Genomic DNA, 144,179 nt, shown 5'->3' with positions numbered 1-144,179 from the left:
TGCTGTCTCCTGAATGCTTCAGGAGAGTGTAGTTTCCTCCTCCAGTTTGAGGGAAACTTCTTGTTAAATCCTGCCTAGTCGTCGAATATGGGGTGTCTAGGAAACCTGCTTTCTCGGATCGGTAGACAACATTCAAACAATCGTATTAATGAATTTTATTACGAAAGGAAACGATTACAATACCTAACTTTGATTTACGCAGATGTGTCGCAAACAAAGAGCGACCTACGAAATAAACAAGCTTCTTCAGTGTATACAACTCCTAGGTCGCTGCTATACAAGTGATGTAATAGATTTGACGCTTCTATTCAGTTCGCTAGCCTTAGCCGGCCGCTGTGGCCGAGCGGTTCTAGACGCTTCATTCCGGAACCGCGCTGCTGCTACAATCGCAGGTTCGAATCGTGCCTCGGACATGGATGTGTGTGATGTCCTTAGATAAGTTAGGTTTAAGTAGTTCTAAGTCTAGGGGACTGATGACCTCAGATGTTAAGTCCGATAGTGCTCAGAGCCATTTGAACCATTTTTTTCGCTAGTCTTGAAGCTTCTCTTCGACTCGGCCCGACCAATCGGGTGCGGCTCGTGTCCTCTTCGCATAGAGGCCGCTGCTGTCGCGTTGTCGTCCTGGATAGGGGTCGGTCAGCGTGCGATTGGCTGACGTTTAGCCACGTCCTCTCTGTTCTATCGTTCTCTACTGGCGTGCCGGCGCCTGACTTTGCGCCGTAACACTTTTTTTTCTCTTCTACAGATTTTCTGATGGACGTTGGAGTGGCCTTTGCTGTTCGATATGTACTTCTGACGTAATAATATAATAGGACAACGGGAAAGGGGCTGGTCATAGTGTCTTGCGCTGAACTGTCTGCACAAGGCTGCTTTAGCCGGTCGCACACTAGGGGATATTAAGGACGGGCCACGGGTATTTCCGACTGATTCTGGAACACTTGCAATCTTCGTCTGTGCATTACTGGAGACACGACCTTGACGCCGTCGAATGCAGTTCACGGAACAGTCGATCGGGCCTCATTAGCTGAGCGCACACGTGCGGGCCTCTGCAGCAACGGGACAGGCCACGTTCAGGAAGGCCATGAGTTTTCCAGCGGCTTTCACGTGACAGCAAGTTCTAGTTTCTTCCAGTATGGCGAAGGAGTGGACCACTGACCATACTGAAAAACTTGTAAAACTATACCACAAAAGACCTTATTTGTAAATATTTGTTTCGTAAATAAAAATGAAATGATCGTATGGCATTGTTGGCCGGGAGGCCCCATGCGGGGAAGTTCGACCGCCGTATTGCAAGTCCTTTTTAGCTGACGCCACTTCGGCGACTTGCGAGTCAATGATGATGAAATGATGATGAACACACAACACCCAGTCATCATGAGGCAGAGAAAAATCCCTGACCCCGCCGGGAATCGAACCCGGGACCCCGTGCGCGAGAAGCGAGAACGCTACCGCAAGACCACGAGCTGCGGACGTTTCGTAAATAAAATTGCCTTTTCCTGCTGCTGGTTACTATATTTATCCCATACGCGTTTCGCCTTCTCCTGTTCCAAGGCATCATCAGTGGGATCTACGACGATACATGTTTGTTAGTTTTAGATTACTAAACTGTTCACTTCGCTATTTTTTTGTAAAAAAAGTAATTACTTACGATTTGCTGATCTGCGTTTCCTCACATCTGGTCTGGGGGTCGCACTACCACTTTTATCACTGCCATATAATCACATCTTTGTGTTCTCGCCTTCCGCACACTGTTCACCATGTTTGTCAATCCTTTTTGTTGTGGACTATTGTTCTTTTGTCATTCGATACAACTCTTTCGTCGTACACTGTTTTTCACAACGTAAATATTCGGCTCCATTACGTGTTTCATCTTCTTTGGTATGTTTACCTATTTGTTGCCAAACTAACGAAGTATATATTCAAGACTAACTTCTATTTGTGATGTTTATACCGTGTGTGTACATGAGTGAGAGAAATGGTTCAAATGGCTCTGAGCACTATGGGACTCAACTGCTGAGGTCATTAGTCCCCTAGAACTTAGAACTAGTTAAACCTAACTAACCTAAGGACATCACAAACATCCATGCCCGAGGCAGGATTCGAACCTGCGACCGTAGCGGTCTTGCGGTTCCAGACTCCAGCGCCTTTAACCGCACGGCCACTTCGGCCGGCTTGAGTGAGAGAGAGAAGCACCCTATTTGTGTACGAAGAGATTGTTGAAACATTTTTAGACGATATTCCAGTTGTGGACCGAAGTGCAATAAAAACTTATATACAGAATTTGAGAGAGCTTCATAAGAGAGCTCAGAAACTTGGAGGCTTTAGAAAGGAGCGGAAGAAGGAAACGAGGAGTTGTTTAAAACAGTAAAAAGTTGCTTGCATTATGTTCATTATTGTATTACGTATTACTGTGTTACACCCATTATTTTGCATTTCGAGTTATTTTTCTTTACAAAGGATCAAGAACGCCCTATTTCTGGCGTATCAAACCTCAATTCCGAAAGGAGTGCAGAGAATTCAGAGAGCAATTCCGCTAGTGTGTAGCTTGCCATTGCCGTCTTCCCATCGCTGTCTGTTCCCCCGTCGCACCGAGCCCTGTTGACGCCGCGGGTTGGCCGGGCTCCCTCGGGCCTGCACGGCGCATCGCGGCTCGCGCACTCTGCCCCCCGGTAGGGTTTAGCTCGACTGCCCGCCGTGCGGGCAAAGCAGAACGGGGCTGTCCGTCGCGTCGCGGGTGGGCTCGGGCGGTTAAATGTGGCGCGATGCAAGACTGCTGAGGTGTCTACAAAGACGCGACCCAGTTGATCGCTAAAAGCCAACCATGAACGATTCCACATGGAAAGTATAACTGCAGTGAACTTACTTTTTGCTGCTGTTTTAGGGCAGTGTATGACTCATATGGTGGAACCCAAACAAAATCGGAGGAAAATTTTGTGGTGGATTGGGAAGTCGATTCTAAATGGGGTAGGAGATCAGTACCATTCGTTCACATGGGCCGTACTCCACGAAAACTTGGCTCACACTGTCACGTCACGCCCACTACGAATGCATCTTAACACTAGATGTGCAACACGTACAAGATTAAAAGTTTTGGCCTATAGCGAGGCAAGGATTACGAAAAAGTAGGGACGACGTGGTGAGCGGAGGGGCAGACAGTGGCAAGCTCTGGTACAGCAGTATATGTCAAAACTACAGAGTTATACCATCGGAAGTGGCGTCAGAATCATGTTTCACTTGATGTGACAGATGTCATATTTATTTTCGCATATTTTGATGTTTTGTATTATAACTTGCAGAATGCCGTTTCAAGGAAACTAGGTATTGAAGATGATCCCAAACACACCACTCTTATAATTAAATGTCATTTAATGACGCATCAACTATCTATCATAAGAGCCGGCCGCGGTGGTCTCGCGATTCTAGGCGCTACAGTCTGGAACCACGCGACTGCTACGGTCGCAGGTTCGAATCCTGCCTCGGGCATGGATGTGTGTGATGTCCTTAGGTTAGTTAGGTTTAAGTAGTTCTAAGTTCTAGGGGACTGATGACCTAAGATGTTAAGTCACATAGTGCTCAGAGCCATTTCAACCATTTTTTTCTATCATAAGATACAACGGTAACCCATAAAGACGAAAATCATGTGTTTTCGGCGTAGCGTAATGGACAGAGATGTGAATTACAGAGTGGAAGAAAGTAGGTTCACGTCCCACTATATGCTTTTTTTTTATCTTACCGTTTTAACACATTCCGGGACTTTCTTATGGATGTAATACACCTGTGTTCTGCTTTGTTTGATGCTTTTTTTTTATATTTACATGTGATTAGAAAACGAAGGATGAAATAAATTTGAAGTGTGATCAAAAAGTAACGGGATTTTTTTTTATTTCGCGGGTTTTATTCAACCGATTTTCAAATATTTTTATGTGTTGTTGGTATACATGTTCCCGCTCTATGTTCCATTTTCAGCTATTTAGAATAGTTTATTGTTGACAGTCGAAAAGATTATATGTGTTTTCGTGTGCTCGGCGAATTTTTACTTTCGAAGAAGACGAATCACAGAATTTGCATTAAATTTTACTTGATAAATGGAATAAAGTTCCGCACAGCATTCGAAATGTAGACTGTGGCTTTTGATGAATCTACTCTGCACAAGAGTGTACCAGTGTTATAAACGTTTCAACGAGGGTCGAGAAGACGTTGAAGACGACTACCGTCCCGCCCGCATCTCGTGGTCGTGCGGTAGCGTTCTCGCTTCCCACGCCCGGGTTCCCGGGTTCGATTCCCGGCGGTGTCAGGGATTTTCTCTGCCTCGTTATGGCTGGGTGTTGTGTGCTGTCCTTAGGTTAGTTAGGTTTAAGTAGTTCTAAGTTCTAGGGGACTTATGACCACAGCAGTTGAGTCCCATAGTGCTCAGCGCCATTTGAACCATTTTTTTTTGACTACCGTCCTAGGCATCCTGACGGGATATTCTTTGGCTCATGCTATGGTCGCAGATTCGAATCCTGCCTCGGGCATGGGTGTGTGTGATGTCCTTAGGTTCGTTAGGTTTAAGTAGTTCTGAGTTTTAGGGGACTGATGACCACAGCAGTTGAGTCCCATAGTGCTCAGAGCCATTTTTATTTTTTCTTTGGCTCATGCTAAGCCATTTCTTTCGGATGTTTTGAGCATGAAATGTGAAACAGAAAAGTTTGTTCCGAATTTCGACCAGAAATGACGTCACTTATCCTTCGCTCAGGAATTTCTGAATGAAGTCGACAGGTGACGAAACACGGATATACGGTTGTGACGAAACAGGCCCAACCGTCCTAATGGAAACTGCCTGAAGAGCCAGCACCGGGAAAAATTCGACAAGTTCGATCACATTTGAAGGTTCTTCTTACTGTTTTCTTCGATTACAGTGAGATAGTGCATAACGAGTTCCTGCCTAACGGCCGTACGGTCAGTTAGGAACACCACCTCTAAGCTATGCGCCGTGAAACAATCCGAAGAAAACGACCAGAATTGTGACAAAACCACTCGTGGAAATTGCGTAATGCTCCCGCTCACACCTCAAGCTCGTGATTTCTTGCAAAAAATAAAACCGTTACGTTGCCTCGGCCACCATATTCGCCGGACGTGGTCCTCTCCGACTTCTTTCTGTTCCCGAGGTTGAAGAGAACGATGAAAGTACGTCGTTTCGCTACTATCGATGAGATAAGAACAGAATCGCTGAAGCATCTGAACACCATAACGAAAAGTGGGTTCCTGAAAGAGTTCAATGATTGGAAAAAAGCTCTGGCACAAGTGTATTATATCTCGGTATTACTTTGAAGGGGACAAAGTTGATGTTGATGAATAAATAAAGGTTCTTTCAGAAAAACAATTTCCATTACTTCTTGATCACACCTCGTATTTGGCTGTATATTTCCGATATGTGGCGATTTCTGAATGTGTGGTTAGGCAGGAACCTAAGAATTTCTGCCTGTGAAAGGAGCAGCAATGAAATTCATAATTTTCATTGTCACAAATATTTGGCTGTTTATTTCCTAGCGTACGCAAAGATCATGAAGGGACAGATACGTCATATGTTAACAACGAATGGCACTCTCGGCTGGCCTAATTCCCACAAGCAATTTGCCATCGAAAATTTCCATTCATGCAACGTAGGCTTTCTCGGCCGGTATTGTCTTCAGTTGAAACTTCCGGGCTGAGAGGCCGTGGTCGATGTATAAAATTTCCACCTACTGGAGCCTCAGTGGCAGTAGCCGGATGACCTCAGAAGATGGCTAAAAAGTGGCTCTGAGCACTATGGGACTCAACTGCTGTGGTCATAAGTCCCCTAGAACTTAGAACTACTTAAACCTAACTAACCTAAGGGCAGCACACAACACCCAGCCATCACGAGGCAGAGAAAATCCCTGACCCCGCCGGGAATCGAACCCGGGCGTGGGAAGCGAGAACGCCACCGCACGACCACGAGATGCGGGCACCTCAGAAGATGTCTCCCGCAGATGGAGACGACACGTTAGGTGGAAATTTTATACATCGACCACGGCCCCTCAGTCCGGAAGTTTCAACTCAAGAAAATTTCCAAGTTTATTGGTCGTGTCCATCTGTCCTTGGAAGAGTTCCTGCTTTGACCGCCAGGTTGCCTTCTACTCGCTGTTCTCTAATGCCATCTTTGGTATATTACACACACACACACACACACACACACACACACTGCTGTGGAAGATAACCTGGAACTGGTACAAAGTAGTCATTCTATGTCATTTGCGTGTACCAACATCTGCTGTTACTCGTCAGTCAGGCGACATATTCCATGCTTCCGGCATCCAGTGGCGACGTTCCTATGCCCATGTTAAGTTCTACGCGCTTTCAAGTATAGTGAGGAGGGGGCACACTTGTGGGGCGGTAGATTTTTTGTACTCCACAGTGAGGTAATGGTGTTCAGTGGACTGTATGATCAGTGTCCACCATTAAATTGGCAAGCGATTTCTCTGCACTGTGGCCCGCCATGTCTACTATTGTGCTGCTGTTCTTGTTTTTCGGTGTGGTGGTGAGCTTCTGTCCGAAGACTTGTTTGATGCAGCTCTTCATGTTACTGTATCCTGCGCAAGCTCACTGCAACCTACAACCATTTGAACCTGCTTACTGTATTCAAACATTGGTTTCCCTCTACAAGTGTTGCTCACTCCCTATGCACACACACACACACACACACACACACACACACACACACACACACACACACACACACACGCACGCACGCACTTCCTTGCATTACCAAACTGACAATGCTTTCATGTCTCAAGATGTGTCCTATCAACCGATCCCGTCTCATATTCAAGTTGTGTAATTTCTTTTCCCCAATTCGAATCAGTACATCCTCATTTCCAGGTTGATTTTGCGAAGACGAAAACGGCAGTCAGCCACTACTGCTGATTCTATTTATTTATAAATAATAACAGGTTAATTTTCATACGCTGTATGCGTATTGATACACAGCTGTTATATTATTAAATCAGTTTACTGTTCTTACTCCCTCTTGTGGTGAAAGTTCCTTGGGGTACAATATTGTTTGCTTGTGTTGACGAAATACTGAGGAGTACATGAAGCACTTGTTTAATATTTATACGTCACCATCCACCATCCATGAACCGTGAACCTAGCCGTTGGTGGCATTGCTTGAGTGCCTCGGCGGTACAGATAGCCGTACCGCAAGTGCAACCACAATGTGTTGTGAGGCCAGACAAACGTGTGCTTCCTGTAGAGGGGCAGCAGCCTTTTCAGAAGTTGCAGAGGCAACAGTCTAATTTGGCCTTGTGACATCAACGAAAATGTCCTTCCTGTGCTGGTACTGCGAACAGCTGAGAACAAGGGGAAACTACAGCTGTAATTTTCCCGAGGACATGTAGCTCTGCTGTATAGTTGAATGATGGTGGCATCCTCTTGGTCAAAATATTGCTGTTCAGGTCTCCGCACGGGGACTACTCAGGAGGATGTCGTCATCAGGAGAAACAAAACTGACGTTCTAAGGATCGGTGCGTGGGTTGTTAGATCCCTTAATCGCGCAGAATGGTCAGAAAATATTTAGATAGGTAAATGGATAAGTTGAAGTTACATACAGTGGGAATTAGTGAAGTTCAGTGGCAGCAGGAACGCCGGCCTGTGTGGCCGAGAGGTTCTAGGCGCTTCAGTCTGGAACCGCGCGACCGCTACGATCGCAGGCTCGAATCCTGCTTCGGGCATGGATGTGTGTGATGTCCTTAGGTTAGTTAGGTTTAAGTAGTTCTAAGTTCTAGGAGACTGATGACCTCAGATGTTAAGTCCCAAAGTGCTCAGAGCCATTTGAACTATTTGAAGAGTGCCTACACTACGCTCGTCCGTCGTCTTTTAGAATACTGCTGTGCGGTGTGGGATCCTTACCAGATAGTTACCAGATAGGACTGACGGAGTACATCGAAAAAGTTAAAGGAAGGGCAGCACGGTTTGTATTATCGCGAAATACGGGAGAGAGTGTCACTGAAATGATACAGGATTTGGGCTGGACATCATTAAAAGAAAGGCGTTTTTCGTTGCGACGGAATCTTCTCACGAAATTCCAATCACCATCTTTCTCCTCCGAATGCGAAAATATTTTGTTGACACCCACCTACGTAGGGAGAAACGATCACGACGATAAAATAAGGGAATCAGAGCCCATACGGAAATACATAGGTGTTCGTTCTTTCCGTGCTCTGTACGAGATTGTAATAATAGAGAATTGTAAAGGTGGTTCGATGAACCTTCTGCCAGGCACGTAAATGTGATTTGCAGAGTTTCCATGGCCCATGCGTCTAGCTCATACTACCATTCCGCTTTCAAAGACTGTTAATTCCGCCGTGCGGCCACAATCACTTCGGAATCGTTTTCACTTGAATCACCTGAGTGCAAATGACAGCTCCTCCCATGCACTGTCCTTTTATACCTTGTTTATGTGATGCTACCGCCATCTGTGTATGTACATATCACTTTCCATGACTTTTGTCAACTCAGTGTATGTTTACGCCTTGTACATCCATAGATTGGAGCAAAGGTCCCAGGACAGTACATTCATATGAATGAAGAGGCTCTGCCATGTGATTTGAGACTTTCTCGGCGTATTCCATTCGTGAAATCTTCTCGGGTGATCAGCCGAGCAAAGGCGTCGTCTTCTCGCAACGTTTCGAAGGGTTTCGTACCCATCATCTTCAAGCGAAGATGATGGGTACGAAACCCTTCGAAACGTTGCGAGAAGACGACGCCTTTGCTCGGCTGATCACCCGAGAAGATTTCACGAAGAGGCTCTGCCATGTTACACCAGTGGCTCGAACTCCAAGGTTGTAGCAGGATTCGGGGAGTGGTAGGACCCTAATGTGTTTGGGGAGCGGTTTGTAGTAGTACATGCAAAAATCCTGGAAAAGTTAGTTATGGCTTGTTTTAGAAACTTCGGACGTAACTGGCGTAATCACCTTGACCTACGCCCGGAACACGCACTTCATTACTTTGCCAGCGGACTTGGCGAGTAACGGGTCGAACAACTTGCCTGACACGAGACACGGTCGCTCCTCGCCAAACCGGCCGTTGTGACTCATCGACAGGCTGGGCACAAGACGTCGAACAGACGAAACGGTCGTTGGTTCTTTTTCGGGAACCTCCTTAATCCATCAACCTTTCTCTGAATTTCCCGACAAGTGATAAGTGGCTGAATACTACCAAAGTTCACCACTGTTCTCTAATTGATTCTAATTTTTTGTAACTCTGCTCAAAAAAGGTTTCGTAATTGTTAATTTGTCCGTCTTAAGGGCTTCCAAGCAGAAACATTACATGAAAACAGGCGACAGATCAGCTATTTTCTCTTTTTATTGTAAACTATGAATGAACTGTTAAATTACAAGTTTTCTCCATGTATGATGTCGCAAGTTCTTTGTGGTTCTCCCGTTCTTAATCTCTTAAAGGAACTGGAGCATAGTATTTCACTGGTACCGCACTTTGTAAAATACTTCCAGACTAGGAATGTTGCCATTCTGTCTACACAACTAATGTTCAACGACGAGAGCGTGAAAATATCAGAGACACAAGATGGACCAAGTCTCACACGCTCCGTATACACGCGTACCATTGTCCAATAGGCTACGCCACATATTAGCGAGTACATTTTTATCTCAGCTGCGCTCTACCAATTCTTATGCCATGTATTTGCCGCTCGTATGTTGGCATTACTATTAAAAGAGCACTAACCGCTTTTCCCATTTTCTTAAATCACGCAGTACTTCAAAGTAATGGAAATTTTACGATTAAAATCACTCGTATTTTTTAAAAGGTTTATTTAAAAACAAAAAATTTTAGGCCTGCTGCTGTGGCTAATTGACATTTCGGTTTTCTACCCAGCTATTAGTAAAAAAACACTTGTTGTAACCGAGATCAAACTAATATCGAAAAATACCGGTTATTCAGAACTAATATTTCGGTATAGGTTTTAACCAGCCGGTTTTCCCCATCCGCGCTGTTAGACGTGGGGGCCTCCAGGTGGACGGAGGGGGGCTTCCATTCTAATCAGAATCTTAAATGGCTGTCTAAAATTTCGCAGACCTACTACAGTGGAACTAACATCACTGGTAATTATAGGGATTTAAGTGCAAAGATTGAAGATTAACCTCGAGGCCCGAAACAGTGCATAAGAATCCTTGGAGTCAACTGACTTATTCAAGTTTTGCAAGGGCTAAATGGCTTTTTTGTAGCTTCTACTCGTCGATGGCACATTCTTGTGAAGAATAATTGACGACTCAAGACATTTTCCGATACGAGATGTTCGTGACGTGAAGAAGCAGTATCAGCTGTTCGAGATAATTTCGATGGCGTTTACGTGTCACTTGAAGAAATAGTCAGCAACAAGAAAGTAAAACGGCAGAGGCAAGAAATGAGGCAGAATCGCTTCGGAACAAGTTAAAAAAACCTTGAGAAAGCTATATTACTTGTTTTATGGAATGAGGTGTTTTCTGGAATGGACAGAACTAACAAATATTTGCAACAGCCTGGACTGGACTGAATTAGCGGGTGTCAAGCGTGGCAATAATTTACTCTGTTTTTGAGCAACGTTGGAGAAAATTTTGAAGAATTTGAAATCTCAGCTAGGAGTTTTAAGTGAGCATGCGTATCAAGAATCGAGTTACGTAAAGAAACGGAAAATAAGAAAAAAATTGCCTGATGGAGAAAAATTAGGAGCTGAGTGAGCGTCATAAATTTCGTGTGATACGTATTACGGTTGTTGACGAACTACAAGCACAACCAAAAAAGCGAGAAAAATGTATTGCGGAGAAGTCGATCTTTTCCGACTTTTAACAGACAAATTAAACAGAAAACTACAGAAATCTTCATGGAAGCGTGAAAACATTGTGAAAAATACCAACGTGATACCGATGCAGAAAGTTTGCATTCTGAAGTTCTTCAATTTAGTGAATATTTGAAGTGTTCTCTTAACGAAAAGGTTGCCAACATTTCACCAGTCGAATTATGTGAATTAATATTTGAAAATGGCATTGGTGATGTTTTTCTACATGTAATGATTGCTTCCCAGATTTTCCGCTCGATACCAATCGCGCATTGTAAAGCTGAGAAAGGATCCTCCCAACTAACCAATATCGAGAACGAATTACGTGATACACTGCGAGAAGAACGCATTTACCCTCTCACTACCAGCTGAACATGAAGTGCTCAGTTCTCTTGACATTCCGGATGTGATAGAGAACTTTGTTATGACCAAAGGTAGGAAAAGAAATTTGTTAGGTACTAGTTTTTCTTATTTATCACATTTATATAATAGGGTAACTTTGTGTGTGTTTCTGTGTATTTGTAAAGTTCCATTATGTTTATCATCTAAAGCACGGTCTGGTTGATGTCGTAGAAATATTTGTTCTCCCATAACTTTCCTACTGAAATTTCACAGAAATGTATTGGGCGTACATGAAGTCAGAAGGGCCCACACATTTTCTCCGTCCTCGGACCTCCACGTGAGTTAAACCGGCCCTGTGTACGACTGACCATTTCTCTCTTTATGTGGCGCCTGGTCGCCATTCCATTTAATTTATATGTTGGAAGCCAGTTGAATAAATACTGGCCACTGGATGAGGTGGTTAGCTCTAGAGTGGGGGACAACATGATACTTGCTGACAAGGGAACCTCCCCATCGCACCCCCCTCAGATTTAGTTATAAGTTGGCACAGTGGATAGGCCTTGAAAAACTGAACACAGATCAATCGAGAAAACAGGAAGAAGTTGTGTGGAACTATGAAAAAAAAGCAAAATATACAAACTGAGTAGTCCATGCGTAGGATAGGCAACATCAAGGATATTGTAAACTCAGGAGCGCCGTGGTTAGCGTGAGCACCTGCGAAACGAGAGGTCCTTGGTTCAAGTCTTCCCTCAAGTGAAAATTTTAATTTCTTTATTTTCGCAAAGTTATGACCTTTCCGTTCATTCATTGACGTCTCTGTTCACTGTAATAAGTTTAGTGTCTGTGATTTGCGACCGCACCGCAAAACCGTGCGATTAGTAGACGAAAGGACGTGCCTCTCCAATGGCAACCGAAAACATTTGATCCCAAGGTCATAGTTCAACCGATTCCTCCACAGGAAAACACGTCTGATATATTCTATACGACACTGGTGACGGCATGTGCTCCACATGACAGGAATATATTGTCGACCCACCTAACTTGTACACTTGGCGAATGGGTAAAAAGATTCTTCTACCTTTCCCGATTTAGGTTTTCTTGTGGATGTGATAATCACTCCCAAAAAAGTGATGAAAACATAAGAGTTTGTCACATAAACTGCAACAAATGAATGCAACAGTTTCACAGTCGCAGTTTTCCCTGTGCTCTGTCAAAACATATTTTTTTAACGTTTTCAAATTTTTCCGTGTGTAGACCGTCAAATCCTGCTTATGTCCAAGCAAATCTGAACATGTCCTGGGACTTTGGAGAGCGAAGTTGATTATGTGTGAGTGCCTGAACTTTGATAATTGTCTGAAAACAAAAAATTAAACTTTTCACTCGAGGGTAGACTTGAACCAAGGACCTCTCGTTTCGCATGTGCTCACGCTAACCACGGGACCACGGCGCTCCTGACCTGACATATTCCTTGATGTTGCCTATCCTGCGCATGGAGTACTCAGTTTGTATATTTTGCTTTTTTTTTTCATAGTTCCACACAACTTCTTCCTGTTTTCTCGATTGATCTGTGTTCAGTTTTTCAAGGCCTATCCACTGCGCCAACTTATAACTAAATCTGAGGGGGGTGCGATGGGAAGGTTCCCTTGTGAGTAAGGCCGTGTCCTGCGTGAGCCACAGAAGCGACCGGCAGCGCGCGACAGCTTCAGGCGACAAAACACAACCGCAGGTGTAGTTACGGAAGTGTTCTGCGTGACCGACATCTGTGTCGCTGCCTGTCTCACGCTGCAACTGGCGACGTTTGAATTCAAACGCGTTTGAATCTTGTCGCAGCAGCACGCGTGACACAGAGTGACAGCCACGTGTCTTCTCGGCAAAGCAGTGGAGCGGACGCGACGGCAGCTATGAATTACTTAACATCCAATTCTAAGAAAACTATTCCGTGAAAAAATTTGATTCTTCCGATACCTATAGCTTGATATCTTTAAACGATAAAGTCCTGCTTGTATTTTCGTTATTCGTCATAGTTAGTGTACTGCACGAAATTGAGTACATGGCTGCACGAAATTTTTAAGAATTTGCAGAGGTAAAATCACACTGTGTGGACTTTCCGTATAGTTCATTCAAGGCCATACATTATTGGGTATTAAATGTAACTAATATTACTAAATTGTATTTAAAGTTGTGACCGGAGTGATATCTCTTTTCATTCCTGAGATATTGGTTGTTATATCCCCGTCGTATCTCGTAAAAGGTTCAAGATATCGAAACGACGAATTTTGGAAATCACAGCACGCAGGACGGATTACACTACTGGCCATTAAAATTGCTACACCAAGAAGAAATGCAGATGATAAACGGGTATTCATTGAACAAATATGTTATACTAGAACTGACATGTGATTACATTTTCACGCGATTTGGGTGAATAGATACTGAGAAATCAGTACCCAGAACAACCACCTCTGGCCGTAATAACGGCCTTGATACGCCTGTGCATTGAGTCAAACCGAGCTTGGATGGCGTGTACAGGTACAGCTGCCCATGCAGCTTCCGCACGATACCACAGTTCATCAAGAGTAGTGACTGGCGTATTGTGACGAGCCAGTTGCTCGATCACGATTGACCAGACATTTTCAATTGGAGAGAGATCTGGAGAATGTGGTGGCCAGGGCAGCAGTCGAACATTTTCTGTATCCAGAAAGGCCCGTACAGGACCTGTAACATGCGGTCGTGCATTATCCTGCGGAAATGTAGGGTTTCGCAGGGATCGAATGAAGGGTAGAGCCACGGGTCGTAACACATCTGAAATGTAACGTCCACTGTTCAGATTGCCGTCAATGCGAACAAGAGGTGACCGAGACGTGTAACCAATGGCACCCCATACCATCACGCCGGGTGATACGCCAGTATGGCGATGACGAATACACGCTTCCAATGGGCATTCACCGCGATGTCGCCAAACACGGAAGCGACCATCATGATGCTGTAAACAAAACCTCGATTCACCCGAAAAAATGACGTTTTGCCATTCGTGCACCTAGGTCGAGTACACCATCGCAGGCGCTCCTGTCTGTGATGCAGCGTCAAGGGTAACCGCAGCCATGATCTCCGAGCTGATAGTCCATGCTGCTGCAAACGTCGTCGAACTGTTCATGCAGATGGTTGTTGTCTTGCAAACATCCATCTGTTGACTCAGGGATCGAGACGTGGCTGCACGGTCCTTTGCAGCCATGCGGATAAGATGCCTGTCATCTCGCCTGCTAGTGATAAGAGGCCGTTGGGATCCAGCACGGCGTTCCGTATTACCCTCCTGAAGCCACCGATTCCGTATTCTGCTAACAGTCATTGGATCCCGACCAACGCCAATAGCAATGTCGCGATACGATAAACCGCAGTCGCGATAGGCTACAATCCCACCTTTATCAAAGTCGGAAACGTGATGGTAAGCATTTCTCCTCCTTACACGAGGCATCACAACAACGTTTCACCAGGCAACGCCGGTCAACTGCTGTTTGTGTATGAGAAATCGGTTGGAAACTTTCCTCATGTCAGCACTTGTAGGTGTCGCCACCAGCGCCAACCTTGTGTGAATGCTCTGAAAAGCTAATCATTTGCATATCGCAGCATCTTATTCCTGTCGGTTAAATTTCGCGTCTGTATCACCTCATCTTTTTGGTGTAGCATATTTAATGGTCAGTAGTGTATTTTATTATATGATTAATACTTGGTACGTTTTTGTAAACGCGTAAACAGAGCGAAAACAAGACTCCCGATAACTTATACGATGAGGTTTTGTCCAAATTTTAATAGCCAAACAAAGGGAGAGAAACAGGTAAACGAGGTATCAAAGTGACCTTCATGAGGTCTAGTTCGGCATGAAAATATTTAACTGCTTGAAAGTAATCAGGGTAATTAAAGAAAACTTAATTTATAAGCTGAGGAAAAATTGAAATATTTCACGAAAAGCTGCTGTAAATGAAGTGTCAAAAATTTCATCTGTTCAAGACCTAGCTATTTTGCACATAAAAAGATACATTGGTGCGGTATTTAAATGTCAAAAAGCCTTCCTGCGAATCAAGTACGTTAGGAGGGCAAACGAGGAGTCAGATCATGCTTCCTGAATAAAACTTGAAATTAAAAAATGAAAGAAATCAGTCAAATATTTTATGAAATGAGTTGTGTAAAAGAAAAAAGTAGATCAGAGAAACGTTCTGTGCGCCTTTGAATGATGCTCGAAATCATGAACAGAAAATGAGGTGCACCAAACGTTTCCCTAATATTTTTTATTTCATACATTTAGACAATTCCTTACCCAAAACATTTGACTTTCTTTTCAAAAATTTTGTAAGCCTTACTTTTACAGACTGTTTAGAATAATTGAAACGCTTGGCCTTAGCACTGACTGCTGATGAATTACACTCGCAACATCAAATATATGTAAAATTTCGTGGTTCATTGTAATTTATTAGGAATTAAATGTATGTGATATACTGGGATAGATGTGAAGATCAAGTTCTTTGGCAAGACCTTAAAAATATACTTAGCGATGCAGTGTAAACAGTATACAGAAGACTTGGTATACAGAATTGTAACTGAGTCAGTAAAAATATAAGAACGATCCAGATTCGAACCTAGGATCTTCTCCTCACAGGTAATCACGAACTGTATACACTACACCTACCCCACACCTAGCTCTTGTTCAGTACCATCAATATGTGTACTTATTTCCAGAATGAGATTTTCACTCTGCTGCGGAGTGTGCGCTGATATGAAACTTCGTGGCAGATTAAAACTGTGTGCCGGACCGAGACTCGAACTCTGGACCTTTGCCTTGCGGGCAAGTTTGGAAGGTAGGAGACGAGGTACTGGCAGAAGTAATGCTGTGCGGACGGGGCGTGAGTCTTGCTTGGGTAGCTCAGGTGGTAGAGCACTTGCCCGCGAAAGGCAAAGGTCCCGTGTTGGAGTCTCGGTCCGGCACACAGTTTTAATCTGCCAGGAAGTTTCATTGTGTACTTATGTTTGTATTTAACGTAGTTAGTCATGTAGTAGTCATTCCTCCACATTTATTGGCCGTTAGAAGTTCTTGATCACGAAAAAAAAATCGTATTTCATTCATTGATGAGATAGTCGAATGCTCCTCTGCTCATTCACGTGTATTCGAAGAATTTGTCTGGTGATCTTCTTAGTTGATGATATTTATGAAATTCTCCATGGAGATTCCTCCCTTTGTAAATTTCATGCACAGCATTGCTTTTCGCTTTATCTTCTTAAGTAAACGTAATTCTGTAGCCTTACTCTCCAGCTACAGTATTCTACAGGTTAGGGATGCCGTTTTATAGAAACAGCTGGTTGGCTCCAAGCAGCCATCTCGTAGCGCGACATGGTCGCTCGCACGCAGGACACCCAAGATTTTCGCCCAATGCTGCTGCTTGTCGCTGGAGTGTCGCGTATCCAGAAGTCGCTCGCTTCTGTCGCTCACGTAGGACACGGCCTAAGGCGATTAGGTAAATGGATTTACTTAATGTTTTACTTGTTTCGTTCATATTTTCACTGCTGTGCTGCCATTTGTCTCTTAATCTGTTACGCCACACGCACAATGACCGATTGACTGGTATTATTCAAGCTGCTCAAGAGTGAGTTACAGTTGCTATTCTTCGCGTCTATTCTGCCCTACGGACATTGGCTGGCTCACGAACGCTATAACGTCATCACAGCGTTTGAAATTATTCAAGTTCGTTATCTGTGACTTTTGCGCTCAGACGCTGTTACTCGTTCACCGACATGTCTCGCCGTCGTGTGCATCGTGTGTCGTTGGCGTCCAACTGTTTACAAGACTGTTATTGATGTGGAGACTGTTTATAATATGAATGTCGATACTTCAGAGATTATAGATGTTGTGCATGGCCTGGTTGTTTTTCGTGGTGGCGGCGTTGATTTTGTTGTGACTGATGTTGATATTCAAGCTCATCCACCGAATTGGATAAAGTTATCATTTGTTTGATTACCGCAAAGCCAGTAAATATCGTGTCCTACTCTTGTTTGTGTACGGTAAAGAAAGGAAGTTTAATGTTTAGCGTCTCACCATAATAAAATACTTAAGACTGCTCATTAATTTATTTTGACTAGGAAGAGGGGGACAGGCAGTTCATATTCGCCTAAAGTGATGTAGAGAAACCACGCAAAACTTAATCTGAGTCACTGGACAGCTATTTGCACATCGCTCCTCGCGAACATCAGTGCAGTGTCTTAACTACTGCTCGTCACTGCGTGTTAGTGCCCAGTTTCATATCTGCGCTTTTTATGTCCACACCGATGAAAATGGGATGGACTTCAGAACCTACTAAATTACGTGACTTACCATTGCCAAGTGTAAGGCCGCTCACACACTGACGATTTGATCGCGCGACTTGCCCGCGTGGCAGAGACGCGTTCTTCATTTAACACGCAGTTGTCATAAGACATTTCGACTAATCGAAAAACCATTAGCCAACAGACAATGTGCGGTCCTCGTTTCTCTCCCCCTCCCCCTCCCCCGCCCCGCCCAAGCAGGTGTGGCGAAGGGAGGAATAATCTCTCCACTTCTGTATTCACTACGCAGTACAGACGTCCCCAAGGCAACCCAATGCAATGAAAACGTACAACTATACACAGACGATACCGCCTACTGGTGCTCGGGAGTAACTGCTACCACCAAATCGAGACACAGAATGGATGGAGAAGTGGAGAATCGAACCAAATACTGACAAGACACACAGTCACAAAACGTAAAAACAAAAACAAAACCTGGCTGACATTAGATTCTGCCTGTAGGATAAACAACTCATCCTGTCAGAAGAAATTAAATACCTCGGTGTTCATATTGATGAGTACATAAATTTCGATTCCCGTGTAACCCAATTAATAGACACAACCAGAAAAAGAAAAAAAAAACATTATCAGGAGAGTCCAGGAAAAGTTCCGTCGATGTAATAACAACACAGGAAATACACACATAGAGAACATTCATCTACCGGATAGTGGAATACGCCCCTGCCCTCCTCGCAGGAATGCACAAGCCGAACATAGCAACACTGACTATATAGGACTGAACGACGACGAATCAGAAGTATACTAAAATTATACTACTGAGGCAGCCAACATAACACCAGTACAGACTAGGCTCGCCAAACTAAGAGCAAACTACAGCAGACAAATAGTAACAGACAGAGCAGAGATGACACACCTATTATCAACACAACCCCAATACAACAGAATACGAAGAACTTATCAACGAAGAATACAACAAAGGTGATGTACTCACAATGATATATGTAACACCTACCTCTCCAAGTCCTAGATCCTATCGATAAAAAGATTCGCCCAAATGCCTGACAAGAACAAAGACACAAACAATAAAGCCTAAACAAATAAAAAGAGAAAAAGAAGTACCGCCAAACCACCATACTACAGGACAATGTATTATATTGTATATCATAGACATAACAACGCAATAATGTAGAATTAACAAAAATGTATTGTTTATCGTAGACATAGCAACACATCAACGTAAAAATCAGAGAAATGTAAAATAGACATAAGATTAGATGTAAGTCAGTTCTATAAACATATGGATCAAGAAACAAAACAAACTGTAATGAGCTGTAGTTAACAAAAGTAAGAAAACTGTAAACAAAAGAAAAAAGACAAGATAGATTGTAATAAATTGTAACTAGGTGAGCTAAAAGTAAGTTACAATAAGAACCTGATCAAATAAAGGAAATAAATAAAAGAAAATGTAAGCACTGGCCCAATAGAGACCAAATCTCTCAATGGTCCGCCCTATCTCTTCAAGACTAGGAGTGAAAATGGTAAAAAAAAAATAGGCCTTACATACTGGCGATTTGACGGCTCGACCCGCGACGTTTGAGCCTTTCACACGTGGCCATCTGGCCGCGCGGCTGCAGAGGGCGGGAGTAAACACTTGCTGCCTCGCCTCGTTGTGCTGTATTTGTCGTTCGTTGGCCGTGCCCTCTTACAGGATTTTCTTTTCTGCTGCAAAAATGACTTCAGACCTGGAACTTTTTATCATCGAATTATAATGTCGTCTTGTAATTAGGGATTTAGGGAAGAAGTATCACAGCAATAAGATGGAAAAAAGCAACGCTTGGAAAGAAATGTGTAAAAGGTTTGTTCCTGGCTTCGAAAATAAAACCTGTAATGGAGAAAAACGAATGTAGTATGTGTTATTTTGTTTGTTAATTATCAGAATACGTGTTATATCTTGTTAATTTTGCCAAGGAACGGGATGTTCAGTGTTAACAGAATAATCTGCGATCTTGTCTCGTACATTCGCGGCATAGCGTGCGGCTTATTACAGGCGTGGCGCTCTGTCCGTCTTCTAAACCAGTCATTTCTAAAGTTTCATCCAGCTTGAATCAATCTCATTTGCGAACATAGATGTTCAGAAGCCAAGGTTCTCGAATTATTACTGTAGACAAGATCTCCTTCACATATACAGGGGCTGAAATATCGGCCATTTGTTGCATAGGATCCCAAAAGTGCACTCTGTGTAGCGCCGCGCCCTGTATAACGTGTAATTATAAACTTTCCTATTCTCTGTCAGATTTTTTTCACCATACGGACGTTGCATATTGGCTAAAAGAGCAAATGCTTCATCTCCTACAACGCAAAATGGCTTACCTGAATTAGACAAAGGTCGAGGCTTTGGCAAATTTAATTTATTATTTTCATTCTTTTATGAAAGTCACTATTTTTATAAATTTATGAGTCTCCACATTTTTCCATACGAATCTACGTCTGTAAATGGAAAGTAATAGCGTCACAAGCTGCTAGTAACACCATTGAAAAATAGTGTTTGTATCTGTGTTATAAAGAGCCACTGTGTTCAGTTTTAACATCTTTTAAACTCTTCCCGTTAATTGCAGCAAGGCAGTTCAGAAATCAACATGCATTTTAAACTTTACTGCTATCTTAATCCAGCCTTCTTGTTATGCAGGTCACATGCATATGGTTTTTAGGTTTTTCCACGTTTTCTAAGAAGTGCCTCACACGCTCGTGGATATAGTGGAAGTACCACATTTGATGGAAAAATGCATCTCTGTAAATATACAGCCTATTGCTGAAATGCGAGGCTTTTGTCTTATTGCAGTCATACAGTTACACAACAAATGGAAGAACATTCGCTAGTGTCACACAACAGAACTCAACAAAAGGAAAGCCTCAAAAACTGGTTTTGCTGCAGAATCAAACAAAAATAAAGTACCTTTTGATATGCTGACTTTCCTATCACCTGTAATTGCCATTAAACCAGCAGAGTCGGAAGAAGAAGTCGCTCATACTGGTGCAGCAAATGATCCGATGTACAGGATGGAGTTGCCTCTGACCCAAGAGACGAAGGATGAAAGAAGAGGAGACACTATTTCAGGTACTTGCAGCAAACACCAAGAAAATAAATTTATCAAAGACTGCAGCAAATGACACTGATAAGCATTTTCTACTATCATTATTAGATGATTCGAAAGCTATGCTACAACATTTGCAGAGGGGCGCTAAATTTGAAATAATTTCAGTTTTGAGGAACTGCAGCAAGTCTTACAGTTAACTAGAAAGCTGTGATTTTTAGATCACTTCATACATAACAGTACCTGTACATATTGTATGCAGTACATGTCCCAAGTACGTCAAATCGTGATGCCACACTTCCACCTACATCATCAGATTCATTAGTGGTAACTAATTCATTCTCTGGGTATCGTAAATATTAAAAAGTTGGTTCATTGTATTTCCGTATTATACATCGGAACAAATTACTTTAAACCTACCTTAAAAAATAAGTGTATATGTAAAATAAGCATTTCATTTACCTTTAAGTAATCATATCTTTCCCCTGGAGATATACTATTCCTCATTTGTGTACTTTCCTTTGTTAGATCAGCCCTCAGCACACCACATAACTCCTCAAAAGGTCACAGACATTCTGAACTAATTAAAGGATTTTGCAAGTGTGTTCTCTCTTGCCCTTATAAATTGAAAAAAATGTTCGTGTTTCCGTAGAGTAGTTAACATAGGACCAGTACAGTACTTTCCTCTACGTCGGCTATATATATCAATTACAAAGCGAAAAACAATAATTCCTTGTCAGAATCAATTTCGTAACAGGCTCGCACAAGCACACATCTCTCGTCACAGAGCTTCTGCGGCACGGTCCAGTCGCGCGTACGGCGAATCAATCTCGAAGCTCAGACACGCGACAGGCGCACATTGCAGTGATTGAACCGCGCTGCTGACTCGCCGCAGTGTGAGAGCAGCCTCACCTCAGCAGATTCGCAGGGTAGGCATCTGGCACTGTCGGAGCAGCACAGTGTTCCTCTGCTTCAGTCGCACCAGTTGTCGAAGTAGGCCTGCAGTTTCGTCAGGTTGCGCTTTGCACTTACTGAGCCTACAGCAGCGAGGTGCGCGTCTGCGGCCACTGTTTACGTTCGGTGTTCAGATAAAAAATACAGGGTGTACATAAAGTCCGGGAACACTTTCAATTATTTATTCTACAAGAACTAAACATTGTACAGATGTCATACATATTGCATTTTGAAGAGAAACTCTGAAAGTTTTTTTTGTTTTTTTGCAAAAAATCTATATGCGAACCATGAGTGACTCGGCAGACGTCAATTCGGTCGGTAATCGAATTCTTGCCATACCCGTCCCATCATAGCATCGTCGACTGTGGCAGTTGCTTCCCGTATTCTCTCCCGGAGCTCTGCTACATCACTTGGTAGAGGCAGTACATGCACCATATCTTTAATGTGTACCCACAGAAAAAAGTCACACGGAGTGAGATGTGGTGATCTGGGAGGCCATTTCATGAAACAGCTGTCCCCTTCTGTAGCACGGCCGATCCATCGATGCGGCAGCTCCGTGTTTTCACGATGAAAATGGGGTGGAGCCCCATCCTGCCGAAAGATAAACGGAGAGTCCGATTGCATTTGAGGCATCAGCCATTGCTATAATATGTCCAAGTAGGAATATCCAATGACAGTTCTCTCGGCGAGGAAGAATGGCTCGTGCAGCTTTCGACGTGACAAAGCCCAAAAAAACATTCACCTTTGGAGAATCACGCTTAAATTCAGTGCATTCGTGCGGGTGCTTTGTACCCCACATTCAACAATTATGCCTGTTCCCTTTCCCGTTAGTATAAAAAGTGGCTTCGTCGCTAAAAATTAAGCGATCAACAATGCCATCCCCATCCTCATTCAATTGTTGAAACTGCGAACAAAACTCAAAACGCTTGTCTTTGTCGTCGTCATTGAGCTTCTGCACTAGCTCCAATTTGAATGGTTTCATAGACAACTTGTGCCGCAGGACTTTCCACACTGTCATTGTTGCCATTTCGAGTTCACGGAATGCACGACGCACCGATTTCTTTGGACTCCTTATGAATGTCTCTCGAACGCGCTCCACATTCACTTCACTCACACTGGGACGTCCGCTTCTCTTTGCCGGCTCTGAGCACTATGGGACTTAACTTCTGAGGTCGTCAGTCCCCTAGAACTTAGAACTACTTAAACCTAACTAACCTAAGGACAGCACACACATCCGTGCCCGAGGCAGGATTCGAGCCTGCGACCGTAGCGGTTGCACGGTTCCAGACTGTAGCGCCTAGAACCGCTCGGCCACCTCGGCCGGCTCTCTTTGCCGGGCACAAGCAACCAGCCGTAATGAATTTGTTGTGCCAGTGGTAAATGGCATTCCTTGTTGGTGGCTTCTTACCGTACTCGGTTCTAAACATCCGTTGAACTGCAGTAGCACACTTGTTTTTAGCGAACTCCAACACACAGAAAGCTCGCTCGGCACCTGAACTCACCATGTATGCGACTAGCGCTGGCTATCGGCAAATTACCAAACTATGCTGTGGCGGTATACATGAAAAAAACTTTCAGAGTTTGTCTTCAAAGTAACATATGTATGATATCTGTACAATGTTTGGTTCTTGTGCAATAAATAATTCAAAGAGTTCCCAGATTTTATGTGCACCCTGTATTTAATGGTGGAAGACTTGATTCATTAATTAAAGGATAACCCAGAACTTTATGATTACCAACCATCCGGACTTTGCGAGGAAAAGTTAAAGGAAGAAATACGAAGGAAGATAGCGGAGGAATTGCATTATACAAATTCTGAGTGCGTCTATATCACTAAGCTGCAAATACACACTTAACAGACGTGCCTGGTAGGGGGTTCATCGAACGACATTCAGACTATTTCTCTGCCGTTCCATTCTCTTAATTCATTACGATGATGAGTTGTCCCTCCTTAGCTTGGCGAAAAAATACACTGAAGAGCTAAAGAAACTGGTACACCTCCCTAATATCGTGTAGGGCGCCCGCAAGCACGCAGAAGTGCCGCAACACGATGTGGCATGGAGTCGACTAATGTCCGAAGTTGTGCTGGAGGGAACTGACACCACGAATCCTGCAGGGCTGTCCATAAATCCGTAAGAGTACGAGGCGAGGGGTGAAGATATCTTCTGACCAGCACGTGGCAAGGCATCCGAGATATGCCCAGTAATGTTCATGTCTGGGGAGTTTGGTGGCCAGCGGAAGTGTTAAACTCAGAAGAGTGTTCCTGGAGCCACTCTGTAGCAGTTCTGAACGTGTGGGTTGTCGCATTGTCCTGTTGGAATTGCCCACGTCAGTCGGAATGAGCAATGAACATGAATGGATGCAGGTGATCAGACAGGATTCTTACGTATGTGTCGCCTGTCAGAGTCATAACTAGACGTACTAGGGGTCCCGTATCACTCCAACTGCAGACGCCCCACACCATTACAGAGCCTCCACCAGCTTGAACAGTCCCCTGCTGACATGGAGGGTCTACATCTACATCTACATCCATACTCCGCAAGCCATTTGACGGTGTGTGGCGGAGGGTACTTTGAGTACCTCTATCGGTTCTCCCTTCTATTCCAGTCTTGCATTGTTCGTGGAAAGAAAGATTGTCGGTATGCCTCTGTGTGGGCTCTAATCTCTCTGATTTTATCCTCATGGTCTCTTCGCGAGATATACGTAGGAGGTAGGAGGGAGACTCCTCGGTGAAGGTATGTTCTTGAAACTTCAACAAAGTCCCGTACCGAGCTACTGAGCGTCTGTCCTGCAGAGTCTTCCACTGGATTCATAAGATTGTCTCCATACCCGTACATGTCCATTCGCTCGATACAATTTGAAACGAGACTCGTCCCAGCAGGCAACATGTTTTCAGTTATCAACAGCCCAGGCGAGGCGTAACGCTTTGTGTCGTGCAGTCATCAAGGGTACATGAGTGGGCTTTCGATTCCGAAAGCCCATATCGATGATGTTTCGATGAATGTTTCACACGCTGACGCTTGTTGATGGCCCAGTTTGTGGAAGGGTTGCACTTCAGTCGTCGGTGGTCCCGTTCTTGCAGAACGTAGATTTGACGTTTTACTGGATTCCTAATATTCGCGGTACACTCGTTAAACGGTCGTACGGGAAAACCACCCATTTCATCGCCACCTCGGAGATGCTGTGTCCCATCGCTCGTGCGCCGCCTATAACACCAAGTTCAGACTCAGTTAAATCTCGATAACCTGCCACTGTAGCAGCGGTAAGCGATCTAACAACTGCGCCATACAGTTGTCTTATATAGGCGTTGCCTGCCTGTTTATATATATCTGTATTTGAATACGCATAGCTATACCAGTTTCTTTGGCTCTTCAGTGTATTTTCACATTCAGAGGAGAAAGCTGGCGATTGAAATTGCATGAGAAGATCTCGCCGGAACGAAAAACGCCTTTGTTCTGATGATTGCCGTCCCAAATTCTGTATCCTTGCGCCCCTATTTCGTGTTAATAGAAAATGAGCTGCTCTGTTGGACATTTCCTATGTCCTCCGTCAAGCCTATCTATCTGGCAAGGAACGCAATCCGCACAACTATACTCTAGCAGATGACGAAAAAAAGTAGTGTTGGCAGTCTCTTTAGCAGACCTGTTGCATTTTCCGAGTGCTGTGTCAATAAATCGCTATTCTGGTTTGCCTTCCCGCGCAACTTCTTGTATGTCGTCGTTCCAGTTTAAATTGTTCTTTATCGTAATTCCTAGGTACTGACTTGAACGACGTCCTTTAATGTTGTGGGATTTATCGTGCGCCCAGAATTAACTTTTTTTTCGTACTAATGTGGTGATCTCAAACTTTTCCTTATTCAGATACAGTTGCCACTTCCGCACCATACAGCTACCCTGTGTAAATAATTTCGCAATTCGTTTTGATCTTCTGGTGACTGTACTAGACGGTAAATGACAGCAACATCTGCGAACTATCTAACGGGGCTGCCGAGATTGTCTCCCCTACACACGTTAGGAACAGCGGAGGGCCTAGAACACTCCATGAGGAATGCCAGATATCACTTACGCTTAACTCGAAGATTTTCCGTCGATTATTACATACTATGACCTTTCTGACAGCAAACCATGAATACAGCTGCACAACTGAGACGATACTTCATAGGCAGCAATTTGATTAAAAGTCTCTTGGGACGAACGGTGTCATAAACCTTCTGTAAAACGAGAAATATTGATTAAATTTGAGAGTCCTTGATGATAGCACTCGTTACCTCGTATGAATAAAGAGCTAATTATGTTTGACAAGAACGATATTTTCTGAAGCCGTGCTGACTGTGTGTCTGCAGACCATTACCTTCAAGGTAATTCATAATCCTCGCACAAAATTCTATTGCAAATCGACGTCAGTGACACGGATCTGTAATTCAGCGGATTACTCTTATTGCCTTTCTTGACTATTGGCGTGACCTGTGCAACTTTCCGGTCTTTTGGTACGGATCTTCCATCGAGCGAGCGGTTGTATGCGATTGCTAAGTATGGTGCTATTCTATCAGCATACTGTGAAAGGAGCAATATGGGTATGCATTATGTACCGGAAGACTTGCTTCTATTAAGTGCTTTAAGCTGCTTCGCTACAACGAGGATATCTAGTTCTAAGTTACTCATTTTCACAGGTGTTGGTGATTAAAAAAAAATAAAAAGGCACACTATGGGACTTAAAATCTGAGGTCATCAGTCCCCTAGAACTTAGAACTAGTTAAACCTAACTAACCTAAGGACATCACACACATCCATGCCCGAGGCAGGATTCGAGCCTGCGACCGTAGCAGCAGCGCGGTTCCGGACTGAAGCGCCTAGAACCGCTCGGCCACAGCGGCCGGTGTTGTTGAATCTAATTCTCGAATAATACAGGTATTAGTTATTGTAAGCAACAACCTCAGTGGGCCCATGGACACCAAAACCAGGTGGCATTTTTGATACAAAATATGACAGACAGAAACAAAGCAACGAATGTGATGGAAGATTATTATGGCACAATGATTATTACAAATGATAACACGAGAACGGCATCACGAGAGCACAATGTAATGAAATACTGGAGGAACCGGAGGAGACGTTGCCGCAGAGGAATGAAAAAGGCAGACGTCAGTAACACAGCACTACTTAGCATGAATAGTTTTCAAGAGAGAGCTAATAACAAAGGCATGTTACGTGCAAATGCAATTCACCAACAAAAAACGCTTTCCATCCGTTCTTTATGTCGATGTATCGTTCAACCAAGGGCATGCCGAAAGCCTATCTGTCATTGAGGGAAAAAGTGTTTTTAATCGTTTCAGAAACAGAAAACATTAAGTAAGTAAATCATACCACATCAGTCATAATCATCATCATCATCTTACTAATCGCCTGTTCAGGGAGCATTCTACTGGGTATATCCTTCTACATCTATCACATCGGCATATACTCGGAATGTACTTGTAGTGATATGAATTTGGACAACCTGCACAACATTTGTGGTTAGTCAGCTGCATACGATTGCTTTGAGTCCTTGAATAATACTGACAGAAGACTAAATTTGATTTGATCACATTCCTTAAATGTATTGCTAATTTTTCTTTATTAATTGTGGGTCTCGCAAGTGTCTTTCCCATTTCAATCTTCCTGTACCAGCGTGTGAATCTCTTCGAACTGTTATCTCTTTACTCGGAATCTTGGCTTTACTGATTGATCAGGAGCTTCCGTAGACAACACACATTCGGCATGTGTCATTTGCTTTTGCTTGTTACTACTCGTGTAGGCACTGTACAAAAAGTACATTTCTGAGTTCCGAATCAGACTCAGAATCGAACTCTTAACTGCACCGAGAAGTTTACAGTGGACACTGAGGGGCGTGCTATGCGTTGCGAGCGCATCGTGCAGAACTGCAGATTTGCTGCTCTACTGTGCCTCTGCGCTCTCGCTCTCTCTGTCTCTCTCTGTCTCTCTCTCTCTCTCTCTCTCTCTGCAGTGTGCGGTGAGCCTTGCAGTGAAACGACCTACGCAGGCACCACTAGTAAATACAAACACAATAGCACATACACTGACGAATCGAAACATTTGGACCAGCTGCTTAATAAAGTGTTGGTCCACATGTGGAACGCAGTACAGCAACCGTTCTGCGTGCCACGGATTCGATAAGTACTTCCCGAGCGAGGTGGCGCACCGGCTAGCAGATTGAAGTCGCATTCGGGAGGACAACGGTTCAGATCCTCATTCGGCCATCTAGAGTTAGATTTTCCGTGATTTTCCCAAATCATTCCAGCTAAATACTGAGGTGGTTCCTTTGAAAAAGGCACGGCCGCATTTCGTTTCCCATCCTTTGATAATTAGAACTTTTTGCTGCAGCTCTAATGACGGCGTTGTCGACGGGACTTAAAACTCTCATCTTCCTTTCTGCCTTTTCGGCAAGTGATTGATAGGTATTTGGAGGTGTGGGTCAGGAGATGTCTTCGCCCATGTCGCGCAATTTCCGTAAATGGCGGGCCGTTGACATGTGGGAGCAGAGCTGGAGTGCGATAGTTTCAGATGTGATCCGTCGAGTCTACATCAGGCGAATTTAGGGGGCCAAGACATCAACGTGAGTACACTATCACGTCCCTCAAACCACTGTTGCACGATTATGGCCATTTGACACGGACAGTTATCTTGCTGGAAGGCAGGAATGAATACGGGTAGTAGCTCACAAATGGTTTCAGTCTTACTTTAACAACAGAGAACCAAAGGTCATTATTTACAGTGCTGAAAATGGCTTTGATGTGGGGTCTAAGTGGGGCACAGTCAAATGTGGGGTGCTCCAGGGTTCAGGGCTGGGGCTGTTCCTGTTCCTTTATGATATGTCCTCCAGTATTATAGGTGATTCTAAAGTATTTCTGTTTCTTGATGACACTAGCTTGGTAGTAAAGGATGTTGTATGCAACACTGACTCGGTTTCGAATAGTGCAGTTCATGATATAATCTCATAGCTTGTAGAAAATAAACTAACGCTAAATCACAGTAAGACTCAGTTTTTACAGTTTCTAACACACAATTCAACACAACTCGACGTTTTAATTTCACAGAATGGGCATATGATTAGTGAAACTGAACAGTTCAAATTTCTAGTTGTTCAGATAGTTAGTAAACTGTCGTGGAAAGCCCACGTTCAGGATCTTGTTCAAAGACTTAATGCTGCCATTTTTACTATTCGAACGGTATCTGAAGAAAGTGATCGTTGGACAAGAAAATTAGTCAATTTCGCGTATTTTCATTCGCTTATGTTGTATAGTATTGTATGTTGGGGTAACTCTTCTCATTCTAAAAGGATATTTTTGGCTCAGAAACGGGCAGTTCGGGCAGTAAGTGGTGTAAGCTCGCGAACCTCTAGTCGACCCCTGTTCGCTAGTCTGGGTATTCTGACTTTGGCCTCTCAGTATGTATATTCCTTACTACTATTTCATGCTGATAATACCTGCTTATTCCCAAGAATTAGCAGCTTTCACTCAGTTATTTATTTTATCTGTTATTACTTTTATGTTGTAATTTTATGTACTGACATGTTCTATGACCTTCGAGATCTGCTCCTCAGTTTGGTCCTACGGAACTAGACGTGTAAAATAAAAAATCAAGCGTGAAGAGATGTAGGTGGTCCAGAATAAGGTTCACGTAGTCTGTGGCTCTCATAGTGCCTTCCATTGTTATCAGACGTCCCGTAGAAGCCCAAGTAAATGTCCTCCATAGCATAATACTGCCCACACCGGCCTGCTCTCGTGACGCGGTGCGTATTTCAAACAGTCGTTCGCCTGGATGACGGCGTACGCCTTATCCGGACGCGACAATCAATCTGGTGCGACAAGAAACGTGATTCGTCGGACCAGGTGACGCTTTCACATTGATCCACGGTCCAGTGTCGATCATCCCGTGGCCTCTGTCGCTGGCCTAACGTGGGAATGTACAGTGAAGTCCCGTGTTTAACACTGTGCGCTGAACGGAGCGCCCCGAAGCACTGAAGCCTGTACCACCACTGTACTCTGTCGTCATATCTGCCAGAGATCGCGCCTATCGTGCTGTACAGAGCGGACAAGGCTCTCCAAGTTCTCTCACCTTGTCCGTCCTTCAACAACTTTCCACAGATGCTCACGACAGAACACGCGAACAGCGGACCAGCTTCATAGTTTCCGAGATGTATGTTCTCAGACGACATGCGCAACAATCTGTTCCGTTAGTGCATTTCCCCATTCGCGGTCCATGAAGTCGCTAGAATTATTGCCCATTCTTATTTGCTCTGCTTACATACTTCATTTGTCTACCCGCAGCGCCTGCTGGCGACATTCAGTGTCGCTGTGGTTCGTCACTGTGTGTTGATTCGCAGTTCAAAAGAGAACGCGCAAATGATGTCAGGCAGAAGTTAATAGAAATTCGTGCACCTGTAAAAAGATCGATGCGCAACGCGTACCGTAACTGCCACCTTCATACCTTAGCAAAATATCTGGCTGAGAACCCGAGAAAATTCTTGTATTATATAAAATTTCTAAACGAGTCTAAGGCTTCAGTCCACTCCCTACTTGACCAGTCTCATGTGCAGTTGAAGACAACAAAACGAAAACAAAAGTTTTAAATTCTGCGTTTAAGAAATCGTTCACACAGGAAAATCGTACTAACCTACCGTCGTTTGACCATCACATAGACTCCCGTGTGGAGGACAAATAGGCATCGCTGGTGTAGAGAAACAACTGAAAGAGTTGAAAGCAGATAATTCACCAGGTCCTGATGGAATCCCAGTTCGGTTTTACAAAGACTACTCTACAGCATTAGTTTCTTACTTAGCTTGCATTTATCCAGTTCCAAGCGTATGGATAAAGCGTAGGTGACTTCTGTATATAAGAAGGGTAAGAGTACGGACCCGCAAAATTGCAGACCAACATCTCTGACATCGCTTTGCTGCGGAATCCTCGAACATATTCTCAGTTCGAATATAATAAATTTCCTCGAGAGGGAAAAGATTGCCGCACGGAGTGGCCGCGCGTTTTGAGGCGACGTGTCACGGACTGCGCGGCCCCTCCCGCCGCATGTTCGAGTCCTCCCTCGGGTATGGGTGTGTGTGCTGTCCTTAGCGTAAGTTAGGTTAAGTTAGTTTAAGTAATGGCAAGTGTAGGGATCGATGACTTCAACAGCTTGGTCCCTTAGGAATTCACACACGTTTGAACATTTGGAAAAGCTTCTGTCCACAGATCAGCAGGTTTTTACAAAGCATCGCTCTTGCGAAACTCAGCTTGTCTTTTTCTCTCATGAGACCCTGCGAAGGGCAACAGGCGGATTCCATATTACAAGATTTCCGTAAACCATTGGCCACGGTGCCACACTGCTGACTGTTAACGAAGGTACTAGCATACGGAATAGGTTTCCAGGTATGTGAGTTGCTCAGAGACAAGGGTACCATCAGCGAAGTGTGATAGGACTGCTGTACTCAAATGATCTAGCGGAGAGTGGAAGCACGAGTCGGCAGCTGTGCACTGATGATATTGAGGTGGGTGTAGTGTAGTGTAGTGTACGGTAAGGTGTCGAAGTTGAGTGACTGTAGGAGAATACAAGATGACTTAGACAAAATTTCTACCTTGTGTGATGAATCCCAGCTAGCTCTAAATGTACAAAAATAGAAGTTAATGCAGGTGAGCAGGAAAAACAAACCCTTAATGTTCGAATACACTGTTAGTTGTGTACTACTTGACACAGTCACGTCTATGAAACATCTAGGTGTAACGTTGCAAAGCAATATGAAATGGAATGAGCACGTAAGGACTGTACTACGGAAAACGAATGGTCAATTTCGATTAATTGGTAGAATTCTAGGAAGGTATGGTTCATCTGTGAAGTAGACCGTGTATAGGGCTCTAGTACGGCTTATTGTTGAGTACTGGTCCAGTTTTTGACATCCGCACCATATCGAATAAAAGGAAGACACCGAAGCAATTCAGAGGGGTGCTTCTAGGTTTGTTCCTGGTAGGTTCGAGCAGTACGCAGTTATTACGGGGATGCCTCGAGAACTCAAATGGGAAACACTGGAGGGAAGGCGACGTTCTTTTCGAGGAGCACTATTGAAAAAAATTAGAGCGGCATTTGAGGCAGACTGCAGAACAATTTTCTGCCGCCATTGTACGTTTAACGTAAGGACCATGAAGAAAAGATTAGAGACATTAGGGCTCGTACGGAGGCATATAGATAGCCGTTTTTGCGTCACTATATTTGCTAGTGGTAGTGGTACAAGGTGGGCTCTGCGACGCTCCATACGGTGGCTTGCGAAGTCTGTATGTAGATGTACATGAACGTAGGAGTCTTAAGCAATGGACTAGTATTACAGATATAAGGGATTCAATTCACTGTCCTTCCATCCGGATTGAAATTCTCATCTTGATTCCCCCTATCATTTCAAGATAACGACAGGAGTTTTGTTTTTGTTTTTATCTTACATAGTGGCAATCACTAGTGTCATCGGTCTTACCCGTAATCAGCTGAATATATTTATGATGAACACTGTTCGCGGAAGAGCTTGCGATTGCCACTGTTGAGCTGGCGCATCCGGCTGAAGGAAAGATCTGCGCCAGTTTAGAATACATGACTCTCTTAGAAACTGCAGTACCTGAAGCCATTGGTCTATGTTTATGACAGAAAAAGAATTGCAATAGCTAAAAGTTTTAATGTAGACATGTCAATCACATGTAAATGAATCAACAAGCGAGGAATGGAAGAAACAGACTTTCATTTGTAGAGTGTCATTTTTTGAGTTGCCAGCCTTCCGACTGGTTTGATGCGGCCAGCCATGAATTCCTCTCCTGTGCCAACTTTTTCATTTCAGAACAGAATGACAACCTACGTCCTCAGTTATTTGCTGGATGTATTCCAGCCTCCGTCTTCCTCCACAGTTTTTACTCCGAACAGCCCCGTAGAAGTTATTCCCTGATGTTTTAACGGATGTCCTATCATCCTGTCTCTTCTTCTTGCCAATATTTTCCATATAACCATTTCCTCAACGATTCTGCAGAGTCCCTCAGATGTTTCTATTCTCTGTTTCCACACTCCATGTTTCACTACCATATAATATTGTGCACCATACGTACATTCTCAGAAATTTCTTCCTCAAATTAAGTCCTGTGTTTGGACTAGTAGACTTTTGTTGGCCAGGAATGCCCTCCTTGCCTGCGCTAGTCTGCTTTTTATGTTCTCCTGGCTCCGTCCGTCATCGGTTATTTTTCTGCCTGGATAGCAGAATTCCTTAATTTTCCTGTTAAGTTTGTCGCTGTTCTTATTTCTGCTACTTGTCATTACTTTCGCCTCTCTGCAGTTTACTCTCAATCCAAATTCAGTACTCATTAGATTGTTCATTTCATTCAAGAAACCCTGTAATTCTTCACTTTCACTAAGGATAGCAATGTCATCAGCGAATATTAGAATTGGTATTTTTTCACCGTGAATTTTATTTCCACTCTTGAACTTCTCTTTTATCTCCCGTTGCTTTTTCGATGTATAGATTGAACAGTAGGAACGAAAGACCGCGTCCTTATCTTACACCGTTCTTGATACGAGCACTTCGTTCTTCTAAAAGGAAAACTACAACACATGGCAGTTTGACATGCAAAATTATGTACAACACGAACAATTACGGCAGTGCGCAATGGGCGAGATCAAAGACGAAGTTAAGACATGTAACGCAAGGGCTAAAATAATCTTATCAGTTGACTCTGTTGTTTATATGCACCTACAGAACATCTCAACTGTGAAAGAAGCTTGGGATATATTAAAACAAATCTGTGAAGACTCAGGACTTTATCGAAGAACAAGTTTGTGGAGAACACGTAACTACAGAACTGAAGAAATGTTCGTCTGTGAAAGAGTAGGAATCGAGAACAATTACAACGTCAACCAAATTAAATGGTCTTAACTTTGAAGTGCAAGACGAAATGGTAGGATGTTTTCCACTAGTTGGGCTGCCTAATGAGTACAAATCAGTGATGGTGGGTTTAGAGAATTCCAGTACGTCGATAACGTGTGATCGCATTAAAAACAAATTACTACAGGAAGTGAAGAATGACAAGTGCGGCAATTCAAGTTTTAATGACGCAGCTCTTCAAGAAAACAAAAAGCACAACCGCAACCCTCATTACAGTCCGAGGTGTTGCAATTGCAACAAATATGGGCACACAGCGAAGAACTGTTGCAATGAAAACTAAGGCTAGCGGAAACTCTGCCGTGAAAGCTGCTACTTATGAGACATTCTTAACGACGTCAGCGTCAGCTAAAGCTATATGAAAAGACTGGTACGTGGATTTTGGTGCATCAGCACCTGTGTGAAAACACCCATGTGAATTTGAATTTCACAGCGGCAGCGCCCAATTCACAAGTGGTCGTGGATAACTACGAAAATTTGCCCGTTAAAGGGACAGACTGCACGCATATTACAGCAAGCAGGCAGAGAGACGACAAACATAGGGGGCGACAGATGTGCTGTATGTTCCTCAACTGGGTGCAAATTTTCTTTCTGTCAGCAAAATAGCGAAGCAGGACCGCTAGATCATTTTTGATGATAGAACCTGTCGAATTCGTGTTACATAGCAGAAATTGAGATCACAACCTCGTTAATCAACGGAATGTATAAGACTAGATCAACTAAGTGATCACAATGTTGAAGCAAAGTGCGCTTCCTTTTCTGATGATGCAGATCAGTGGCACAGAAGATTAGGACTCAGACGCGATGGAAGAATTAGGAAAAGGTTTGTTTAGTGGCATCACATAAAAAGGAGCCGTGCATTACGTGCGTAGACGGTTGGCAAACTAGAGTGTCCTTCCCACATTCTACTTCTAGAGCTAAAAGTATTTTGGAGTTGGTGCATTCAGATTGTTTGGGCCAATGCAAACCACGTCAATTGGGGGAGCTAAATATTTTCTAACTCTGATCGGTGATTTTTCGAGAAAGATTTTTTGGACACTGTCAGTAATAAATACCACGTATCTGATATTACACACAATTTTAAGAAATTTCTACAAAATCAGAGAGGTGAAAGACTACGTATATTACGAACTGATAATGGAAAGGAATATGTAAACGAAAGACTGACGAAATTCTTAATGGATGAGGGGGTTAGACATCAAACAACAGTTCCGCAAAATTCAGAACAAATTTGTGTAGCAGAAAGAATCAGTAGAACGATCGTGGAGAAGGCAAGATGTGTGTTATTTCACGCGAAATTACCTATGAAATTTTGGGTAGAAGCAATCTCCACCGCTGTTTATCTTATTAATAGATCATCAACAAAAGCTTCGAACAATATAACGCCAGAGGAAGCTTTCTCAGGGAAGAAACCTGACCTCCGACATCTGAGATTATTCGGGGATAAGGCTTATGTTCACATACCAAAAACCAGCAGGCACAAATGGGAAAAGAAATATGTTCAGTGCATACTTACCGGATAAAGCGAAGACAGTAAGGCATACCGGTTTTTCAGTCCTGTTCATCAAATAATTGTAAAAACAAGAGACGTAGCTTTTAAAAAAAACAGACAGATTAGAAGGGTAATGACGAGCCAGAAATATCTGATCCTGATCATTTGAGGAACTAAACAAGATATTTATTCCATTCACAAATGAGGAGGACAGCATTGAGGCGGAAGACTATTCAAGGGACGCCACAGGAGATAATACAGCTTCAGAAGACTCAGACTCAGTCGAAATAAACGAAGACTCTGAACAACCTCAACAGATACTCAGAAGATCTTCCCGAATAGACCGAAGAAGATGGATGAATACGTGTCGTAGCATACTAAAGATGCATAAGAATCAAAACCATCAACTTTGTAAGAAGCACTGCAGCCTAGGGACCCGCAGAAATGGATTGAAGCAATTCAGGAGGAATTAAAGTCACAAGCAGAAAATCAAACTTGGGAATCGGCAATCCTGCCTCCAGGGAAAAAAGCTATCGATGTCAAGTGGGTCTTTAAGGTAAAGAGATACTTACAAATAATCCTTCGCAAAGCTAGTCTGGTAGTTAAGGGTTGTGCACAAATCAGAGGTTAGGACTATGAAGGAACATACGTGCCAGTGATGACACAGTTCATTAAGATATTTATTTATTCTAGCTGCGAAATATGACTTGGACATTGCTCATTCTGATACAGTGACAGATTTTTTGCAAGTTGACTTAAAAGAAGTGATTTATGTTAAAATTCCCACACTTAACTGCGCCACAAAGACAGGCATCAAAAGTCCTCGAGAAATCAGTCTACGGACTTAAACAGGGAAGTCGCTGTTGGAACATTAAACTGGACAAAGCTCTACTAAGCCTGAGTTTCAGCAGATCTACAGCTGACACTTGTGTTTACGACAAAAATTAAGGAAGCGATATAATCATTGTAGCATTTTATGTAGATGACAGGCTAATTTTTTACAACAATCTGCAAGAAAAATTTGCATTAAAAGAGAAATTAAAGGAACACTTTAAACTAAAAGATCTCGGAGATGTATGTAATTGTCTACGAATCCGAGTAACCAGAGATCGAAAGCATGAAATTAAAATCGGATTTTACAAAAGTATGATATGGAAGATTGTCATCCGTTATCCACACTACTGAATGACAGTGAAGTGTTAGCTCGTGAAATGAGCCCAAAGACAGGAACAGAAAAAACTGCCATGAAGAATGTCCCTTGCAGTACAGCTATAGGTGGGCTAACGCATTCTCAACTAGGTACTAGAACAGACCTAGTATATGTGCAACTGGAGTGGTGAGTCGGTTTTATACTAAGCCAGGAGTACACCACTGGCAAACAGTAAACAGAATCCTACAATATCTAAAAGGAACTAAAGATGGCATCACAAGATACAAAATATGCTGACTGGGGACACTGCAGATAGAAAATCGACCACCACTTTCTTGTTTGTGTCACGATGTGCAGCAGTTTAATGGAACAGCGAAAAACAATCAACAGTAGCTCTCTCGACGAAGGAAGCAGAGTACGTGGCATTAGCTTCTGCATGTCAGGAAGCACTTTGGCTACAAAGAGAGATATCCCCTTTCCCAAAAGAAGGTCCGATTAAATTGTTTTGCGACAGCAAAGGTGCATGCAGTTGATCTGTCAAAGCCAAGTGAATACAAAGGCCGCACTAAACACATTGACACCAGACATTTCATGAGAAAAAAAAACTGATTCTGGAGAAATCACAGTGGACCAGATTTCAACGAGAGAAGAAATGCTCGCAGACACTACAGCGAAGCCACTGCCAAGAACCAGACATCATCAACTAATCTAAGGATTTAGACTACAAAGCTGAGGTACTAAGAGGCATGGCTTCTAATGTGGGTGTTGGAAATTTCATTTAGAACCAGTGCGTCTGCTAGAACATTCACCTTTGGCGGCGTCGCTATGGACGCTTTTGTGTATGTGCTGTTTTGCGTTTTTTCGGTTTGAGTCTAATCGTGTTGCTTCCGTTCTGTGAACTAATAAAAGTTCATATTTAGTTTCAGACCGAACGGAATTTTCATTTAAAGCTCAAATTACAACATTCAAGATGATTCCATTGGAAGAAAGCGGCCACTCAGCAACAGGGATATTCGAGGCCGTAACTAAAGTCAAGCTTCAGTTTTGACATAACAGACAGCTGTATATATTAGCACAGTACATTTGATTTTGTATACTCCTAAATTACTACATCATTGGTTCTTGTTTCCTCTGCTGGCTTTATGCCGTAATCTGTGTGCAGTCTGCTCTTCATTCAGACATGCTGTGCGGGTAAACCAGAAAAAAATTGTCAATTCTTTATGACACTCGTTCTTTGTATGCTAAAGAGACATTTCTTTCTACCTTTTTCTACGAGTACCTTCCGAATTACCATCTTAGTTATTTAGTTTTTGAAACATACGCGTGACATCTCGTGCCCTCAATCCATTTGCTGTTCCAGCTAGTTTAAGAACTCCAAATTCTCTTTACAGTTTGTGTTCCTGAGTGACAGTCGTAGCGCTCTGTTGCACAACGCATAAAATTATGCTTTCTTATGAGGGACTGGGTGACACGAGGTCTCCTCTATGATATTGTCAGATTGTGAGCAAGTGTCTTTTCTGAAGATGCTGTAGGTATGCTTTCCCCCTCCTGTTTTTGTTGTCAAATCTAAAAAGCTTCTATTTCATTCCCGCCCCCCTTTAAAACACAAAACACCTAGTCGTCAACATACCACTTGTAATAAGTCATCTTTCCCGAATTTTCTTTATTCGCTGTCTTCTTACTTCTCAATACATTTTGTTGTTGTAATTTCACAGCTATAAACAACCTTCCTTCGTATTTTGCCTTTTTCTGGGTTTCGTTCTTTTCTAATAAGTTCTAAAAAGCAAAGCCTCAAAGCCTTCGCGTTCTGATAAACTTTCTTGTTCTATTATTGACACTTTCAGGGTTACCCTCACGCAGCTGAAGATTTTTCTGCAGCCATTAGTTTTTGCTGCGGGTAATTCTGTAAGTGGCAGCACTGTGAGAGTCACCAGCAGTCACTTCCCTTCACTACTATAGCAGCTGGTCGACTGATGATTGGAAAAAAGTTTGACTTTCAAAATGATAGGGAGCAGCAGTCAGTCATCGTTTCCGTTCTAGCTTTATTCAAGCAGATCCAGATTTCGGCTAGTAACCAGCAATTATCAGTGCTAAAAATACAAGAAGTACGTAGACGGAGCATAGTGTGAAAAAATTACAATTCATACTACATATGTACTTTAATAAGTTATGTACTCTTTGCATTTTTAGCACTGATAACGGCTAGTTCAAAAAATGGATCTGAGCACTGTGGGACTTAACTTCTGAGGTCATCAGTCCCCTAGAACTTAGAACTACTTAAACCTAACTAACCTAAGGACATCCATGCCGGGACCGATGACCGTCATAGTCTGGTCCCTTTAATCCCCCAAACCAACCAACCAACATCCGTGCCCGAGGCAGGATTCGAACCTGCGACCGTAGCGGTTGCGCGGTTCCAGACTGTAGCGCATAGAACCGCTCGGCCACCCCGGCCGGCATAATGGCTAGTTACTAGCAGAAATTTAGATCTGATATAATGAGGCTAGGCCGGAAACGACGACTGATTATTGCTCGCTATCATTTTGAAAACCATAACACAGTCGTTGAGCACATTTCACTTTCCTGATGGAAAGTTATTTGATGTAGTTGGAGAAATCTTTGATCTTATTAGTCATGGCTTCTACACCACTCAAAGCATGGTGCTCCCTGTATACACTACTAACAGCAGCATATTGTGTGGTATCTTAACACGCTGTGGAAGCCGACCTTTGGTGTCTCTAGAATGAAGTACGATGGGTTTTCAGTGTGATAGTCCCATATAGACACTCTAGTGCAGCTTTCAACGCCTTTCACGATAGCAGTCTAATGCAGAAGCTGTGTAACAATATTAACTTTCGTTCATAATATTGAGTGGAGATAGCGTAAATATTAGTGCAGAGTTTATAGAATGGTACAGACAGTACGCTCCCCACCAAGTTCGATACTGACGTCGTCCTAGCCATACCACTAAACCGAAAACAAAGTATATTTACAACGCTGATTACAGAAAAGCGAAAGAAGGATTTACACTGTATTTGTTAGCTGGTCGTAATTCAGCGATCAAGTACTGTAACCTAGGCTGGGTGGTGGTGATGTAAACTGAAGTGTCTTCCAGAGTTCAGAGATGATGTAGTCTACGTTTATTTCAGAGTTCCACTGTGGCCTTCAGATCAGAGGCACTGTGTACATGGTCTTTTAAGATACGGGTTGTGTTAGTGAACGAAGAGTGAGTAAAGGGGAAAATAATTGAACACAATCAAAGCTGCAGAAAACAAGTTTCAGGCTATGGATGCCATAAAGTAACAAAACGCAAGTTTTTTGAGTGAATTAATATATGTAACCCGTTTTCATTAATCAAATAAAAAGGACTACCACCTTACTACAGTGTTCATGAATTCAGTTAATCCATGTTCCTACCAAATTCATTGAAAGTAGTGCGTCAAACATTAATAATGACATTTTTATTTTTGTAAATGACATTGATAACAGGTACAAATAAGTTAATTATTTACAACAATCAGTCAGCAAAGTGCAGGAACACATTAAGTACTCACTGATCAAAATCACAGAAAAGGGATTTCATCACAGGACGGTTTCGACAATTCCTTAACCTGAGCGATCACATGCCTTGTACAGTGTTGCCAAACACACGCATATTTGTGTTTCTCAAATACTAAAAGCTGCTACACAGTCTACACGTCATCAAATACATAGAAATCACTCCACTGCACCGCAGTCATTTTCACATCGTGCGCAAGGCGGGAACAACTTCAGCGACACACTCTTCTGCAATAAAATGCTACGCCTGCCGAAAGCGGCTTTTGGTATCTTCATGTTCCTGCTCAGCTTTGGAGAGGATTTTTTTCTGAATTTAAGTTAAGCTAAATACTGTCTTACACATGGTAATGTGTATCATTTCCAGAATGACTGTCTGATACAGCGAGATGCTGCACCTACTGGGCTGGTATTCTTTCTTATATTGATCCTTTCTCTCATTTCCAGTTCACAAGCACGTGTCATTGCGTTGTGTATCCAGTTAAAGACATCCTTCGAGGCGTCGTATACAGCTCAGTTTCTTTTTATCGTCCTGTATAGGTAACTTATGTTCCACTTAGTCCTGAACACATTCACCACCAGCCAGTATTGCTTCTCGATCACGTCTTACCACTCGGGAAGTCCATTGTGTTTGCCATTGACCGTGCTTTCGAGTGTTATGCGCGTCACATCGAAAGGCGGCCCAGTTTTGAATTGTCCTGGTATCCTCTCCCCAAGCCCCCCACCCCTTACTATTGTCCTGGTATCCTCCCATCACACCCCCCACCCCCTAATAACAGCCGAGAGCCAACGATATTTAGTCTACCTCCGCATGGCTTGCCGTGAATAACGACGGCGTTAATGCGTTCCATGCTGTACTGGTGATACAATTTATCTCTGATGTCTTGAACAACAGTTTCTAAGGCTTGGTTGGCAACATGGAAGGCTTTTGTCCTCCCTTTGGCTTCCAGTCGTGGGCTAACGACATCCCTCTCCACGCATCGCAATCACAGACACTCCCTGCGCAGATGTGCCTTCCGACGTGATGTGGGCTATAGTCATTGAGAGTGTGTTCCTATATAAACATCCGCAATAGCAATGTTCTCTCTGTTGGGACTGACTCAGCGATAAGAATTGAGGGCACAAACGCGTCTCAAACTGAGGCATTTTCGACACAGGTTGTGAGGAAATGTCACTGGACGCAAAATCAGTGCTTTCGTAACACAGACAGGTACATGTCACCGTAACTCTGTACACAGCAGTCTCTCGTTTGGCAGTAGAACGCTGCGCAGCGTAAGCTCCGGAGATCCGGCAGCCGTAGCGTTGCGCGCGGCGTATTTGTTGAGGAGAAGCAGCGGAGTCTGTGACGTCGGCCTGCGGTCATCGCGTCGCGGGTGGGCAGCCGGGGCGGCTGGCGACGGCGACCGCGTAGGGGGGCGGCGGGGCGTCGTCCGCGGCTTCGGCGTCGTCGGCGGAGGCGGCAGAGCGCACCGAGCAGTAGGGCGGGCCGGCGGCGGCCGGGTCGCCGTCGAGCGCGCGCGCGCCGCCGTAGGAGGCGGCCACGTCGGCCATCAGCAGCAGCGCCGCCAGCAGCGCCAGCACGGCCGCCGCCAGTTCGCGGTCCTCCCAGCGGCCGCCGCGCCACGCGCCGTCCACGCCCAGCGCGCCCGACACCGAGAACAGCGCCACGCCGGCCATCACGTGCAGCCGCTCCTGCGCGTTACCAACACAACAGCTCAAAAAAAGAAACACGGTCAAATAAGAAACAAAACAGATTACACAAACATTTGACACGACTCTGAATGAGACCCGAAATCGTGAACGACACGAAATTTAATCGGCAGGAAGAAGATGCTGTGATATGCAAAAGATTAGCTTTTCAGAGCATTCACACAAGGTTGGCACCGGTGGCGACACCTACAACGTGCTGAGATGAGGAAAGTTTCCAACCCATTTCTCATACACAAACAGCAGTTGACCGCCGTCGCTCGGTGAAACGTTGTTGTGATGCTTCGTGTAAGGAGGAGAAATGCGTACCATCACGTTTCCGACTTTGATAAAGGTCGGATTGTAGCCTATTGCGATTGCGGTTTATCATATCGGGACATTGCTGCTCGCGTTGGTCGAGATCCGATGACTGTTAGCGGAAGATGGTATCGGTGGGTTCAGGAGGGTAATACGGAACGCCGTGCTGGATCCGGACAACCTCGTATCACCAGCAGTCGAGATGACAGGTATCTTATCCGCATGACTATAATGGATCGTGCAGCCACGTCTCGATCCCTGAGTCAACAGATGGGGACGTTTGCAAGACAACAACCATCTGCACGAACAGTTCGACGACGTTTGCAGCAGCATGGACTATCAGCTCGGAGGCCATGGCTGCGGTTATCCTTGACGCTGCATCACAGACAGGAGCGCCTGCGATGGTGTACCCGACGACGAACCTGGGTGCACAAATGGCAAAACGCCATCTTTTCGGATGAATCCAGGTTCTGTTTACAGCATCATGATGGTCGCATCCGTGTATGGCGACATCGCGATGAACGCACATTGGAAGCGTGTATTCGTCATCGCCATACTGGCGTATCACCTGGCGTTATGCTATGGGGTGTCATTGGTTACACGTCTCGGTCACCTCTTGTTCGCATTGACGGCACTTTGAACAGTGGACGTTACATTTCAGATGTGTTACGACCCGTGGCTCTACCCTCCATTCGATCCCTGCGAAACCCTACATTTCAGCAGAATAATGCACGACCGCATGTTGCAGGTCCTGTACGGGCCTTTCTGGATACAGAAAATGTTCGACTGCTGCCTTGGCCAGCACATCCTCCAGATCTCTCACCAGTTGAAAACTTCTGGCCAATGGTGGCCGAGCAACTGGCTCGTCACAATACGCCAGTCACTACTCTTGATGAACTGTGGTATCGTGTTGAAGCTGCATGGGCAGCTGTACCTGTACACGCCATCCAAGCTCTGTTTGACTCAATGCCCAGGCGTATCAAGGCCGTTATTACGGCCAGAGGTGGTTGTTCTGGGTACTGATTTCTCGGGATCTATGCACCCAAAGTGCGTGAAAATGTAATCACACGTCAGTTCTAGTATAATATATTTGCCCAATGAATACCCGTTTATCATCTGCATTTCATCTTGGTGCAGCAATTTTAATGGCCAGTAGTGTATTTGTAACGAAAAATGGTGCGTTCTGTGGTGGACTGAGGTACCACACAAGAAGAGTTTGCGACAGTTGGTACCAGAAGTACCATGGACGTCCTTTTGCAGCAGTAGCAGCAGCAGCAGCAGCAGCAGCAGCATCGACGCGCGCAAACCAATCACGCTGCCCTCAAGAGCGGCAGCGCCATCAGGAAGAAAGAGGTGCGCTTGAGTAACCGTGCACGAGCAAAAGTTTTGAGTTGCAAGTTGCAACTCATTCTGAGTCTTGTTAGTGTGTGGGTGCAGAACGTTCTTCGAGTGAGACAGAAACAATCGCCGGTAGATAGACAGTGATTAGACTTAAGTAGAAACAGAACAGTGAGTAGAATGATCGTGTATGGACAGAGACCGCCTGTCTAGGTGTTCAACTGAGTATTGTTAGTTTGGAATTGTTCTTCCAATTGTACATGAAGACAGAAGATTAGTTTTCTTTCGACTTTAGTTCAGAGGATATCATTTAGTTTGTGTTCGTGGAACTGCAGTCAACGCAGGACAGATAGGCTAAACCTGCATTCCGCAGTTACTGTAACGAGCGTTGGCACAGATGAGTAATATATTTTACTATCCACTATTCTCTGTTACTTTCATTGTGTTTGTGTGCCCTAGAACCCACGCATCCGTCCTACCAGAACAGCTGTATTAATCTTTTTCAGCAGCAGCAGCGACGTTTTTATCGAAGTGTACGCCCACAGTCCACAACACATTCGTGTTCGACTGAGGTCAAACTTCCAACGTAAAGGTCGATATCGGATTCTCAATAAGGTATATTCCCCTCTTGGGTATTAACACACATGTTGCTCCTTTATTCATGCTGGTGGGTACGAAACTGTTGAAGAGTCCTTTGGGGATATTGTACCCGTACCCGAACCGTGCAGGAACTGAAAACATCGCCGATGTCGTAAGGCAGAAGTTAACTCTGTGAGGTGGTGTACAGTGTGTAACAAAACCTATTGCCACACTTGGGCCCGGGAACGTTTTATTTCTATTTTAGGACTAGTTTTCTACGACTCATCATAGTACGTTAATCTTGGGAAATACACAGGGACATAATGTTTAGTACCAGCAACCGATATGAAACTATTTTTGACATGAAATGTTCAAAGAACCCATTGTTAGCACAGACAGAGGTTGTATTCAAACGGGGATGTTCCGATGGATCGCTGAGTATTTTGCTTGTTTTTGCAGTTTTACCAATGTGGGCATGTACCGGGGCTTGCGGAACGAAATTTTCAAACTATAGAGGGGATATATACAATATGGAGGAAGGATAATACTTGTCAGTCTGGATACCAAACCTACAGAGACGGTTGTGATACAGGTCTATATGCCTACCACAATCCAGGAGGATGAGGAAGTTGAAGCTATATATGAAGAGTTAAATGGAGCCTTGAGAGGAATCAAAGGAGAAACAAATTTAATAATCATGGGAGACTGGAACGCAATAGTAGGAGATAAAGAGGTACAGCCAGCTGTTGGACGCTACGGCCTTGGTAAAAGGAATGATAGAGGAGACCGACTTATAGAATTTTGTAACAGGAATCAACTGATAATATCGAACACGTGGTTTCAACATCACCCCCGTAGAAGATACACCTGGAAGTCACCAGGGGATAGAGAACGATACCAAATTGATTACATTCTAGTCAAAAATAGATTTAGAAATCAACTAAAAGACTCTAGAGCATACGCAAGCCCAGATATTGTGAGTGATCACAACATGGTTGTTGCGGAATGCCGACTCAAGTTCAAATGCATAAGGAAGAAAATAGGAAATGGAAAACTGGATATAGGGAAGCTTGGAAACCGTGAGACGCAGAAGGAGTTCCAATAAAGGGCTAAGGATCTAATTCAACAGCATCCTATAGAGAATGTAGAACAACATTGGGAAAATATGAGAGATGGCCTAATAAAAGCCGCTGAAGAGATAATTGGAAAACAAAAACCTGAAAAGAGGAAGGAGTGGATAACTGATGAAATAATACTTATGTTTGAGGAAAGAAGGAAGCTCAAAAATAATGAAACGGAAGAAGGGAAAACGGCATACCGAGTGCTTAGGAACAAAATCAACAGGAAGTTGAAGCAAGTAAAAGAAAGATTCCTTGAAGACAGATGCAAAGAAGTTGAAGACCTTCTGAAGAAAGGGAACCTTGAATTAGCATACAAAACAGTGAAACGCTTCTTCTCAGGAGGACAAAGGATTAGATGTAATGCCCTAATAAGAGAGGATAATAAGATGGTGTATAATCATGAAGATATAGCACTTACGTGGAAGGAATACCTAGAGAAATTATATGGAGGCAACGTACAAGATGACATGATTGAAAGTGAGGACGAAGTAGATAAAGATGAACTAGGAGACAGCATACTAAGGTCTGAATTTGATCGGGCAATACAGGCACTTAAGCACGGAAAAGCACCAGGAATTGACTCATTGCCTGCAGAAATCATCAAAGCAGCTGGAACAGAAATGAAAGATAAATTGTATAAATTAATCTGCCAAATATATGATACTGGAGAGCTGCCTGAGGACTTCAAAAAGTGTATTATTATTCCATTACCAAAGAAAATGCCAGCAAAATCGTGTGCACAATACAGAACCCTCAGCCTAACATCACATGCATCAAAAATTTTGACGACCATCCTCCTCAGAAGAATTGAAGGGAACGTCGTATGTATACTCACAGAAGACCAGTTTGGCTTTAGAAGAGGGAGAGGTACGCGAGAAGCCATTATGGCCCTAAGGCTCATAATAGAAAAAAGAATGGAAAAAGGAAAGGACACCTATATAGCATTTGTTGACCTCGAAAAGGCCTTTGATAAGGTTGAATGGAAAAAACTATTCCAGATATTGAGGGAAACTGGAGCTAAGTACAAGGACAGGAGAACGATATCGAACATATACAAAGAAGAGGTGGCAATAGTGAGATGTGGGGAACATCAACAACAAGCAAAAATTAAACAGGGTGTGAGACAGGGATGTGCACTCTCCCCTGTCCTCTTTAATATGTACATACAGAAAGCAATGGACGAGGTCAGAGAAAAGTTAAGACAAGCTAATGGAATCAGGATCCAGGGAAAAATAGTTGATATGCTGCGTTTTGCGGATGACATTGCTGTCCCAGCGGAAAATGAGGAAGAATTACAAGTAGTGTTGGAGGAAATGGAAAACACTCTTGCTACACGGTACAACATGAAAATTAATAAGTCAAAAACAAAAATCTTAGTTGCAAGCAAACAAAATAATCAAGCAATTACGAATATAAGGCTGAATGGAGAGAAGCTGAAAGAAATACAAGACTTTGTCTACTTGGGAAACAGAATAACATCAGATGGTCGTAGTAGGAAAGATGTAATAAGTAGAATAAATCAGGCAAAGACTGCATTCTATAAAAGGAAAGGACTCCTCACATCAAATATGATAAGTCTGTCGTTAAGGAAGCGGTTAATAAAGACCTTTGTTGGGAGTGTGCTTCTCTACGGCAGCGAAACCTGGACACTTGGAGAGGACGAAAGAAGAAGGATTGAAGGATTCGAAATGTGGTGTCTGCGAAGGATGTTAAAAATTCCATGGACGGCCAGGATGACAAATGAAGAAGTCCTGCAGAGAGCGGAGGAAGTTCCAGTTCTTTGGAAGACAGTCAAGAAGAGGAGAGATATATGGATGGGACACATTCTGAGACATGAAAGTCTTCTCCACACTATAACGGAAGGCCTTGTGGAGGGCAAAAGGGCAAGAGGCAGACCTAGAAGAAAGTACATAAGCCAGATAATGCAGGACCTAGGATGCGGAAGTTTCACGGAATTGAAGAGGCTGGCCGACAATCGCACTGAATGGAGAGCTGCTGCAAATCAATCTTAGGATTGGCAACTTAAGAAGAAGAAGAAGAAGAAGAGGGGTTGTCGGTGCATTCTGTTCCAATAGCTTTCCCATGGTTAAAGTACTTTGAAGAGTGTTGGTAATGCTTTCCAGCGTGAACATTGTTTCCGAACGCATACCTATGTAACAAATTTTATGTACGTTTGGGGGATGCCTTATTGTTACACCTAGTATACTTAGTCATTCATCATGCGTCCCGAGTACACAGCCAGTTGCAATTGCTTTCCTCCAAAATGTGACGTGCCACGCTGCAGCTCTACTGGACACACACATAGTCAAGGCACAAAAGATTTGTGGCTTCTTGTAAGCGTTTCACGCTACAAGGACCTCAACTGCAACAACTAAAACCGAATAAAAATCATTTCAAAGAACGGTGACGTTGTGTTCTATCATCCTTCAAGGTCCTTTATTTATATTTTCCACTTGTGTACAGCAGTGACCATCAGATCCACAATAGCCATCCGTGAGGTATTACATGGAAAAGTATAAACATTTTTTTTGCAACAAAGCACACACAGTCCCTCCAAAATTTCAGATAGTAATTTTTATTCCTGGCATATGAACGACATCTTAACTACGTTGGCAACGTGAATTAACTACTGTAAACAATAGATGTGCATACGATGAGTCAGTTGTGGGCAGGCAGTGTTATGTAGTGGACGTGTGGCCATAGTGCGTCAACGGTGTTGTGAGACGAGTCACAATGGAGGAATATATTTGCATCACATATTCAGTACATTCTCCAGAGTGTTTTGAAGAAGAGAAAAGTGAATGCAAAGTATATACCGTACAATATGACCCAGGACAAAAAACGACTCGTGCTAATTGATTAAAATGAAAAACGCAGACAATTCTGTCGTGGAAAAAAATCAGCACGAGCCACGAGACTCTGAGTTATCAATACGAACCTACCCCAAAACGACGAAGTGCAGAAAACCATATGAAGGGTCAACGAATTGGCGACATAACCGATATTTAAGCCAATTTGACGCGCTAGTTGAACAATATCCCAAAAAAGGCTTTTCTGACAGCTTCACATGGTTTTATGAACGTTCTTTGCACTGTATTCAATTTGGGGAGATACTTAGCACTCCTGAATTATTAAAATCGCCAGTTTTACGTTTCTCTGTTTTGTGTTAATCCAGTCTCCATACTTCTTGGACTTACGTGACACGTTAAGATGTGCAGTGCTTACAGAATAATAGTCCCCAACACAGAAGTTTCTGGATAGTACGTTCTCCCATTATTCGTCATCGCAGTCTAGTATGGAGTTTCACTGAAGTTATTTAAACACAGCGGGATGGAACGTATTTATACCTCATAAGGGCGACGGGTGGATCTGGTACATAATTTTCTGTCCATCTGCATTGCGGCAGTCGAATATTACGCAGATATTTGCTGCGAGCTGCCACATTCCGCTATGTTTTAATCACTTCAATGAAACTCACTACATATATTGGTACATCGATTATGAATAAAGGACAACTTAAAACACAGCTCTTCTGTTTTTGGAAAAATGACTGTGTGTACTGCTTGTGTTAACATAGTTTCAAGCAAATATTTAGCTTCTTGCCAAATAATACCCTCTGCTGCTCCTAATCAGTATAAACAATTTAGGAGACAATCTGAGCAGCTACTGAGATGGTTTGCTGCTGTCGCTTATCACCTGTTAAAATCAAAACCAATTGAAAATGATTTAGACCTTGTATCTGTAGGGCGCCAAAAGTGACAGTTAACCCTAAACAATGAAAATGTTGCCATTCGAGAGTGGAACGGTAGGGAAATAGTCTGAAGGTGGTTATGAAGCCTTTGCCAAGCACTGAACAGTGAATTACGGAGCAGTCATGTACTGCTAATTCAGTAACTTATTCTCCTGTGGAGTCTAGATTCGATAACGTTCAAACGTCGATTTGCAGAACTCCAGAGTTCCACAGGCGAATGACCTTGATGAGTGGTAGAAGACACACACACACACACACACACACGTATCTCCATATTTTCAAACCATTTTATTCGGTTGTAGCCTTTCTAGACGTGGTGCTTGCCTTGTTAGTCATACTTCGGCCCATTGCGGAGAAAGGTAACGACGAAGGCAACAGGTAGCGTAAAAATAACGTGGTGCTCATTACTGCGGAACTGTGTGGGAGCTGGAGGCTCTACAGCACCGTGGAAATGTTAAGACTTGAGGTGTGCGTAGGAATTGTCTCTAGTCGGCAGTACGATAAGGAAGCGAAAATGCACGCGCGCGTTGTGCTGACTCGTGGCAGGCAGTCTGTGTACTCACAATCTTGGGCGGCATGAAGTCGCGGTTGAGGTAGGAGATTAGGCGCGTCACGGCCGTGAAGGAGTACCAGCTGAACGCCGTCATCTGCACGACGCTCGTGCGCATGCGCCAGCACTCGTCCAGCATCGGCAGCAATACCACTGCGCACGCACACGATAGCACCTGCAACAGAAGTAAGCTTGTCTCAGCGACAAATCAACGTGTATCACCTAGAAGATTTCTCGATTTTGTATTTTATGACCAGTGAAAAACTAGTATCTCGATTTCTGAGTCTGATAGTAAGTGATAAGAAGTGAGAGTATTTTCAACGAAAGGTTCTTCGTAGCTATCGTTCATTGCTAAGGTGCGTGAGAAGCAGTCACGTATCCTAAACAGGACTTGTTATTCACAGATGTAGGTCACTATTGTCTTTGAAAAAAATACTCCTGTTACCTAGTATATACGAGGGCATGCAGAAAAGTAATGCCTCCGAATTTTTTTATGTGAAAACTATTAGGCTTTTCAAATAAAACGTTATTAACATTCTACATCTTCATTCATCGTGTCTACAAACTTCTTCCTCAACTTAGACACCCTGGCGACGAACGCATGTCACCCAACAAGAGACCAGTTTGTTGATATGATCACTGTTGAATGTTTGACTTTGTTGAAGGAGCGACAACTTTACCTCTGCTTGCACCACTTTATCGCTCTCAAAGTGAAGTCCTGAAACGTGTCCTTTAAGTTTTGGAAACAGATGAAAATCGGATGGGGCCACGTTGTTGCTCCCTGTGTGTACGAAGCTTTCGAATACAAAACTCGATTACAGCACGCTGTTTCTCACGCATCGACGTAGTTACGTTACACACCACCATATTACGCGCTACAATTCAGAGCCATCTAGCGGCAGAGGGCTGCAGATATGTACACATGAAAAATAAAGGTTTAGAATGTTAATAACATTTGTTTTATTTAAAAAAAATCTTTCAAGAGATTAACTTAAATTCGGAAACATTCCTTGTCAGCACGCCCCCCTACTAAGCCAAAACAACAGCTATTTAATATAGCTCTGAAAGTAGCGACTTTCTTTCTAATATATTTTCTTATATTTCGCTGACAAACCCATTGTGTAGTATTACCGAGCGTAGTGATTGTTTGATATTAATAAAGTATACAGATGGTTTCTACTATTTGCTTGTCTTCTGTTAATGTACTCATTGGGTATTTGCACACTCTTGAAAATACACTCCTGGAAATTGAAATAAGAACACCGTGAATTCATTGTCCCAGGAAGGGGAAACTTTATTGACACATTCCTGGGGTCAGATACATCACATGATCACACTGACAGAACCACAGGCACATAGACACAGGCAACAGAGCATGCACAATGTCGGCACTAGTACAGTGTATATCCACCTTTCGCAGCAATGCAGGCTGCTATTCTCCCATGGAGACGATCGTAGAGATGCTGGATGTAGTCCTGTGGAATGGCTTGCCATGCCATTTCCACCTGGCGCCTCAGTTGGACCAGCGTTCGTGCTGGACGTGCAGACCGCGTGAGACGACGCTTCATCCAGTCCCAAACATGCTCAATGGGGGACAGATCCGGAGATCTTGCTGGCCAGGGTAGTTGACTTACACCTTCTAGAGCACGTTGGGTGGCACGGGATACATGCGGACGTGCATTGTCCTGTTGGAACAGCAAGTTCCCTTGCCGGTCTAGGAATGGTAGAACGATGGGTTCGATGACGGTTTGGATGTACCGTGCACTATTCAGTGTCCCCTCGACGATCACCAGTGGTGTACGGCCAGTGTAGGAGATCGCTCCCCACACCATGATGCCGGGTGTTGGCCCTGTGTGCCTCGGTCGTATGCAGTCCTGATTGTGGCGCTCACCTGCACGGCGCCAAACACGCATACGACCATCATTGGCACCAAGGCAGAAGCGACTCTCATCGCTGAAGACGACACGTCTCCATTCGTCCCTCCATTCACGCCTGTCGCGACACCACTGGAGGCGGGCTGCACGATGTTGGGGCGTGAGCGGAAGACGGCCTAACGGTGTGCGGGACCGTAGCCCAGCTTCATGGAGACGGTTGCGAATGGTCCTCGCCGATACCCCAGGAGCAACAGTGTCCCTAATTTGCTGGGAAGTGGCGGTGCGGTCCCCTGCAGCACTGCGTAGGATCCTACGGTCTTGGCGTGTATCCGTGCGTCGCTGCGGTCCGGTCCCAGGTCGACGGGCACGTGCACCTTCCGCCGACCACTGGCGACAACATCGATGTACTGTGGAGACCTCACGCCCCACGTGTTGAGCAATTCGGCGGTACGTCCACCCGGCCTCCCGCATGCTCACTATACGCCCTCGCTCAAAGTCCGTCAACTGCACATACGGTTCACGTCCACGCTGTCGCGGCATGCTACCAGTGTTAAAGACTGCGATGGAGCTCCGTATGCCACGGCAAACTGGCTGACACTGACGGCGGCGGTGCACAAATGCTGCGCAGCTAGCGCCATTCGACGGCCAACACCGCGGTTCCTGGTGTGTCCGCTGTGCCGTGCGTGTGATCATTGCTTGTACAGCCCTCTCGCAGTGTCCGGAGCAAGTATGGTGGGTCTGACACACCGGTGTCAATGTGTTCTTTTTTCCATTTCCAGGAGTGTAGTCCGTTCTGATGGGATTTGCAGAACATGATGAAGGTATGTACAGTTGTCAGATTCGAAGTTTTCTCTAAACTTGGAATCAAACCTGTGTCTTTATATTTTTCGGGTAGTCCAATACTGCCTACGCCACCCAAGCATCGTCCACAGACTTTCTGAAATGCCCATCCTTCTAGTAAACTTTATCGTGCTCTTCGACAAAATCCTCAGAAATCTTAAAGACGTAGGTATTACACTAATGGGACGGAAATACACTATGTGAACAAAAGTATCCGGACACTTGTTTGAAAATGACTACAAGTTCGTAACGCCCTCCATCGGTAATGCTTGAATTCAATATGGTGTTGGCCCACACTTAGCCTTGATGAGAGCTTCCACCCTTGCAGGCATACGTTCAGTCAGGTGCTGGAAGGTTTCTTGGGGAATGGCAATCCATTCTTCACGAAATGCTGCACTGAGCAGAGGTATCGATATCGTTCGGTGAGGCCTTCACGAAGTCGGCGTTCCAAAACATCGCAAACGTGTTCTGCAGGATTCAGGTCAGTGCTCTGTGCAGGGCAGTCCATTACAGGGTTGTTATTGTCGTGTAACGACTCCGCCACAGGCCGTGCATTATGAACATGTGCTCGATGTGTTGAAAGATGCAATCGTCATCCCCGAATTGCTCTTCAACAGTGGGAAGAACGAAGGTGCTTAAAACATCAATGTGGGCCTGCGCTGTGATTGTGCCACGTAAAACAACAAGAGGTGCAAGTACCCTCCATGAAAAACACGACCACACCATAACACCACCGCCTCCGAATTTTATTGTTGGCACTACAAACGCTGGCAAATGACGTTCACCGGGCATTCGCCATACCCACATCCTGCCAGCGGATCGCCACGTTGTGTACCGTGATTCGTCACTCCACACAACGTTTTTCTACTGTTCAATCGTCCAATGTTTACGCTCCTTACACCAAGCGAGGCGTCGTTTGGCATTTACTGGCGTGATGTGTGGCGTATGAGCAGCCGCTCGACCATGAAATCCAAGTTTTCTCACCTCCAGCCTACGTATCGTAGTACTTGCAGTGGATTCTGATGAAATTTGGAATTCCTCTGCGATGGTCTGGATGATGTCTGCCTATTACACATTACCATCCTCTTTAAATGTCGGCGGTCTCTGTCAGTCAACAGACGAGGTCGGCCTGTAAGCGTTTGTGCTGTACGTGTCCCTTCACTTTTCCACTTCACCATCACGTGAGAAACAGTGGACCTAGGGATGTTTAGGAGTGTCTAAACCTCACGTACAGACTAATGACGCAAGTGACACGCAATCACCTGACCACGTTCGAAGTCTGTGAATTCCGCGGTGCGCCCCATTCTGCTCTCGCACGATATCTAATGACTACTGATGTTCGCTGATATGGAAACCCTAGCAGTAGGTGGCAGCACAATGCACCTAATATGAAAGACGTATGTTTTGGGGGGGTGTCGGGATACTTTTGATCACATAGTGTAGGTAGGTGTGATGTACATGTACAAACAAATTATTACAGTTAAAAAAAGGCTGATTTATTCAAGGAAAAATCTAAGCCATCCTGTGCTTCAGCAAGATAATGCCCGCCCGAACACAGCGAAAGTTACTACTGCTTGTCTTCGTGCTTAGCCAGCAAGGTTGCAGGATCTCTCCCAGGGCCCTCCAGCCAACCAGCTCGGGATTTTGACAATCTGATGCATCAGTTGGACAGAATTTGGCACGATATGCCTCAGTCAGACATCCAACTACTCTTAAGCCGGCCGCGGTGGCCGTGCGGTTCTAGGCGCTTCAGTCCGGGACCGCGCGACTGCAAAGGGAAAAATTCGAGTAAGCATTGGTTCTAAAATGCCTACCTTAAGAGCTATAAGCCCTTTTTTATCTTCGCTACTGTGAAATAGATCTGTTGTATTGCAAGCTCCTTGCTATTACGAACGACATACAGAATGTAGTAAACGAATGAGGTCACGTTCATTTGTTATTGCCCATGGATAGAGCACGCTGTAAACAGTTGTTAGTTTTGGTACTCCAAACCATGTTCACAATTCTGAATAAGTGCAGGACATACATTAGCGCTAATAGAACGACTTTGTGTTTTGCTAAGTTTGTGAACTGCTTTTACAGGCAGTTTTATATTTACACTTACCAAAACCTATCAAACACATATTGGTGCCGTTATAACTAATGTAAGCGCTGCACTTGTTTAAAAACTGTGAATATGGTTGACAATAACAGCAGTAACAGGTTTTCACTGTATGCTGTATCCATGGACAGTAACAGAGGAATGTGTTATTTATTTACTGCATTCTGTAAGTCGTTTGTAACACAAAGAAGCTTGCAGCTGAAGAGATGTGTTCACAGTAGCGATGACGATGTAATGCTCAAAGGTCTTAAGGTATGCATTTTAGAGCCTACGTTTACTGAACATTTTTGCCTTGTTTTGTTTGGTCCATGCTTATCTTTCAAAATGTGAAATACTTTTTTGAACACCTGTTGAACACTACATAACAATTTGTAAACACGAAAATGGCGGTGGCCAGCCATTGTAGTAGCGCTTTGGCTTGCAGAAGTGTGTAGCTGAGATGCGCAGTGCCAAGTTCTGTGCACCTGAGTCCCGCAAACTAAATGTGAGCTGCTTCCTGCGTTTGCACCTGAGGAGAAAGGGATATCACGACGGTGGACAAGCAGGAGAAGAAAGGGCTGCGCGCAGTGCCTGAGGTCTTTTCGCGTCGCTTAGGCCGACGCTCTGGGCTCGGCTTATATTCATCGTTCAGCCATCCCGATTTAGATTGTCCAGAATTAGCGGCGGCAAATGCTGCGAACGTTCTTCAAACTCTGCTCCGTTTTCCCTCGCGGTTTCTTTGTGCGAGAAAGCACTTAAAGGAGCAAGGAAGACTTTGCGGTGTACGTCGCGCCCATCATCGTGTCGCTGTAAGTACACTTTACATTTCGGTCAAGTCTCTGACTTTACACTGTATACTCATAAACAACTACACTTTCAAATGCACTAGACTCATTTTTTTTTCAGAGTCATTCGTCCCAGAATTAAATTATAAACAGCTTCCAGCCTCCGGCTCTGAGCAATACTCCCGGGAGGTTTTCCCTTGGTGTTGTAAGGCAAGCGCCGAAACTGGAAATTCCCTCCAAAATATTTCCAATTCAGATTCCCTCTGCCTCACTACCAGTCAGGTTGGTATTTGGCTGAAAAGTCCCTGACCCTTCAATGGGTCATTACTCGAATAACCCACTCTACCTTTAGGTGTAGAGGATGAAAAGTAATAAAATGATCTAGTGTACATGTGAGCAGAGTTGCCTTCGTACCGTGCTGTTGCAAAGCAGATTCTTCCGTGTGAAATACTCGTCATACCATCCAGATTTAAGCCTTAAAGTAACACTGATAAACAGAGCGAGGTGGCGCAGTGGTTAGCACACAGGCTCGCATTCGGGAGGACGACGGTTAAAACCTGCGTCCGGCCATCCTGATTTACGTTTTCCGTAAGTTCTCTAAATCGCTTCAGGCAATTGCTGGGATGGTTCCTTTGAAAGGGCACAGCCGACTTCCTTCTGCACGACTCCCTAATCCGATGGGACAGATGACCACGCTATTTGGTCCTCTCCCCCCAACCAACCAACATTGGTAAATAATTATATACCGCTGGTGAAAAACTGTAATTACGAAGTATTATTGTTTATCTTATGATTGATTGGTATGGATATTTACAACTCCGTATCTCAAGGCAGAGTTAAAAATACGTAGTAAATTTAGCAGGTTTATTCATTGCTAATGTCTGCCGCAGTATCTGATGTTCAGCGCGGCTGACTGACGTGCGGAGGAACGGGGTTTGTTCCCCAGTACTGTCAGGGATTTTTTTGTGTGTGTGGAAGGACTAGTACGGGATACACACAGCCTCGTGAGACCAACTGAGGAGCTGCTCTACCGATTAGTAGCGGTTCCAAGGTCATGAAAGGCGACAACGCCTGAGAGGGCGGTGTGCTGACCACACGGCATGCGAATGACGGCATGTGTAGATGATGACACGAAGGTCATTCGGGCCCGACTGGCTAGTCTAGGGCCAGAACGCGGAACTTTACATTACCACACCTTACCTGTTCATTGCTGCTCCACAGAGGCTACAAACTTACATGTGTTCAGTGTTACGTTGGGGAAAAAAGTCACTCAAATGGTTAGTTACACCGTTTGCCTGAATCATTTCATACCAAGGCCGGGATGGTTCCACTGGACGAGGTGGCTCATTAATTAAGACCTTGGAATCGAATCCGGGGTGAACGGGGTTGAAGTACCCACATCTACATCTACATTTATACTCCGCAAGCCACCCAGCGGTGTGTGGCGGAGGGCACTTTACGTGCCACTGTCATTACATCCCTTTTCTGTTCCAGTCGCGTATGGTTCGCGGGAAGAACGACTGTCTGAAAGCCTCCGTGCGCGCTCGAATCTCTATAGTTTTACATTCGTGATCTCCTCGGGAGGTATAAGTAGGGGGAAGCAATATATTCGATACCTCATCCAGAAACGCACCCTCTCGAAACCAGGCGAGCAAGCTACACCGCGATGCAGAGCGCCTCTCTTGCAGAGTCTGCCACTTGAGTTTGCTAATCATCTCCGTAACGTTATCACGCTTACCAAATAACCCTGTGACGAAACGCGCCGCTCTTCTTTGGATCTTCTCTATCTCCTCCGTCAACCCGATCTGGTACGGATCCCACACTGATGAGCAATTCTCAAGTATAGGTCGAACGAGTGTTTTGTAAGCCACCTCCTTTGTTGATGGACTACATTTTCTAAGCACTCTCCCAATGAATCTCAACCTGGTACCCGCCTTACCAACAATTAATTTTATATGATAATTCCACTTCAAATCGTTCTGTACGCATACTTCCAGACATTTTACAGAAGTAACTGCTACCAGTGTTTGATCCGCTATCATATAATCTTACAATTACGGATCCTTTTTTCTATGTATTCGCAATACATTACGTTTGTCTATGTTAAGGGTCAGTTGCCACTCCCTGCACCAAGTGCCTATCCGCTGCAGATCTTCCTGCATTTCCCTACAATTTTCTAATGCTGCAACTTCTCTGTATACTACAGCATCACCCACGAAAAGCCGCATGGAACTTCCGACACTTATCTACTAGGTCATTTATATATATTGTGAAAAGCAATGGTCCCGTAACACTCCCCTGTGGCGCGCCAGAGGTTACTTTAACGTCTGTAGATGTCTCTCCATTGATAACAACATGCTGTGTTCTGTTTGCTAAAAACTCTTCAATCCAGCCACACAGCTGGTCTGATATTCCGTAGGCTCTTACTTTGTTTATCAGGCGACAGTGCGGAACTGTATCGAACGCCTTCCGGGAGTAAAGGAAAATAGCATCTACCTGAGAGCCTGTATCTAATATTTTCTGGGTCTCATGAACAAATAAAGCGAGTTGGGTCTCACACGATCGCTGCTTCCGGAATCCATGTTGATTCCTACAGAGTAGATTCTGGGTTTCCAGAAATGACGTGATACTCGAGCAAAAAACATGTTCTAAAATTCAACAACAGATTGATGTCAGAGATATAGGCCTATAGTTTTGCGCATCTGCTCGACGACCCTTCTTGAAAACCGGGGCTACCTGTGCTCTTTTCCAATCATTTGGAACCTTCCATTCCTCTAGAGACTTGCGGTACACGGCTGTTCGAAGGGGGGCAAGTTCTCTCGCGTACTCTGTGTAGAATCGAATTGGTATCCCGTCAGGTCCAGTGGACTTTCCTCTGTTGAGTGATTCCAGTTGCTTTTCTATTCCTTGGACACTTATTTCGATGTCAGCCATTTTTCGTTCGTGTGAAGATTTAGAGAAGGAACTGCAGTGCAGTCTTCCTCTGTGAAACAGCTTTGGAAAAAGGTGTTTAGTATTTCAGCTTTACGCGTGTCATCCTCTGTTTCAATGCCATCATCATCCCGGAGTGTCTGGATATGCTGTTTCGAGCCACTTACTGATTTAACGTAAGATCAGAACTTCCTAGGATTTTCTGTCAAGTCGGTACATAGAATTTTACTTTCGAATTCACTGAACGCTTCACGCATAGCCCTCCTTACGCTAACTTTGACATCGTTTAGCTTCTGTTTGTCTGAGAGGTTTCGGCTGCGTTTACACTTGGAGTGAAGCTCTCTTTGCTTTCGCAGTAGTTTCCTAACTTTGTTGTTGAACCATGGTGGGTTTTTCCCGTCCCTCACAGTTTTACTCGGCACGTACCTGTCTAAAACGCGTTTTACGATTGCCTTGAACTTTTTCCATAAACACTCAACATTGTCAGTGTCTGAACAGAAATTTTCGTTTTGATCTGTTAGGTAGTCTGAAATCTGCCTTCTATTACTCTTGCTAAACAGATAAACCTTCCTCCCTTTTTTTATATTCCTATTAAGTTCCATATTCAGGGATGCTGCAACTGCCTTATGATCACTGATTCCCTGTTCTGCACTTACAGAGTCGAAAAGTTCGGGTCTGTTTGTTATCAGTAGGTCCAAGATGTTATCTCCACGAGTCGGTTCTCTGTTTAATTGCTCGAGGTAATTTTCGGATAGTGCACTCAGTATAATGTCACTCGATGCTCTGTCCCTACCACCCGTCCCAAACATCTGAGTGTCCCAGTCTATATCTGGTAAATTGAAATCTCCACCTAAGACTATAACATGCTGAGAAAATTTATGTGAAATGTATTCCAAATTTTCTCTCAGTTGTTCTGCCACTAATGCTGCTGAGTCGGGAGGTCGGTAAAAGGAGCCAACTATTAACCTAGCTCTGTTGTTGAGTGTAACCTCCACCCATAATAATTCACAGAAACCATCCACTTCTACTTCACAACAGAATAAACTACTACTAACAACGACAAACACGCCACCACCGGTTGCATGCAATCTATCCTTTCTAAACACGGTCTGTGCCTTTGTAAAAATTTCAGCAGAATTTATCTCTGGCTTCAGCCAGCTTTCTGTATCTATAACGATTTCAGATTCGGTGCTTTCTATCAGCGCTTGAAGTTCCGGTACTTTACCAATGCAGCTTCGACAGTTTACAATTACAATACCGATTGCTGCTTGGCCCCCGCATGTCCTGACTTTGCCCCGCACCCTTTGAGGCTGGTGCCCTTTCTGTACTTGCCCGAGGCCATGTAACCTAAAAAACCGCCCAGTCCACGCCACACAACCCCTGCTACCCGTGTAGCCGCTTGCTGCGTGTAGTGGACTCCTGACCTTTCCATTGTTATTTCCTTCATCATATGAGCTCTTGGGCAGTGTCTAATGACCAACGACCTCGACATTGACGGGATGATAAACTCCAGAGTCCTTCTGTTACATACGAAACAACAATTATTAAAAATACCCATCTTCTGATGTGAGTGACAGAAGTGTAACAGGTAAAAATAGCTGCACCTGACTGAAATACTATCGGTTTGCACTTGTTCGGTTTCAGCCACCTCAGACAGAGAGGAAACTTAGTTTTATCTCAACATGATTTAATAACAAATAACTGCCGCTGAAAATAAAATTTGTTGAACTCGTCAATTGGCGCAGAAGTACCACACCGAAGGTGCAGGATAAGGTAGACAACATTATGCTGTGCGCGAATGGACGCACAGATAAACTCTCCGTCAGGCAGGCATTATTCAGAGCGATAATGGTGATCCCTGTTGTCCATAATACTTTTTGGTGAGACCACCAAATCAAAATAATAATGAAAGGTCTCCAATTGTTAGCCAACTATGTAAATAATCGCATTTTTCCGACGAACAAGAAGGTGCTGTTATCTAATGTTACAAGGGACTTAGACGGTAGCTGATCTGAAAATGGCTCTGAGCACTATGGGACTTAACATCTTAGATCATCAGTCCCCCAGAACTTAGAACTACTTAAACCTAACTAACCTAAGGACATCACGCACATCCATGCCCGAGGCAGGATTCGAACCTGCGACCGTAGCGGCCGCGCGGTTCCGGACTGCAGCGCCTAGAACCACACGGCCACCACGGCCGGCTAGCTGATCTGATGTACGTGGGCACTTTTCAGCAAAATTCAACGAATAAATAGATTATAATGATGCGACAGAGATATATTCGCTGTCGTGGATTCAACAGGAAACGATAATCCTCCAGTCCAGACACCAAAAATCACCAAGGATCCCCTCAAGTGAGCGTACAGCGCCTACTAAAACGGGTAACGCCCGTCCGTGTGGAGAGAGTGACTCGCCGGAAGTCCAGTCATAGCCACGCGGCAAGACACGAGCGACTCAGCGAGTTCCCCAGCATGACCAGGTACGGCTGCGGTCGGCCGTGCGTCATCAGTGCGAAGTAAGAGCGTACGAGCTGTTACTGACATTCGACATTTATGTGCTGTTAATGTAGGTTAATTCTTACAAAGAAGAAAATAGCGACCAGCCACTATTAATAGTGCTATTTATTTAGGTAAATAGCGCCGTTACCGATTTCGAACTGGCAAGTTCATCATCAGACGGCTGTTCACATGATTTTCAAGATACAGAAGTAATGTGAACAGCCGTCTGATGATGAACTTGCAAGTTCGAAACCGGTAGCGGCGCTATTTACCTAAATAAATAGCAGTATTAATAGTGGCTGGTCGCTGTTTTCTTCTTTGTAAGAATTAACCTACATTAATTGTACACAGCCGCGGTCTCACCATGTCAGTTTTAGACAAAATATCATTTATGTGCTGATTGTGACATTCTAAACAGTAGGTGTACTCGACCGAAAGGCAGTTGATACGAACATCTAAAACCTGTTACCAAGTTTATACGACTGTCACTGCTCATCCCGGGCGCAATATTAGCGGCTTAGTACAAATATCGGGAAATAAATTATATGAGCTGGACCGTGATACGAGACTATTCTTGCGAGAAACGCAGTATTCTTTCTATTTTTATTTATTTTTTATCCTGCATCAGGTATCATCAGTTTGTGATGAACTCAAGCATTTTAATTAAAATAAGTCGTTTCAGGAACGCAACTTTAAAAAAAGGCAACACCGTGCATAAAGTTAAGAAACTGGACTCCCATTCGGGAGAACGGAAGTTCCAGTTAGGGTTGCCAGGTCCAAAAATAGAGAAGCCGCGCTCGGCGCTGTATATAGCAGTACGTTTTTTCCTAAAAACCGGACTATATATTTTGAATAGCAATTGTCAGTTAGGTATTTTCAGTCGTTTATTAATCCTCCTAATATTCATTCATCGTGCTTACGTCATTAGCTAGTCTTCATCGCTAAAAAGCCTAACAAAAGTCGGACAGGCCTGCCTTTTATGTATTTCATCGGACACGACCGTATGAAGCCGGACATGTCGTGCTAAAGTCGGACGCCTGGCAACCCTAACACAACCAATTTACTGTCGCATGCAGAGCTCCGGGGATGCCCACCTACCGGCTCTTGCATTTATTATTGACATTATACGAAAGATTCCCATTTCGATTTTAGCCTTCTCGCTTTTACTGTTATGAATCTGTCGGCTACATCAGAAAACGTTCTCGATGGACGTCTACTTCCCGATGCACTATTTTTGGATCGAGAGACTGATGTCCTCGTTGTTTGATCCTTTCCCACATTCAACCAACCAACGAACCAACCTTCCTTCTCCCATCCTCCATCAAACCGATCTTGGGTCCCGTCTCTAATGACATCGTCGATGAGGAGCAGAAAAATAACCTTCCTTCCTACGGCATATCTCCCGTTGCGGTTCTTCAGCAGTCACTGCTGACGCTATTGCGTCGATCTGGGGAGAAAAGAGCTTTATGGCAGCACGTGACTATATGAAGGGATGGATTGTATGGACACATCCTCAGACATGAATGAATGGTTAATGTACTGATGGAGGGAAGAGTGAGTGTGAGTGTACGGGAGGGGGTAGGTAAAAATTATACAGGGAGGCTACGATTTGCAAAGCAGATTCAAGTGGATATAGGTTGCGGTAGTTACGCAGAAATTAAACGAGATGCAAGTATAGGATACAATAGTAAGAAGAGCTGCACCAAATCTCTCTTCAGACAGAAGACCAACAGTTATTTATATATTGTCACGTCGGTCTGTTGTATAAATATCCATTTAGTCACGTGCAACTTCAATAAACACAAGTTTAAATAGCTGTCATAAGTGTGACTCACTGTGAGGCGTAGTTATCATAAGAGATATACTTTAGCACAGATTCAAGGCCGTTTTCGAAGATTAATCTGCCCCTGCACATTTCTCCGGACGACAAGCATTAGATGCCGTCTTTATTTATTTAATTGCCGAAGAAAAAGTTAGTAAAATGTATATTCAACAAGCTTAAGTTTTGTTGTTTTTCGTGTTCAGTCTGAAGACTGGTTTGATGCGGCTCTCCATGTTACTTTATCCTGTGCAAGCCTCTGCATCCTTCTGAATTTGCTTATTGAATTCATCTCTTGCTCTCCTTCTACGATTATTACCCCCCCCTCCCCCCACTCTCTCTCTCTCTCTCTCTCTCTCTCTCTCTCTCTCTCTCTCTCTCTCTCTCTCTCTCTCTCTCTCTCTCTCCCCTCCTCTAGTGCAAACTGGTGATCCATTGGTGTCTCAGAGTGTGTCCCACCAACGGACCCCTTCTTCTAGTTTCTTTTTTCCCCATATGTATTCAGTACCTCCTCATTAGTCACTTAATCTACCTACCTGATCTTCAGAATTCTTCTGTAGCTCCACATTCATTTCATAACCTTCTTTTCTCTCCTTGCTTTGCTTTTGTCGTGTTCATCTTCTAGCCTCCGTTCAAAGGTTCTTCCAAGTCCTTTGCCGTCTCTAACAGAATTACAATGTCATCGTCAAACCTCAAAGTTTTTATTTCTTCTCTCTCAACTTCTTCAGTGTGCATATTGAATAACATCGGGATAGCCTACAACCCTGTCTCACTCTTCTCAACCATTACTTTCCTTTCATGCCCCTCGACTCTTGTAACTGCCATCTGATTTCTATACAAGTTGTAAATAGCCTTTCGCTCCCTATGTTTTACTCCTGCTATCCTCATATTTGAAAGAGATTATTCCAGTCAACTTTGTCAAAAGCTTTCCCTAAGTCTAGAAAAGAAATGCTATCTTTTAAGGTAAGTCTTAGTGTTAGTATTGCCTCGCGTGATCCTACATTTCTCCGCAATCCAAACTGATCTTCCCCGATGTCGGCACCTACCAGTTTTACGTCCTTCCGTACAGAATTCGTTCTATTTTGCAACAAAGGCTTACTAAACTGATAGCTAAGTAAGTATTAGCCGCTATATGGAATCCGAGAACGGGTAACGCAAGAGTTAGGCATAAAAAAATGTAAAAAATCTTTCTAAAGAGCAAATTCCCACCATGGCTTTACAGTTTACTCAAGGCTGGTTTTTAAATGATTTGAATGTGACTGACTTCAGTCAACATGCTTCCTTTGTACATTTTATTGTATTTCAAATGAAAGCAGCAATCTTCGGTAATGTACTTTGATTGCGAAAGACAGGAAAGTTTTCTTGTCCGTTCAGTCGTGTGTATAGGATTAGCGGTTTGATTTCCACACTGTCCTGAAGGCTCAATCACATGAGAAACTACTGTGATTCAAGTCCTTCGTATTCCTCCAGTTCCGTCAATGCATTTATTTCCATTGAACACAAGTATATGAGACTACAGCATGTCTCTTCAACATTTGCAGATAAGGGAAAATATTGTTGTGCTTAATGGCCGAAACCATGGTAGTGTGCTAAACGACGTGTAAGCCGAGGAAGCTTGCAGCGAACAAGTAAGGACATACGCTGCCATCACCTCGCTGTTCATTGTGTAGCAGATGGTCTTCTGATAGAGTGAGGTTAAATGGGTGCAAGTGAAGAAGGGCAATCTGTTATGGTTGGTAGAGAAACAGGCGGGCCCTATCACACCTTGTAGAGCAGTGGTGGTCAAACTGTTTTGCTAAAGAAACCAGTACTTACATTGCTGGGGCGGCACCTCGGGCAGTATATGTACCGGTCCTGTTATTTAACTGGTGCCTATGTAAATTAGTATGTTATGAACCCCCGATATTGTAGCCGTAGTATGGGCGGGATAATTGGTCGCCGGCCCCCCAAGTACTGATCGTTAGAAGTCGGCACCATTTGGAACACATTTCGTCTACTGTTCCAGGTTCCTGCCACCCTCAGCGACCCAGAAGTTGTGACACTGCAATTACTGACGAAGTGTTGTTGTGGTGTCTGTGTGAGCGGGTTATTAATTCATTCACAGCAATAATTGTACTTATATTTAAATGCATTGTGCAATGCGAGACACGATCACAAATGTTTAATAGATGTTTTGAATGCCATTTTGCTTCTACTAATTTTACTGTACCACAACAGCCTTAATTTAATTTCATGTTCCTTTTCATAAATAAGTACCTCATTCGAAGATGAGCGTCTCTGTAATGCGTCAGCTCGCATCCATGTTACATCTGTGTCAAAATTTATAGTCCTACCGTAGCAGCTGATTGGTTCAGTTCGTGCATGCCCATGAGTTGTCAGTACCGGAAGACGAACAGTAAAACATCCCCCTCCTACAGTCCTGCAGTGGTGGCGCTACTTAACCTCTCTGCCGCTAATATAGGCGACCAACTTAGCTCACGGCTGAATTCACCAACATCAATTGACATTGAGCATATCTTAAAATATTACTATCTCTGTAAGCAGTTTTGTTTGTTATTGAGTAGGGAAACAACACCCTTCAGAAATCTTCATCGTTAGTTGATGTTTATAGATTCGGCTATTAGTTGCTAGATGCATATTAACAACAAAATACATCTCAGAAGAGCGGGACGCACGAATCCGTGAATAGGATCTTGTTTCTTCACCCAGACGAGGTATTCCTGGTGCACTTCAATACAGGTGATAGTCTCATGTTCCTTCGCTTCAAACTCCATCGAAACTACAAACCAGTACGAAGTTTGTATGAAGCACTGGTCTCAATTTGTCACATTACGGCCGAATAATGTTTATATCTTGAAAATAGGGCAGTTACAGGATTATCTGCTGGTAAACCTGCCGTCGTCGAGAGAAGTATTCTGACAACTGACCGAAAGCAATGGTCGCCCCCAATTGATGCAGCAATGTTGCATTCCCTGGGAAATGTAAACAAAATCACGTTGCCTTATTGGTTATGACAAACCCATGAAGCAGACGCCCTAAGCTCTCTCAAACCGCCAAGGAGCTTCTCTGCATGACAGTTAATCTGCCAACGAGGCTTATATGGTACACGATATATACGTTCGTTACGCTGTCAAGCCTGCTCTTCAAAACGCTATCTGGTCTGTAGAGTGGTACGCTTATCTATGTGTAAAGCTACAGGCAGCCGCTTAGCCCCCCCCCCCCCCCCTCTCTCTCTCTCTCTCTCTCTCTCTCTCTCTCTCTCTCTCTCTCTGTGTGTGTGTGTGTGTGTGTGTGTGTGTGTGTGTGTGTGTGTGGGTAGGAGAGCGATCTTTTTAAGATCCATTTAAGTTATCATAAAAGTTATCATAAAGTTTTAATAAAGGGTCATTCTGTTTCCATGTATTGAGGTATTTGACGTCTACTTAAAAATCACGTTCGGACAGGTCCCAGCAGCGTTTTTATACGTATCCACGCTGCTACTGAATGTTTACTAATGTCACCTACCTAGCGTCAAATAGGTAGCGTCTATGTCTTATGTTCTGAAATTCAGCAAACGGATTTCTTAATTCATCAAGAATCCGTTCTAGCGCTCCCTCGGGTAAGCTTAGGAACCGATGACCTCAGCAGTTTGGTCCTATAAGACCTTACCACAAATTTCCAAATTTTTCCAAGGGACGATTTGGCCTTGAGGAGTTCTGGATCGTGAATTTCACACACCATCTCCTGACTGTTGTTAATCGGCACTGCCTTTGGTCGAAACTCAACAACCACGAAACAAATTTTGCTGCCACCTTTTAAACAGGAGGCAAATGAAATGGCAGCAGCCACTATGATAATGGTTCGGCGATTACCAATGATTCTATTTACATTTTCGATGATGTCGTAGGTTATTGGTAAGATTATTGATCTTCAACACCCTCACGGCCATCTTGGACGTGTATGTCACTTGCACATGTTTTGTTTTTGTACATCACAAAACTGTACGAAGTTAAAGTAGACCACGATTTCCATTTATTTTGTTGTTATTGATCTGGTGAATCCAATAAAACATGTCCCAGACGTGTATCTGCAGTAGTTTTTCAGAACATCCAGAGAAGCAAAGAAGTAATTTCGTGTTGTTGTGGTCTTCAGTCCTGAGACTGGTTTGATGCAGACAATTTTTTTAATTTATTAACTACTTAGCTCAATTTGTTTTTTAAATTCCAGACAATTGGACAAAGTTTTCAACATAAGTTGTATAGAATTTAATTTTGGAGAAATGATGGTAATAATGCTAACTGAAAGTGTATGAATGCGTCACATAATATGCTTTTATTAATACCACAGCACACGTGGAAACTAATGCAGATACACGTCTGGGACATATTTTATTAGATTCACCAGTCCAATGACAACAAAGTTAATGGAAATCGTATATTACTTTGACCTCGTACAGTTTTGCGATGACTTTATATTAGCGAAGTTGCTAAATTTCAGGCAAAATCTTTTATTAGTCGTAACTCCGTATTTAAACATTTGCGGGCTTATGTTTATATTAACTTTTTTCTTTAGATTTACTTCTAGAATAACATAGTAAAATATTTGCATATCTTCGTGAGTCACCATATAGAGGTTATACCAAAAGCAGCGTTCAGCCTTTCCAACGGACTGCTGCAATTCATTCCGTTGTTAAACCAAATTTAATTCAAATCTTGGTTCCAAAAGTTAAAAAGTCGGAGCACACTAAAAAAAGGATATTCTACACAGTTAACAATACAGTAAGCATCTAGTACTGCTTCCAATTTCAAAATAAACTACCGTAAAAAATGTAAGCCCTTCAAGGACTGTGTTCAGTGACACTAATGCAGAATACGTGCATACTGAGGTGTTGTAGTGCTAGTCATTCATTTCTCAGTCATCGGCGAACCGATGGCGCCCAGGAGCCTGTCACCCTATGTTTTGACTCTACAGGCAGTTCCTGTACAGATTTTAGAGGTGAACAGTGTTGCAACATTCATTTCAGGGTACAACCACGTCCCTCTGACGGGTACATACTCCTGTTGAACAGCTTCAGCCGTTTGAACAAGGTCACATTGTGGGCCTGCGGGAAGCTGGATGGATGTATCGACGTATTGCTGCAGATTTTGGACACAGTGTATCGGTGGAATGTCGCTGTTTTCAACCGTGACCTGTGTAACACACACAACACCTGCAGACCAGGTTCTGGACGTAGTACAGACGCGCACCAAGATCGACGTATTGTGCCAGCAGCGGTGGCCAACCGATCATTATGTAGGGACGAAATCAAGGCACATGTTCCAGCTGCTGTATCGCCTGTGGACCATTGGGAACAGTCTGCATGCAGCATGCTGAAGATCACGTGTGGCTCTGGCCAGGCCGCCCTGACACCACGACACCGCCAGGCATAGCTACTTTGGTGTGAAAGAGTTGACTGGAGAAGTGGAATGGCGCTCTGTTGTCTTCAGTGATGAGAGTATACTCTGTAGTATGCGAGTGAAGGTGTATGGCGTAGATCTGGTGCGCGGCCTATGCCAGAGTGCAGTCGCCCACGTCAGTCAAGCCCTATCGCAGGCTTCATCGCGTGGAGAGCCATCAGTTACAACTTGCGGTCACATTCGGTGTTTCTGCAGGATAAAGTAATCAGTGCCCACTACATTGCACAGGCTGTTACCACGCGCTAGTGCTGTTTCTTCGACAGGAAGGTGATGCGCTTTTTCAGCAATACAATGCACGTCCACATACGGCTGCTTCGACGCCACTTGCTCCTCGCGTTGTAAAACAACTGCCATGGCCAGCAAGATCACCAGATCTTGCACCAGCCGAACACGTGTGTGACGTTATGAAGCGGGAACTTACTCGTTCTCCAAGGTGTGCAAGAACCGTTGCCGAATTACAACAGAAGGCGCAAGTTTGTTAGGAGACACTGTCGCAGAATGTCATTCGGCACCTTTGCGATCGTTTGCATGCGAAAATAAACTCGTGCTTTGCCACCAGAGGGTGGTACCCTATGTACTAATGTCACTGTTTGGGCAACTATTACTGTGACGTGTGTGTTCCATTTGTTACTACCTGTCATGTCACTTGTCAATAAAAGGACCATGTCCTTGAGGGCATTGCTTTTTCTCCCGGCTGTGTGTGCTAGGGCCAACTGTCCTGCCAGTATAATTTTGACAACACTTGTGGATAGCACACGAAATTGAACAGTTCTGCATATCCTTTTGGTCAAAACTTGTGTATACTGAGCCCTGTGCGACAGATGCGGAGGACGCTGAGACGTCGTAAGACATCCGTGGTAACAGAAGTAACACAAATTGCAAAAAGATGTGCGTTTCAGTGGACAATAGATCGTCATATAGTAAGGCTCTATTTATAAAGTTTTTCCCTTGAATTGTGGAATAGTACGTTTCTGTGGAGAATTTGATATTTAAAAAGTTAAGGGGAACAAAGTGTTCCAAGACATCTGATGAGTGTTATTGCACATCTTCCGACATTTCCTCTAACTATTGTTTGCCGACACCGATAACGCGAGATACGAAGCGTAGAATTACTGCGTAGATAGAAAGAGTTACATAACGAGGTATCTTTATGGCCAGCTGCTAATCCGCTTTACGGGTTGTTTTAGGGATCACCTGCAGCCGAGGAGCGAAACGCAGGGCTATCCTTAGCCAGCAACTTTTGCTAACTCTTGTACTCCACCCATTCATGGAATACGAGAATGTCATCTTTCTACAGTGTTTGAGAAGTGAAACTATGAGAGTCAGCTTTACGCAGCACCTCTTCCAAAAGCCGTGGCAGTTACTTTGACCGAAAATTGACTCGCGTATTTTGTTTTCAGCAAGTTTTCCACTCGCATCATCAGGGGGTGGGAGGGGGTATTTTGTTCCCACCTTGTGAAAATATCGTACTCGGTACATGAAAATTAGAGAGAGACTACAAAATGAACGTAGTTGTATTCTTCTACAATAAAATATTTTTTCTGCTTAGTCTAACAGAACCAGAAAAGTCAAACTAGGAAATTAGCAGAGATTTCGGCGTAATCGGTAACTATTGATTATAGACAGTCTCCTAGTAGCTGTAGTCAACTAGAAACTTTCATCACGCAAGTAAGTACATGTTAGTAACAACATGGCAGTATAAAATCTAGTTTATTCAAAATAACAAAATACCATGAAAATAGAAAATAATGCTTCATACATTTCAGACTTGCCATTATCAGCCTCATTCACCCAATTTTTTCCTTTTCTTTTGAAGGCAGGAAGTGTAGATTTTCTTTAAACACTGGGCACAAACAGACTCTTCGCGTCCGACACATTTATTAACTGTCTTCCAGCGCTGGAGGCAGAGATGACAGTATTTGCTTTTCTCCAGCTTATCATCCATTGGAATGGTTGAGGCACAAATCTGGATCTTTAGTATTTTACTTTTCCAAGATTTGACATCGTTATTCGTTGCAGGGTTTGCTAGCCTTGCTCTCATGTGTGGTTCCACAAGCTGTGACTCGAGGGTCTCGAAAAATTGAACCTTCGTGCTATAGGGTTCGCGACAAAACTTTTGTGAACAATGTAGCTGTTTGCCACAACATTGTTTAGTATTCCACTAAATGCAAAGAGACCGTCTCTCATCCTTCCGTTGTGTTGACTAGATAGCGCATTTGTGATCCAATGTGTCAGCGCCTCCCTTGGTAGCATTGTAAAAAAAGGTTAATCCCAGATTTACCACTTTCATCTGTTCCTTCTGAGTGTTTCACAGAGGATACAGTTTTCATAACCTTGTGCTTTTCACTTTCGAAGAGAGTAAGGTACTTTTGTCAGCTGTGGGGAATCCACAGAGTGAATCATTGCGGCGTTTTCGGTGGTGGTGGACTCAGGGTACAATCCCTTTTATTTTTCCACATGGTGCCTACATAGGTCAACCCTCTTTTACCACGCTTATTCACAGTCTCCGTTGAGCTAAACCAGTTGTCAGCTGTCACATTTCGGTTGCTGCCCGGAAATGGGGCCGTTACCGTGAGCAAAGCTTGAGTTGGGACCCGTAATTTTTTCAGCTTTTGTAACGATTTTCCATCCAATCCTCTTCCATTGTACACTCCTGGAAATGGAAAAAAGAACACATTGACACCGGTGTGTCAGACCCACCATACTTGCTCCGGACACTGCGAGAGGGCTGTACAAGCAATGATCACACGCACGGCACAGCGGACACACCAGGAACCGCGGTGTTGGCCGTCGAATGGCGCTAGCTGCGCAGCATTTGTGCACCGCCGCCTTCAGTGTCAGCCAGTTTGCCGTGGCATACGGAGCTCCATCGCAGTCTTTAACACTGGTAGCATGCCGCGACAGCGTGGACTGAACCGTATGTGCAGTTGACGGACTTTGAGCGAGGTCGTATAGTGGGCATGCGGGAGGCCGGGTGGACGTACCGCCGAATTGCTCAACACGTGGGGCGTGAGGTCTCCACAGTACATCGATGTTGTCGCCAGTGGTCGGCGGAAGGTGCACGTGCCCGTCGACCTGGGACCGGACCGCAGCGACGCACGGATGCACGCCAAGACCGTAGGATCCTACGCAGTGCCGTAGGGGACCGCACCGCCACTTCCCAGCAAATTAGGGACACTGTTGCTCCTGGGGTATCGGCGAGGACCATTCGCAACCGTCTTCATGAAGCTGGGCTACGGTCCCGCACACCGTTAGGCCGTCTTCCGCTCACGCCCCAACATCGTGCAGCCCGCCTCCAGTGGTGTCGCGACAGGCGTGAATGGAGGGACGAATGGAGACGTGTCGTCTTCAGCGATGAGAGTCGCTTCTGCCTTGGTGCCAATGATGGTCGTATGCGTGTTTGGCGCCGTGCAGGTGAGCGCCACAATCAGGACTGCATACGACCGAGGCACACAGGGCCAACACCCGGCATCATGGTGTGGGGAGCGATCTCCTACACTGGCCGTACACCACTGGTGATCGTCGAGGGGACACTGAATAGTGCACGGTACATCCAAACCGTCATCGAACCCATCGTTCTACCATTCCTAGACCGGCAAGGGAACTTGCTGTTCCAACAGGACAATGCACGTCCGCATGTATCCCGTGCCACCCAACGTGCTCTAGAAGGTGTAAGTCAACTACCCTGGCCAGCAAGATCTCCGGATCTGTCCCCCATTGAGCATGTTTGGGACTGGATGAAGCGTCGTCTCACGCGGTCTGCACGTCCAGCACGAACGCTGGTCCAACTGAGGCGCCAGGTGGAAATGGCATGGCAAGCCGTTCCACAGGACTACATCCAGCATCTCTACGATCGTCTCCATGGGAGAATAGCAGCCTGCATTGCTGCGAAAGGTGGATATACACTGTACTAGTGCCGACATTGTGCATGCTCTGTTGCCTGTGTCTATGTGCCTGTGGTTCTGTCAGTGTGATCATGTGATGTATCTGACCCCAGGAATGTGTCAATAAAGTTTCCCCTTCCTGGGACAATGAATTCACGGTGTTCTTATTTCAATTTGCAGGAGTGTACATATAGGAACTGAACATGTAGCTGTTATGAGCATCAGCTAAGTTCATCAACTTTATGCCGTGCTTTCCTGGCTTGTTTGGCTTATGTACCCGTAATCTGCATAACCCCTGAAGGAAATACAATTTCATACACAGTGGTTCGATCACTGACTGCGTACATCGCCTGACAGTGTGCCACAAACTTCGAATAAGTTTCCAAAATTGAAGCAACAGGGTCGCTTTTACGTCTCTACTTTCTTGTAGCAGGGTCATCAAACCCAAGTGCTTCATTTATAGCCACAACGCGGCGAAAACACATGGCAGCTCGAAAAATAGGACGCCCTTCACAACCGTCTGAAAAGAGAGACTGTTTTCATGGCAGTATTAGTGTACTGAGGTCAGTATCAGTAGCCTAGTGAACGCGCCCAATTCGTCCCATGTTATGTCCTAGTAGTGCCTTACGATGGACGAACTGACGCGTGACTTCCATTATCTCGCCATCAATGAACTGTTTCCACGCGTCCGACGGAAAAGGTTCATTGCCCAAGCTTTGCATTGCATACCTACTGAGCTCTGGTAACTTACATCTCGAAATACTGTGAACAAGAGGTCTCCCTCTCTTTTTTCGATCTGTGGTTTTCCATTCCACTTTTAGCTACACACATTTTGTGATGAACCACCTTAGTATAAGTAGCTTGATTTATTGCCAGATTCCCTTTCGTTTTCGTCGTAAGATTTGTCTGTTTCAGCGTAACTACAGTTATTTGGGGAATAATCTGGATTCACATCTGTATCATCTATGTCCGAATCTAACAATTCCATTGCAGCAGGAGGTCATGATGTTGTCTGTTTATTTTCGTCATAATTTTTATAAAATCATTTTCTGTCATTAATGGTTGCACTGAGCATTGCCAAAAATAATTCGCCAGAAGCTGGTTCATCAACTCGAAGTACCGTATTTTAGTTGCTGGACAGTTTTTAGATGTACTTTGTTGATCCATCTGCAAAACATACTACAAACAAAAGGTGACAACACATGTAAATTTGTTTAGTGACACGTAGGTCAGATTAGCCGGGGTGACAGATGATTCAGATGGCTCTGAACGCTAAGGGCCTTAACTTCTGAGGTCATCAGTCCCCTAGAACTTAGAACTACTTAAACCTAACTAACCTAAGAACATCACACACATCAATACCCGGGGCAGGATTCGAACCTGCGACCGTAGCGGTCGCACGGTTCCAGACTGTAGCGCCTAGAACTGCTCGGCCACTCCGCCACTGAACAACTAACTGAAACGTTTTTGCATTGGCGCTCCGGGCTCTCATGACCTCCAGTGTCGACAACACAACCCCTTTAACTTCCCACGCGGACCACAAAGACGTGTCATGTAAAGGGTTAATAATTTCTTAATTCAGATTCCATAACTTTTAAATTCTAGTAAGACTTAACCCAAAAATTTAAGTCTTAACGGTGAATGTAACCTTTCGCAACAAATGTCGTATCTTTAGATTTAGGACCCGTCTTACACATGTAAATAGCTTTAAAAGTATGTTGTGAATGAAAATCAAAGACAGGTAACGAAATATGTATTTTGTTTAAATATTTTGTGGAGGTCAGAAAGTACCGGTCTACTCGGTGTAAACCTCACGAAAAAATGCGTTGGTGTTGCTAAAATTTTGCTTAAAGGTGTTTTCCGGTTCTGTACCCTACTTACACGTCAGTGCGAAGTATGTTGTTAATAAAAGTTAAAAACATTTAAAGTAAGTTATTTTAGGTATTTTTGTTGTGGCCACGAAGAACCCCTATTACGCGTTATGAAATATGCATTAGTATTGCTAGGGTTAAGTCACTGTGATGGCGGCAGCTCAGTTCTCACGAACGTAAAAGAACGCCAGTCCTTTGTTACTGGCGCATGTAATGGTACCTGTCTGTTCGACCTGTCGTACATAATAAACGTTGCGAAGTACCAGAGTGCTTGTTTTTGTTGTTGTTGCTCGTTGTCGTCGTAAGCGGCAGTACACACGCGGATTTCAGTGCTGGTATGAGGGAATCATTAATGATGATAAAAGGGTAGCTAGAGGTGTGGGGCGTTTCTACTCGAGAGTTTCCATGTGGCTATTTCTCTAATTACAATTTCAGTTACGCTGTTCATTCTCTAGAAGGCAGCAGAAACCGGTGAAGTAAAGTATGTACTGACAACGTGATTTCGTACATTAGTTACAAATGTATATTAAATCACTATAAATGCAGTGAATAGTTTATTAAGAACAGCCAGCCTCGTCTTTGTGTTAAATCCTCGCACTGCGTTGTAACTTCTGTGCACCAGTTCATGAATTGATGTAACGCTACAAGTGAAATAATTAAAACAGTTTTCCATTATCTTCCCTCAGTTCCGAAACTTTATCGTTAATGCGTCTTTCGGACGCAGGTGCCTGGTAAACAGCGTTGACCACTGGAAGGGGAAATATGGATAATGTATGCATCGTGGGATGCCGCAATCTGTGTTAGTAAACAAAGGAATGCTAGCCCCCTGTTTACTCCTGCCGAAAGGTGAATCTCCACTGTTTACTGCGCAATGAAGGCGTCAAGCTGAGCGGTAAACAAGATAACAAGACGAACTGTTGACTCGAAACTAATTCGCATACCATTAACCGCCTTCTTTAGTGGTTGGCCAGAGGCCCTCGTGTCACCTCCCGATGATGCCTACGGAATGGATTAAAACATTGTTCCCTTTCATCTGAAATTTTACGAAATATTTCTTTACGTGATTTAACGTTCAGAAGTACAGAGATCAATGTTTTATACTCTGTTACAAATTTTATTACAGTCAAAAAAGAGGTATTATAAAATAGCTAAATCGTTGGATCAGTTCACGCAGAAAGCTCTTGGTCACAACCAAAACTTCGTTGGAGCTAATAAGAGCAATGGTTAAAGACTCAGGACTTCCGTTCAGGAGGAGAAGCAATCGAATCCCCGCGAGGGCAATCGGGTTTAAGATTTCCGTGGTTTTTCTAATTATCTCTGGCAAATGCCAGAATGGTTCGTAATATAAGCCCACGGACAATTCCTGCTCCTAGTTCTCTCTTACCAAGATTGTTCCAGTCTCTGATGACTTTTATGTAGGACCTTATTGTACCGCTTTTGTTTCAAAATCCTTTTCAGTTGTGATTCAGTTATATTCAGTGTAATTACGCAGCAGGGCTTATGCAGCAACTAGTTCAACACGTGATGCTTCCTTACATTTTCCCATCTCACATTTCAGTTTACTTTTCCGGCACTTGTTCCGCGGGTATCACTCTAGATCGGAGACGAAGAACCCTCGCTTCCCCAGTCATCTTCAGTCAAGTGCAGCGTATAATAGATGAGGGTCTTATCCCTGGATGTTTGACAGTTCCTCGAGAGGAACGCGTACTTTGTGGCGCATCACCAACGGCAAAAGATAGGGAACGCATGTCTTCACTGTTTAGATGACTAAGATTATTAAGTATTTCCAAGATAGTTGTGGGTAAAGTACCGAAGCACAAGTACATATAGACATGTGTGAGACTTCCAGCAGGCATAGAAGTTGTCATATGAAGCCTTAAACGTATGAATCTGGTGTCTAAATAAAACAAGAGCGAAGTTTCAAGTCTTTCGTCTGCTTTGTGGAAGTATTTCAAACAGTCAAACTCATCATTACAGATGCTGCATGTGCCGACATATTTCTTTACGCCTTTTGTAGTGGAATTGCTTTAGCTGCTTGTGAAGTATGCCGTTGATTGTTTCCTTAACGGCATGGTACAAAATTCCACAACGTTCAGTCATTTTCAAGACAATTCCTCAAACTGCTGCGCTTTCCAATACCCATAACTTCACGAGGAAGTTACTGAACTCGGATTTGGAGAAACTGAATTCAAATCCCCCTTCACGCATACAATTTCGGTTTTCGTAAATCGCTTAGGGGATTTTCCTTTGAAAAGGCTACGGTCGATTTCCTTCTGTCTGTCCCTATCAGCCTGTGCCCCGTCTTTAACGACCTTGACGTCAACGGGATTTTGAACACCAATATTCCTTCCTTCCTTAATGTGCAATTGAAAAATTATGAGCCCAGTACAAGCAGAACGTCACGTCTGACAGCCGCATGAAAAATTTCAACACGGACATAATCTACGACATAGCTTGCAAATGTCTCGTCTACATGGCTTGTATCCTTTTCATCACCAGCCGGGCATGCACCGTGACAGTTCGAATTGCTTATCGCGGAATAATTTCATTCACATTCCTTTACTTATTTATTTTTACGACGCAGTCACGTGAGCATTTCACGATGCCGTAATTGCTTTCGACCAACCAGTGGTCAATTTCAGACTAACGGCACATGCTGTAAGCTATATCCGCCGTTTTATCAATAGTATACAATAAAATTACGAGAAAGAACAAGTTTACCACCGTCAAACGTTATAGTATTGTTGACAATACAATACAATACAATGGAAACTGCTTACAGCAAGCGCCTTTTGTCTGAAGATTATCACAGGTCAGTCGAAATCGGTTACACCGTTGTGAAATGCTCATGTGATCTTGTTGTAAAAAGTGCATAAAATAAAAGCACATAATTATTTAATCTCCAGGGGCAGTATGTAATTTTTCAAAATTTTATTCATATTAATCACCGATGGAGCTACGCTGTGTGGTATCAACAACATCCGTAACTTATCGCGTAACGGAACTCCATTCCCGTGGAGACACATTTTCAGCATAACTTCATTCAAACGTGTGCTGTGGCGTGGAACCATTAACAGTTGGTAACTGCACCTAATGTTGTTGACAGAGATTCCTTTTGTTTACAAGATAACATTTTCCTTCTCTCTTCAAAACGGCGGAGGCCCCCAGCTCATTCTGCGCCTCAGCTAAAGCCAAGACATCGCCTCTACCGAGCGAGGTGGTGCAGTGGTTAGCACACTGGACTCGCATTCGGGAGGACGACAGTTCAATCACGCGTCCGGCCAAATGGTTCAAATGGCTCTGAGCACTATGGGACTTAACATCTATGGTCATCAGTCCCCTAGAACTTAGAACTACTTAAGCCTAACTAACCTAAGGACATCACACAACACCCAGTCATCACGAGGTAGAGAAAATCCCTGACCCCGCCGGGAATCGAACCCGGGAACCCGGGCTTGGGAAGCGAGAACGCTACCGCACGACCACGAGCTGCGGACCGCGTCCGGCCATCCTGATTTAGGTTTTCCGTGATTTCCCTAAAATCGATCGAGGCAAATGCCGGGATGGTTCCTTTGTAAGGGCACGGTCGACTTCCTTCCTCGTCCTTCCCTAATCCGATGAGACCGATGACCTCGCTATTTGGTCTCTTTCCCCAAAACAATCCAACACAACATCGCGTCCGGGGATCGGTCGCTCCGGTAGAGTTCTTTGGCAAAGACCTTACTCGACTGTAATTTTGTCTGTCGTGTTGGATGACAAGTCGGTAGAGAAAAATCAAACGTAAATATAGTCAAATACTCGCTTTACAAACAATGCTGCCTCGTTAAAGTAGCCGGATGGTGTGACCGAGCGGTTCTAGTAGGCGCTTTACTCTGGAACCGCGTGACCGCTACGGTCGCAGGTTCGAATCCTGCCTCGGGTATGGATGTTTGTGATGTCCTTAGGTTAGTTAGGTTTAAGTAGTTGTAAGTTGTAGGGGACTGATGACCTCAGATGTTACGTCCCATTGTGCTTAGAGCCATTTGAACCATCGTTTAAGTAGATGCTGGAATCCTCTACAGAACTACTCGTTATGTCGTTAAGTTATCAAGAAAGTTGAAAATTGTGTTACAGACACTAGCGGTATAGTTGAAAATTTAAGGGGCTGTAGAATATTAGGAAGTAAATTATTGATGTGGAAAGCCATTGAAATATCTCTCTGCTTTTTATAATTTAATAAAATTGCATACATATATACAATGAGATGAGGTGACAAAACTTATGAGACCTTCCCCCCCCCCCCAAAAAAAAAGAAAGAAAGAAAACATGTCGGACCTCCTTTTTATCCGGCATAGTGCAGCAACTCTATGTGGCATTGTCTCAACAAGTCATTGGAAGTACTCTGCAAAATTATTGAGCCATGCTGCCTCCATAGCCGTCCATAACTGTGAAAGTGCTGCGCATGCAGTTTTTTTTGCACGAAATGACGTCTCGATTATGGCCCACAAATGTTTGATGGGATTCATGTCGGGCGATCTGGGTAGTCAAATCATTCTCTCTAATTGTCCAGAATGTTCATAAAACCGATCGCAAACAATTGTGGCTGGGTAACATGGCGCATTGTCATCCATGAAAAACTCCATCGTTGTTTCGCTGCAAGTGGTCTCCAAGTAGCCGAACATAACCATTTCCAGTCGATTATCCGTTCATCGGACCAGAGGACCCAGTCCATTCCGTGTAAACACAGTCCACATCACTTGCACAGTGCCTTGTTATCAGTTTGGGTCCATGGCTTCGTGGAGCCTGTGCCACACTTGAACCCTGTCATCAGCTTTTACCAACTGAAAACGGGACTCATCTGACGAGACCACGGCTTTCCAATCGCCTTGGGTCCGATCGATATGGTCACGAGTCCAGGAGAGGCGCTGCAGGCGATGTCGCCAAATTTCGCTCTTCGGCCGTTATTTCACACATTGTTTCTTGTCTATTAGCAGTGGCAACTTTGCGCAAACACTGTTGCTCTTGGTCGTTAAGTGAAAGCCGCCGGGCCGGCCGGAGTGGCCGAGCGGTTCTAGTCACTACAGTCTGGAACCGCGCGACCGCTACGGTCGCAGGTTCGAATCCTGCCTCGGGCATGGATGTGTGTAATATCCTTAGGTTAGTTAGGTTTAAGTAGTTCTTGTGGTGTCACCGCCAGACACCACACTTGCTAGGTGGTAGCCTTTTAAATCGGCCGCGGTCCGCTAGTATACGACGGACCCGCGTGTCGCCACTGTCAGTAATTGCAGACCGAGCGCCGCCACACGGCAGGTCTAGAGAGACTTACTAGCACTCGCCCCAGTTGTACAGCCGACGTTGCTAGGAAGGGTTCACTGAGAATTACGCTCTCATTTGCCGAGACGATAGTTAGCATAGCCTTCAGCTAAGTCAATTGCTACGACCTAGCAAGGCGCCATTTCTTCTTTGCTATGTATCTAATGAAGCATGTACAGTAACAAGACCAATGTTCACCAATTATGGATTAAAGTTAAGTATTCCAGAAGCTACGTACTTTTCTTTATAGCATTCATTACGTATCCTGTTTCAGACCTCACGCCACCCTGCGTGAGTTAATAGCGTGCATTTCAGCTTCCTCAAACAACACGGTGTTGGCACTTCTGCCGACACTTCAGTTCTAAGTCCTAGGGGACTGATGACCTCAGAAGTTAAGTCCCATAGTGCTCAGAGCCATTTTTCTTTGAAGCAGTCTGTAGTTTGACTTTGGGATGCTGTTCCCATTCGTCCTGGAACCTCTTGATTATACAGGGTGTTACAAATGGTACGGCCAAACTTTCAGGAAAAATTCCTCACACACAAAGAAAGAAAATATGTTATGTGGACATGTGTCCGAAAACGCTTACTTTCCGTGTTAGAGCTCATTTTATTACTTCTTTTCAAATCACATTAATCATGGAATCGAAACACACAGCAACAGAACGTACCAGCTTGACTTCAAACACTTTGTTACAGGAAATGTTCAAAATGTCCTCCGTTAGCGAGGATACATGCATCCACCCTCCGTCGCATGGAATCCCTGATGCGCTGATGCAGCCCTGGAGAATGGCGTATTGTATCACAGCCGTCCACAATACGAGCACGAAGAGTCTCTACATTTGGTACCGGGGTTGCGTAGACGAAGAGCTTTCCAATGCCCCCATAAATGAAAGTCAAGAGGGTTGAGGTCAGGAGAGCGTGGAGGCCATGGAACTGGTCCGCCTCTACCAATCCATCGGTCACCGAATCTGTTGTTGAGAAGCGTACGAACACTTCGACTGAAATGTGCAGGAGCTCCATCGTGCATGAACCACATGTTTTGCCGTACTTGTAAAGGCACATGTTCTAGCAGCACAGGTAGAGAATCCCGTATGAAATCATGATAACGTGCTCCATTGAGCGTAGGTGGAAGAAACTAAAATGAGCTCAAACATGGAAATTAAGCGTTTTTGGAGACATGTCCACATAACATCTTTTCTTTATTTGTGTGTGGGGAATGTTTCCTGAAAGTTTGGCCATACCTTTTTGTAACACCCTGTATACGAAACAACAATGGAGCATTACTCTTTAACTTACTATTAGCGCTCTTTCTAATTGGATAGAGATTCTGTTGATAGTCGAAGTACAGAGCTAAACGATATAGCAAAGAATGAGAATATTAAACCTGCTGACGGACTGGGTCCGGAGAAAATACAAAGTAAATAAATTAAATAACCAAAGTAACAGTGCGTGAAGGTAGGAAGTAACAAATTACATTAAATTTAGGTGTGAATGTAAATTATTGAAGCGGACACACAACCAGAACCAATGTCAAAAAGAGAGTTATTAGGAAGGAAGGATAGTATTTCGGATAATGTTTGGAGAGGGTTTTGCAGAGAAGTAGAGGTCTACTACATCAGAATATGCCCACAGGATGTTTCCGAATCACTCATCAGACTACATTTAACAGGATTATTGCACAAGTAGTTGGATAATGTTGAGACGTGCTAAATGAAACTTAGTAAGTAGAAACATTGATCTTCTATTACACAAGTGGTACATAACTTTCGTTTCCTATTGTTTCAGGTAAGCCAACACGGACGATCAACGTTTTGCCGTTCTACGCCAACGATTACTGGTTATATTCCTGCACAGAAGTGAAAATATCTCAGGAACATCCATTCATAGTAAGCTGTTATCGGATCAACTCAGTAAATTAGAAAAATGTGCTTCAGAGAGTTCATCATAGTGAAACCAACCATATTCAGTTATGCCAAAAACCATCACAGATTTGAACGATGATACTCTTCGACGCGGGCAATGATGCACGTTGTGTTAAGATCAAAGAAATCACACAACAATGAGCGTAAGGCAATACCAACTGCTGCACACATGACGGTTCAGAAGGCTGGCCAATTGGGATGAACCGATATCCCACAAATATGGCATCATCGGCTTGATTCTTATATGGAATTGTGGTTGCAAAGATCTAAACCTAGAAAATTTCATCTCTTGACTGCGTGCTACAGAGCATTAATTTTTGCCTAACTTTAGTAAACAGTAAAGACGTCCCTATGTCAAGCTGGGTTCCACAGCCAATCCCGTAAGATGGTACTCAAAAAAACAAAAGAATCGATTAGTGACAGCAGTACGATGTAGGTTTTCTGCACTGCTGCCGTCACATTTTTGTATGCGACCAGTGAAAGTGGGTTTTTGTATACTTTGCCCACATTTCACTGTATGCATACGGCATCATTTTCTGTGTTGCGTTGCTCTTTCTTGATTTACGGAAGAGTTACAGGTTTGAAACCAAAAACTGAAAGAGTAAAACAGCAATGCTCAACAGTTGATATTTACGATGTTAAGAATCGTAAAGGTATGACAAAAAGATTTAATTCAACAGATATGAAACATTTTTTTTATGGTACTGCAGGTGTGTGTGTGGTATTAGATGTTTCAGATTTACAGAAATATATGATAAATGAGAGTAGTCATGCTGAGTAGGAGCAAACTTCCTCACTTTTGTAGTCGAAAATGGGAGATATTAAATTTTTCTGTTGTTCTATTCCTTGCATTATCTGTGAAAGCTTTGCTTCAGTACAGCTATGTGAATTACTGCGCTTTCGCTATGTAATCAGTCACGCGTGGTTACTAATAGCCTCATTTTTCTGTAAAAAATACAGCGATCAGTCACTTAGGAATACCAAGGCGATTCATATTGGGAATACTGGCAGTGTTAACAAACTCCTTGTGCCCCTCGAAGGCCCAAGGGATGTCGACCGACCGCCGTGACATCCTCTCCCTTGAGGTGTCGCACAGACGCGGTGTGAGGGGAGGGGGGCTGTGGCTGTGGTCAACACGCCACTGTCCCGCAGACGCGGTTTGAGGGGAGGGGGGCTGTGGCTGTGGTCAACACCCACTGTCCCGCAGACGCGGTGTGAGGGGAGGGGGGCTGTGGCTGTGGTCAACACGCCACTGTCCCGCAGACGCGGTTTGAGGGGAGGGGGGCTGTGGCTGTGGTCAACACGCCACTGTCCCGCAGACGCGGTGTGAGGGGAGGGGGGCTGTGGCTGTGGTCAACACGCCACTGTCCCGCAGACGCGGTTTGAGGGGAGGGGGGCTGTGGCTGTGGTCAACACGCCACTGTCCCGCAGACGCGGTGTGAGGGGAGGGGGGCTGTGGCTGTGGTCAACACGCCACTGTCCCGCAGACGCGGTTTGAGGGGAGGGGGGCTGTGGCTGTGGTCAACACGCCACTGTCCCGACCGTTTTGCGGACTCTCCAGCCGTGGAGCCGCTCGTTCTCATTCTAGTGGCATCACGAGGCCGAGTGCATTCCGTACCAGTCCTCCCACCAAGGAAAAATCCTTGGCAGTACCGGGAATTGAAGCCCGGTGCCCCGCATGGTTGTCATCTAAACTGGCCTCTCAGCTACGAAGTCGGACACTGAGAATGTTTGGTCCGCCTTATATGAACGTCAAGAGCCGAGGTCGAACGCTCGGATGTGGTGGAGCTCGATCACGGAGATTAGCGATTCGAATTGTCGCGATAAAAGGAATTTAACCGTAACAGTTCATTGTCAGATGGAGGCGACGTAGCGGTGCTCGGTTCCTGATGATCTGGTGTTTTCTGGTGGTAAGTGGTCTGACGGACTAAAGGCGTAAGAAGCTAGTGGTGATCAGTCCATTGACTGGGTGCATGAGGCTCGGCAGTTTTTTCTGCGTTTTTCCAGCTGCACTGGGCTTCACTGTCCGTTAATCTTTGGTCCAATATCGGGAGAAACAACACGGTGAAAGCTAACCACAGTCGTATATACGCTTCAGCTGCGCATCGGCTGCATTATCTATAGAATGGAAATGGCAGTGTTAGAGCACATGCACTACGACATTAGTAATAAACCAATCTTTGATCCGTGTTACCCTATTAGTTGGCGATTTACCTTAGAGTTGTAGTTGTTGTTGTGGTCATCAGTCCTAAGATTGGTTTGATGCAGCTCTCGATGCTACTCTACCCTGTGCAAGCTTCTTCATCTCCCAGTACCTACTGCAGCCTACATCCTTCTGAATCTGCTTAGTGTATTCATCTCTTGGTCTCCCTCTACGACTTTTACCCTCCACGCTGCCCTCCAGTATTAAATTGGTCATCTCTTGATGCCTCAGAACATGTCCTACCAACCGATCCCTTCTTCTAGTCAAGTTGTGCCACAAATTTCTCTTCTCTCCTACTGTATTCAATAGCTCCTCATTAGTTATGTGATGTACCCATCTAATTTTCAGCATTCTTCTGTAGCACCACATTTCGAAAGCTTCTATTCTCTTCTTGTCTAAACTATTTATCGTCCACGTTTCACTTCCATACATGGCTACAATCCATACAAATACTTTCAGAAACGACTTCCTGACACTTAAATCTATACTCGATGTTAACAAATTTCTCTTCTTCAGAAACGCTTTCCTTGCCATTGCCAGTCTACATTTTATATCCTCTCTACTTCGACCATCATCAGTTATTTTGCTCCCCAAACAGCAAAACTCCTCTACTACTTTAAGCGTCTCATTTCCTAATCTAATTCCCCTCATCATCACCCGACTTAATTCGACTACATTCCATTATCCTCGTTTTGCTTTTGTTGATGCTCATCTTATACCCTCCTTTCAAGACACTACCTTAGAGTAAGCGCCCAAAAGAAACAAAGATAACCTCTAGCACAAATAAAAAAAAAATTACTTAAGAAATGTCTAATAATTGATGGGAGTCTAGTGACTGTAGCATCACATCTAATAGTGAATGACTTGTGGAGAAGACCGGTGGGCAGTTTTTAAAGAGACTACACAATGCACTGTCTAGCCCAAGACCTGGTGTCTGACAACTGCACCACAAGGAAGCGCTCACACAGCGCTGCTTCTGTTGGTGCAGTTAAGAGGAGAATGTAATCGAAGAACGTGGACCGCAAGCACAGGAAAAGTGGTCAGCATACCGCCGAGCCTGCAACGCCACTTCCGCCAGCAATTACAATTGAAGGTAATGACATGAAATGATCGTATGGCATTATTGGCCGGGTGACCCCCGTCTGAGGTAATCCGACCGCCTTGTGCAAGTCTGACCAACGTTTACATTCCATGTCATCGTGCAACACCGGGTCACAGATGGCAGGTGGCAGCACTAGCGGTGGAGAGTATGTAAAACTTGTCGGGAGAGGGGTGGGTGTAGAGGGGGGGGGGGGAGATAGTTCACATGTAATGCGGAAACGGAGCGATTTATCTGACGTCCAAAAGGGCATGATCATTGGCTTTGAGGTCAAGGGTGAAAGCATACCTGAAACCTCTATGCATGTAAACTGATCGCGTGCAACTGTGGCTGAGTATACCTACACGGAAAAAATGGCCAGAAAACAACCCGAGGACCCTGCGATCTAGAGGTCGCCACACTAACCACTAGACCACGAGCTGCGGACCTTGCAAGTCATAGTGTACCTACTTACATTACCTGTCTCAAAGTGCATGAAGAAGTTTTCATGAAAAAAATCCCAGCACGACAACTAGCGCAGAGACGCGGAACGTACATAAGCCAGTGTGCGAGAAAAATCAGGCAATTGAGAATACTGGAAAGTCATCTCACGAATATACTCTGTAATTTCTTGTGTCTGTTTTACACTAAAACCATTAACATCTGGAAGCTACAAAATGAATGAGTGGTGAATCTGTGAGAAATGTACCGTCGAGGACAGTGGTGTGTTTTTTGTGGACCAGGACAGAAAGATTGCGTGCAGTCATACCTACTGGGAGACAGTATTAGCGAACATCTTACAGCTCGCGCTGGGCAAATTACCACCAGAGATTAATGTTATTCTTACACACTGTTCAGCCAGAGCATTGTGACCTTAGACTTACTATCGATATAATCCCCTTGGGGCGATAGCAGCGTCATGTGACAAGGAATGACTGCTAGTCAGCCACACGCACGTTCATGTGTTGTCAGTGAACGTGCTGTCCGCGTGTAGAATGGGAAAAGGCGCGCGATCATCTCAGTCTGACGGAGAGCAGATTGCGATGGCCCGGAGGATCGGGACGAGAGTTACGGAAACTGCACGACTTATCGTGTGTTCGAATAGTTCTGTGGTTAGTTTCTTCAACACGTGGTGACCCAAAGTGAAACCACGTCCAGATGTTAGGGGTTGTGAGGCCATCCCTCATTACAGATGTGGGCAGTCTGGTAAAACAGGACAGGCGGCGAACTGTGGCGGAACTAACTTCAGACTTTAATGATGGGCAGAGTACAGGTGTGTCCGAACACACAGTGTACCGAACATTCCTAACGATGGGCCTCCGCAACCGATGACCCATGCATGTGCCAAAATTAACACCACGACATGGGTAACTACGACAGAAATGGTCGCATGACCATCGGCGGCGTTGGCGCAGTGGCAGAGCGTTGTTTAGTCTGATTAATCTCGATACCTTCTCTATCACGCCGATGGGAGGGCGCGAAACCATCGTCTTCCAGGGAAAGAGCTGCTTAACACCTGTACTGACAAGTCTGTGGCGGCTCCATTATGCTCTGGGCAACATTCACGTGGTTATCCACGGGTCCAATGGAGCTCATGCAAGGCACCATGACGGCCAAGGAGTATCGTACACTGGCCGCAGACCACACACACACTGCTTCATGACGATCATGTTTCCCGACGGCAGTGGCATTTTTCAAAAAGATAATGCGCCATGTCAGAAGGCCATGAATGTGATTTAGCTGGTAAGGAACACAGTGGCGAGATCTAATTGATGTACTGGCTCCTCAGTTCGCCAGATCTGGATCCGATGGAACACATCTGGGATGTGATCGAACATGGCGTCAGAGCCCATCGCTCCCCTCCTCAGAATTTACGGGAATTAGGTGACTTGAGTGTGCAGATATGGTTCCAACTTCCTCCAGCGACCTACCAAGGCCTTATTGCTTCCACGCCACGACGCGTTGCCGCTGTTATCCGTGCCAAAGGTGGGCATAAAGGCTGTTACGTAGATAGTCATAATGTTCTGACTGATCAGTGTACATCTGTCTGTGGTCTACTTCTTGAAACAATATTTCCATGAAGTCATTTACAAATTGGTGTTGACTTGAGCCGGTCGGTGTGGCCGAGCGGTTCTAGGCGCTTCAGTCTGGAACCGCGCGACCACTACGGTCGCAGGTTCGAATCCTGCCTCGGGCATTGAACTGTGTGATGTCCTCAGGTTAGTTAGGTTTAAGTACTTCTAAGTTCTAGGGGACTGATGACCTCAGATGTTAAGTCCCATAGTGCTCAGAGCCATTTATTTGAACCACTTTTTTTGTTGACTTGACTAATGCACACATTATTACAGCGTGCGACGGACTGCTCGTTAAACCACTGCGCTTGGGCCGTACATTTCCACTGTCAGACCTTCAGCCTTCGTTAATAATCTGGGGCTCAACCTCGGTAGAAAGCTAACTTGTTCGACCTAAATAAACAAAGCACTCAAAGCGTGAAAGTGCCATAAATACAATGTACATTCACCGCATTTATCACCATCAGTCTACTAGCTTTCGTAACTTAAGTACAGCTGGGTGTCCATTAAGGCAGTGAAGCTGCATTTGGTAGGAGAGGGGTTCAAATCAGGTTGCGTCAAAAACTGATTTAAGTTTTACGTGGTTTCTCTTAATTACTTGAAGTGAATGATGGGATGGGTTCTTGAAAGATCAGTGCTGATTTGCTTCCGTTGTTGGCTAATCCGAGCTAGTGCTCCACCTGTAGCGAGGTCGCCGACGACGGAACGATGGACTCAAATGCGTCACCGCTTTCCTTTGCAGTGTGGCGCCTCTTTAGTAAGATGACGGCAGAAGATTTCAGGAATGACCATCTTCGGCGCCGTACATTGTGATTTTAATTTACTGTAAAACTTTTTCCAGTGTGTGACCGTGCCGTCATGGTATATAGACCAAGCGTCCGATCACTGTTGCGAACTGATTTTCATTTATCATCACAGTTTACGAACATAATCGAGCTATGGGGTGTAGACCATCTCAAGCGTTCAATTACTTTTAGATTTTGTGAGTTTGGTTCTCGAGAAAATCAAATTTGCGTCACATTATTCTTACCATTATCGTGTACGGACCCCGTTCACGCATCATTTGGAATGGCTAGGACCGTTATCCTCCCGAAAGATGTCATCCCCATAAACAAAAAGATAGTCTATATTATAATTTGCATTCCGTGCCCAAGACCATATCACAGTGACGCAATGTTATGGCTAGAACCGGTCTGAGATATGTCGTGCGGAAATGCTTCTGTTTCTCTTCCTCCACACCATACAACCGTTATTGGCGGCCTGTGCTTTGGACATCATGCTAGATGGAAGCACAGTCTAATGTTTCTGGCAGCGCAGTTGCTAACGGTTCACTTCTTATGCAAATGATCGGTATAGTGAAATTTTATACCCCGATATGAGGTACAGTATTTGTAATCCTTTTTACGGGGCGAATTTGAAGTCTGTATGATTCAAGGCTACGAACTTAGTTCAGCGAGGCAGATTCACGAAGACATTTTTTTTACGCAGTGTTGTGTTACGGGTGTACGTTTAGTCCTTTCTTTATACCAGTGTAAGTCGTATACTATCGTCGACGAGAAGTTAAGCACTAGTAACTCCCTCAGTCCTCTTAGTCTATTACTAAGATTTGCAGAATGAACCTACCATTTTTACTGTATTATTTCTATTGTAGCATTTCATATCCTATGAGATATAAGGCTTTTTCCTTCTTTATAATACAGGAAGCCAGATTGCTTAAGTAAACGTTAATATTTAAAATAATTTATTCCTGTGGCAATATAGATTCGCTCTTGCTTTGTAAAAATTTTAGCAAGCTCTGTGTGTGATTCCCGAAGACCGATAGTAATAACTCAAACGCAGAAAGAAAAATAAGAACAAGTTCTAAGACTTCAGAGCATAGATTTTCATTTATATATGTGCGAAACGAAACTGTCATACTGCAAACAAATTACATAAAATTTAGCAAAGTTTCAAATGGTTCTAAGCACTGTGGGACTTAACATCTGAGGCCATCACTCGCCTATACTTAGGACTACTTAAACCTAACTAACCTAAGGACATCACACACATCCATGCCCGAGACAGGATTCGAACCTGCGACCGTAGCAGCAGCGCGGTTCCGGACTGAAGCGCCTAGAAGCGCACGGTCACAAGGGCCGGCTAGCAAAGGCACAGCTCATATTTTAAAGTACGGGATATGTCTATAACCCGATATAAACTGGATGTATGTTCCATTGGAGATGAATTTCCGAGTGCTGTATCTTGCTGTCCAAGACTTCGACGTCGTATTTGTTTTTCTGGATCTTCCCTACAAAATATTGTGAAGTCGTTTAGCTTTTTCTGTCCTCCAAGCCCCTAAATTCCTTTCACTTTTTCGAGCAGACTTAAGTGGTTGTGCTTACGAGTACAACTTATACGTTAATTTATCGCAAAAACTTTTGAGTGCGGAAAGTGCAACTGGTTAACTGATTCTTCTATTACTCAGATTAACAAGCCATGTCGATCTCGGTGCCTTTGCGGTGCATTTGCATTCTTTACATCCTAACAGCGCTTTGTACTTTTTTAAAATTAGAAGTAGTATCCACAGCAGACCAAATTGACAGTTTAATGTATAGTTGTCAGACACGGGGTAAGTGTCCTTCCGACGAAGAATCTGAGTTCATGGTCAATGTTTCGCGGAACACAGTTATTGGGTTCGTGCTGAAATTTTGAGCTGTTATAAATTTGAGATACCCGCGCTACCAAAATAAATCAGTAATACATTTTCCGTTATTATCCCACGGCAGTCTCAGTGTTTGGGTATTGCACCAGATAGGAAGAGTATGGTGAGGTGGGTGTGGAATCTCGTCTCGCGCAGCTCTTGTGCACTGGCGTTGCAGCAGGACTTGAGGCAGTATTGTCGGTACTTTCGTGGAGTTTTATGGTCGCAAAGCGTCATTGTTGTCGGCGATAAATCTCGGAATTTATGGTTACGTTCCTGGGAAGCAATCCTTTGTACATGTCGCCTCCTTTATGACACAAGACCGTAACATCTAAAAACTATTGTTTGAGCTTCGTCAATTCTTTCTTTTCTTGAGATGTACCACTTTTCGTCTCCGACGAAAACTCCAAACGAATACATGCGATGGATGTTATTCACGAGGTAGCAGATAACACGCAAGTACATGCAAGCTGCTGATCCCGTCTTCATTATTTATACATTTAACACGTGCTACACTTAACTAGGATGTTAATCGCGCGGGAAGAATGACATTTAAAATGCCTGTGTTAGGAAGATTTGCTTTTTAAATGTCTGTGTTCGCTCTGTAATTAATCTATCTCGTCCTTCTGACCCCAAGGGGAACGACCACAGAAGGTTGTAATACATGCCTACATTTATTTAAAGCTGCTTCTTGAAACTTTACAAGTAGTCTTTTTAGTGATGGTTTGCATCTCTCTTCAAGTGTCTGCCAGTTCAGTCTTTTCAGCATGTCCGCGCCATTCTCTCGTGGATTAAACAAACCTGTGACCAGTCATGCGTGCTGCCCATCTCCGTGTACGTTCAATATCCCCCGTCAGTCCTATTTGGTACTTGTGCCACACATTTGATTAGTTTTTTGGGTGGGTCGCACGAGTGTTGCGTAGGCAACCTCCTTCGTAGACCCACTGAATTTTTACCAGCATTATACCAATAATCGACGTCTGCTATTTGCTTTACCCACGACTAAGCCTATGTGATCGTTCCATTACCCAGGTATTTACGTGTGTTCACCGATTCCAAATTGATATTGTAGGTATAGGATACTACGTTTTTTTCGTTTCGTGAACTGCAAAATTTTACTTCTCTGAACACTAAAAGCACCACTTTGTGAAATCGCCTCAAGGTTGGTTTGAATACTTGTGTGACTCTTTTCTGACAGTACTTCATTATAGATAGCTGCATCACGGCTTTCGGAAGACTTTCAGCAAAGCCCAGTGGGCCACAAACTACTGAGTCGCTGACTTCATTTTCCCCGAAGACAACCGACATTCTTCTAATCGCCTTTGTGATTTCTGTCTCAATTAACTTAATATACACCGACAATGGTAATTTCTTCCTCTCTTGAAACTGTTTCTCCAATGCGAATCTGCAAAAATTTGCTGTTATTTGTAAGCACCTGATTACAACTAACGAATGACAACACACAATGACTACTACTTTGTTAAAACACGCAAACAACTTCCGTGATACCACAATACTAGAATGACGTCTGCGATCTCTGCACCTGGTGTCTAATTACACTACTGGCCAGTAAAATTGCTACACTACGAAGATGACGTACTACAGACGCGAAATTTAACCGACAGGAAGATGATGCTGTGGTACGCAAATGATTAGCTTTTCAGAGCATTCACACAAGGTTGGCGCCGGTGGCGTCACCTACAAGGTGCTGACATGAGGAAAGTTTCTAACCGATTTCTCATACACAAACAGCAGTTGACCGGCGTTGCCTTGTGAAACGTTGTTGTGATGCCTCGTGTAAGGAGGAGAAATGCGTACCATCACGTTTCCGACTTCGATAAAGGTCAGATTGTAGCCTATCGCGATTGCGGTTTATCGTATCGCGACACTGCTGCTCGCGTTGATCGAGATCCAATGACTGTTAGCAGAATATGGAATCGGTGGGTTCAGGAGGGTAATACGGAACGCCGTGCTGGATCCCAACGGCCTCGTATCACTAGCAGTCGAGATGACAGGCATCGTATCCGTATGGCTGTAACGGATCGTGCAGCCACGTCTCGATCCCTGAGTCAACACATAGGGACGTTTGCAAGACAACAACCATCTGCACGAACAGTTCGACGACGTTTGCAGCAGCATGGACTATCAGCTCGGAGACCATGGCTGCGGCTACCCTTGACGCTGCATCACAGACAGGAGCGCTTGCGATGGAGTACTCAACGACGAACCTGGGTGCACGAATGGGAAAATGTCATTTTTTCGGATGAATCCAGGTTCTGTTTGCAGCATCATGATGGTCGCATCCGTGTTTGGCGACAACGCGGTGAACGCACATTGGAAGCGTGTATTCGTCATCGCCATACTGGCGTATCACCCGGCGTGAAGGTATGGGGTGCCATTGGTTACACGCCTCGGTCACCTCCTGTTCGCATTGACGGCACTTTGAACAGTGGACGTTACATTTCAGATGTGTTACGAACCGTGGCCCTACCCTTCGTTCAATCCCTGCGAAACCCTACATTTCAGCAGGATAATGCACGATCGCATGTTGCAGGATCTGTACGGGTCTTTCTGGATACCGAAAATTTTCGACTGCTGCCCTGGTCAGCACATTCTCCAAATCTCTCGCCAACTGAAAACATCTGGTCAATGGTGGCTGAGCAACTGGCTCGTCACAATAAGCCAGTCACTACTCTTGATGAACTGTGGTATCGTGTTGAAGCTGCATGGGCAGCTGTACCTGTACACGCCTTCCGAGCACTGTTTGACTCAATGCCCAGGCGTATCAAGGCTGTTATTACGGCCAGAGGTGGTTGTTCTGGGTACTGATTTCTCAGGATCTATGCACCCTAATAGTGTGAAAATGTAATCACATGCCTGTTCTAGTATAATATATTTGTTCAATGAATACCCGTTTATCATCTCCATTTCTTCGTGGTGTAGCAATTTTAATGGCCAGTAGTGTAATATTTAAGAACCTGTAATACTGTAATATGCTATACAAAGAGGGAAACAAGCATAAAGTCTACCTCTAGCGGGCGGGATACAGGACTGTTTGCAAGGCGTTTACAGTTGACTGTACTTACACAAAGAAAGCTAATTAGAACAAACGTTCGCAGTGTAGTGAAAGAAGGCGAGTCACATGAATAATGTTTAGTGTGGCCCCTTTTTACCTGTGGGATATCTAATTCACGGACAGGCTAAAGAATAACGAAGAAAGCTGGAGGAAATTACAGGAAATATTATGTTACCACTCGACGAGATCTTGTCTTACAAGAGAGCCTAGAACGAAGTTGGTCTAGATATCATGCGAAGGATTCGTGAGACATACGTGGCACAAACTTTGACAAGGGTCGGTGGTTTGTTCATGTCTAGACAATCTCTGCGTCTGTGAATATACCTAAACTGAGTGTAATCGATATAATGTGCACTGACGGACAAAATGTGTGCTGTTAACGTGCTCTGTTATACGGAATGTCTGCCAGCATGAGCCGGCCGCGGTGACCGAGCGGATCTAGGCGCTCAGTCTGGAGCCGCGCGACTGCTACGGTCGCAGGTTCGAATCCTACCTCGGGCATGGATGTATGTGATGTCCTTAGGTTAGTTAGGTTTCAGTAGTTCTAAGTTCTAGGGGGCTGATGACCACAGATGTTAAGTCCCATAGTGCTCAGAGCCATTTGAACCATCTTCTGCCAGCACGTATCGTCCAACCTGTGCTAACTTCAAAGCGTACGTTCTTTTAGTTGGTTACGATACAAACTGACAGTGTTATAACACTTGAGTATTGTACGTAAGACTGACTGCAATTTTTGAGTACACATTCAACATCAGTTTGAGCAGACCATCGACAGACGCCGACGAACAAGTTTAACACGTTGGCTGCCATACAATACTTGGGTTACCGACCCTAAGGGCCATTTCGCTTTTTTCATTTTTTTTTACACTAAAGAAACTTAATGTATAAATAAGCTGAAAATATCTGTTTACTACCTTAAATAGCGGTTTTTGTGAGAGTTACGTATGACTCATGCGGCGCCAGAGTAATTATGCCAGCCAGGGGAGTCATTTACTATGTGGCTATTAATTTTAGGTTGGTACTCCTCTCGCAGAAGTTATGAAGGTGAACAAAGGCGTGTGCAAAAGATTTAGTTGAAGTCATGGACATAATTGATGAAGTTACTTCGTCATTATTTAGTTCTAACTCAGATGACAATTTACCAGCGGAGTCTGCAAGTGAAAGAAATTAATGAAGACGATCTTCCACCATTGGTGAAGGCAGGAAGAAAAGTTTTATATCGACATCAGTTAATGAGGCAGGCTACGCAGGTGTAAAAACCAGCCAACAGTGCACCTCCAGCCCTGTTAGTGCAATAACTGACACAGATGGTTGATACTGCAATGAAATACGTGTAACACCAGGAATATCCGAAGATGAAAACCCTACAAAAAATGTTAATGAGATTGGATGGGGCCGGGGCTTTCAGTTGTGGGAAAAGACATGGAACATTATACTTTATTCACACCAATTTTGGTGTAAAAATTTTTGTTACGCTAAATCTCCAAGACCAGACATCCTACCATTGCTTCAGATATTTTGTACTAACGATATTTTAGAGTATGTGACGCAACAATCTAACTTACACGCCAAACAAGTCCTAGAAAATCATTCAGTCAGTGTCAATTCGCGACTGAGAAAATGGACTCATGTCACCAAAATTGAAATTGGACCATATTTAGTAGTTCTGTATGCCACTGAATGTGAAGTCAAAGTTTCCAAATTATTGGTCAAAAAATTTCCTTCATCAAAACCCAATGTCACGAAATCATTTTCAATTGCTGTTACGTGGGTAGCATTTTCCAGATGACAATAAGTGCCCTCGAGGAGAGAGTTTGTTACAACTTCAACCATTTATTGATAAATTACTGAAAGATTTCAAAGTGCAGTGGAGCCAGGCAAATCTGTTGTACAGGCGAATCTGAGGAAGGACGAACAAACAGCAAAAGAAAGTAGCATAGATGTAGCAGTGACATGGAAAGATAAGCGGGATGTGTTATGTTAAGTACTGTTCATGGGCAGGAGAACAAGATATCCAAATCAAAAGATGCATAAAGAAAAAAAAAACAGCAATGATAATTGACTATAATCAGCCAAAGTCGTTCATAGATCTCTCTGACCAGTCAGCGTCTACTCCGCTTGTCTAAGGCAGGTTGCGAAATACCGATACATCAACAATAAGAACATCTCAGTGACTGGATTCAAAGTGAAGACGACTTTGAAACTGCGCACAGAAAATGCAGATGAGCTTGAGACATCTCTCATTAAAGCCATCGCATTGCCTTCAAATGGCTCTGAGCACTATGGGACTTAACTTCTGAGGTCATCAGTCCCCTAGAACTTAGAACTACTTAAACCTAACCAACCTAAGGACATCACACACATCCATGCCCGAGGCGGGATTCGAACCTGCGACCGCAGCGGTCGCGCGGTTCCAGACTGAAGCGCCTAGAACCGCTCGGCATTGCCTTCAAATTTCGCACTTGTGAACATGGGAGCAGGCATACGCAGGTGTATAGTATGCTGTGTAAACAAGAGCCAGCTATCAAGAAATGCAAACGAACTGCACGGAAATGTATGAATTGTGACTCATTTTTTGTGCAGAATGTATTTTCGTAAACCAAAGTGCATATAAGTGCTAGAGGTACAAAAGGGCCACTACACAAATATTATCAATTTAATTGTGGTCACAATTCCGGTTAGAGAATGTAAATAAAAACTTTGTGTAACTTATATTCTACAGTGGAAGTTGTATGTAAAAATAAATAAATAATAAAAAAGTAGAAGATGACTGAGTCCGTGAATTGTATATAACTCACGATTACAGGTGCCTATAACTTTTCTTCAGTTCTTGAAAATCGTAGGCCATGAACTTGATTTGTGAGTTACCACGGAATTTTAAACGACAATATGCCCTTGACTTGTATTTACTTCATGAGGCAGTCCGTCCGTAAAGCACTTGGTCGTTATATTTAATGTACCGCAACGTTCGGCGTCAGAGGCGCAATGTTTGGGGAGCACCTACCTGTGTGTGTGGCGTGTGACTGCCACGCCTGGGTGGTCTCAAGCTGGTTTCCACCTCTGCGCTGTCACCCGTTTTTGAAGTTACGTGTATACATTTTGTCTAAGTGAGAGATTAAGCTAGCTGACGCTCTGGTACGTACAGTTTTCATTTTCTAATCCCGTTTTAGTACTGCTGACTGTAATGACACTTCTTGGTATACCCTTCAGGGCCTACAGTTTTTAATTTTGGGTTTTATCTCTTTTAACTATCTGACGTATGCTACTGTCACGCAGATTTTCAACCACAACAAAGTCACAGATCCTGAAGCTGAAAAATCTCCTTTTCTCGTCCCACACAGTTTACGTGAATTTGCATTGGGAACGAGAGACTGATGACTCTTTAAAGTCATAACAATCTTCTTCATATCTGGACCCAAAAGTAAAAAATTACCATCCTAATTTTCACAAATCTAGACTGAAACGGAGAAGTTAAATTTTACGCAGAAAAACGGACCGTTTCCCTGTGGGTCTTCCATTCTTACTCAGTAAAAACATTCCGTGATTTTCGGGAGTAATACAACAGCTTCACTTGGTAGGAATATTATGTTTAAAAATAGCATCCGAATGGGGGGGGGGGGAGGGAGGGAGAGAGAGAGAGAGAGAGAGAGAGAGAGAGAGAGATATGAAATTCTACATCGATCGGTCAATGACGAGAGAAGGAGATTAGTTAACCATTGTAAAATTTGAGATTGCATTAGTGTATAAAACTGGACAGTTTGTTTTAAATTTGGTATGTATCCGACCGTCGGGGAACTAATGAAGGTAATGGACTAACGCATAACATATAAATTATGACTTCAAATGGTTCAAATGGCTCTGAGCACTATGGGACTTATCATCTGAGGTCATCAGTCCCCTAGAACTTAGAACTACTTAAACCTAACTAACCTAAGGACATCACACACAGCCATGCCCAAGGCAGGATTCGAACCTGCGACCGTAGCGGTCCCAGACTGAAGCGCCTAGAACCGCTCGGCCACTCCGGCCGGCAATCATGACTTCCTCAGAATAAATTTTGGAGTACTAAATTTGCCGTGGTTTAGTAGCAGCACAAGATTTTCCCCTATTTAGTGCTACAGTGTTAACGAGCCATTTCGATATTTGCTTCCAGTGACTTAGGACAGGAATTTCGAAACTCTTCCTGCAACGGAACACTTTGAGAATCCTAGTACTTTGATGGAAGAATTTGTTTATTTTGAAGGTTAACAGATTTTTAAAAAATGAGAAAAATTGTTTTTCTGTGATTACCTCAATTGTAAATCATAACTAGTAACAAAGAAACCATAATAAAATTTTGATCCAAAAGTATTATCGTCAGAATGTCGAAAAAATACTGTTTCATTAGCAGTTTTTGATGGAGGACTTATTCACTTCTTGCGGAACACAGTCTGGGAAAGCCTGGTTTAGGAACACAACGGAAAAGGTCGATCAGAATGATTGTACGGAGCCATGCTACCCTTGAATACGCGTCCTGTGCAAGTGTTTCCGTGTTTCGATGGTAAAAGGCCACACTACGGATCCAAAGATCTTGAGTTTTATCTGCGGTCAGTTCTGGGATTTTTATCTCACTCTTCTTTCACGTCAGGCAATGTAAGTTAATGTGAAAAATGACGAATTGCACCGTCGTTCGGTGTCCACGGTGAACTGTTAAGTCGTCTGATAACTAACTGGTGGGTAAGGTCTGAGGAAGGCGTCCGGATATAAACTGCATTATGGCCGTTCCAAGCGAAGTACTGAGGTGTTAAAAAGAACTTTGAGGTGGATGAGAGCTATAACTCTCTCTCTCTCTCTCTCTCTCTCTCTCAACCAATGCGCTGTCTCGATCACTCCCTTAAAAAGGAAAGGGAAAAAATGGTATACGCAAAGACCACTTTCACCATTTAGTTACAGTCCACAACACATCACTGTCCCAATGTCTTTGTTGGGCGTCGGAAAAAGAGTAGTGTGAAACACTGGACGGCAGAGTAGTGGCCGCACGCGCTGTCAGTACAAGCTCACCAGCTCGACGGCGATCATGACGATCCTGACGGACTGCAGGTGTCTGGTGGTGGTGGCGGGCCGCATCTCTACAGCAGCGACGCCAGTGGAGGGGAGCGATGCGTAGACGGCGCGTCCCGGCGGGCGACTGGCTGTTGAGGCGCAGCCGCGGCCAGAGCCGGCGGCGGCGGCGGGCGGCGCGCGCATCGCTGCGAGGTGTTCCGCGAACTGGGTCAGCGCTCGCCGGCTCCTCCCGTCTGCGAGGCCGCGGGCCGCCCCGCGCCAGCGCAGATTTTCCCGCGGATTGGTGTGCACACGGCGGGCGCTGAGTCACCTTGACCCGGCCCGCGCGCGCGCTCACGCAACGTCCGCGAAGAGCGACACCCGCGCACGTATGCCGTCTGCCTGTCGGAAGCAAATGCGAACCATGCGGCTCAGAGCGCTAAAGCAGCCGTACCCTACCACTACTACTCAGTCTTAAGACTGTAGAGCGACGTCTCGTCAACGCTGCCGGCGTGTTCAAACTTGTGCTGATTTACACTGAAGCGCCAAAGAAACTGGTATAGGCAAGCATATTCAAACAGAGAGAGACATGTAAACAGGTAGAATACGGCGTTGCGGCCGGCAACGCCTATATAAGGCAATAACTGTCTGGCGCAGTTGCTAGATCGGTTAGTGCTGCTACAGTGACAGGTTATCAAGATTTAAGGGGGGGAAACCACATTAGGAGGCTGTTAGACACTGATTTTTCGGATATGTTTTGGATCGGAAAAATTAATTAGAATTTAATCAAATTTTGACAGCATTTCATTCATATATCGAACAGCTTTTGCGAATTTTTTTGAATAATTTTAGCCAAAAATAACAAAGTTACGCTTTGATGTCTGCTGAAGTTTGTCAGTATAGTTCTCCAATTATGTGCCGTGTAGCCATTCCGATTTTCATCTGAAATCAGAAAGGTTTTGATTTTACATTAATAACTTAGTTTCTAATAATATCAACCTCAATGCAGGTGCTGGCTTTAGAACAATATACTTCGATTTCACGATTTTTTTGTCTAATTTTAGCATTCCGTCTTCAGGCCACGTGTGGTCTACCGGTACCATCCGACCGCCGTGTCATCTTCAGTGGAGGATGCGAATAGGACGGGCGTGGGGTCAGCACACCGCTCTCCCGGTCGTTACGATGGTATTCTTGACCGAAGCCGCTACTATTCGGTCGAGTAGCTCCTCAATTGGCACCACGATGCTGAGCGCACCCCGAAAAATGGCAACAGCGCATGGCGGCCTGAATGGTCACCCATCCAAGTGCCGAACACCCCCGACAGCGCTTAACTTCCGTGATCTCACGGGAAACGGTGTATCCACTGCGGCAAGGCCGCTGCCTTTTCTCTAATTATGCAAAGGAAAATACCCTTAAAATCATGATATCGTCTCACAAGTTGTTTCATGTAATTTGTAATTTTATAAAGAATCATACTATCAATTTTGGTGATGAGGCTTCTATACTTTTTGAGTTAGATTGCACGCAAATGTGAAAAAAAAGTCATTCCGAGATAAACGCGTTAGAATAATACATTGTCTTGATTAATCTGCGATTCCAACACCATATAGTAATCCTTCTTCCTCATAGGCTTCGTTTTGCGTTTGCAGCAGTACTGGTTCCCGTGGAACTTTGTTTTCCACGTCCTACTGCTGCGTTCTTTAGACTCATTGCCGGCTTTGGGTTGCGGAGACATTTCTCAGTCTCAGTTACAAGCACACTCGTAGAACGCTGATTCAGAACTGACTCAAAGTAAGGTACAGCGACGCTCTAACGTAATATAATCGTAATAATCCCCTACCTTGTTGCTACTAGTACCGTCTCTGCCGTTATTTGAAAAGAAAGATTCAAGGCGGGTTCCGTTTCAAGCCTACCTTAACATACAAAGCGACTGTGAGGTTGAACCGGTCAAGCCTCTGCCTCTGCGCCATATCTGCGCTCGAGCCTTTACCCAATGTGCGCCAGGTTCTATGCTCATAAAATCTAAACGAATGGGAATTTCGCTTTGAAATTTTGACAGCGTATTCTTGGATAGTTAAGCTAACGATTTATGCAATTTAAAAAATCGGATTTTTTTGAACCTCCTAATGTGGTTTGCCCCCGTAAGTGAATTTGAACGTGGTGTCGTGGTCGGCGCACGAGTGATGGGATACAGCATCCCCGAGGTAGTGATCAAGTGGCGATTTTCTCGTACGACTATTTCACGAGTGTACCGTGAATATCAGGAATCGGGTAAAACATCAGATCTCCGACATCGCTGCGGCCGGAAAAAGATACTGCAAGAACGGGACCAACGACGACTGAAGGGAATCCTTCAACGAGACAGAAGCGCAAGCCTTCCGCAAATTGCTGCAGATTTCAGTGCTCGGCCATCAACAAGTGTCAGCGTGTGAACCACTCAACGAAACATCATCGATGTGGGCTTCGGAGCCGAAGGCCCACCCGTTTACCGTTGATGACTGCACGACACAAAGCTTTACGCCTCGCCTGGGCCCGTCAACACCGACATTCGACTGTTGATGACTGGAAACATGTTGTCTGGTCGAACAAGTCTCGTTTCAAATTGTATCGAGCAGATGGACGTGTACGTGTATCGAGACAGCCTCATGAATCCATGGACCCTGCGTGTCAGCAGGGGACTGTTCAAGCTGATGGAGGCTCTATAGTGGGGTGGGGCGTGTGCAGTTGGAGTGATAAGGAACACCTGATACGTACGTCTGTCTGATCACCTGCATTCATTCATGTCCATTGTGCATTCTGACGGACTTTGGCAATTCCAGCAGGACAATGCGACACCTCACACGTCCAGAATTGCTAGAGTGGCTCCAGGAACACTCTTCAGAGTTTAAACACTTTCGCTGGCCAGCAAACTCTCCAGACATGAACATTATTGAGCATATCTGGGATTCTTTGCACTGTGCTGCTCCGAAGAGATGTAGACACCCTCTTACTCTTTCAGATTTAGGGACAGCCCTGCAGGATTCATAGTGTCAGTTCCCGCTAGCACTACTTCAGACAATAGTCGAGTGCATGGCACGTCGTGTCACGGCACTTATGCGTGCTCGCGGGGGTACTGCACGATGTTAGGCAGGTGTACCAGTTTCTTTGGCTCTTCACTGTAGGACAAACGTTTCGAAGATATCTTTTCCTACGTTACATATTATAGCCCAGCGTTGCAGATAGCGAAAAAATTTTCATTACTTCCAGAAAGTAATGTTTATACCACATAAATAAATAACTGCAGTTATTATACCTGGATCAGAATATCCAAGTGACTGATAGTTGAGAATGGTAGGCGCTGCAGCTGCACATACGTTCCCCATCATTCTGGGTATTGAGTTCATTTTCTTAGGACCTTCATAGTCTTGCACTGTCTTAACCACTTTCTCAATTACCCTGCTTTAACACTTCCCATGAAAGAAACTTATCGCAGAGGGAAACAAAGCATGTAAGAACAAACCACAAGTATTGTAAGCGTAGAATTTTATCGCTGACCTCTCGATAGTCGCCTCCCTGGCAACTGTGGAGCACAAGAGAGAGTGTCGTAGTAGTTACTGTGGACACGGGCATCGTGCTATGTTGATGCCGTGGCAGCAGCACACATTTCTCAAGTTATTGTGATGTAATTAAAAAATGTTTGCCGCGCAAATTGTACTATTCATATGATTATTCATGGCTCGATGTTAATGTTTATCTCAGAGGTGACGATTTTCGATCTCGTGTGTCATGTTGAGAGGTCATTAATCAACCGCGTCGGGATGGTTACCGGAAGATAACGTGAACTGAACTGACACTGATTACAAGTTCCAAGTGAAAGAAAAATGTGTGGTTGGAGTGTGTGAATGTCAGGAGCGTAGTTAGTTTCTAGTTTTCGATGTCGCACTTAGACCTTTTGAAACTTATGCGTCGCGATTCGGTCACGCTCACGCTTGTGCAATGAATGAAGGAACTGTTTGTACCAACTGGAAGGACTGTGGCGTTCGTCGACTTATACAGCACTTTTTGAATAGTGAACTTTATGCGTGTTGTGTCTTGCACTTATCTGAATTGGATAATATTACTTCGACTATAACCTTAGTACGTCACGACGGATTACGCGATCGTAAGGCAAGTTAACTGACTACATCAGCTGTGGAATGGTGGTAATTGTGAACAGTGCAGTCCAACACTGTATGTGTGTTTAGCAGAATGTAGTGAATTCTACGACATTAAGCTGGCATTGTTTGTGTGAGTGGCTCCGCCTCGTTTTAGATAGTAATTATTACAGGATACGTCGAAGCAGGCAGTGCAAGGAGAGAAGGGCAACGGCTGCGCGAAAATCAGGTAGGTGGGGTTGAGGCACGCGGTCGTTAAATATCCAGCTGTGCAGAACAAATATACCGCATTTTTGCCGAGCGCGGTACAGTATCTTACGGATCACAATTCTCGTCCACAGGTGACGTAACCGGCAGTTGAGGCAGCAGAGCGGTAATTTACAGGCTTCTGAGAAAAATATGGAAGCACCGCGAGAAGCGCATGCGTGAACGTAGGTGCAGATGCTAGCCAAGCCTGCAGGTTGCGCTACTGTATTTGACGTGAGCGGCACATCTGGAATGACCTCAACACGTTGCAAGTGTCACTTGTGGTCAGAACAGTGCTCTGTGTAGTCTTGAGGGCGTTACGTCGGAACTAAGTGAATTCGAACGTAGGCAAATTGTTGGTGCTCGTATAGTGGGTGCTTCCATAAATCACATAGCCAAAGTGTCTCCTGTTTCAAGAGGCACCCATCGTGGATTTATACTGCCTACAGGGAAAAATGAAAAACACCACCCGCTATATCACAGTGCGGACGAAGGCGTGTGTTGAGCGACTGTGACTGACTGTAACTGAAGATGATTGTGATGAAAAATAAGAGGACAACAGCTGCAGAAGACACTGCTGGACTTCAGGTCACACTGGCGAGCCTTGTCTGCTCCAAAACGACACGAAGAGAGTTCTACAGCCAGTGAATTGCAGGATGAGCCATTCATCAGGGATGCAAATACCCGTGACAGGAAAACGTGGTGCCGCAGCTATAAAACCTGGAGAGTGAAGCAACGGAAGTGTCATTAGGTCGGATGAGTCTTGTTTCACACTCTATTCTACTTGCGGCCCAGTTTACGTCGGAAGAACGAAACATGGCGTTGGTTCGGTGATGATTTGGGCAGCCATATCGTGGTATTCCATGGGCTCCATGCTTACTTCGCAAGGTCACAACTGCCAAGGGTTACGTGATCATTTTCGTTCATCAGGCCCATCCCACAGTACAGTTTTTGTTTTCCAGTGGTGATGTGTCCGAGTAGGACAGGGTGCGTGTTCACATAGCTCGCATCTACAAGGACTGGTTTTGTCAGCAGGAAGATGAATTGTCCCGTCTCCTCCAAGCGCCGCAGTCACCATATCTCGGTATTATTGAACCTTTGTGGTCTATTTTGGGGAGAAGGGTGCGTGATACTTATCCACCTCCATCATCGTTTCCTGAACTTGCCACTATTTTGCAGGAGCAATGGTATAAGATTATCTTGAAAACCTTACAGCACCTGTATTTATCTATTCCGAGACGGCTGGAAGCAGTTTTCAATGCCAGCGGTTTCCATAATATCGTGTTGTGTGTTTGGTCTTTCATTTTTGTCCATTTCATGTATAACAACTGTCCACATGACAGAAGGTGCGTCCAAACTCTTGCTCTGATTGGTTAATGCTGTGCTAGCGGTGCTGTACAGAACTCGCTGTCGGTCACTTTTTTTTTATTTTGATCCACATACAAAGAAGCAGTTATGTTTAGTATACAAAAATGAAGCAAAGCACTAATTCTCACCACCTCTGTTCAGGTGGAGATCCACATCTCCTATGTATTTTTTTAAAAAAATCATCTTTCAGAACCACTAAGAGCTGCTAATAAATAAACTAACTACCAGTTTCAGTTGTCTGATTATCCTGAGGTATCATAGAATTTTTTACAACGATGTGTGTGGCGAAGTTTTACTATGGTGTCACAGACGTCAGTGATAAAATGCTTCATACCTCAGTCAACAGGAAAATGCGTATATACGTAGTTTATTAATCTTCGTACACTGTCATAATGATGTTCTATCCCGTGTGAAGTGCAACATTGCGTTTCGCGCAAGCGTTTGGGACCCGGATCAAATAAGACTAACACAGGACACTGAACGTTTGCGGAAAAGGGCACCGCGAGTGGTTTTCTTTCGTCCATGGGAAAACGCCACGGAGATGCTGAAGAAACGTATTTGGCAGACGCTTGAAGATAGGCGCAAACTGTGCCCAGAAGGCCTACTTAACAAAGTTTCAAGAACAAGTTTTAAGTGATGAAAGTAAGAATACACCGCACCCCCTGTCGGTCGTTCGCGTAGATGTCACGAGGACAATATTAGACTACTTACAGTGCACATAGAGGCAATTCAGCAATAATTTTCCCGCGCTCCATACATGAGTGAAATGATAAGAAGCCCTAAAAAATAACTGGTAGATTGGAAGAGCCGTCTGACATGCATTTCACAGTCGTTTGCAGAGTATGAGTATAGACTTAGATCAACAAAGTATGCAGACTGCACTCTTCACAGGGGGACGCAACCTGATTATGGCAATGTACGAAGATTGATAAGCTCTGTCAGTGCGTTTCACTGTCGGATGTCTATAAAGCATTTCACTGTTGACGGTAGTGATCTTTTTTTGTCGTACTCGACGTCACAAGAATGTTGAAAATTAGGTGCACTGGTAACGTAAGGAATGGGGAGGTACTTCGCAGAACCGGCGAGGGAAGGAATATGTGGCTAACACTGACAAGAAGAAGGGTCAGGATGGTAGGACATCTGTTAAGACGTCAGGGAATAACTTCCATGGTACTAGACGGAGGTGTGCAGGAGAAAAACTGTAGAGGAAGATAGAGTGGAATACATCCAGCAAGTAATTGAGGACGTAGGTCGGAAGTGCTAATCTGAGATGAAGCGGTTGGCACAGGAGAGGAATTGGTAGCGGGCCGCATCAAACCAGTCAGAAGACTGATGACTCAAGAGAAAAATATGCAATAAGGGGACCACATGCTAACCACGAAAAAGACCCTAATATCGGAAAACCACCTTGTCTGTTGGCACTATACATGATGGCAAGTATCATTCTCCATGAATTCGCCAAAACCAAACCCCTCCGTCCGATTGTCACCGTGTATAGCGTATTTGTGAGAATGTGCGTTTGGAGCACAACATTGTATGGTAGTGAAACATGGATTGTGGAAAACCCGGAACAAAAGAGAATTGAAACATTTGAGATGCGGTGCTACAGAAGAATGGTGACAGTTAAGTGTACCGATAAAGACATGCAATGAGGAGGTTCTGTGGAGAATTGGCGAGGAAAGGAATATATGGAAAACACCGGTAAGAAGAAGGGACAGGTTTGTAGGACATGCGCTAAGACATCACGGAGTAACTTCCATGGTACTAGAGGCAGCTGTAGAAGGTAAAAACTATGGAAGACAGAGACTGGAATACATCGAGCATATAATTGAGGACGTAGGTCGGAAGTGCTAATCTGAGATGAAGCGGTTGGCACAGGACAGGAATTTATGGCAGACCACATCCAACCAGTCAGTTAATTTGCATGATCGTATGGGTTGCTTCCCTTCTCTGTAGGTCGCCAGAGATCGGACTGTAGAACCTAGAGGTATGCCGAACAGCACAACCGACACTCCATACAGCGTAATAGCACTTTGCCCGCAAGAAGCAGACATAAATACCTGATACATCAAATACAGACGTTTGTAAATTTATACATATGTGAAATAACTTTATACTTGACATCTAACGTAATTTTGTCGATTGTTTCCGTAATTGTATTAATTTCGTAAAAAAAAGAAGCCATCAGTCACAAATTGTGATCTGTATTTCAATACATAATGAGCGTCGAGCCTTAGGGGCTCATCTTTAGGTGCTAAACGAAATTTACTTAAATCTTTCCAGCAGCAGTTACATAATTTTTAGGCACAGTATAAGTAGGTATATGTATGTAGGTCTACATGTAAGTATTTTCACTTTCATAGAAAATTTTGCAAACAAAATTCAGAAAAGTTAAAGAAAATATAAGTGTAAAGATGTTACAATTCCACATATATAGACGTTGCTGTTTCTAAGATGATAAAAGCTGTTGCATTATTATATCTACACAGATGTCATTAGCGAAACAGTTTTTCTTCTGCATATGCCAGATGCGACTTTGTGTTGTGAAATGGTTACAATTATTAAATTCTGGCTTCTTCAGTAAAAAGTAAACGTTTCACGTTGCTGAAAAAGCTGTGGCTTGAAGGGGTGGCTGGATGCCCTTCCTGGTGCCATCCCGTTACCCCTCGAATGGAATATGTGTACCCCAACTACCTGCGTGTAGTGTTACTCATGAAAGTGACCGAAAGGTTTCTAAATGTTTATGAATCGTGTAACTGAGGCAGAACTTGGGTAACAGCCCAGTATTCACGTAGTGGGATGTGGGAAACCGCCTAAAAAGCAGATACAGGATGGCCGCCACACCGACCCCCGTCGTTGTTCCGCCGGGCGGATTGGATCCGAGGCCGGCGCATGTCCTCGTCCCGGAAGCGGCGCTATAAGACGCGCGGCCATCCGGGCGGGTCCAGAAACTTTTTCACTTTGTAAGAGCTTTTCTATTTGTTCTAGCAGATCAAGTTCTCTACCGTTACTTTTTATGTGGAGTCCAGTTAGCTGTAGTGCATGACGTTTACTGTATGTCTATCAATAGTTGATACTGAAGGCATCAGTGTGTTCTTTGTAGCGTGTATGAACAGTTCGTGCTGCTTTGGTTACATAAAATACAGGGCAACTGTTAAACAGCAACATTAAAACACGCACACCGCCATTGAAAAAGTTTCATACTAAATTAAGGCGAAACGGGAATGGCAAAACATAAATTGCATATTTATTCACTTGTACATTAGACGTAACTTCAAAATAAGTAATACAGTAGCCTGTAACTATTCGCGTTGCACTATACTGTATGCGATAGACGCCCCTTTGCAACCTGGTATAGAATACGGACAGTTGAGTAGTATTTGGGTATAAGTGTACAAATGTTTTGTAATTACCGTCTTTCGTTGAAAAACTGCAATTGTGGATTGTTTTAAAATATTTTCTGTTGGTTGTGCTCTGCAGCTGTGATAAACTTTAGAAATGACTTCCTGTAACACCGTAAGCTGGTGTTAAAAGTATTCTTCGGTCGAAGACCATTTTCTAGCACCTATAGTACAAGCGTCTTTGATGTAAATTGACGCTGCACACATAATGCCGGACAGGACCGAGCCCATAAGGGAATACGATATGACACTCCCCGTAAACTTCCCAACAGCACTGCACACTACAGCCGTGCAGCAATGTGACTGCCAAAGCTCATAAGCAACTTAAAATCCCAGAGATACATCAAGGTCGACCATGCAGCAGTAGACGCATGGTTGAACTTGTTGTATCTGTTCGGCTCGACCATGTTTGGTACGATGTATGGAGCGGCAGTCTGCACGTACAAGCCTCTAAAAAGCCAGCGAGGTGGCGCTATGGTTAGCACACTGGAATCGCATTTGGGAGGACGACGGTTCAATCCCGCGTCCGGCCATCCTGATTTAAGTTTCCCGTGATTTCCCTAAGTCGCTTTAGGCAAATGTCGGGATGGTTCCTTTGAAAGGGCACGGCCGACTTCCTTCCCCATCCTTCCCTAACCCGAGAGATCGATGACCTCGCTCTTTGCTCTCTTCCACCAAATCAAATCATCATAAGTATCTAAAATGCGAGAATCGTTCATTTATGTTATCATTTACCTATTCTGTACCATATAAGCATGTGTATTCCCTTATAGGTACAGGTAATGTAAAATGGTTTGTTATTCCACATTTCATATTTGTACATACAATCTTCTGGCTGCTTGTTCTTGTTTCCTGTCTATCTTCCAGATCAATTTCTGACCTTTTGTTCCATTTGTAATTCCAATGTGACTCTTGGCCTTAACGGAAACTATAAGTATTTCTTGTATTTCTGCTACAATATTGAATAACGCTTTTCAGCTACATTCTCCGTGTTCATGAGGTTAGTACTACAGATGCTGTAAAATGGTCTTCGATCGGAAGCGGTGGCATATTAAAGAATGAATGTAACAAGAGCTTTCGATGTTACAGGATACAAATTTTAAAGTATATTTTTATAACAATCAGGAGCTCTGCATTCAGGTTGACAGGGTCGCAATGGCAGAAGTCAATCGTTAGGCAAGGAATCACTTTATTGTTCATATGATGCGTTTCGGAATTTACCCAGCATCAGATATCCAGGAGAGATTTCTGCACATAGATATAACGCTTCCAGTTGTATGTGAAACAAGCTAGACTAATCTGCGAATGTTTGTTTCACATCCAACGCTACACCTACGTGCAGCAATCGCTCCTGGATATCTGATGATGGATACTTTCGAAACGCATCACATGAGCAATAAAGGCATTCCTTGTCCGATGCTTGACTTTTATCGTTGCGACCCAGTCGGCCTGAATGCAGAACTATTGATCATCATTATAATGGTCACCTGCCTCCTGCTTGACTTCATGTCACATCTATATTTATTTTAGCAGTAAACTGAAGCTTGCCCGTTAGTTTATTTAGAAATGACCCTATGTGTTGGTTCCATTTCTAATACCCACATTTTGTTTTGCCTTGGCATCCGTACGATAGAACGTTTTGCAGTTGTGCTTCATTAGTCGTGAGAGACTAGTACTTTCTCCATTCGTCTAGATTAAGAGTTCCGCTAGGTTTTAGTGTATGGACTCTTGAAGTAGACGTCACGAGTGGCAGTGGTGACTAGGGCAGCCTGTGTGGCGGTATCCCGCACGCGGTGGCCCTGTGAGCGGCGGAGGCGCTGGCGTGTAGCGTGCTGTCCTTACGGCTCGGCAGGGCTGCGCTGCGAGGCTCCAGAAGCGGACCAAGGCCAACCAGCTCGGCGGCCGCGAGCGCCAGCCTTGTGCAGCCGCGCGCTCACGACCGCCACGAGTTCGACTCCCGCTGCGGTCACTTCCAGTTGTTCTTCCTTACAGGACACTACCGTGCTGCTTCCTACAATCGGGCCACTAGTTAATCCTCCTCCGATATTGGTCCTACTGTGTTGTGTCTCCATTCCAACTGGAAGTCAACATTTGTTCTTTCTTTCTCGCTTGTACCGAGCGAGGTCGACTCACATTCCGGAGGACGCCGGTTCAAATTTGCGTTCGGCCATCCAGATTGAGGTTTTCCTTGGTTTCCCTTTGGTTCATATCGTGCTTGTACTCGCCTCTGACGACCTGTGTGTCGACGGGACGTAAACCGTAATCTTCCTTCTTTCTCCCTTACTTCTCTTTGAGCGCGAGATGCGTAGCGGCTTGCAGAGCACTCCCGTTCCGCAAATCTTCTTTCAACCATCCTGACAGATTCTTCCTGGTTCCTGTGTGTCTCAGGAGACGAATGCTGGAGTGATCCTTTAAGCAGTTCACGGCGAAATCCAACCAAATCCTCCTCCCACTAAATTGGTGCGCCGACTCTCATCATCCCGATGTCTAACCTCCCACACTCCTCGGACACCGTCTTTATTAAGATCATTTGTCTGCATTCTCTGAGCAACTTTGGGTGTCAAGGGCGTCACCATTGTCTGAAAGTTTAATACAGTACTTCCGCACGGAAATGTTGCTTCCATTACATACTTTCGTCCTGCTGCGGTTCAGTGTCTTTTAAGGTTTTCATCGATGACTAGTGTAGTTTATTTTTGACAAAATCTTTCCGAAACGAGCCCTTTTTATTAAGCACGGATATTTCTCATGCGACAAATGCACTAGAGCGAAAGAAACTGTAGTTTTTACACGATCATTTGACACCAGTTTTTCTAAATAAAATAACTCTACTATCTTGTGTAAGGGCTGAGGAAACATTCTTGCGTTCTGTTCTTGTTCAAATGGCCCTGAGCACTACGGGACTTAACATCTGAGGTCATTAGTCCCCTAGAACTTACAACTACTTAAACCTAACTAACTTAAGGACATCACCCACATCCATGCCCGAGGCACGATTCGAACCTGCGACCGTAGCAGTAGCGCGGTTCCGGATTGAAGCGCCTAGAACCGCTCAGCCACAGCGGCCGGCGTTCTATTCTTGTCAACATGTTCCTGTGAGATACTCCTGCCACAGGGCGATGAACTTCGATTCATATCGGAAATTTCCGAATAAGCCAATAATTTCCGGCGTTCGTTACATTTTAGTCCGAAACCACAACGGTTAATGGATTTGAAACTTATTTTCCATTCTGCGTGGTATTACATGGTTTTGTCCGAGTTCAAATAATTTTTGCAGTTGACTGACACTATTTATTGGGGTGCCTGTATTCAGTGATGCAAGCATGTCTGAAGCAACAGGCAGTGCTCCTATTCCAGTTGGCTGACAATCTTCAGTCCAGTAATGGAAAAAGCATTTCGAGCGGACACATTATAATACACAGCTGAATAATGTTCGCCAAGAATATTGGTCATAACCCTTTTTAGATCTTTCATCATCGTTTTGCAACTCCACAGGAGAGGTTGAAAACATGTTTCAGTTGAGAAAACCGCTTACAGAATTCGTGTAAAAGTGTTCTAAAGCTCATATTTGCCTTAAGCAAGATGAACTACGTCATCAACCCTTCGGGAACTAAAAGCTTTACGCAGAACACACTTCCTAAAATGCATAAAAGATAGTGATTAAGTTATTCAGTGTTTAGGAGTGTGCACCATTAGGACTCTACACTGTGGTGACAAAAGCCCTGGGATACCTCCTAATATCGCGTCCGACCTACTTATGCCCGGCGTAGTGCAGCAACTCCATGTAACATGGACTCAACATGTCGCTGGAAGTCCCCTGTAGAAATACTGAGCCATGGTGTCTTTATAGTCGAACTGCGAAAGTATTTCCGGTGCAGGATTTTGTGTACGAACTCACCTCTCGATTATGTCTCCCAAACGTTCGTTGGGATCCATGTCAGACGATCTGGGTGGCCAAATCATTCGGTCGAATTGTCCAGAACGTTCTTCAAACGAATTGCGAACAATTATGGCCCGGTGACATGACGCATTGCCATTCGTAAAAATTCCATCGTTGTTTTGGAACATGAAGTCCATGAGTGGCTGAAAATGGTCTCTAAGTAGCCGAACGTAACCATTTCCAGTCAATGATCGGTCCAGTTGGACCGGAAGACAGCTCACACTATTATGAAGCCACCACCAGCTTGCGCACTGCATTGTTGACAACTTTCGCCCACGCCTTCGTGGGGTCTGCGCCACACTCGAACCCCATCATCAGCTCTTACCAACTGAAATCGGTTCTCATTTGACAAGGCCACCGTTTTCCAGTCGTCCAGTGTCCAACAGATACGGCCACGAGCTCAGGAGAGGCGCTGCAGGCGATGTCGTGCTGTTGGCAAAGGCGATCGCATCGGTCGTCTGCTGCCGTAGCCGGTTAACCCCAAATTTCGCCGCACTGCCCTAACGCATACGTTCGTCTTATGTCACACTTTGATTTCTGCGGTTACTTCACGCTGTGTTCCTTGTTTGTTAACACTGACAACTCTACGGAAATGCCGCTGCTATCGATCGTTAAGTGAAGGCCGTCGGTCACTGCGTTGACCGTGGTGACAGACAATGCCTGAATTTGTATTCTTGGCGCACTCTTGACACTGTCGATCTCAAAATATTGAATTCCGTAACTATTTCCGAAATGTAATATCCCATGCGTCTAGCTCCAACTACCATTCCGCGTTCAGAATCTGTTAATTCTCGTCGTGCGGCCATAATCACGCGGGAATCCTTTCACATGAATCACCGGAGTGCAAATGACAGCTCCACCAACGCACTGCCTTTTTATACCTTGTGTGCGCGATACTACCGCTATCAGTAAATATGTGCATACCGCTATCCCGTCACCCTTTTCCACCTCAGTATAATGTCACCTTTACCAACAAACATTAAAACTCTTTTAGCAACAGAAGACACTGAAGTAGAGAACCTCCTATACTATTTTATAACACAGCGTCAAATAAGAATGCAAACAAAATGATGTACGGTCAGTATAAATGGATGTAACAGATAGTTGTTTTTTATGGTTCTAAGGCGGGCTGTATGGGTGACACGGAAAAGCCATTCATAATTTTTTTTTTTAATAAGTCGCCTGCCGAGCCACACACCGAATCCTGGGTGCTAATCTAAGGCCAGCAACTGCCAGCGGTTTGTATACAGTACGTCGTTCACGTGGACGACTAGCGAAGGGACTGGCAGCTGATACTCAGTAATAAATACAAGCAACGCATTACACACAAGGGGGTACAGAGAGAGGGACCCGTTGCTGTTCCGTTACACTACTGGCGATAGATCACTGGAAACAGTAACAACCGTAAAATGCCTAGGAGTAACGATCCGGTACGACGTAAAATGGAACGACCGCAAAGAGATAGTTGTAGGAAAAGCAGATTCCCGGTTGAGGTTCATTGGAAGAATCCTAAAGAAATTTGATTTATCCACAAAAGAAATGACTTTTGGAACGTCCTTTCGGCCGATTATTGAGTAGTGCTTGCAGTCTGTCGCTTCCCAGGTTAGATTAATAAAAGGTTCAGCGAGGAGCGACTCGTTGCGATACGAGTTCATTTAGGAAGAGCGGGGGCTTTTAATAAGAGTTCATCAAATTACAAAAAATGGTTCAAATGGCTCTGAGCACTATGGGACTTAACATCTGTGGTCATCAGTCCCGTAGAACTTAGAACTACTTAAACCTAACTAACCTAAGGACATCACACACATCCATGCCCGAGGCAGGATTCGAACCTGCGACCGTAGCAGTCACGCGGCTCCGGACTGAGCGCCTAGAACCGCTAGACCACCGCGGCCGGCCATCAAATTACAGTGACAGATGCTATAGAAGAGGCGTTGTGCATCAAGGAGAGATTTGGTGCTGAAATTCCATGAGAATACGTGTCAAAAAGAATCGGCCATGGACGTCTAGCGAAATGATACTGAAGAGAAAATCAGAGAAATTAAAGATCATACAGAGGCTTGCCAACAGTCATTCTTCACTCGCACCATTCGCGAATGCAATAGGAAAGGGGAATGGGTGGGGAGAGGGGGTAGTAGTGGTACCAGAATTAATCGCTCAACACATCATACGGTGGATTGCAGTGTACACAGGGTGATTTAAAATTCGTGACCCATAAACAAATGGAGTGAACGAGAACTCCACTGAAAAACTTTCGGAAGTGGTAGTATGCACCAAAACAATAATGAAAACAAAAAAGTCTAGTGGGCTCTAAAATGCCTACCTGAAGAGCTATGAGCACACGTTCATTTTCGTCACTGTGTGCTATGAGCACATGTTGATTTTCGTCACTGTGAAACACATCTCGTCTACTGAACAAATGCTCGTACCTCTTAAAGTTGTCACTTTGTAGACTTTTGTTTACTGGACATATTTGTCATGTTTTGGTCCATATTACCACCTCTGAAAGATTGTCGGTGGAGTTCTGGTCCACCCTGTTTGTATGACTTTTGAGTCACGTTGCATATGCAGATTCAGATGTAGACGGGTCTTCTCCTTATTTGTAACTCTTAACTTCTCCCAAATGTAGAGTGAAAGCACAAACAGTTTTCAGGATAAACTTAACTGTTACTTCATTTACGTTATTATCGCCGCAATGTAATTATTTTCGTAGGGGTCCATATCACAGCGGCCGAAAACTGCAGTCATTTTACTGTCTTCAAAGCGGTGCAGATAGCTACTACCGAAAACTGCTGTCATTTCACTGCCGGCTGGAGTGGCCGTGCGGTTCTAGGCGCTACTTTCTGGAACCGCGAGACCGCTACGGTCGCAGGTTCGAATCCTGCCTCGGGCATGGATGTGTGTGATGTCCTTAGGTTAGTTAGGGGACTGATGACCTCAATAGTTAAGTCCCATAGTGCTCAGAGCCATTTTTTAGTCATTTCACTTTTGCTCCCTTCGCCGAAGTGTAAAAAAAAAAAGGCGCGATACTCGTAGACCAACCAAGAGCGTTGGCCAGCGCTTTGTGACGTACTACTGTGATAGTTCGTCATTGAAGAACTGGTCCCGTTTAAGGCTCGACCACCTGGCGTTTCCAGCATTTCCTTGTACAGCGAACCAGACGTCCAGAGAATGGTAAATGCAGACGCCCTTCCGCAACTACGTGCGTGAGTTGAACCTGCGAGACGGTAAATCACTGTAACACGTTTTTCCTTCATGTGCCAATACTTCGCTGCCTGTTTCGTCATTTACTACCTTCTCGATGGTTCCAAATGTTACTGCTGTCAAAAATAGAAACGGTTTCTTACACAGGTTCAGTGTTATTTCTTGCCCGATTCTTGAGTTTTGAGTCGGTGCCCCTTTGCTAAGATACACTGCTGATGAGATGAGATGATGCAGCAGTCTGTCTTGAACTGTGAACAGCTGTTAAGTTGCTAGGAATGTTAATTCAGTGTGCGAGACTCAATTCCATCGTCTATATTTTTACCGAATATCCTAATGGGATTCTTTATACAAATATGGGACCTTCTGAGACACTGATACGTTGTAATCGACCGAATAAGTACATGCGTAATTCGCAGGGTGCTGATTAACAAACACACCGGCAGCAAAAAATTTCAAATTGTATATGCAGATACAGTGAGATGTTACGAACTATTGAGAAAATCACATTAAAGAACTCAACGAATGTGTCGTTACGACATTTTACAACATAAATTTGAAGTATCTCAGATTACCATCCACATTTTTAGCGTTCCATTCATCAATCCGTAAAAAACGGAACCCTTACAAAGGGTCACTGTGTTGTCCGTTCCTCCGTCTGTCTATCCAGCTGTGAGAAAGCCTTCTTCTCATGAACATGCGGCTTCTCGCGGATGATGCTGTAGTATACAGAGAAGTTGCAGCATTAGAAAATTGTAGCGAAATGCAGGAAGATCTGCAGAGGATAGGCACTTGGTGCAGGGAGTGGCAACTGTCCCTTAACATAGACAAATGTAATGTATTGCGAATACACAGAAAGAAGGATCCTTTATTGTATGATTATATGATTGCGGAGCAAACACTGGTAGCAGTTACTTCTGTAAAATATCTGGGAGTATGCGTGCGGAACGATTAGAAGTGGAATGATCATATAAAATTAATTGTTGGTAAGGCGGGTACCAGGTTGAGATTCATTGGGAGAGTGCTTAGAAAATGTAGTCCATCAACAAAGGAGGTGGCTTACAAAACACTCGTTCTACCTATACTTGAGTATTGCTCATCAGTGTGGGATCCGTACCAGATCGGGTTGACGGAGGAGATAGAGAAGATCCAAAGAAGAGCGGCGCGTTTCGTCACAGGGTTATTTGGTAAGCGTGATAGCGTTACGGAGATGTTTAATAAACTCAAGTGGCAGACTCTGCAAGAGAGGCACTCTGCATCGTGGTGTAGCTTGCTCGCCAGGTTTCGAGAGGGTGCGTTTCTGGATGAGGTATCGAATATATTGCTTCCCTCTACTTATACCTCCCGAGGAGATCACGAATGTAAAATTAGAGAGATTCGAGCGCGCACGGAGGCTTTCAGACAGTCGTTCTTCTCGCGAACCATACGCGACTGGAACAGGAAAGGGAGGTAATGACAGTGGCACGTAAAGTGCCCTCCGCCACACACCGTTGGGTGGCTTGCGGAGTATAAATGTAGATGTAGATGTAGATGAACGGTAAATGGTATTTTCCAAAGAGCTATTAAGTGATTCTCTGAAGATACTCTCCCTAAATTTTGAATAAGCACATTACACTCAGTTCTGTTCAACAAATAGTCATACCAACAGCTAAGGTAGCACATGACTATGGGTACAGTAAATAGGGCGAATCCTCCAAATTTTTGGGTGTACATGCTGATCAAAAGTTGAACAGGAGGGAGCGTATTACTGAGTTTCTCAAGCAATTAAGTTCAGCTACTTTTGCTCTACACATAAGTGCTAGTCTTAAAACAAACGAATCAGTCTTCTGACATATTTTCCATATTTCCAGAAGTAACTATCGTACGGAATAATTTTCTGAGGTAACTCATCACTTAGAAAGAAAGTATTGATTGTACAAAAGCGAGCAGTAAGAATAATGTGCGGTGTTCACACACGGACGTCATGCATGTACCTCTTCAAGGAGCTAGGCATTTTAACTGCGCCGTTACGCTACTTACATTCGCTAACGAAATTAGTCATAAATAATCCATTACAATTTGAGAAGAACGGTGATGCCCACACGTACAACACTAAGAGGGAAAAAATGACCATCGTTATCGACTATCAAAGTGTAAGTGGCTCAGAAAGGAGTTCAATATGCAGCAACAAAAATCTTTGATCATTTGCCCAATAACATAAAATGTCTGACAGGTAGCGAAGCCAGTTTTAAATCTAATTTAAAATCATTTCTCCAGGACAACTCCTTCTATTCCACTGAAGAATTTTTACTTAAAAACTGGCAGCCAGTATATACACTCCTGGAAATTGAAATAAGAACACCGTGAATTCATTGTCCCAGGAAGGGGAAACTTTATTGACACATTCCTGGGGTCAGATACATCACATGATCACACTGACAGAACCACAGGCACATAGACACAGGCAACAGAGCATGCACAATGTCGGCACTAGTACAGTGTATATCCACCTTTCGCAGCAATGCACGCTGCTATTCTCCCATGGAGACGATCGTAGAGATGCTGGATGTAGTCCTGTGGAACGGCTTGCCATGCCATTTCCACCTGGCGCCTCAGTTGGACCAGCGTTCGTGCTGGACGTGCAGACCGCGTGAGACGACGCTTCATCCAGTCCCAAACATGCTCAATGGGGGACAGATCAGGAGATCTTGCTGGCCAGGGTAGTTGACTTACACCTTCTAGAGCACGTTGGGTGGCACGGGATACATGCGGACGTGCATTGTCCTGTTGGAACAGCAAGTTCCCTTGCCGGTCTAGGAATGGTAGAACGATGGGTTCGATGACGGTTTGGATGTACCGTGCACTATTCAGTGTCCCCTCGACGATCACCAGTGGTGTACGGCCAGTGTAGGAGATCGCTCCCCACACCATGATGCCGCGTGTTGGCCCTGTGTGCCTCGGTCGTATGCAGTCCTGATTGTGGCGCTCACCTGCACGGCGCCAAACACGCATACGACCATCATTGGCACCAAGGCAGAAGCGACTCTCATCGCTGAAGACGACACGTCTCCATTCGTCCCTCCATTCACGCCTGTCGCGACACCACTGGAGGCGGGCTGCACGATGTTGGGGCGTGAGCGGAAGACGGCCTAACGGTGTGCGGGACCGTAGCCCAGCTTCATGGAGACGGTTGCGAATGGTCCTCGCCGATACCCCAGGAGCAACAGTGTCCCTAATTTGCTGGGAAGTGGCGGTGCGGTCCCCTACGGCAATGCGTAGGATCCTACGGTCTTGGCGTGCATCCGTGCGTCGCTGCGGTCCGGTCCCAGGTCGACGGGCACGTGCACCTTCCGCCGACCACTGGCGACAACATCGATGTACTGTGGAGACCTCACGCCCCACGTGTTGAGCAATTCGGCGGTACGTCCACCCGGCCTCCCGCATGCCCACTATACGCCCTCGCTCAAAGTCCGTCAACTGCACATACGGTTCACGTCCACGCTGTCGCGGCATGCTACCAGTGTTAAAGACTGCGATGGAGCTCCGTATGCCACGGCAAACTGGCTGACACTGACGGCGGCGGTGCACAAATGCTGCGCAGCTAGCGCCATTAGACGGCCAACACCGCGGTTCCTGGTGTGTCCGCTGTGCCGTGCGTGTGATCATTGCTTGTACAGCCCTCTCGCAGTGTCCGGAGCAAGTATGGTGGGTCTGACACACCGGTGTCAATGTGTTCTTTTTTCCATTTCCAGGAGTATATATCCTACTCGTGCAACTACGCTTTATATATGAAGTATATAAGTTGAATGAGTAGGACTAAAAATAGTGTGGTCATTAATATTAACAGTAATCATGTATACACAGCCTATGAACTGACACGTTCCACATGATTTTGATAAAAGAATCGTTCAAATTATTTGTGGAACATGTAACTAACTAACTAATAACGGGTACACGCATCAAGTTGAAATTTAAGTCATATACTAAGGTCAACAGTTCCTTGGCGGTGTCATATTTTGAGTCTTTAAATCAGTGCAACCAAAAGATACCGCCATTTAAGTCACATGTTTTGAGACTCGCAAACTCACTCATCAAAACTTATAGGGTGTTTCTCGTTGATCCAGAATCATGAAATTTGGCAAGAAGTAAGATTTCACAGTATAACTAAAGGAAAAAATAGGAGAAGTGTTAATTTGTAATTACATCAAGTGAAAACAATTTCTTTTCCTCCTTTGTTACCTTACTCACTGCCTGTCCGTCCGTCCGTTAGAGACTCGTTTTTGTCAGGAACGTGCACATTTATCAAGTTTACATCTGCGTTTCGTACTAAGTCTTGTGATCCCTTGGCAGTGAAAAAAGCGTAAGCTCCTATTTAAATGCCGTCAAAAGATACGGCCTGTTACGTCACATATTTTGATACTCGGAAACTACCTCTCAAAAACTGTAGGATACTTCCCGTTGATCCAGCATCATGAAATTTTGCAAAAAGTGTGGTTTCACAGCACAAGCAAAGAAAAAATTCTAAAATTGTTAATTTGTAATATTATCATACGAAAAAACTTCTTTTGTCATTTGTTATCCAACTGTCTGCCTGTCTCACCATCTTTTAAGCATCCCTTTTGCTCGGGAACGGTTATATGTATCAAGTTGAAATTTATGTTACATACTAGGTCTATAGTTCCTTGGCGGTCTAATAAATATAAGCTTCTAAATCAGTGCAATCTAAAGATACGGCCGTTTACCTCACATATTTTGAAACTCTCACTCCCTCATCGAAACCTATAGAACGAATTTCGCGATAGCACTGTTATATAAAACATTCTCGGACTTACTGCCACGTTAATGGAAGATGAAACCTCCATTATCTTCGTTAAGAGCAACGGACTGTGAAAACTGCTGCTGTGGTCTAACATGTGGGCTGGTGGCGCCACCGCTCTCATCGTAGCGCAATCATTGCGACGAATATCTGTGGCTCTTCTCTGCAACGAAAGTGCGCTTCTATGCACCGTAAGACTATATCCGCTCTCACGGTTGAAGATTTTCTCACAGTTCTGATTTCTACAGCCTCCTTTATTACAGAGTCCCAGTATGTGGGAGCACGGGAAAAAACTTTGGTTTCATCGAACAATATCTTATGTTTGTTTGTGAACCTGTATCCTACAACTGCAGATTTCTCCAGCTGACAATTTTTAAGATGCCATTCTGCACTGCAGTCGGCCGGAGTGGCCGAGCGGTTCTAGGCGCTACAGTCTGGAACCGCGCTACCGCTACGGTCGCATTTTCGAATCCTGCCGCGGGCATGGATGTGTGTGATGTCCTTAGGTTAGTTAGGTTTAAGTAGTTCTGAGTTCTAGGGGACTGATGACCACAGAAGTTAAATCGGATAGTGCTCAGAGCCATTTTTGAACCAACTCGCACCTCACCAGTTTTTCCCGTTTCTGTTGGAAGTCTATTGACGCTCTCTCTTGAAACCTTCCGTAATGTCTATCATCGGAGTTCGATGCGAACCTTTTTAGAGATGAAGATATTGTTCTGAGTATGTTACGTTTTGAAACCGTCACCCGGACTTGCTGCTGTGACAGAAAATCCGTGTCAAAACGCGCGCGGAGGCAGACTTGCGCATGCTGATTACGTGTTTCCCTGCATGACGAGGCCGACATGCCACTTGCGCTTCGTAGTGCTTGGCTTCCAGTAACGTGCTAGTCACAGCCTGCTTCCGTTCCCCGTCCGTAATGGGGACATCGCCGACCGCACTCTTGCTGAGCGATCCCGCTGCCCACCTGATGCGTCGTACACAGCCCAGCAGCCTCTGCTGCGTCACCCGCGAGTCCGGCCTGTAGACACTTGCCGTTCTCTGTATCTGACCGCATTGTAGACGGCATTACTCATCATCAACAAAATGTGATGCGAATATTTTCTGATTCGTCAATCAGCTGCTTTACTCTCAGCTAAAATCACAGATCTCCTCGCTATTTTTAATCCCAGTTCACGATTTACGTGGAAGTTGAAAGGTACTTAATAAACCTCTGAAGCGTAGAAATTGTGAATGCCGAGTGCTTTGGAGTCGTGATCACAGATACGTTCGAGGCAAAGAAATACTTTCCATTCGGCGCTGACCCTACGCTTCGAGATCTGCTAATCCACTACAGGCTTTAGACCGAAGAATAGAAACACTGCGAGAAATGCATGCGCGAACAGAAAGGCAGATACTCATCAAGCCTGCAAGTTGTTGTGCGGTATTTGACAATGAACGGCACGTATGCCGTGACCTCAGTACTTGGGGCAAGTTATTGGTGCACGTATGGCGGCGAGGTCCACGAGAAAGACAAGCCGTGGCGCTTACGTCGCTTTACGTGACACTGCAGATCTTGCGAGTGCCACCACCCGCCTCCGGCGGGGAGTGAGTAATTATTTCAGATGAATTTAGTAATTCCTAACTGCGCGTTTAAATGCATGCAAGTTCTCGATAACAGACGACCGAGTTAACCGAGTTAAGACCTACAGTGAGTACCTTTTCATTTCCCGTGGGCCCTGCCCGGAGCTGAGCGTTCGCGAAGTATGGCGAGCAAGGCGACTAAGCCCGATCCGCGAACGGTGGCGTTTAGCGCAGATCGAAACAAGGACGGGGAATGCATTGCTGCCGTTTCCAAGAGACAGTTGCGTTACGTGGTTTGCGCTTGATCAAAGCCTGTATCTTGAAAATTGTGTCTCTCGCTTGCATGTGTAGAACTTGTCGCTTACCACCACCATCAGCCCTGACAACTAGCAACAAATAGAATAAAAATTCACTAAATAACTCTCTGCGATCACATATAATGTTCGCCTTTCATAGAACACTTACAGTAGTGCCCTCAGAACACTACTGAACTCTCACTGGCTGTCGAAGAACGCGTGACGTAGGTGCGCAGAACTAGTCTAAACTCGACCGCCACCGTTCGTGACTCCAATTTTAATGTGACGTCACAAGTTCGTTGCGGACCCTATATTTCTTGTAAGCCCAGTGCAGTGGGTGCTTACGTAACCAAACGAGGCAAAGTGTTTGGTGTTTCAAGACGCACTGTATCGGAGCTTTGTACCCCACACATGAAAAGCTGAAAAATGTCATCCGCTAACTCACAGTTCGGACGAAAGTGTGTGTTGGGTGATCGTGACCAACGATCAATGAAGAGGATTGTGACAAAAAATATGAGGACAGCAGCTGCAAAAGTCACTGCAGAAATGAGTGACGCATTGGCGAAGTCTGTCAGCGCCAGTACAACACGAAGAGGAGCTCCATAAGCAGGGAATTGTTGGGCTAGCTTGAATTCCAAAACCACTCACCAGTGATTCAAATACCCCTAACTGTAAAAAGTGATGCTAAAACCATAAAACATGGACTGTGGAGCAATGGAAGAGAGTCATTTGGTCGGATGGGTCTTGTTTCACTCTGTTTCCAGCTCCTGGCCGAGTTTACGTTCCAACATTGGAACATTGCGGGGGTTCGGTAACGATTTGGGCAGCCATATCTTGGTATTGCATGGGCACCATACGTACTGTGCGAGGTCGCATTACTGGCTGATCTGGTCCATACTATGATAAATGTTTCTCCCCAACCGTGATGCTGTGTTCCAAGACGACACAGCCCCTGTTCAGACGGCGTGCATCGTCCAGAACTGGTTTTGTGACCACCAGGGTGAACTGTTGCTTCTTTCCTGGCCACCAAAGTCACCAAATCTGAATGGTATTGAACCTTTGCGGTCTACTTTGGGGAGAAAGGCACGTGATCGCTATCCACCACTACCATCCTTATCTTAACTTACTTTCCCTATTCACCGTTTCCGAAACGATTGGAAGCTGTTTTGAATACCAATGATTTTCCTACGACGTTTGTTGTGTTTCCATATTTTTATCCACCCCTGTGCAACGTAACCCTTTTTTTTACCAGCGAAACTTTCTATTGCTATCAATTTAAGTGAATATTAAAACACACCGACAGCTCGTTACCAAACATTTAAATTCCTCACGTTAGCTAAGACGGTAACCGTGGCAGTTACACAGGTTGGACGAAAAATAGCCCAGGATGGGAAAAATGGAAAATCGGTGCAAACCAGCAGAGTGCACTCTACTGTTACTGGAACGTAAAAAAGAATTTCTGAGTAAGCGTAGCCACGAGAAAGATAGGCCGTGACGCTTACGTCTCAGGGCGTGACACTACAGGTCTTACGAGTGCCAGCAGCCGTTCCCGAAGGGGAGCAAGTAACTATTTCAGACGAATTTAATACTTCTTGACTGCGCCTTTAAATGCTTGGAAGTTCTCGAAAGCACACAACAAATTTGAGCCCTGTTCGGAACGGAGCGTTCACGAAGTGTGGTGGACATGCCGACTAGTGTGACGTCACGAGTTCGTTGCATGGCGCGTATGTCTTGTTGGCTCCGCGTACCAAGCTAATGACGTAAGCACGAGGAACAAGTATATGGAAGAATATCGAGATATACGATGAAGAGGTTCACCATCCAGTGCTATTCTTATGTCTCTTCCATACATTTCCTCGTAGACCGAACGATCCTAACACACGACATCACGGCCACGCTTCGCGCAGAGCGAGCAAGGCTAAGTAGAAGGTGCCGATCAGCCAGCCGATACCAGTCGACCCCACCTCGCCACGCTCGCGCGCTGCCCCTACCCGCGTTGTGGCTCGGAAGTGCGTAATGAAGAATTTTTTAGGAATTATTGATACTGGCAGAATATTACTTCTCTTTCATAAACGCCCAATGGACAAAGAAACACGATAAAGTTCAAACCGACACAGTTGCATGTATGTAGTATGTTAACCGGGGACCTAGAAACGACGGAGAGGCTCCGTCCCCGCTGCAGCCGTAGTGGTCCACAACCCTACGACGACTACCGCAGTCCACTTCACCCCTCCGCCGCCCCACACCGAACCCAGGGTTATTGTGTGGTTCGACCCCCGGTGGACCCCCCCGGGAACGTCTCACACCAGACGAGTGTAACCCCTATGTTTGCGTGGTAGAGTAATTGTGGTGTACGGGTACGTGGAGAACCTGTTTGCGCAGCAATCGCCGACATAGTGTAGCTGAGGCGGAATAAGGGGAACCAGCCCGCATTCGCCGAGGCAGATGGAAAACCTCCTAAAAACCATCCACAGACTGGTCGGCTCACCGGACCTCGACACAAGTCCGCCGGGCGGAGTCGTGCCGGGGACCAGGCGCTCCTTCCCGCTCGGAAAGCCGTGCATTAGACCGCTCGGCTAACCGGGCGGGCTACCGACCCAGTTACAAAGGTGCTGTTATATAATTTAAAATTATACTGCCGAGAGTTCCGCGACGTGATTTCCAAGAAAAATAACGTTCTTCATAAAGTGGGTTCAAAGCAGAAATGTTGATATTTAAATACAGATTATTGTTATTTCTTTATAAGTCTGATTGAAATGACCAGAGTTGTTGACTAGCTTTCCTTATTCCCTTCCAGGGGAGTGGATAATTCTTATTGTGATTAATGAAGGACTTTACTTGAGTTTGATACAAGATTATTTTACGAAGAAGACAGCAATTAAGAAGAGTGAGCAACTAGTCTCTGTCATAGTTGCAAAACTATAAAGCAGTTTACAGTTGTTTTGAGCACGCTTAAGGTTTTGTACGCAAAAATCTGACTGTAACTGATTATTAATAAACAACTAAAAATACCCAACTGATTCTATTTTAGGGCAAAAATTCGTCTAAATACAGCGCCGAGTGTGGCTTTTCTATTTTGTGGCCCTGTCAATCCTAGCACCAGATGCAGACAATAGTTCCATTTACGTAGGCGACCGGTCAGTACGTATGTATCCAGAACACGCATCCACAACTTGCGAAGCTGCCAGAAAACGACAGATTTCATAAAAAAATTTACTGCATCTCTACATAAATTAACGGACCTACCGCGACGAAACATCTCCTTTCGTCCATTTGTAACCTTCTGGTATGGATTCTATCGGGTTGTTATAAAATTGGTACCGTAACTCAGTTCTTTACGTCCGAGTTTCGGGGTTCTCAAAAATGTGAGAATAGTTTCTACGAATCTTGTACGTGGCTTTCTTTTCTGACTACCTACGCATTCCCGGAATTCGCTCAACATGCAGAAGTCTTACGTTTTCCGTGCCTCGTATGTGTATAGCCTTATCAACCACGACATGTTTGTGAGTTGTTTCACCAGTGGTGATGTTCTCATTCTTAGAACTCAGAACAAACAATTTTGTCTCTGATGCGCACAAACAGTTCTTGGCCTATTCAAGACTGAAGTTTGTGTGGGACAGATAAGCTTGAAGAGGACTTTAGTCTAAGGCTTATACGGGACGATAATTACAACATACGCTGAAATAAATGTAAATACACATTTGGTGACTGACGAAAGTTTTGCGCGATAAAAAGCAGCCTTTGGAAACGGAATCAATGGTTTCATGAAGTGAAACAGACGTGGTATCGTGGAAATGCCAATTTCAAGTTATATCGGGGAGTAAGACGTCATTGGTCACGGTAGAAAAGAGCTATACACAGCTATCCGTAAATGCAGTAATAAACAACTAAAAGGATCCATGTGTCTCAGCATTGCAGAAAATTTCATGCCACCACTGAAATGCTTTTGAAACAGTTCGAGCTATTGCAACACACGAAACCAATGATCGGTTCATCGAACTGACGTAGCAGCCATAGTGATATGAGGTGACGCATGCAGCAAACGGGAACGTCGCAGAACAGTCGCATGATGAACACCTGGTCCTACAAGCAACACCAGAGGTAGAGAAGACTGGCCTATTCATTGGCGTTCGGCAGCAGACAATGACAACATATCGAGAGAAAGCGTGCAGGTGTTACAGCTCTCGTACATGTTTCTGAATGACAGTAAGGAAGGTCAGGTCATCGCACTGACGGGACACTAGTTCAGGCAGAGTAGGATGGAGAACACATCGGCCGTGAACTGGTTGAAGAAGTCATCCAGTCATTAGCGCTGATTAATTTATGACGATTAGTGTTTTAGGATAATAGGTGCTAAATTATCAGCACTTAAGAGGGGAGGCCACGGCACTGGATCACAGATTTACTTCAGACTTTGCACACCTTCAGCAGGCCATTAAAACAACATAATGTGAAAGTAGTAAAGTACACTACTCTAACAATTCTGAGAAAATTGTAAGTTTTACGCGTTTATTACTGATGTATCCGTGCGTAGGTGCTTGGATGTTAGAGCTAATAGTGGTCAAGTGGTTAGCGTTCGAACTACGGAAGACGAGCGTGTAAGAGGCGATGGCCCGACTCCCTCGAAAACTAAATTTTCAATCTATTTTTCATCACTGGTCATATTTAATTTATATTACATTTGGTAGGTAATATAATTTTTAAAAAACCACATGTATTTGCTACTTACTATTTTTAATTAAATTTAGTTATTAGAACCAACATATTTATAACTGTCGACAAGTAAATGAAAAAAAAAGCGCATGGAGCTTTCGTGAAAATGTATGCTTGTCGTGATTTGCGAAATCCTTAATACGTGCAATCTGGTAAGGTACCCAGAAATACTTCGCATCTCGGCGTCTCGACGCTTCGAGCTGCAGGCATAGAGGCAGACCCCATTTGGCAGTTAACCTGCATAGCCGTGAGACGTTGATCACGTACCAAGAACTAATAGTGTAGGTGCATTTTTTTAATATCACAGAATTTACCCTTGTAGTACAAAAATGAAGGTTTGAGGGGCAGTCGAACCGTTCGTCTTATGAAGTTCCAACGCGAATCACTTGACCACGGTGAACTCTAACTTCTGGTCTCTACGCACTCACAAATATAAATCATCACCATTCGACGATAAAGAAAATAAGAGCTGTACTGAGGCGTTCAGACAGTCGTTTTTCCCTCGCGCGATCCGCGAGTGGAACAAAGGGGGGGAAATATGACTTTGGCGCGAATTGTGCCCTCCGCCACACACACCGCTTGGTGGCTAGCGGAGTATATATGTAGCTGTAGATGTAGAAATACATCAGTTACGTAATAGCCGCGTAAAACTTCCCTTGCGATTTTCTCGGAATTGCCAGAGTAGTGTACTTTACTATTGCACATTATATGGTTTCAATGGCCTACTAAAGGTGTACAAAGTTTGAAGTAAATCCGTGATCCGAACGTCGCGGCCTCCCCTTGTTCGTCAATTAGTTTAAGAAAAACAAGAAAATTGTATATGAGAACGACTTTTGGTGCTGGATGAATCTGAATCTTCGTTCCTTTTGAGTAAGTGTTCACTGTCTTCAACAACTCGTTCGAGGCCTCTGAATGTGTCCGGTCCACACATAGGACGTTCTCGCACTTTTTTCGCATTTGTACCCAAGTGGGCTGCTTTCGGCTTCTCTCTCTGCAGTTGTGCAACTTGGAGAGAGTGAATAAGTCAGACTGCACAATTATGGCCTGTAAATCAGTTGTGCAACGTTTGCCAGGAGCCACCACAGCATTAGCGTGGAGTGGAACTATTCAGAGATTACACCGTGACCTTTAAGGATGTAATGGAACATCGATGAAACTTCACAGCACGGAATGCATTACATTATTGTACATCTTCGCCAATATGCTGTTAGGTAGTTGCCTGAGAATGAAGGTCTTTTTCTTTCTTTCATTGTGGCACTTCTGTGGATTATATAACCCGGATCGATCCTGTTTTCGTTTCGCCACGACTGAGGAAATTTCTTCCTTCTCAGCATCAGTCAATGATAGCGAGATAAAGAATGAATCATTCGCAAATGTAGAAGTATTTTCTTATCCTCTCTCGGCTGTTCTCCCTTGGCCGACCGGTTTTCGGCGCTCCAATCCGGAACCGTGCTGCTGCTATGGTCGCAGGTTCGAGTCCTGCCTCGGGCATGGATGTGTGTGATATCCTTAAGTTGGTTAGGTTTAACTAGTTCTAAGTCTAGGGGACTGATGACCTCAGACGTTAAGTCCCATAGTGCTAGGAGCCATTTGAACCATTTTCGGCTGTTCTCCGACGGAGTTTTCCGTTACGTCATCTGTAGTGGACACATATAGTTGGTGCACACTGGATGAAGAGGGTTGCAACAGGTTGCTCATGTTCTGTGCGGCTATTTCAAGCAAAGAGAGTGCTCCCGGCTGCGGAGCCGACAATAAGCGCAGAGCCTCTCTGGAAAGTGACGAGCAGCAAATTGCACGTGGTGTTCCGTTGCTTTGTTCTGCGTCAGGGTAGCGGACTCGTGGTGGAGCAGTAACTGTTTCTGGAAGGACGCGCTGCGCTGCACGCACAAGTGGAGACAGTGGGAGACAGCGGGGCTGCAAACGCCACGGTCGCCGACAGCTAAAAAGCTAGGGAGAAAAGAAGAATCCTACAGTGACCCTTTGTCTCGCTCAGTTGCAGGCAGAGGCAGGTCACCATTGCAGTCACCGGAACACCCAAACGGTTGTGGCGTAATGAACGTACCTGAAATACAGCTGTGGTGGTTTTTATTGGCGTTTACATTATTCAGCTGTGGAGCACGAAGCGATGCAGATTTTTATTCTCTGAAAGAATTACAATGCCATCGGAAAACCGTTAAAGTTCGTATTTCGGCTCTCCTTGCACTATTTATTTGATTTGGGAGACAATGCGAACAGTCCTATTAGATTAGTTACAAATGTTGCTGTCGTTTACCTCTAGTAGTGTCATCAGGAGATCAATACGAATTACAAAATCTTTTAGGTAAGAGATCTGTGTGGTGCGAAAAGCGGCAATTGATTCTGAGCAATAAAAAAGGGGCGAGGTCTTCCTCACGAGTATTAAAAAGAAACAGTTAAATTTGTTACACGATAAATCACACAAATTTAAATGTATCGAATCAACTTAAATTGGAAGCAACACATAGAACATGTTGTGGGAAAGGTGAACCAAAGACTGTGTTTTATTGGCAGTACCCTTAGAAGATGCAACAAATCTTTTAAGGAGACTGCCTAAACTACGCATGTCCGTCCTCTTTAATTCTGCTGCGCGGTATGACACCGGTAACACATAAGGTTGACGGAGAACAAAGTTCGAAAGGAGGGCACCTAGTTTTGTATTATCGCGAAATAGTGAAGAGTGTGTCACGGATATGATACCGGGGATGGCGGTTATCGCTGAAAAAACTGATTTTCGGTTACACGGGGTAAACTGAGTGCTACAATCGCTCAAAATAACCGGTTTTCGGTTTATTGTTATTTTTCAGTAATAAACATAGACTTCAAACACATTGAAAAATTCCCTTGGATGTGATGGAGAAAGAGGTCACGATCGATGTGGGCCGAGGCTGCAGCAGAAATTAGTTGTCATTGTCTCCAGCAAAAATTGTGAAAGTGAAGGAGATAGCGAGAACGAAAGGCCCCGAAAGTTGATGACTTCATCCTGAAGTAACCAAAAACGTTAAGGGTTCAGTTATTATTCCACGTTTATAGCACATTCTACTCATCTTTTGGACTTCAGCTTTTGTGTTTTTCCGTGTTTGCGGTTACAATTATTGGATGTAGGTTCCGCCTGTTATGCAAAACACGGTTTTTTCTGGTTACCAAAACATGTTTCGGCACTTCGGTGCTATCGTCGGTGGGCTTTGTTTATTAAAAAACTGTAAAAACTAAGCAGATTTTAGGTTGTAACTCCTCTAACAAAATGAGGTCTGAAGACAGTTTCTGTTCGTTTTTTTTTTTTCTTATGTCGATTTTGCATTTTACGGTTTTTCAGGGCCGTCTGTATGGTGTCCTGCACTGGTAGCTTGCCCTCCGCAAACCAAATGTGACCTTTATCTCCCAGTTAACACTTGCCTTGATTTTTAAAAGCTTGATTTTGGCGTGACAAAATGTTTTGCGTGTATGATTATAATTCCTCACGTGTCGTGACAGAGCCTTCTTCTTTCGCGTTCTGAGACGACTGAACACACACATATCGAATGTACTTTGCATAATTTTCGCTTAACAAACGCCTTTTCACTTCGCAAAATGCGATGTAAACGATGTTGATGTGTGTCGTAATTATGTCCGCGTTCATCTGTTCCCGGCGCTGACGGGGTTAGGACACAATATCGTTGACACTGCGTTTTGCGAAGTGAAAAGGCGTTTGTTAAACCAAACTTATACGAAGTACAGTCGATATGTGTGTGTTTAATCCTCTCAGAACTCGAAAGAAGAAGGATCTGTCACGCTAAAAAACGTGAGTAATAACAAATATACAAGCAAAACAGTTTGCCACACCAAAATCACGTTTTGAAAAATCAAGGTAGATGTTCACTGGTTGATAAAGTTCACACTTACATCGTTTGGTTTGCAAATGACAAGCTATCAGTGCAGGACACGTTGCAGATGGTCCTGCAAAACTGTATAACGTAAAATCAAGGTAAAAACTCAAACGAAAACTGTCTTTAGCCCCATTTTGTTAGCTCAGTTATAACATAAAATATGTTCAGTTTTTACACGTTTTCAATGAACAAATCCAACTGGTAATGGCACAGACGTGCCGAAATATGTTGTAAGTAGCCTGTTTGTATGTTGGCAGCGCTATAGATTCTGTTAATATCGCTGACAGCGTTATGCGCCCGCGGCAAGAGATTCTGTGGTTGGACGAACTACAATTAGCGAGTGCATAGGGAAGTGTATGGACATGATATTCTTAGTGGAAGCTCAGTGTTTGTAGAACATGCATTGTAAAGTGAGATCAAATGATGTGTTGAAAGGAAGATACGCAAGGAAATATATGATGATGGATGTTTGGTTGATAATGCTTGGGCAGTGGAATTGTTGACAACTATATGATTTTTGGAAGTGGATGCCACATGAAAAAGGTAAAATTTTCTAAATACGTAGTTTGCTCTTCAACAAAATCTTTCTTTCGTTAACCATATGCCTCCTAGTAGTTAGAGTCTATAGTAGTTAGATTATTTTTATTTAGCTGGCTTTAGTTGCTACTTGCCGTAATTGCTGTACTTCGTGTTATGAAGATTTTCTGTCAGGTAAGTGACTTATGACACAGAATGGGGTTTGCACTGTTGGGATTCGTTTAGGCAATTAACAAAGTTGGAGGTAGTTTCATATTTCTTTAATATAATATTTTTTGGATTTGTATTATTGTTAGGATTTCTTGGCCATTCTTTTGTGTTGATTATTGCAAGTCATGTTGTCAATGTATAGCAGCCAGATTGCGTTGGGCTTGTATATTGTGGTTAATAAATGAATAGGTTAAGTTTGAGTTGTCTTTTTCAGGGAAAATTCTGTAGGCCAGTGTTTTATAAAAATAACTACAGAGTTGGTTTCAGTGTCTAAGAAACAAGAAAAAACAGTTTTGCACAAAAGGCGGGACACATATACAATAATTTCAGAGCAGGTTATTGAAATTATGGGTATATCAACCAAATTTGTCTTCTCTTCCAAGGAAATTGGGGATGTTTTCTCCTGATAATTATGATATCGCAAGTATGTTGTGCCTCCTCCCGCTTTTAATCTATTAAAGTAAATGGGGCATTGTATTTCACTGCTACCGTACTTCGTAAAGTATTTCCGAACTAGGGATGGTGTCATTCTGCAATACTAATGATGCCCGATGACGACAGGGAAAAACTTCCGTGCAGACCAGGTGGGGGGGGGGGGGGGCGGGAAGTCCTGCAGACTGCACGTACACACATACCGTCGTGCAGGCGACGCCACACGGCAGCGGTTACATTATTCTCTCTGCTATGCTGAAGCGATTCTTATGTCATGTATTTGTTGCAAGTTTCAAACTGCAGGCGTTTTTTATGAAAATGGTAGTGATCGCTTTTCCCAGTTTCTATAATAATCCAATATTTCAAAGCAATGGAAATTTTACTGGTAAATATTACTCGTTTTTTTTAAAAAAGCGTTATTTAGTAACCAACAATTTTAGCAGTTCTGCGATGTCAAATTGGTAATTAGTAAAAATAAAAGAAACTTGTTACGACCGAGAGCTGATACCGAAAAATATCGATTATTGAGAACGAAAATAGCGGCATTGCTTATAACCATTCTGTTTTTCCCCTCCCTATATGATACGCGACTTGGGCGGCAGCGATTAAAAGAAAGGCACTTTCCATTGCGACGGGACCTGTACATGAAATTTCAGTCGCCTACTTTCTCCGCCGAATGCGAAAACATTTTGTTGATCCCACGTAATAAAGTAAGGGAGTGCGGCTGTTCCCGGCGGAGGTTCGAGTCGTCCCTCGGACATGGGTGTGTGTGTTTGTCCTTAGGGTAATTTAGGTTAAGTAGTGTGTAAGCTTAGGGACTGATGACCTTAGCAGTTAAGTCCCATAAGATTTCACACACATTTGAACATTTTGAAAGTAAGGGAAATCACAGCTCCTTTTTCCCACGAGCTACTCGAAAGTGGATCGGTCGAGAAATAGCCTAAAATGTACTCTGAACCCTGTGCCAAGCACTTAATTATGAATTGCAGATTATTGACGTAGACGTAGGTGATGTAGATAGTTTCCTCTCCGAATTCCTACAGTATAATACCTATTGTGGGAAATTGTAATGACATGCAGCACGCTAGTATGACAAATTCGGAAGTGCTATCCAAGTGTTTGGAGTCCTAATCAACTAGGCTTACAACAGGCGTCGAAGGAATTCAGAGAAGCATATCTAGGGTTCTGACAGGTCGGCAACATGTAATAGGAACGCTTGTGGAATTTAAATAGTAATCCTTGGGAAAAAAATGTTCTCACGAAACGCTGTCGGCTAAATTTCTTGAACCTGTATTCGAAGAGGACTGCGACCGTATTGCTGCCACTAACCTATGTTTCGCATAGGGACCATGAGAATAAGATAACAGACACTAACGCGCATACAGAGGCTCAGTACGCGAATGGAACAGGCAAGAAAATCCGGTAATACTGATATGACTTACCCTCCGTCATGCATTGTTGAGTCGATTACGATTTGTATATGTATATGTAGATGCATAAATGTTTGGGACAGCGAGGAAGGCTGTGAGTGATGCTCTCAGCAAGACCAGAGAGAAGATCGACTAATGGCGTGCCCCGTGGACGGCCGATGTGTTGGCGATCGCGCTTTGTCAGTACCTTGCGTCCTTGGAGTCACCAGTGGGCTCTTCTGCGGAGAGAGTGTTCCGTTAATGATGGACCCAGGGGAGGAGGACTCGTCGGCGAGAAAGCCTCCAGCAGGGCCGGCGGAGGGAGCCCTGGGCGGAAAAGTACCCCAAGGACAGTCCGCTGCCGCCCCGGGACTCCCCCTCCACCTCAGCGCTGCTATCACCTCTTGCCGCCGGCTTCAGACCCTTTTACGTCTACTCGTGGTTAGTTAAGTTTACTGCAGCGTCCCCGGCGTTTCATTCCTGTACTGATTCTCGGTAGTCACGAGTGACCATTTTCATTTACACATCAGCGACAATATAGCGTGGGTGCTTTCTGCTGTCCAGTTTGACACCTGAACGGCGAAAGTGAGTGCGAGAGACCGTGCTTTCTACAGAAGTTGGGAATATAGTTACAGAATGTAGGACAAGCAATGATAATGATCAAAGTGAAATGCATAGTAGATGCTCTTACCATATGTCGTATGGTAAACTGAGAACCGAAAAAAATATGGAAAGTGTCGTTCAAACATTTCAAAACATCCTCATTTATTTGCTCGTGAAAATGTATACTTACAGATGCATAAAAATTGCGTAGAAGGCAGTAAGTAATGCCTCTTTAGATTATTCTCTGTATCTTCTTTTCTAAGTGCTAGCCCGCCTGTTTAGCTGAGTTGTAACGTGTTTGCCTACCACGCGGAGGGTCCGGGTTCGATTCCCGGTGGGGTTGGTGATTTTCTTCGCTCGTGGGCTGCGTGTTGTGTTGTCCTCATCATCATTCATCACCACCGACACACAAGACGCCCAGTGTGGCGTCGCCTGAAAAAAGACTTGCCTCTCGGCGGCCGAACTTCCCCCGGATGGGCCTCCAGGCCAAACAATGCCACACAACCATGTCATATTTTCTAACTGCTAAAATAACTTAGGAAATATTCTTGTTAAATAGTTGGGACTTTCCTACTGTTGACAGTTTTCATTAAAAATCGTCTGTTTACTTTCCTAATTACGCGCAGTGTTGTGTTTTTCTGTGTCTGGAGCACAGCTTTTAATGAACAGAAAAAAATGGATAATCAGAGAGAACATGGAAGAAGCAACTGAAAACATCTGAAATGCAGTGCTTCGAAAATGAAATGGACAGCAAATATATGAAACGAGGAGTTGCTTAAAAACAACGGACGAGAGAGAAAAATCTATGGAGAACATTTACTTTAAGGGGAGACAGGACTGCTTGTCGGCTATATTGTCAGGAACGCAACTGTAGTGAAATTATTAGTACTTGGAGCCGGCCGAAGTGGCCGTGCGGTTCTAGGCGCTACAGTCTGGAGCCGAGCGACCGCTACGGTCGCAGGTTCGAATCCTGCCTCTGGCATGGATGTGTGTGATGTCCTTAGGTTAGTTAGGTTTAATTAGTTCTAAGTTCTAGGCGACTGATGACCTCAGAAGTTAAGTCGCATAGTGCTCAGAGCCATTTGAACCATTTAGTACTTGGAAGTAGGTTTGGGCAAAAACGACTCGTTAAAACCGATACCGGCATTTCAGTTCTCAACAACCGTTTTTTTTCTGTATTTATCTGGTCTTGGTTATAACAAGTTTTATTTTTATTTTTTAATAATAACCGAGTAAAAAGTCCAAATATCAATCAGCCATAGCAGCAATGCTAAATTTTTCGTTTTTAAATAAAACTTTTTTATACATAAAATTTGCATTGTTTTGAAACATTGAGTTTTTACACGAAATGGGAAAAGCGATTGGTCCCGTTTTAATAACAATGCCGAGAGAGACATATCACAACCATATGGCATAAATATTGGTGCAGCATTACTGAGACTATAATGTCCCTGTCGCCATGAGTCGTGGCTCAAGGTACGCGTGTGCGTGCAGTGTGCACCTGGTCTACATGGTAGTTCCTCCCTGTCGTCGCTGGATATCCGTTGTAAGGCAGAATGGCACCAACCCTAGTCTGAAAACATATTTATGAAGTGATGTAACAACGAAGTACAATGCTTCATCTGCTTTAAAAGTTTAAAAACTGTCGTGCCACTTGTATGAAATAATAAAAGAGGAAGGAAATTGTGGTAACATGAATAAATGAAAAACTTAAAAATTCATTCGTAGTTTACAATAAAAATAGATAGTAGCTGATCTGCTGCCTGTGTCTACATGATGTGCCTTTATCTGCTTGTTGCCATTGAATACCGACAAATTATCGCGAAAAATTCAGTTCTTTTAACCTCAGTGTGAATCCTTTAGCACTGACTATTCGTGACGCCCAAATAGTGGTTGATACAGGATTACAACATGACCTTTGAGGAGAGTTTAAAAAAAATTAGAAATTTTAAGAGAATACTGGTGATTTTTTGTAGTATGCAGTTTCTTATCTCATTTCGAGGAAAGCAGCGAAAGGTGGACGGACTGCGTTCTGTTTTATTTGCTTAATGTAATATTTTGATTCTATGTATCTTGAAACTGAGGGAGTCAAATTTTGCCATCTTTGTTCGATTTCTACGTTTACTACATAAATTAATAGGAATAAAAAACCGAAAATCGCTTATTTTAGAAAACGATTATTTTAAGCGACTTTAATAGTCATGTTAAACTGGCCTGGAAAACACTGATACAACCTAAAGCCGGTTGTTTCAGCGACAACCACCGTCCCTATATGGAAGTAGCAGTCGATGAGCGAATGGAACAAGAATTTTAAATCGAAATTTTAAGTGATTTTGGCGTAATGCTGTAACATACTGAGCTGAAAAGACTGGTACAAGACTACAAAAGGCGACGGCGGCATCAGTCATTTTTAACAGTCTGAAGATGGTCTTGCGGAATTTATGAAAATACCTAATATTTCTTTAACGACTCGAGCTCTTGAAACAATATTTTCCGTAAATGATGGTAAGCGAAAGAACAAAATATTTTCGTCTATGATTATGAATACCTGCAATTTTTAATATATGTCGATTTTAGAAAAACTATTTTTTTGAAGAAATATGAAACGCAGTTAACAGATTACAGTGTCAAATCAGTAATTCAAGTTTACAAACATACTTTCACAAAAGTAGTAAAGCACTGTGTTCAGGGAGAATGCTAAACTGACGGCACAGCATCGTTACAAATGTTTGGCAGTGGAGTCATGCACAGGAGTAGGAGTGGCCACTAGATAACACCACAGGTGCTCCGCACCATGCAGCCCTACATTCCTCCCGTGTGCACTCCTCACGAAAGCATTACAAAGTACAAAATGAATTTTTGCATTTCTCGTGCAAAATATGGCAAGTTAGCGTAACGGTGATTAAGGGTGGACTGTGATCACGTACTTACTCTGCAAAACTGACTACAAAGGCTCAGTAACATTGAGATCTGGTGACTGGCGGCGAGGGGAGACGCAACAGTGCGTCTTCGTGCTCACAAAATCAGTGTTGGACAACACGAGGTGCGTGAGCAGGGGCCCTGTCGTCTTGGGACGCAGCATCACCATCGGGGAGGGACCTGTTCACTCAAAATGGTCTCACACACCTTGGCAGTAATGCGACGTTGCCGAGTCTCGGAGCGGACTTCAGTGCGAGACGCCTATAACAGTTTCCACAACGAAACTTTGTCTGGAAACCTGGCAGAAAATCCTAAGAGATTCTGGTCGTATGTGAAGTATGTTAGCGGCAAGAAACAATCAATGCCTTCTCTGCGCGATAACAATGGAGATACTATAGAAGACAGTGCTGCCAAAGCAGATTTACTAAACACAGCCTTCCGTAATGCCATCACAAAAGCAGACGAAGTAAATATTCCAGAATCCGAATCGAGAACAGCTGCCAACATGAGTAACGTAGGAGTAAATATCCTCGGAGTAGTGAAGCAACTCAAATCACTTAATAAAAGCAAGTCTTCAGGTCCAGACTCTATACCAGTTAGGTTTCTTTCGGAGTATGCTGATGCATTAGCTCCATGCTTAACAATCATATACAACCGTTCGCTCGACGAAAGATCCGTACCCAAAGACTGGAAAGTTGCACAGGTTACACCAATATTCAAGAAAGGTAGTAGGAGTAATCCACTAAATTACAGGCCCATATCGTTAACGTCGATATGCAGCAGGATTTTAGAACATATATTGTGTTCGAACATTATGAATTACCTCGAAGGAAACGGTCTATTGACACACAGTCAACATCGGTTTAGAAAACATCGTTCCTGTGAAACACAACTAACTCTTTATACTCATGAAGTGCTGAGTGCAATTGACAAGGGATTTCAGTTCGATTCCGTATTCCTGGATTTCCGGAAGGCTTTTGACACTATACCACACAAGCGGCTCGTAGTAAAATTGCGTGCTTACGGAATATCGTCTCAGTTATGTGACTGGATTTGCAATTTCCTGTCAGAGAGGCCACAGTTCGTAGTAATTGACGGAAAGTCATCGAGTAAAACAGAAGTGATTTCAGGCGTTCCCCAAGGTAGTGTTATAGGGCCTTTGCTGTTCCTTATCTATATAAACGATTTGGGAGACAATCTAAGCAGCCGTCGTCGGATGTTTGCAAATGACGCTGTCGTTTATCGACTAATAAAGTCATCAGAAGATCAAAACAAACTGCAAAACGATCTAGAAAAAATATCTGAATGATGCGAAAACTGGCAGTTGTCCCTAAATAACGAAAAGTGTGAGGTCATCAACATGAGTACTAAAAGGAACTCGTTAAACTTCGGTTACACGATAAATCAGTCTAATCTAAAAGCCGTAAATTCAACTAAATACCTAGGTATTACAATTATGAACAACTTATATTGGAAGGAACACATAGAAAATGTTGTGGGGGAAAGCTAACCAAAGACTGCGTTTTATTGGCAGGACACGTAGAAAATGTAACAGACCTACTAAGGAGACTGCCTACACTACGCTTGTCCGTCCTCTTTTAGACTACTGCTGCGCGGTGTAGGATCCTTACCAGGTAGGACTGACAGAGTACATAAAAAAAAATGGTTCAAATGGCTCTGAGCACTATGGGACTTATCATCTTAGGTCATCAGTCCCCTAGAACTTAGAACTAATTAAACCTAACTAACCGAAGGACATCACACACATCCATGCCCGAGGCAGGATTCAAACCTGCGACCGTAGCAGTCGCGCGGTTCCGGACTGAGCGCCTAGAACCGCGAGACCACCGCGGCCGGCACAGAGTACATCGAAAAAGTTCAAAGAAAGGCAGCACGTTTTGTATTATCGCGAAATATGGGAGAGAGTGTCACAGAAATGATACAGGATTTGGGCTGGAAATCATTAAAAGAAAGGCGTTTTTCGTTGCGACGGAATCTTCTCACGAAATTCCAATCACCAACTTTCTCCTCCGAATGCGAAAATATTTTGTTGACACCGACCTCCATAGAGAGGAACGATCACCACGATAAAATAAGGGAAATCAGAGCTCGTACGGAAAGGTATAGGTGTTCATTCTTTCCTCGCGCTATACGAGATTGGAATAATAGAGAATTGTGAAGGTGGTTCAATGAACCCTCAGCCATGCACTTAAATGTGATTTGCAGAGTATCCATGTAGATATAGATGTAGTTTCCATGGGGCCCAAGAAATATCACGATATTGCTGTCCCGATCATCACTCTTGCGACATAAACTCGGGTAGAAGTTGGAAACAGTGTAGAATAAGACTCTTCGACAAACGACATTGTTCCATTGCCCCATCGCTTCGGCACCACGTTTTCCTGTTACGGGCATTCACGTCACTGGTGTTGAGGAAGAATGGGTTGCGATGCCTCCACAGACAGACACCTCACCGGAAGTTTTCCCTGCAGAGTCCAATCCTTCATAATGACGAAAGGTGAGCACACCCCATATTAATGTCCACCAACAGGTGTTCGGGTACTTTCGATCAGATTGTGTAAACTACTCGCTTTCACGTTCTTATTCACTTGTCACGGCTTTGTGTCTGGCATTCTGCCGGAACAGTAACAGTGACGGTAATTTGAGTAAGTTCGGGTGGGCATCTTAGGTTCTTAAAAACATTTGCTTGATTTTTCTGCAGCACGATGAATGTCGTGGTCGCGAGAGTATACGACGGCTCTGTACACTTCGGGCTTTCTGTTGTAGTGGCTGGTGGTACCTTCCTGCCATTCTGCCTAAGGTTGATTCCCCACAACCTATACGTGTGCGCCGGAATAATTCGTTTTATGAATAAAATAACCATCCAGTCTGCCGGGCGCTGTTGGCAAGCGGGGTGTACTCAGCCGTTGTGAGGCAAACTGAGGAGCTACTTGATCGAGAAGCAGCGGCTCCGGTCTCGTAAACGGACGTACGGGCGTGAGAGCGGTGTGCTGACCACATGCTCCTCCATATCCGCATCCAGTGACCCCTGTGGTCTGAGGATGACACGGCGGCCGGTCGGCACCGTTGGGCCTTCATGGCCTGTCCGGACGGAGGTTAGTATGAATCACATAACAGAACACACAACAGGGTGGGAAACAACTTACATGAAAACTATTATTGCTTCTGCAGGTTTATGGTCATATACGTCACTTACAGCCCAAACTCGCGTTAACTCACAGATCGTTACGCTCTACCAAAACTACGGTTCAGTAGGTCTGGTAGTAGGGAAAGAAACATTAATAAATGTGTAGGGGAGAAAATGGGAGACGACGGCTTTCCTTTGTTTTTTGTTTGTTTGGTTGATTGTTTTGCACATCATTAGAACCTCACATCATTCGGTGTTAGTTCATTGCGTATTTTATATCCTTACAGAATATAAACTGCATTTTATAAGAAATGAAAATTACTTGACCGCCTAACTTCTGCGATTTTATGTAACCAAAGGAATTACTTTTTATGCAAGTACAGTTTACATGCATAAACATAAAAAATATGTATAACTGTTGTTTTGTTCTCATTAGAACGTTCTTCATCATGACCAAAGGCAAGAGTTCGCTATTATTATTATTGGTAAATACGAAAGCTGTCTGTGAATAACAGAAACATGTTTTATTTAAGCTCGATGACGGATTGAAACGATGTTTGATATTTTTTTTGTTTTTAAATCTTCTTATTGAGGAAATTGCGCCTTCTAGCGCCATATGATAAATTTTTGTTGTTGTCCTTATTTTTACTACAACATCCCTCCGTTTCACTGTACAAATCAACGATTTTCAAACAAAACCTGAATTAAACATTGACATTTTCAGTTTAGCTATAATTACTGTTTATTCTTAAGTTACAGACAGAAGAAGGACTATGTAGAACAAAAACGTTATGTAAGTTACCTGGCCCTTTCTATATCCTCATTCAGTTTCTAGATGCTCCACCTCTTCCGGTTCCCTGATCGCGTGTGGAAAGAAAGCGATTGCTATGAGATAACGCCCGATAGGTACGCAACATACCCAACGTACAGGTAAAGCGGGTACGGCCATAACCGACCAAAACTATTAGAAAAACTACCGTAGTCCTCGGTTACTTACGGTAGCTTACGGAAGCCTACGGTAGTTTCACAACTCCAGTCTCACAAGATAAGCGAGCAGAGTCGGTTTCCCTGTGACGCCGCCTGGGGTGAGCAGCGGGCAGACCTGCGCCGGCCTCTGCTCCGGCTATCAGGAGGCGCCCAGAGATAAGGAAGCACCAGCCGCGCGGGCCTTCCCTCTTTCCTGTGTACGGCTCGCATCACAGCAGCCGCGCTATCGCCAACCCAGGGTCTCCTCCGCGATTCTTCCTCGTACGTATTACGTAGTTTTATCAAAGGGGAGTGTGTGATTAGCTATGAACGTCTTCTCTGAAGAATTACGACCGTGGAAATCCCGATTGGCAGCAGAAGCAGCTTTTAGTCTTGGGGCTTCACCTTCCTTCAACTATTTCCTGGTCCTCGTCTTATGTTCCTACCAATATGGAAGCGATTTGAAATATACTGTACTACTGGCCATTAAAATTGCTACACCAAGAAGAAATGCAGATGATAAACGGGTATTCACTGGACAAATATATTATACTAGAACTGACATGTGATTACATTTTCACGCAGTTTTGGTGCATAGATCCTGAGAAATCAGTACCCAGAACAACCACCTCTGGCCGTAATAACGGCCTTGATACGCGTGGCCATTGAGTCAAACAGAGCTTGGATGGCGTGTACAGGTACAGCTGCCGATGCAGCTTCAACACGATACACCTCCTGAGACGCAGCAAGGTAGGAGTAGGCAAAATGCAACAGGGAATAACAATATTAATGTGCTAATAGTAAACTGCAGGAGCGTCTATAGAAAGGTCCCAGAACTGCTCTCATTAATAAACGGTCACAACGCCCATATAATACTAGGGACAGAAAGTTGGCTGAAACCAGACGTAAACAGTAATGAAATCCTAAACTCAGATTGGAATGTATACCGCACAGACAGGCTGGACAGTGAAGGGGGAGGCGTGTTTATAGAGATAAGAAGTGCAATAGTATCGAAGGAAATTGACGGAGATCCGAAATGTGAAATAATTTGGGTGAAGGTCACGGTTAAAGCAGGCCCAGACATGGTAATTGGATGTCTCTATAGGCCCCCTGGCTCTGCAGATGTTGTGTCTGAGCACCTGAAGGATAATTTGGATAATATTTCGAGTAGATTTCCCCACCATGTTATAGTTCTGGGTGGAGATTTTAATTTGCCAGATATAGACTGGGAGACTCAAACGTTCATAACGGTGGCAGGGACAAAGAATCCAGTGAAATTTTTTTAAGTGCTTTATCTGAAAACTACCTTGAGCAGTTAAACAGAGAACCGACTCGTGGCGATAACATATTGGACCTTCTGGTGACAAACAGACCCGAACTATTTGGAACAGTTAACGCAGAACAGGGAATCAGCGATCATAAAGCGGTTACTGCATCGATGATTTCAGCCGTAAATAGAAATATTATAAAAGGCAGGAAGATTTTTCTGTTTAGCAAAAGTGACAAAAGGCAGATTACAGAGTACCTGACGGCTCAACACAAAAGTTTTGTCTCAAGTACAAAAAAAATGGTTCAAATGGCTCTGAGCACTATGGGACTCAACTGCTGAGGTCATTAGTCCCCTAGAACTTAGAACTAGTTAAACCTAACTAACCTAAGGACGTCACAAACATCCATGCCCGCGGCAGGATTCGAACCTGCGGCCGTAGCGGTCTTGCGGTTCCAGACTGCAGCGCCTTTAACCGCACGGCCACTTCGGCCGGCTCTCAAGTACAGATAGTGTTGAGGATCAGTGGACAAAGTTCAAAACCATCGTACAATGTGCGTTAGATGAGTATGTGCCAAGCAAGATCGTAAGAGATGGAAAAGAGCCACCGTGGTACAACAACCGAGTTAGGAAACTGCTGTGGAAGCAAAGGGAACTTCACAGCAAAGATAAACATAGCCAAAGCCTTGCAGACAAACAAAAATTACGCGAAGCGAAATGTAGTGTGAGGAGGGCTATGCGAGAGCCGTTCAATGAATTCGAAAGTAAAGTTCTATGTACTGACTTGGCAGAAAATCCTAAGAAATTTTGGTCTTATGTCAAATCGGTAGGTGGCTCAAAACAAAATGTCCAGACACTCTGTGACCAAAATGGTACTGAAACAGAGGGTGACAGACTAAAGGCCGAAATACTAAATGTCTTTTTCCAAAGCTGTTTCACAGAGGAAGACTGCACTGTAGTTCCTTCTCTAGATTGTCGCACAGATGACAAAATGGTAGATATCGAAATAGACGACAGAGGGATAGAGAAACAATTAAAATCGCTCAAAAGAGGAAAGGTCGCTGGACCTGATGGGATACCAGTTCGATTTTACACAGAGTACGCGAAGGAACTTGCCCCTCTTCTTGCAGCGGTGTACCGTAGGTCTCTAGAAGAGCGTAGCGTTCCAAAGGATTGGAAAAGGGCACAGGTCATCTCCGTTTTCAAGAAAGGACGTCGAACAGATGTGCAGAACTATAGACCTATATCTCTAACGTCGATCAGTTGTAGAATTTTGGAACACGTATTATGTTCGAGTATAATGACTTTTCTGGAGACTAGAAATCTACTCTGTAGGAATCAGCATGGGTTTCGAAAAAGACGGTCGTGTGAAACCCAGCTCGCGCTATTCATCCGCGAGACTCAGAGAGCCATAGACACGGGTTCACAGGTAGATGCCGTGTTTCTTGACTTCCGCAAGGCGTTCGATACAGTTCCCCACAGTCGTTTAATGAACAAAGTAAGAGCATATGGACTATCAGACCAATTGTGTGATTGGATTGAAGAGTTCCTAGATAACAGAACGCAACATGTCATTCTCAATGGAGAGAAGTCTTCCGAAGTAAGAGTGATTTCAGGTGTGCCGCAGGGGAGTGTCATAGGACCGTTGCTATTCACAATATACATAAATGACCTTGTGGATGGCATCGGAAGTTCACTGAGGCTTTTTGCAGATGATGCTGTGGTGTATCGAGAGGTTGTAACAATGGAAAATTGTACAGAAATGCAGGAGGATCTGCAGCGAATAGACGCATGGTGCAGGGAGTGGCAATTGAATCTCAATGTAGACAAGTGTAATGTGCTGCGAATACATAGAAAGATAGTTCCCTTATCATTTAACTACAAAATAGCAGGTCAGCAACTGGAAGCAGTTAATTCCATAAATTATCTGGGAGTACGCATTAGGAGTGATTTAAAATGGAATGATCATATAAAGTTGATCGTCGGTAAAGCGGATGCCAGACTGAGATTCATTGGAAGAATCCTAAGGAAATGCAATCCGAAAACAAAGGAAGTAGGTTACAGTACGCTTTTTCGCCCACTGCTTGAATACTGCTCAACCGTGTGGGATCCGTACCAGATAGGATTGATAGAAGAGATAGAGAAGATCCAACGGAGAGCAGTGCGCTTCGTTACAGGATCATTTAATAATCGCGAAAGCGTTACGGATATGATAGATAAACTCCAGTGGAAGACTGCAGGAGAGACGCTCAGTAGCTCGGTACGGGCTTTTGTTAAAGTTTCGAGAACATACCTTTTACCGAAGAGTCAAGCAGTATATTGCTCCCTCTTACGTATATCTCGCGAAGAGACCATGAGGATAAAATCAGAGAGATTAGAGCCCACACAGAAGCATACCGACAATCCTTCTTTCCACGAACAATACGAGACTGGAATAGAAGGGAGAACCGATAGAGGTACTCAGGGTACCCTCCGCCACACACCGTCAGGTGGCTTGCGGAGTATGGATGTAGATGTAGATGTAGATACCACAGTTCATCAAGAGTAGTGACTGGCGTATTGTGACGAGCCAGTTGCTCGGCCACCATTGACCAGACGTTTTCAATTGGTGAGAGATCTGGAGACTGTACTGGCCAGGGCAGCAGTCGAACATTTTCTGTATCCAGAAAGGCCCGTACAGGACCTGCAACATGCGGTCGTGCATTATCCTGCTGAAATGTAGGGTTTCGCAGGGATCGAATGAAGGGTAGAGCCACGGGTCGTAACACATCTGAAATGTAACGTCCACTGTTCAGAGTGCCGTCAGTGCGAACAAGAGGTGACCGAGACGAGTAACCAATGGCACCCCATACCACCACGCCGGGTGATACGCCAGTATGGCGATGACGAATACACGCTTCCAATGTGCGTTCACCGCGTTGTCGCCAAACACGGATGCGACCATCATGATGCTGTAAACAGAACCTGGATTCATCCGAAAAAATGACATTTTCCCATTCGTACACCCAGGTTCGTCGTTGAGTACACCATCGCAAGCGCTCCTGTCTGTGATGCAGCGTCAAGGGTAACCGCAGCCATGGTCTCCGAGCTGGTAGTCCATGCTGCTGCAAACATCGTCGAACTGTTCGTGCAGATGGTTGTTGTCTTGCAAACGTCCCCGTCTGTTGACTCTGGGATCGAGACGTGGCTGCACGATCCGTTACAGCCATGCGAATAAGATGCCTGTCATCTCGACTGCTAATGATACGAGGCCGTTGGGATCCAGCACGGCGTTCCGTATTACCCTCCTAACAGTCATTGGATCTCGTCCAACGCGAGCAGCAATGTCGCGATACGATAAACCGTCGCGATACGATAAACCACAATCGCGATAGGCTACAATCCGACCTTTATCAAAGTCGGAAACGTGATGGTACGCATTTCTCCTCCTTACACGAGGCATCACAACAATGTTTCACCAGGCAACGCCGGTCAACTGCTGTTGGTGTATGAGAAATCGGTTGGAAACTTTCCTCGTGTCAGTACGTTGTAGGTGACGCCACCGGCGCCAAACTTGTGTGATTGCTCTGAAAAGCTAATCATTTTCATATCACAGCATCTTCTTCCTGTCGGTTAAATTTCGCGTCTGTAGCACGTCTTCTTCGTGGTGTAGCAATTTTAATGGCCAGTAGTGTATATCGCGTCCGTTGGATGGGGACGTTAAGCTCAGCAATAACCTTGGTCGATAAGTAGCAAGGTATGTGGCAGCACATGGTTTCCTCCTCTCCCTTCCCTCACTATCATCATTATCATAAAGAAAGCAAATACGACAGTACACTTACTCTCATTGAAGCTTTACAGGTACACATCTGACATCTCAGACATGTTAGCAACTGAAACACACCCCAGTGGGAAGATTCCATCCGGCAAGAAGCCACTACCAATATTAAAAGTGCATTGGAGAGGTTGACAGTAGGCGTACCTTAAGGATTCCGTGTGTTTAAATCACAAATGTTCCGCCTACTCGCACAGTACTTTTTATTTTCATGCAGACGACCTCCAGATTCACTGATGTCCTAAAACCTGGAAACTCTATTGAATAAACTGTCTGTGGTTTAAAGGTACAGACATAATGTGTCATCATTAGAGGCCTGTTTTATGTTGGAGTCAGTCAAAAGAGATAAAGAGCGGTTTCAGAAGGAACGTGACTGTCGGGAGTTGAAAGTTTAGTAGGAGTGATGGCCTGTGGCCATTTTAACGATGTCACTGTGAGTGGAAGCATTATGGGAAACACCAAACTCAATTATCGTTATCGATCTTACAGGCCTAATAAATTAACTGATGTGGACTGCTGAACTATAGAAGTTACCATAGGAGCCAATCATCAAATGGCATTGTCGACTGTCGCGCATAATTCATCTGCAGCTCCGTTAAACAGTACAGTGAGAGTGTCATCTTTGCGGAATGTCGATTGATGCTGTGCAAAAAAAACGTCGTTTTTGTTCTGTGAAGGCGAGGAAAATTTCATGAAATGATAAAGCCATTATATGTGATCTGGTACTCAGATATGGTTATGGCATACGTGAAGTGAAAGACTTTCGGTCATTTCTGACTTTGTTGGGCAGTAGATAAATCCGCAGTAATCGGCGCTGTGGTGCGACACTATTCTCCCTGTTTTGTGCTCGGTTCACTGGTTTCTAACGATGCAAACCGAACACACACATTTAAGAAAACGTTTGGCAATACTATGCTTTCAACATTGTATCAACAGTTTGCAACTGGGTTTTGTCCAC

The 144,179-nt window shown here is 44.2% G+C and overlaps 1 protein-coding gene across 1 annotated transcript; it reads right to left on the bottom strand.

Annotated features, from left to right (window-relative positions):
* Positions 1-41,036: 41,036 nt before the first annotated feature.
* On the bottom strand, positions 41,037-96,611 carry LOC126235240 (uncharacterized). The gene is made up of 3 exons (XM_049943971.1): positions 96,404-96,611; positions 49,034-49,195; positions 41,037-41,369 (listed from the first exon to the last, which is right to left on the bottom strand). The coding sequence occupies exons 1-3, from the start codon at positions 96,587-96,589 to the stop codon at positions 41,037-41,039; spliced, it is 681 nt and encodes a 226-aa protein (XP_049799928.1). The 5' UTR covers positions 96,590-96,611.
* Positions 96,612-144,179: the final 47,568 nt, after the last annotated feature.

This window comes from Schistocerca nitens, chromosome 2, assembly GCF_023898315.1.
Source record: "Schistocerca nitens isolate TAMUIC-IGC-003100 chromosome 2, iqSchNite1.1, whole genome shotgun sequence".
Classification (NCBI taxonomy): Eukaryota; Metazoa; Arthropoda; class Insecta; order Orthoptera; family Acrididae; genus Schistocerca; species Schistocerca nitens.
The sequence above is the reverse complement of the archived record's forward strand: the minus strand, read 5'-3'. Positions and strand labels throughout refer to the sequence as shown.

Excerpts from the sequence above, each read along its gene's own strand:
- LOC126235240 (XM_049943971.1), bottom strand. The coding sequence starts at position 96,589 with ATGCGCGCGCCGCCCGCCGCCGCCGCCGGCTCTGGCCGCGGCTGCGCC. Across the intron at positions 49,196-96,403 it reads TCATGATCGCCGTCGAGCTG|GTGCTATCGTGTGCGTGCGC; the intron begins GTGAGCTTGTAC and ends CTTCTGTTGCAG. Across the intron at positions 41,370-49,033 it reads ACTTCATGCCGCCCAAGATT|GAGCGGCTGCACGTGATGGC; the intron begins GTGAGTACACAG and ends GGTAACGCGCAG.